Raw genomic sequence first — 144,179 nt, forward strand, 5'->3', positions numbered from 1 at the left:
GCGTGGAAACTTTTCCTCCTTCACAGCTCCCTCCCAGAGGTGCAGGTCCTGTCCCTATTCTTTTGTCTCTGTTTTTTCTTTTTTCTTTTGCCCTACCCAGGTATGTAGGGAGTTTCTTGTCTTTTGGGAGGTCTGAAGTCTTCTGCCAGCATTCAGTAGGTGTTCTGTAGGAGTTGTTCTACATGTAGATGTATTTCTGATGTATTTGTGGGGAGGAAGGTGATCTTCACGTCTCACTCCTCCACCATCTTGAAAGTCTCCCAGTCTCTCTTCTTTTAATAGATCCATTCAGATATTCTACTTCTTCTACAGTCCTTTTTGGTAGTTTGTGTTTTTCTGGAAGTCTATTTCATTTGGATTTTCCAGTTTGTTGGCATATTGTTGGTTATAGTTTTCCCCTAACATTCCTTTGGTCATAATGGTCATAATGTCCCCTCTTTCATGTCTGATTTTTTAATATGAGATTTCCTTTTTCATGTTCAATTTAGGTAATACCTTGTCAGTTTGTTTATCTTTTCAAGGAACCAACTGTTGTGTTGTTTTTAACGTGTTATATTTTTATACGTTATTTCATTAATTTTACTCTAATCTTTATTTCCTTAATTTCAGTTGCCTTGAATTTAGTTACATTTGTTTCTAGCTTCCTAAGATGGAATAGGATATTGATTTGAGATCTTCTTTTTAAATGTAGGCGTTTAGAGTTATAAATTTCCCACTGAGCACTGCTTTTGCTGTATCCCATAAGTTTTGTTTTTTAAATTGTTGTTGTTCTCTTTTACCTCAAAGTATTGTTTAATTTCTCTTGTGATTTCTTCTTTGTTTTATTTCCACATATTTGTGAATTTCCCAATTATCATCCTGTTATTGATTTTTAATTTTTTACAGTTGTGATTGCAAACATGCTTGGTATTATGGCTACTCTTGTTTTTGAACTATAGTTATTTAAATACATAAAATATTATTATTACAATATTATTTGTTACAAGTGTGCAACATAGTGATTCAAAATTTTTAAAGATTATATTCCACTTATAGTTAATATAAAATATTGGCTATATTCCCCATGTTGTACAATATATCTTTGTAGCTTATTTTATCCCTAATAGTTTGTACATCTTAATCCCCTTCCCCTATGTTGTCCCTCCCACTTCTCCCCACAGGTAACTACTAGTTTGTTCTCTATATCTGTGAGTCTGTTTATTTTTATATTCACTAGTTTATTTTTTTTAATTCCACATATAAGTGATATCATATAGTATTTGTTTTTCTCTGCCTTATTTCACTTAGCATAATGCCCTCCAAATCCATCCATGTTGCTTTAAGGGAACATACCTCAGCATAATAAAGACCATATATGACATACCCACAGCTAACATCATACTTCATGGTGAAAAGCTGAAAGCATTTCCTCTAAGATCAGGAACAAGACAAGGATGCCCACTCTTGCCACTTTTAGTCAACATAGTTTTGGAAGTCCTAGTCACAGAAATTAGAGAAGAAAAAGAAATAAAAGGAATACAAATTGGAAAGGAAGAAGTACAACCATCACTGTTTGCATATGACATGATACTATACATAGAAAATCCTAAAGACGCCACCAGAAAACTGCTAGAGCTCACCAATGAACTTAGTAAAGTTGCAGGATACAAAATCAATATAAAGAAATCTGTTGCATTTCTATACAATAACAACAAACTATCAGAAATATAAATTAAGGAAACATTTACCTTTGCAATAAAAAGAGTGAAATACCTAGGACTAAACCTACCTAAAGAAGTAAAAGACCTGTACTCAGAAAACTATAAGACACTAATGAAAGTAACTGAAGATGACACAAACAGATGGAAAGATATATCATGTTCTTGGATTGGAAAAATCAGTATTGTTAAAATGACCATACTACCCAAGGCAATCTGCAGAGTCAATGCAATGCCTATCAAAATACCAATGGCATTTTTCACAGGTTAGAAAAAATAATTTTTAATATTTGTATGGAAATAGAAAAGACTCCAAATAAGCCAAACAATCTTGAGAACGAAGAACAGAGCTGGAAGAATCACCTTCCCTGACTTCAGACTATTCTACAAAGCTACAGTAAAAGCTACGGTAATCAAAACAGTTTGGCACTGGCAAAAAAGAAACACATAGATCAATGGAACAGAATATAGAGCCCAGAAATAAACCCATGCACTTATGGTCAATTAATCTATGGCAAAGGAGGCAAGAATATACAGTGGAGAAAAGTCTCTTCAATAAGTGGTGCTAGGGCTTCCCTGGTGGCGCAGTGGTTGAGAATCTGCCTGCTAATGCAGGGGACACGGGTTCAAGCCCTGGTCTGGGAAGATCCCACATGCCGCGGAGCAACTGGGCCCGTGAGCCACAGCTACTGAGCCTGCGCGTCTGGAGCCTGTGCCCCGCAACGGGAGGGGCCGCGATGGTGAAAGGCCCGCGCACCGCGATGAAGAGCGGTCCCCGCACCGCGATGAAGAGTGGCCCCCACTTGCCGCAACTAGAGAAAGCCCTCGCACGAACCGAAGACCCAACACAGTCAAAAAAATAAAATAAAATAAATAAATAAAATAAAAGTAGCTATAAAATTCTAAAAAAAAAAAAAAGCTTTAAAAAAAAAATAAAAAAAAAATAAGTGGTGCTAGGAAAACTGGACAGCTAGTTATAAAAGAATGAAATTAGAACATTCTCTAACACCATATACAAAAATAATTCAAAATGGATTAAAGTCCTAAATGTAAGACTGGACACTCTAAAACTCTTAGAGGAAAACACAGGCACAACACTCTTTGACATAAATCATAGCAACATCTTTTTGGATCTGCCTCCTAAAGCAAAGTAAATAAAACCAAAAGTAAACAAATGGGATCTAATTAAATGTAAAAGATTTTGCACAGCAAAAGAAACCATCCACCAAATGAAAAGACAACCTACTGAATAGGAGAAAATATTTGTAAATGATATGACCAATAAGGGATTAATATCCAACATATATAAAGAGCTCATACAACTCAGTATCAAAACAAACAAACAGCTCAATTATGGCTATTCTTTTAAATTGATTGAGACTTGTTCTGTGATCTGTCCTCAAGAATGTCTCATAGGTACCTGAGAAAGATGTGTATTCTGTAGTTTTGAGTGAGTGTGCTATAGAAATCTGTTAAGTTTAATTGGTTTATAGTATTCACATCTTCTGTTTCCTTGTTAATCTCCTGTCTAGTTGTGCCATACAGTATTGAAAGTGAGCTATGATTATTGAATTACCTAGTTTTTCCTTAAATTCTATTGGTTTCACTTAATGTATTTTGGGGCTCTGTTTTTAGGTGCAAATATATTTATAATTGTTACATCTTCCTGATGAATTGATTCTGTTATCCTTTAAAATGTTCTTTTTTGTAGTGACAATTTTTGTCTTAAGGCCTATTTGATAGGATTAATATAAACACTCTAGCTCTCTTTTGCCTACCGTTTGCATAATATAGTTTTTTCCATCCTTTTACATTCAGTCTTTGTGTTTTTCGAAGTGAGCATGTAGTTAGATCATGTTTTATTTTAAATGTATTCTGTCAATCTTTGGCTTTTAACTGAAGAGTTTTAATCCATTTGCATTTAATGTAACTACTAATAAGGTAGGATCTACCTATGCTATTTTGGTAGTTTTGTATATGTATTTTGCCTTTTTTATTCCTCAATTTTCTCACATCTGCCTTTTCCCATGTTAAATAGATACGCTGTGTACATGTTCTAATATACCATTCCAATTTCCTTATTGTTTCCTTTGGAAAATGATTATTAATGCCCTTCCTCATTTCCCATGCTTCCTCAGGTGCTGGGATGTTGGGTTTTTATGGTCATCATTGTTACAAAATTAGTGTTGATGTGGTTCAGCATACACTACCCCAAAATATATCACCTTGGCATATTGAAAATTTTAAGCTCAAGGAGTCTGAGGAAACAGCACAAGCAGGAACATTACTTCTATCTTCCACTGCCCTTCTCATCATGAAACAGTTCAAAAAAACCCTCAGGTGATAGGTACCCTCCCTATACCTGGAAGAAAGGAACATCTTTTGAACCATTCAAACATATGCACATCAGGTCAGGAAATCATTAAGCTCTGATTTTACTAGAGCTTATTAGCAACTAAAATCTCTTTTTTCAGAATTCAAAATTGTTTTATCATGTGGAGATTCCCCCTCTTTTTATGTTGTCTCCCTTTTCCTAGAGGCTCCAAGAGGGAAAAACCTTAGCAAAAATTATTACTTACCATATTAGTTTGCTTGGGCTGAAAGCAAAATATCACAGACTAGGTGGCTTAAACAGCAGAATTATATTTTCTCATGATTCTGGTGGCAAGAGGACCAGATCATGCCACCCAAAGCTATACTACTTTGGCATAAAGATTACTTTGAGCTTGTTATTTTGAAAAACTGCAGAATTAGGAAAAACTTTAAAACAGGGCATAAGTTTCCCTTTTGCAAAGGAAACTTACATTTGTAAAGGTATCCTCTCCTTTTCTCCCCTCCCTACCCTCAGCCCTGTCTCTGACCTTGCTCCTGCCATGGATTTGATGAACCAACTGTCTTACAGTTGGGTCTCTCATTTTAAAATTTTATAAATAATTTTTACCTCTGACAACAGAAAGCAGCAAAACCTATGCACCAAAGGTTTGTCATATGCCACCACTTCATTTTGTTCTTTTTCCAATTAGTGATTTTGCCACATTTTACTGAATCAGGGTCATTTTAGTGGCTGTGACTTTTCACACCAACTGTGTTGAGGGTCCCTGAGGCCACCATCAAATTGGATTATTTGCTAGCAGGCCTTAGAAGACGCATTCAACACCCATACTCATGGCTATGACTTATTACAGCAAAAGGATACAAACCAAAATTAGCAAAGAAAAAGGGGTACATTGGGCACAGTTTAGAGCAAATCAGATGCAAGCGTCCAAGAGCCTTTTCCCATTTAATTCCCCCAGCAAGGAGCTGTGATATAAAATGCTGTCTATCAGAGAAGCTCACTAGAGCTTCAGCACCCAGGGTTTTTACTGGGGTTTAGTCATGTAGGCATCCTCTGCCTAGTGGATACCAAAATTCCAGACTCCCAGGAATAAAGCAAGTGTTTGCTATAAACCACATTGTTTGCACAGTTTGGCACAATTAAACCGTTCTTATCAGTTCCGAGAATGGCAAGAAACTTTCTGAAATCCAAGTTCCTAGATATCCGCCTTGTAAGCAAGTCTTGTAAAGGACAGCAGTCAGGCCTGTTATATTACCCGTTAAAAGATAAACTGAGGCATATTGTAAGTTTTAAGAGTTTGAGCAAAAATCAATTTGAATCAGGCAGCATCCAATGTAGCATACAGAAAGGAGCTCTGAGGATCTGTACACAATGAAAGACTTTTATAGCCAGCAGAGGGTGGGAACAAGGAAGTTATACTAGACAAAAAAGCATGTTGGTTATTGCAAGGTATTTTCCTTTAGGAGATGGCAGGGGTCTATCAGGCAGCTTACTTAACTAGTGCTGATAAGGCAATTCCTGATTGACTGGTTTAAGATTTCATTTCTGGCAGACCCAAAACTGTAATTAAGTATTGGTTTGGTGACATGGGGCTTAGTATAAGCAACTCCATTTTCATCCTATTGTCTTGTTTTTAACACTTCCACCTTTTGACCAGACTCTCAACCTGAGAGATGTAATAAAAAACACAGGCATAAGCACTACTCCCAGCTACTGCTCTGTAGTTCTCACAGTTTTTGCTCAGTCTCTGTGTGGCATTCAGCAGGTTACAACATCAGGTTCACATTCTTTAAATTGATCATTCTCTTTGTTTCTTTTCCAACATTCTATTTTTAGAGAGGTTATTTGCTTGGCAGTTAGTGGCTACAAACATGCTTTTAAAGCTTTTGAGAGAATACAGTGCACCAGGGAGACTGCTGTTACTATAAGCAAGATAATTCCCAATGTCTGCAGTGCACTTTGGAGCCATGGTCTCTAAGACTCAAACCAATCAGAATCAAATAAGTCAAAGAAAGACCCCATTGAAGGAGTCACTTTCTTAAGGTAACTGGCTTGTTTGTAGCTAATTCGCAGCTTCCTCAGAAGCATCAATCCAAGTGCAGCAAGTGGTGTTGGCCATAGCACAAACAGGTACTTACTCAGCTAAAAGATAATCAAGGGCTAACCTATTATTAAGAACAACTTTGGCCAGGGAGCCTAGGGGGTTTTGTTGTGCAGCTATTGCTTTAGTAGCAGATTCTGCAATATCTTTAAGAGTTAGGGAGAGGTTCCTGATCATAGCATAACCAAAAATTCGGTCCTTGTCCCCGATGCCTAATGAGAATAACAAGGACAAGGTTTTGAGTATAAAGGAAAGAGACATTTATTAATTTGTCAGCAAATGAGGAGGGTAGCAGAATGACATTTTGAAAACTACCATCCTTCTCTCTGAAAAAGGGCAGGTCTATTTAAGGAGAATTTTCAGGGTGGGGATCTACATGACCAAGGCCTTGATGAGCTGGCACTGCTGTTCTTGACATTTCCATGATTCATGGCCATTGTGGTGGTCTGTCTCCAGTCAAGATGTTCTGACTCTTTTTCTGCTGACTGCTTGATCCTACACACCTGTGACTCAAGATAAGCAGGACCAGCAAAACAGAAAAGAACTTATCAGCATAGAAAGCAGAGAGAAACAGCATGTGTACATTACTGGATTTAATGCATGAGTTAAAAGAGGTTAGTTGTTAAATTTTTAACTCTATATTTGACTACAATAGATTTTGTCATCTATGTTCATCAGTGATATTGGCCTGTAATTTTCTTTCTTGTGTGATATCTTTTCTGGTTTTGGTATCAGGGTGATGCTGGCTGGCTTCATAGAATTAGCTCAGAAAAGTTCCTTCATCTACAAATTCTGCAATAGTTTGAAGAGGATAAGTTTTAACTCTTCTGTAAATACTTGGTGGAATTCACCTGTAAAGCCATGTGGTCCTGGACTTTAGTTTGTTGGGAGTTTTTTTATTATTATTATTGCTTCAGTTTCATTACAGATAATTGGTCTGTTCATATTTTCGATATCCTCTTGATTTATGTGCACTTGAAAAGTATGTGTATCCTCCTGCTTTTGCATAGACTGTTCTGTATTTATCTACTAAGGCCATCTGGTCTAATGTGTCATTTAAGGCCAGTGTTTCCTTATTGATTTTCTGTCTGGATGATATGTCTATTGATAGATGTGGGATGTCAAAATGCCCTACTGTTATTGTGTTACTGTAAATTTCTTTATGCCTCCTAATACTTGCTTTATATAATTGGGTTGCCTGTGTTTGGTTCGTATGTATTCATAATTGTCATGTGTTCTTTGGATTGACTCCTTGATCGTTATGTAATGTTCTTTGTCTCTTGTTACAGTCTTTCTTCTAAAGACTTTGTTGTCCAATATAAGTATTGCTACCCTGCCTTTCTTTTCATTTCCATTTGCATGGAATACCTACCTTCTTTCATCCCTCACTTTCAGTCTGTATGTGTCTTTCACTCTGAAGTGAGTCTCTTGTAGGCAGCATGTATGTGGGTTTTGTTTTTGTATCCATTCAGCCACTCTGTGTCTTTTGATTGGAGCATTTAGACCATTCATATTTAAAGTAATTATTGATGTGTATGCACTTATTGACATTTTCTTATTAACTGATTTGGGTTTGTTTTTGTACTTCTTTTTTTGTTCCCTTCCTCTCTTGTTCTCTTCTCTTGTGGTTTGAGGACTATCTTTATTGTTATGTTTGGATTCCTCCCTCTTTTGTGTGTGTGTATCTATTGTAGGTTTTGGTTTACAGCTACCATGAAACATATATAGCAATATACACACGATTAAGTTGGTGATCTCTTAATTTCAAATGCATTTTAACAACCATGCATTTTTACCTTCCTCCCCTCATGATTAATATTTTTGACATATTTTATATCTATTTATTTTGTGTATTCCTTAACTGCATATTATAGATGGTTTTACTACTTTTGTCTTTTAACATTCCTACTAGTGTTTTATTGGTTGATTTACTACCTTTACTGTATATTTGCCTTAACAGATGAGCTTTTTCCTATCATAAATTTCATGTTTCTAGTTGTGACCTTTTCTTCTTCACTTAGAAGAAGTCCCTTTAACATTTCTTGTATAGCTGGTTTGGTGGTGCTGAACTCTTAGCTTTTGCTTTTCTGTAAACCTTCTGATCTCTCCATCAAATCTGAATGAGAGCCTTGCTGGGTAGAGTATTCTTGGTTGTATAATTTTTCCTTCCATCACTTTAAATACATCATGCCACTCCCTTCTAGCCTGTAGAATTTCTGCTGAAAAGTCAGCTGATAGCCTTATGGTAGTTATGGTATGTTATGTGTTGCTTTTCCCTTGCTGATTGTAATATTCTCTCTTTAAGTTTTTCCATGTCCTCTTTCGGTTAATCCTGTATGGGACTTTCTGAGCTTCCTGGACTTGGATGTCTGTTTCCTTTCCCAAGTTAGGGAAGTTTTCTGTTATGCTGTTTTCAGATATGTTCTCAGCCCCTTTCTCTCTTTCTTCTCCTTCTGAGAACCCTATAACGCAAATATTAATGTTTGATGTTGTCACGGTAGTCTCTTAAACTGTTCTCGTTTCTTTTCATTCCTTTTTTTTTTTTTTTCTGTTCAGCCTCAGTGATTTCCACTACTCTCCCTTCCAGCTCACTGATCAGTTCCTCCGTATCATTTACTCTACTGTTGATTCCTTCTAGTGTATTTTTCATTTCAGTTATTGTACTCATCGTCTCTGGTTGTTCTTTAGATTTTTTAACTCCTTATTCTCACAGTTTATCCATTCTTCTCCCAAGTTTTTTGATCATCTTTATGATCATTACCTTGAAGTCTAGGTGGATTACTATCTTCACTTCACTTAGTTCTTGTGGGGTTTCATCTTGTTCCTTAATTTGGAACATGTTCCTCTGTTGCCTCATTTTGCCAAATTTGCTGTTTATATTTCTTTGTATGTGGTAGGTTGTATATATTTCCCAACCTTGGAGAAATGTCTGCATCCCAGCTGCACATTGCCCTCTGGTCACCAGAAATATATACTCTATGGGTGCTCCCCATGTGAGTTGCATGGGTCCTTCTGTTGTAGCAGGCTGATTACTATGGGTAATCAGCCTGCTACAACTATGGGTGGTCTGGTTGGTTGCCAGGCACAGACTTGTGCAGAGCCTACCATCCACTAGTTGGTGGGGCCGGATCCCAAGGTGGCTGGCTGAGAAACCCTGGAGAGCCATACAGCTAGTTCCAGTTCACTGGTGGGCAGAGTTGGGTTCCAGGAGAGATCCCAAGGCTGCTGCCCACCCACTGGTGGGTATAACCAGGTCTTAGGGCTAGTGCCAGCCCACTGTCAGGCAAAGCTATGTCCTAGGGTCTGCCTGCAGGGCCCAGGTGTCCCAGAGCTTATGTTGGCCTGCTGGTGGATGAGGCTAGGACCCAGCCACTTCTAGGACTGATACTGGCCTGGTGGTGAGCGGGCTAGGTCCTGCCATGGCAGGATGCAAAGTGGCAATTGTTCTGCAGCTGGTGTCTGCCTGCTAGTGGGTGAGGTTTGTCCTGAAGCTAGAGCAGACTCACTGGTGGGTAGAATTGGTGCTGGCCTACTGGTGGGCAGAGCTGAGTCCCAGGGACTCTAGCTGCAGGGCCCTGGGTTGAGGGTGGGTGGTCCCAGCTCTAGTGTCTGCACACTGGTGTTTGAGGCCAGATCCTGGGCCCACTAGTGAGCAGGGATGTGTCCACGGGCACTGTGAGCTCAGGGGGCCTTAGGAGAGCCTGTTTGTTTGTGGGTGGGGCTGTGTCCCCCCCCCGCCCAGTTAGTTGCCTGGCCTGAGGTGTCCCAGTACTGGTGCCTACTGGCTGGTGAGCAAAGGCAAGGCTGGGTCCTGAGGCTAATAAGCTAGAGGGAGGATTCCAAAATGGCACTTGCCAGCACCAGTGTCCAGGTGATACAAGTTCCCACAAATGGCTGCCAGCAGTGTCTATGTTCCCAGAGTGAGCTACAGTTGCCTCCTGCCTCTCCAGGAGACTCTTAAATCAGCAAGTAGGTCTGACCCAGCCTCCTTTCAAATTACTGTTTCTATTCTGGGTCCTGGAATATGAGACTTTGTGTGTGCCCTTTAGAAATGAAGTCTGTTTCCCACTGCCCTCTGGGACCCCCAAAAGTAAGCCCTGCTGGCCGTCAAAGCCAAACATTCTGGGGTCTCATCTCCCTGGCATATGACCCCTGGGCTGGGAGCCCAATATGGGGCTCAGACCCCTCAATCCTTAGAAAGAACCTCTGTAATTGTCATTTCTCTACTGTTTGTGGGTCACCCACCTTCTGGTAGGGGTCTTGAATACATCATGACTCCCCTACCTGTCTCATTGTGGTTCTTACTATATATCTTTAGGTTAGATCTTTTCTGGTAAGTTCCAGTACTTTTCATTAATAGTTTTTGTGTAAGTAGTTGTAATTGTGGTGTGCCCATGAGAGGAAGTGAGCTCAGGGTTGATCCACTTGGCCATCTTGGGAACTCTCCTAATGATACTGAGCCCAAGCTCACTCTGCTCACCGCACATTATTCTTTGCCCCAACCACTGGGAGACAAGTGGTTGGGGCAAAGAATAATGACTTTCATCAGAAAGCTCACAGACCGAGATAGCAGACTAGTGTCTCAAAGAACCAACTTCCCTCATTCTAAATTCCAGCTCCTTTTATACAGAGGAAGAGGAGGGGGAGAGGCCCACTGGGATGCCAACCAATGGCTGAGCATGACTGCTTACAGCCGCTCGCTAACAGCCACGTGCCTGCCTTACCTCTATCACAATCCCCGACTAGCAATGTCCATTCCACAATCCTGTGAGAAAATGGGCAATGATCTTGTTACCCAACACAAGCCTGTATGCCCGACACACAGCGAGGCCAAACAATACCAAAACATTGGAGTTTGGAACAGAGAAAGGTTTATTGCAGGGCCATGCAAGGAGACAGTGGCTCATGCCTTAAAAAGCCCAAACTCCCCGAAAGCTTTCAGCAAATCCCATTTACAGGAAAGGTGAGGGAGGGGCGTGATTAGTTGTGGCAAAATTTTTGGTGCCAGATCCTTTGTTCTTGAGGTCAGGTAATGATGTTCCTGTAAATCTCCACCAAAACAAATGTTATTCTTTGTTCTGACAGGGAAGCGCAAGGTCCTAAGGCCCAACTTTCACCCTCCGACGTCCAGGTCCTTCCTCATAAGAAGGGGGCCCCGCTCAGGCCAGTTATCCTGTCCCTGAGCATTCATCCAGCACTCAGTCTGGGTCCTCCCGCCAGTGCCCAGGCCCAGATGAAGAGGCAGATCTCAGCTGGTAGTGCCTTCAGGGTCAGGTTCCCAGACCCTACCCAGAAGTCATCACTGAGGGAGCAAGGCACCCAGGATCCAGCTGGCCCTCAGCTCTTCAGGCCACCCAAACATGGGGGTGGGGGGGTATGCCGGGTCCTGCAGACTACAATCCATGCAGACTGCTACTGCCACTAGGTCGCAGAGGCAGGGACAGGGGAGAGGTTAGCATTGCCCCAAGGCCTGGGCCCGGTCAGTGGGTGGCTGTGGCAAGGGCTCTGAAACTCTGCAGGACACAGCCCCCAGCCTTCTCCCCAGGCCCCCCAGCTCACCCACAAGCCAGAGGCTGGGGGGCCTACAGCAGCGGTCCCCAATCTTTTTGGCACCAGGGACTACTTTCGTAGAAGACACTTTTACCACGGACCGGGTTGGGGGAGAGTTCAGACAGTAATGCAAGCAATGGGGAGCGGCAGATGAAGCTTCAATCGCTCGCCTTCTGCTAACCTCCTGCTGAGAGGCCCAGGGCGTGGTAACCCCTGGCCTGGAGGACCCTGGGGAGAAGGCTGCGATCCACCTCTTACCACGCTCTCTGCCACAACAACCACCACCTGGCCGACCGTTGGCCCAGCGGGGCCTCTAACCACCGCGCTAGTAGTCTTGCGCTAACAGTTGACTGGTAACGGTCGTTCAGGTGCATCTGCTAACAGCTGCATGCCACCTTGCTTCTATTACAATTTCTCCCTTTTCTTTGATATTCCTCAATGTTGAGGAGAAAACGTGGGTATGTTTTGGACAGAGCGGTTAATCATAAACTCAGTAGAGGAACTGGGTTTTAGGGGGGCTCGGTTTCAACCTCCAATCATGTTTCATCCTTCACAAATTCTTTCAGGGAATGGGGAGATAATCACTCTAGCTATTTCCTGATGAAAAAGGGGTAGTCTTCCCTTGATTTGGGGAATGGTACCGAGCTGGAAATATTCCCAAGTTCCAAGTACTGGATCCAACTCTTGTGTAAGAAAGATCTCATTCCCAGAGGAATTCAGGAGAATAAGCCTGAAAACCAGTCTAGACCTGGAACTTTGGGGGAGACTTGTTGCCACGTAGCCAGTTGTCCACTTTTATCAAAGTAGGCTTTAACGTCTGACATGGTATTAACATATACATAACAGGAGCTATTGGCCACTACACGTCTCCTTTCTCAGCTAACATCTGATCTAAAACAATTTCATTCTCTAATAATTTAATAGTTATAAGAGAAGACCCAAAGGTCATAAGGTTGCAGCCACCATCGGCCAGCAGACACTGCTTTGAGAATGGCTAGTGGCATCCCAAGGATGACACAGCTCAGAAAATGCAAGTTCTCAGAAATACAGGAATGTGTCTGAAATCACAACCAATATGGCCACCTAGTTTTTACCTTGGATGTCTGAACCACTGTTATTAAATTTTTGAATGTCAAATGTATTCCCCTCCTCAGTGGCTAAGGCTGATGTACAATGCATGTCCAAAAGGCCACAAAACAGGCCGCTCTGGTCAGTAAAGTTTCACACATTATTCACCAGAGACGTATTAATACATCTTTTGTTACCCAAACGTGATTGACTGGAGATGTATCAGTACGTTTTTAGAGAGCGAAACAATTGACATCACTGTGCGAAGTTGTCAGAGCTTAAAATTGATCAAGGGTGGGTTTCTATTGGAGTAAATGCGGTTTATTCAATGTGTTTAAAATTTCTCGTACCCTTAATGCACAGAATAAAATGACTTAAAAGCAATTTTTGTTAGCAGTAGCTAGAGAATGGGTAACTGGCCATTCTCGTGAATGTAGTGGTAGTCTAGGACCTGGTCCTTCTTGTGGCATTTCTAAAAAAGCCCTCCTGGTTGTTGTTTCATCTTTATTTTTATTTTTTTCTAACATATCTGTTTGTTTTCTAATCTTATTTTTTACTCTTTCTTACTGTTGTGCTCCTTTTTTGTTTTTATTTTTCATGGCCACCCCACACGGCTTGCAGGATCTTGGTTCTTGGACCTGGGGTCAGGCAAGCTCCTGTGGTCGGAGGTCCGAGTCTGAACCACAGGATGAATAGAGAACCTCAGACCACAGAGAATATTCATCAGAGTGAGGTCTCCCAGAGGTCCTCATCTCGGTATCAAGACCTGGCTCTACCCAACAGCCTACAAACTCCAGTGCTGGAGGCCTCAGGCCAAACAACCCATAAGACAGGAAAACAATCCCACGCATCAAAAAACAAAAAAAAATGAAACGACAAAAAAAAAATCTTACAGTTGAAGAAACAAGGTAAAAACCAACAAGAACAAATAAATGAAGAGTAAATAGGCAACCCACCTGAAAAATAATTCAGAGTAATGATAGTAAAGATGATTCAGAACATTGGAAATATAATGGAGGCACGGATCGAGAAAATACAAGAAATGTTTAGCAAAGACCTAAAACAACTAAAGAACAAACAAACAGAGATAAACAACACAATAACTGAAATGAAAAATATACTAGAAGAAATCAGTAATAGAATAATGAAGCAAAAGAACGAATAAGTCAGCTGAAAGACAGGATGGTGGAAATAACTGCCAAGGAGCAGAATAAAGACAAAAGAACAAAAAGAACACAAGACAATCTCAGAGACCTCTGGGACAACACTGAACACACCAACATTCGAATTTTAGGGGTCCCAGAAGAAGAAGAGAAAAAGAAAGGGTCGAAAAAATATTTGAAGAGATTATAGTTGAAAACTTCCCTAATGTGGGAAAGGAAATAGCCACCCAAGTCCAGGAAGCAAAGACAGTCCCATACAGGATAAACCCTAGGAGAAACACACCAAGACACATATTAATCAAACTAACAATAAATTAAATTCAAAGAAAAAATATTAAAAGCAGCAAGGGAAAGGCAAAAAAACACTTATAAGGGAATCCCCATAAGGTTATCAGCTGATTTTTCAGCAGAAACTCCGCAGCCCAGAAAGGAGTGGCAGGACATACTTAAAGTGATGAAAGAGAAAAACCTACAACCAAGATTACTCGACCCAGCAAGGATCTCATTCAGATTTGCTGGAGAAATCAAAAGTTTTACAGACAAACAAAAGCTAAGAGAATTCAGCACCACCAAACCAGCTTTAAAACAAATGCTAAAGAAACTTCGCTAGGCGGGAAACATAAGAGAAGAAAAAGACCCACATAAACAAACCTAAAATGATTAAGAAAATGGTAATAGGAACATACATATTGACAATTACCTTAAATGTAAATGGATTAAATGCCCTACCAAAACACAAAGACGGGCTGAATGGATACAGAATCGAGACCCATATATATGCTGTCTACGAGAGACCCACTTCAGACTTAGGGACACATACAGACTGAATGCGAGGGATGGAAAAAGATATTCCATGCAAGTGGAAAACACAAGAAAGCTGGAGTAGCAATACTCATATCAGATAAAATCGGCTTTAAAATAAAGACTGTTACAAGAGATAAGGAAGGACACTACATAATGATCAAGGGATCAATCCAAGAAGAAGATTTAACAATTATAAATATTTATGCACCCAACACAGGAGCACCTCAATACGTAAGGCAACTGTTAACAACCATAAAAGGGGAAATCGACAGTAACACAATAATAGTAGAGGACTTTAACACCCCACATAAACCAATGGACAGATCATCCAAACAGAAAATAAATAAGGAATCATAAACTTTAAATGACACAGTAGAACAGATATTTAATTGATAGATATAGGACATTCCACCCGAAAGTGGCAGAATACACTTTCTTCTCAAGTGCACATGGAACATTCTCCAGCTTATATCACATCTTGGGTCACAAATCAAGCCTTGGAAAATTTAAGAAAACTGAAATCATATGAAGCATCTGTTCCAACCACAACACTATGAGATTAGAAATCAATTACAGGGAAAAAAACTGTAAAAAACCCACAAATATATGGAGGTTAAACAGTGCACTGCTAAATAACCATGAGATCACTGAAGAAACCAAAGAGGAAATTTAAAAAATACATAAAAACAAATGACAATAAAAACACGAAAACTGAAAATGTACAGGACACAGTAAAAGCAGTTCTAAGAGAGACGCTTATAAGCAATTCAATCTCACCTCAAGAAACAAGAAATATCTCAAATAAAGAATTTAACCTTACACCTAAAGCAACTAGAGAAAGAAGAACAACAAAAAACAAACAAAAAAAAACAAACTTAGCAAAAGGAAAGAAATCATAAAGATCAGATCAGAAGTAAATGAAAAAGAAATGAAGGAAACATTACCAAAGATCAATAAATCTAAAAGCTGGTTCATTGAGAAGATAAACAAAATTGATGAACCATTAGACATACTAATCAAGAAAAAAAAGAAGACTCAAATAAATAGAATTAGAAATGAAATAGGACAATTAACAGCTGACACCACAGAAATACAAAGGATCATGAGAGATTACTACAGGCAACTATATGCCAATAAAATGGACAACCTGGAAGAAATGGACAAATTCTGAGAAAAGTACAACCTTCCAAGACTGAACCAGGAAGGAACAGAAAATATGAACACACCAATCACAAGCACTGAAATTGAAACTGTGATTAAAAATCTTCCAACAAACAAAAGCCCAGGACCAGATGGTTTCACAGGCAAACTCTATCAAACATTTAGAGAAGAGCTAACACCTATCCTTCTCACACTCTTCTAAAATAAGGGAGGAACACTCCCAAACTCATTTTCCGAGGCCACCATCACCTTGATACCACAACCAGACAAAGATGTCACAAAAAAAGAAAACTACAGGCCAATATCACTGATAAACATAGATGCAAAAGTCCTCAGCAAAATACTACCAAACAGAATTCAACCACACATTAAAAGGTCCATACACCAAGATCAAGTGGGGTTTATCCCAGGAATGCAAGGATTCTTCAATATATGCAAATCAATCAATGTGATACACCATATTAACAAATTGAAAGATAAAAACCATGATCATCTCAATAGATGCAGAAAATGCTTTTGACAAAATTCAACACCGATTTATAATAAAAACTCTCCAGAAAGTAGGCACAGAGGGAACCTACCTCAACATAATAAAGGTCATATATGACAAACCCACAGCCAACATCATTCTCAATGGTGAAAAACTGAAACCATTTCCTCTAAGATCAGGAACAAGACAAGTCTGCCCACTCTCACCACTATTATTCAACATAGTTTTGCAAGTCCTACCCATGGCAATCAGAGAAGAAAAAGAAATAAAAAGAATCCAAATCGGAAAAGAAGAAGTAAAACTGTCACTGTTTGCAGATGACATGACACTATACATAGAGAATCCTAAAGATGCTACCAGAAAACTACTAGAGCTAATCAATGAATTTGCTAAAGTTGCAGGACAGAAAATTAATGCACAGAAACCTCTCACATTCCTTTACACTAACAATGAAAGATCAGAAAGAGAATGTAAAGAAACAATCCCATTTACCTTTGCACCAAAAAGAGTAAAATACCTAGGAATAAACCTATCTAAGGAGGCAAAAGACCTGTACTCCAAAAACTATAAAACACTGATGAAAGACATCAAAGATGACACAAACAGATGGAGAGACATACGACATTCTTGGACTGGAAGAATCAATATTGTGAAAATGACTCTACTACCCAAAGCAATCTACAGATACAGTGCAATCCCTATCAAATTACCAATGGCATTTTTCACAGAATTAGAACAAAAAATTGTACAGTTTGTATGGAAACACAAAAGACCCCGAATAGCCTAAGCAATCTTGAGAAAAAAAAAAAACGGAGCTGGAGGAATCAAGCTCCCCAACTTCAGAATATATTACAAAGCTACAGTAATCAAGACAGTATGGTGCTGGCACAAAAACAGAAATATAGATTAGTGGAACAGGATAGAAAGCCCAGAGACATAAACCCACACACCTATGGTCACCTAATCTACAACAAAGAAATCAAGAATATACAATGGAAAAAATACAGCCTCTTCAATAAGTGGTGCTGGGAAAACTGGACAGCTACACGTGAAAGAATGAAATTAGAACACTTCCTAACACGATACACAAAAGTAAACTCAAAATGGATTAAAGACCTAAATGTTAAGGCCAGATCCTATAAAACTGTTAGAGGTAAACATAGGCAGAATACTCTCTCACATAAATCACAGCAATATCTTTTTTGACCCCCCTCTGAGAGTAATGAAAATAAAAACAAAAATAAGCTAATGGGACCTAATGAAACTTAAAAGTTTTTGCACAGCAAAGGAAACCTAAACATGAAGAAAAGACAACCCTCAGTATGGGAGAAAATATTTGCAAACGAAGCAACAGACAAAGGATTCATCTCCAAAATATACAAACAGCTCATGCAGCTCAATATCAAATAAACAAACAACCCAATCAAAAAATGACCAGCAGACCTAAATAGACACTTCTCCAAAGAAGACATACAGAGGGCCAAGAGGCACATGAAAAGATGCTCAAAACTGCTAATTATTAGAGAAATGCAAATTAAAACTACAATGAGGTATCACCTCACTCTGGTCAGAATGGCCATCATCATAAAATCTACAAACAATAAATGCTGGAGAGTGGAAGTTCCTATGCAGAGCCTTTTTTAAAACTTCCACTTATGGCCAAGATGGTATAAAAGGAATAATGTAATAGGTCAAACAACTGGAAACTACACAAAATCAATGAAAAAAATGACCTTTAGACATTACACACTGGACAATGGCACTGGAAAACAAGGACCTCTGAGAGAAAGGAAAGAAATAGAATTTCTAGGTTATGGTACAGAAGGAAGACATCAATCACAGCCTGCTGATCTCAGTAACTACAGAAGGCAATGTTGGGAATTCAGGAAAGCCAAAACAATTAGAATTTCTGGCATAAAAAATTTCAGAGGAAAAGGTACAGTGAGAGAAACCCAGAAAGGCCACCTTGAGTAAATTTTACATTCAAAGGAAAAATTCCAACAATGGAGGAAAAAGAACCCAAATGCAATAGGTTGAAAATTACCCAAGCATACACAGAGACATGAAGTTTAGAAAGAGTGGAAAGATCTTCTAATACATGAGTTATTAGACGTTCTGTTTCCAAAAAGGTATATTGTCCTACTAGTGTGACAAAATTAGCCCTACAGAATGCTCTAGACCTGAAATTATGACAAGTAAACACTGAAGTATTAATTAATTTACTCAAATTAAGTTAAATTACAAGCAAGCACTGAATGGATTGAAATTACAGCCAAGTCATTTACTGAACTCCATAAAAATGCCCCAAAGTATCTAAACAAATATAACAAAGTCTAGCAACCAACAATGTCAAATTCACTATATTCAACAGACTATCAAAAATAACCAAGTATAGAAAGGAGGAAAATATGATTCATGACCAGCAGACAAGTCAATAAATGGAAAAGAACAAGTAATATCACCTGAGATAAAATTAGCCCCCAAGGATATTAGAACTGCTATAATACACTCCATATGCTAAGGAAGATAGAGAAAAACATGAACATGGTCAGAAAACAAAGTTATTAAGAAATGTCCTAATTTCAAAGTCAAGGCAGGAAAATATACTACCCAGGAAAAAAACACTAAAAGACTCCAAAGCGTTCTGTGACATGGATTAACAATATTTACATTAGAAATTAAAACAGACATAGATCTCTTTAGTAAGACATCTAGGTTCTCATGTGCTTCTGCATTCTATCCATTGTTATCTTCCAGTCATGTATTTACTTGGAAATTTCATTGTTTACATATAAATGGTGAAAAAGGGTAATATCTTAGTGTCTTTGTGAAAAGCTGACCTCAAAGTCACTCTGAAAAGGTCACTGGCCTCCCACGTCAAAGGACTATATGGTCTTAATGCACCTGCCATATTCAGTGCCTCCAGGAATTCCTCATAAATTTCAACAGGCACCTGGCCAACTGAGCACTCTATTACTCTACTAGTTCTTAAGGTGTGCTTCTGGGGTGACACGTGAATTTGCATGTCTAACCAATTCCACGATGATTCACACTCTTTAATACTGGAATATAAGACATTTCTGTTCCCCTTGGATTTATTCTAAACAGCAGCTTTTAAAAAGGAGTCAATGTGCCCAAACACAGGATTTTCAAACTGTTTATGCTTATCTTATAAAATCAGTATGCCATTCACGTTACCAACTTTCTCTGCTAGATAAAGGACCCAAAATTAGTATTAAGTTTCAACTGCCCCCAAATCAAGTGAGGCTCCTCTTCTGTCCCCAAACCAGTTATTTGGAATCCTGAGCAAACTCAAACAGAACTCAGAGCGCTAGTAATAATCCAGAAAAAAATAACATTTTTAGACAAATAAATAAATGAAACCCCTTCCCAGCTGACCTGATCTAAAGAAAAGTTAAAAGAAGTTATGTAGATTTTAAAAAATGATATCAAGTGTAAATTTGAATCTACACAAAGAAATAAAGAGAACTAAAAATAGAAACCATGTAATTAAAACACAAGGTTCTCATTTAAAAAATCAATTAGAGTGTAAATGACATTTTATAAAAAGATAGTAACAGTGTATTATGTAACCACAAGATATGTAAATGACAACACCACAAAGGATGAAACACAAAATGAAAATATTCTGTTGTAATATTCTTACAACAAAGTTGAAGTAACAAGATATTATTTGAAGGTAGACTGTGACAGTTTACACATAGGTATGTAGCAACCACTAGAAAATGAAAACAGATATATGTAACACAAGCCGAAAGTGATTAAAATGGAGTCATTAAAAATAAGCAGTTAATCACAGAGAAGTCAGGGTAAAGGAAAAAAATATAGATAGAAAAAATTAGAAGGTAAATAGCAAGATGGTTTCAAATTCAACCACAAAGATAACCCTAAATATAAATGATATGACCATTTCAACTAAAACACAAAAACTGTCACAGTGAATAAAAAGCAAGACGTAAACATGTTGTTTCATAGAAACTGACTGTGACTATAAAGACACAGATAAGTTACAAATGAAAGAATAGAAAAAAGTATCTATCATACTAAGCACACACTCAGCAAATGAAAGTCTGACTGACTATACAGTACCAAACAAAATTCAGAAAAAGAAATCTCACTAGGAACACATATAAGCACTGCAATATGCTAAAAGGGACAATTCATTAAGAGGATGTAACAATCATAAAAGGTTTAACGCTTGAAAACAGAGCTTCAAAATGCATAAAGCAAATTCTATTAAAAAGGACAGAAGTTAACAGACAAATGAATTATACTTGGATACACTCCTTTCTCAATATTTAATAGAACAAGTAGATAAGATATTAAAAGGATACAGGGGACTTCCCTGGTGCAGTGGTTAGGAATCCACCTGCCAATGCACGGTACAAGGGTTTGATCCTTGGTCTGGGAAGATCGCACATGCTGCAGAGCAATGAAGCCCGTGAGCCACAACTACTAAGCCTGTGCTCTAGAGCCAGTGAGCCACAACTACTGAAGCTGGCATGCTTAGAGCCCGTGCTCTGCAGCAAGAGAAGCCACTGTGATGAGAAGCCCACACATCACAGCAGAGTAGCCCCCACTCTCCACAACTAAAGAAAGCCCACACAGCAAAGAAGACCCAATGCAGCCAAATAAGTAAATAAATAAATAAACAAATCTTTAAAAAAAAAAAAAAAGATACAGAAGCCTTGAACAATACGATCAGCCCACTGGAACTAATTCTGATCTAGAAAATGTATTATTTTCAGTCACATATGGAACATTCCCCAGGATCATATGCGAGACCCTAACACAAGTTACAATACATAAGACTGAACCATGCATGAAATATTGTCCAAAGTAACACACAAAGAAAGAAGTAAATAAAAAATTATAAGAGTAAGAAATTATAAAATGCACAAATATTTGGAAAGTAAACAAATTCTACGAAACCAATGAATCAAGAAGTCACAGACACAAACAGGCCCTGAACCAAGATGGCAGAGTAGAAGGACATGCTCTCACTCTCTCGTGAGAACACCAGAATCACACCTAGCTGCTGGACAATCATCGACAGGAAGACACTGGAATTCACCAAAAAAGATACCCCACATCCAAAGACAAAGGAGAGGCCACAATGAGGTGGTAGGAGGGGCGCAATCACAGTAAAATCAAATCCCATAACTGGTGGGTGGGTGATCCACAGACTGGAGAACGCTTATACCAAAAAGTCCACCCACTGGAGTGAAGGTTCTGAGCTCCAAGTCAGGCTTTGCAACCTGGGAGTCCGGCAATGGGAGGAGGAATTCCTAGAGAATCAGACTTTGAAGGCTAGTGAGATTTGATTGCAGGACTTCGACAGGACTGCGAGAAACAGAGACTCCACTCTTGGAGGGCACACACAAAGCAGTGTGCTCATCAGGACCCAGGGGAACGAGCAGTAACCCCAGGGGAGACTGAACCAGACCTACCTGCTAGTGTTGGAGGGTGTCCTGCAGAGGCAGGGGGTGGCTGTGGCTCACCGTGGGGACAAGGGCACTGGCAGCAGAAGTTCTGGGAAGTACTCCTTGGCGTGAGCCCTCCCAGAGTCTGTCATTAGCCCCACCAAAGAGCCCAGGTAGGCTCCAGTGTTGGGTTGCCTCAGGCCAAACAACCAACAGGGAGGGAACCCAGCCCCACTCATCAGCACTCAAGCGGATTAAAGTTTTACTGAGCTCTGCCCACCAGAGCAAGAGTCAGCTCTACCCACCACCAGTCCCTCCCATCAGGAAACTTGCACAAGCCTCTTAGATAGCCTCATCCACCAGAGGACACACAGGAGAAGCAAGAAGAACTACAATCCTGCAGCCTGTGGAACAAAAACCACAATCATAGAAAGACAGACAAGATGAAAAGACAGAGGGCTATATATTAGATGAAGGAACAAGATAAAACCCCAGAAAAACAACTAAATGAAGTGGAGATAGGCAACCTTCCAGAAAGAGAATTCAGAACAATGATAGTGAAGATGATCCAGGACCTCGGAAAAACAATGGCAGCAAAGATAGAGAAGATGCAAGAAATGTTTAACAAAGACCTAGAAGAAATAAACAAACAAACAGACATGAACAATGCAATAACTGAAATGAAAACTGCACTAGAAGGAATCAGTAGCAGAATAAGTGAGGCTGAAGAACGGATAAGTGACCTGGAAGACAGAATGGTGGAATTCACTGCTGCGGCACAGAATAAAGAAGAAAGAAAGAAAAGAAATGAAGACAGCCGAAGAGACCTCTGGGACAAGGTTAAACGCAACAACATTCGCATTATAGGGGTCCCAGAAGGAGAAGAGAGAGAGAAAGGACCAGAGAAAAATATTTGAAGAGATTATAGTCGAAAACTTCCCTAACATGGGAAAGGAACTAGCCATCCAAGTCCAGGAAGCGCAGAGTCCCATACAAAATAAACTTAAGGAGAAAACGCCGAGACACATAGTAAGCAAAGTGGCAAAAATTAAAGACAAAGAAAAATTATTGAAAGAAGCAAGGGAAAAACGACAAATAACATACAAGGGAACTCGCATAAGGTGAACAGCTGATTTCTCAGCAGAAACTCTACAAGCCAGAAGGGAGTGGCATGATATACTTAAAGTGATGAAAGGGAAGAACCTACAACCAAGATTACTCTACCCAGCAAGGATCTCATTCAGATTCAATGGAGAAATCAAAAGCTTTACAAACAAGCAAAAGCTAAGAGGATTCAGTACTACCAAACCAGCTCTACAATAAATGCTAAAGGAACTTCTGCAAGTGGGAAACACAAGAGAAGAAAAGGACCTACAAAACCAAACTCAAAACAATTAGGAAAATGGTCATAGGAACATACATATCGATAATTACCTTAAACGTGAATCGGTTAAATGCTCCAACCAAAAGATACAGGCTTGCTGAATGGATACAAAAACAAGACCTATATATATGCTGTCTACAAGAGACCCACTTCAGACCTAGGGACACATACAGACTGAAAGTGAGGGGATGGAAAAAGATATTCCATGCAAATGGAAATCAAAAGAAAGCTGGAGTAGCAATACTCATATAACATAAAATAGACTTTAAAGAATGTTACAAGAGACAAGGAAGGACACTGCATAATGATCAAGGGATCAATCCAAGAAGAAGATATAACAATTATAAATATATATGCACCCAAGATAGGAGCACCTCAATACATAAGGCAACTGCTAACAGCTATAAAAGGGGAAATCACCAGTAACACAATAACAGTGGGGGACTTTAACAGCTCACTTACACCAATGGACAGATGATCCAAAGTGAAAAAAAAATAAGGAAACAGAAGTTCTAAATGACACAATAGACCAGACAGATTTAATTGATATTTATAGGACATTCCATCCCAAAACAGAATATTACACTTTCTTCTCAAGTGTGCACAGAACATTCTCCAGGATAGATCACATCTGGGGTCACAAATCAAGCCTCAGTGAATTTAAGAAAATTGAAATCATATCAAGCATCTTTTCTGACCACAACACTATGAAATTAGAAATGAATTACAGGGAAAAAATGTAAAAAACACAAACGCATGGAGGCTAAACAATACGATACTAAATAACCAAGAGATTACTGAAGAAATCAAAGAGGAAATTAAAAAATACCAAGAGACAAATGACAATGAAAACATGACGATCCAAAGCCTATGGGATGAAGCAAAAGCAGTTCTAAGAGGGAAGTTTATAGCTATACAAGCCTACCTCAAGAAACAAGAAAAATCTCAAATAAAAAAACAAACCTTACACCTAAAGGAACTAGATAAAGAAGAACAAACAAAACCCAAAGTTAGCAGAAGGAAAGAAATCATAAAGATCAGAGCAGAAATAAATGAAATAGAAACAAAGAAAACAATAGCAAAGATCAATAAAACTAAAAGCTGGTTCTTTGAGAAGATAAACAAAATTGATAAACCATTAGCCAGATTCACCAAGAAAAAGAGGGAGAGGACACAAATCAATAAAATTAGAAATGAAAAAGGAGAAGTTACAACAGACACTGCAGAAATACAAAGCATCCTGAGAGACTACTACAAGCAACTCTATACCAATAAAATGGACAACCTGGAAGAAATGGACAAATTCTTAGAAAGGTATAACCTTCCAAGACTGAACCAGGAAGAAATAGAAAATATGAACAGACCAATCAAAAGTAACAAAATTGGAACTGTGATTAAAAATCTTACAACAAACAAAAGTCCAGGACCAGGTGGCTTCACAGGTGAATTCTATCAAATATTTAGAGAAGAGCTAACACCTATCCTTCTCAAACTCTTCCAAAAAAGTGCAAGGAAGGAACACTCCCGAGCTCATTCTATGAGGCCACTATCACCCTGATACCAAAACCAGACAAAGATACTGCAAAAAAAGAAAATTACAGACCAATAACACTGACGAATATAGATGCAAAAATCCTCAACAAAATACTAGCAAACAGAATCCAACAACACATTAAAAGGATCCTACACCGTGAGCGAGTGGGATTTATCCCAGGAATGCAAGAATTCTTCAATATACGCAAAACAATCAATGTGATACACCATATTGACAAATTGAAGAATAAAAACCATATGATCATCTCAATAGATGCAGAAAAAGCTTTTGACAAAAGTCAACACCCATTTATGATAAAAACTCTCCAGCAAGTGGGCATAGAGGGAACCTACCTCAACATAATAAAGGCCATATATGACAAACCCACAGCAAACATCATTCTCAATGGTAAAAAACTGAAAGCATTTCCTTTAAGATCAGGAACGAGACAAGGATGTCCACTCTCACCACTATTATTCAACATAGTTTTGGAAGTCCTAGCCATGGCAATCAGAGAAGAAAAAGAAATAAAAGAATCCAAATTTGAAAAGAAGAAGTAAAACTGTCACTGTTTGCAGATGACATGATACTATACATAGAGAAACCTAAAGATGCCACCAGAAAACTCCTAGAGGTAATCAATGAATTTGGTAAGGTTGCAGGATACAAAATTAATGCACAGAAACCTCTAGCATTCCTATACACTAATGATGAAAAATCTAAAAGAGAAATTAAGGAAACACTCCCATTTACCACTGCAACAAAAAGAATAAAATACCTAGGTATAAAACTACCGAGGGAGACAAAAGACCTGTATGCAGAAAACTGTAAGACACGGATGAAACAAATTAAAGATGATACCAACAGATGGAGAGATATACCATGTTCTTGGATTGGAAGAAGCAATATTGTGAAAATGACTATACTACCCAAAGCAATCTACAGATACAGTGCAATCCCTATCAAATTACCAATGGCATTTTTTACAGAACTAGAACAAAAAATCTTAAAATTTGTATGGAGACACAAAAGACCCTGAATAGCCAAAGCAGTCTTGAAGGAAAGAAATGGAGCTGGAGGAATCAGACTCCCTGACTTCAGACTATACTACAAAGCTACAGTAATCAAGACAATATGGTACTGGCATAAAAAAAGAAACACAGATCAATGGAACAAGATAGAAAGCCCAGAGATAAACCCACACACCTATGGTCAACTAATCTATGACAAAGGAGGCAAGGATATACAATGGAGCAAAGACAATCTCTTCAATAAGTGGTGCTGGGAAGACTGGACAGCTACATGTAAAAGAATGAAATTAGAACACTCCCTAACACCATACACAAAAAGAAACTCAAAATGGATTAGAGACCTATATGTAAAACCGGACACTATAAAACTCTTAGAGAAAAACACAGGAAGAACACTCTTTGACATAAATCACAGCAAGATCTTTTTTGATCCATCTCCTAGAGTAATGGAAATAAAAACAAAATTAAACAAATGGGACCTAATGAAACTTCAAAGCTTTTGCACAGCAAAGGAAACCATAAACAAGATGAAAAGACAACCCTCAGAATGGGAGAAAATATTTGCAAAGGAATCAACAGACAAAGGATTAATCTCCAAAATATATAAACAGCTCATGCAGCTCAATATTAAGAAAACAAACAACCCAATCCAAAAATAGGCAGAAGACCTAATTAGACATTTCTCCAAAGAAGACACACAGATGGCCAATAAGCACATGAAAAGCTGCTCAACATCATTCATTATTAGAGAAATGCAAATCAAAACTACAATGAGGTATCACCTCACACCAGCTGGAATGGGCATCATCAGAAAATCTACAAACAACAAATGCTGGAGAGGGTGTGGAGAAAAGGGAACCCTCTTGCACTGTTGGTGGGAATGTAAATTGATACAGCCACTATGGAGAACAGTATGGAGGTTCCTTAAAAACTAAAAATAGAATTACCATATGATCCAGCAATCCCACTCCTGGGCATATACCCAGAGAAAACCATAATCCAAAAAGACACATGCACCCGAATGTTCATTGCAGCACTATTTACAATAGCCAGGTCATGGAAGCAACCTAAATGTCCATCGACAGACAAATGCATAAAGAAGATATGGTACATATATACAATGGAATATTACTCAGCCAGAAAAAGGAACGAAATTGGGTCATTTGTTGAGACGTGTATGGATCTAGAGACTGTCATACAGAGTGAAGTAAGTCAGAAAGAGAAAAACAAATAACGTATATTAATGCATATATGTGGAACCTAGAAAAGTGCTACAGATGAACTGGTTTGCAGGGCAGAAATTGAGACACAGATGTAGAGAACAAACGTATGGACACCAAGGGGGGAAAGCAGCGGGGGTGTTGGGGCGGTGGTGTGATGAATTGGGTGATTGGGATTGACATGTATACACTGATGTGTATAAAATTGATGACTATTAAGAATCTGCTGTATGAAAAAATAAATAAAATAAAATTTTTCTTAAAAATGACACACACACACACACAAAAGGAAGTCACAGGATGGGAGTTCCTTGGCAGTCCAGTGGTTAAGAACCCGCCTTACAACGCAGGGGATGCGAGTTTGATCCCTGGTCGGGGAACTAAGATACCACATGCCATGGGACAACTATGCCCACACACCTCAACTACTGAGCCCACGCACCACAACTAGAGAGAAGCCCACACACCACACGAAAGATTCTGCATGCCGCAACTAAGACCTGAGGCAGCCAAAAATAATAAATAAATAAATATTAAAAAAAAAAAGTCACAGGACACTTAAAAAAGTATCTTGGACTAAATGAAAATAGAAACACAACATCAAAATCTGTGTGTGCAGGGACATCCCTGGCTGTCCAGTGATTAAGACTCCGAGCTTCCACTGCAGGGGGTGCAGGTTCAATCCCTGGTCAGGAAAGTAAGATCCCACATGCTGCATGGTACGGCCAAAAAAAAAAAAAAATTGTGTGATGCAGCTAAAGCAGTTTTCAAAGGAAAATACAGAGCCTTACGCCTACATTGAAAAAGAAAAACAAAGCCTCAATTCATGAGCTTAAATTTTATCATAAAAAAGCAAGAAAAGGAAGGGCAAGTTAAACCAGAGTACAGAAAATCCTAAGGAATCCAAAAACTAAATAAATAAAGCTAATAACCATGTTAACCAAGGTTGCAGAATACAAGATAAATATGTAAAAATCAGTCGTATTTCTATACACTAGCAATGAACAAGCCGAAAATGAAATAAAGAAAACAATTCCACTTACAATAGCATCAAACAGAATAAAATACTTAGAATCAATCCAACAAAAGTATAAAACTTACCCACTTAAAGCAACAAAGTGTCATTGAAGTAAATTTTCAAAGACCTAAATATGTCAGTCCCAAACTCCCTATACACACTGCTATATTAAAAATGGATAACCAACAAGGACCTATTCTACAGCACAGAACTCTGCTCAATATTATGTAACAACCTAAATGGGAAAAGATTTTGAAAAAGAATAGATACATGTATAAGTATAACTGAATCACTTTGCTGTACACCTGACACTAACACAACATTGTTAATCAACTGTACTCCAGTATAAAATAAAAAGTTCAAATAAAAACAAATATAAAGTTCACATTTTCATATGTTTATAGAAATACACAACAATAAAGTGGCAGTTATGATAGTAAAACATAAAAAAATTTAAAATAAAAGACCTAAATAAATGGAAAGACACATACCTCATATTCAAGGATCAGAAAAGTTAGTATTGTCAAGATGGCAATACTCCAGAAATCGAGCTACAGATTCAACCCAACCCCTATCAAAATCACGGCTCTATTCTTTTACAGAAATTGACAAACTAATCTTAAAATTCATATGGAAATGTGAGTTACCCAGGATAGCTAAAATAATCTTGATAAAGAAAAGTTAGAGGGCTCTCACCTTTCAATTTCGATTACTCTATGTTTACAGAAAACACTCCTGTTTTTCCCCTGTATTACTGTAACACTCTAGTCACAGAATACTTCTGTATCTCAATACTACTTCACTGCTGGTCACTGAATGTGTAGAGGTTTTTCACATTACCAAACAATTCTGCAACACCAGCAGGGTGTCCTACAATTCAATTCAGGCCTGACTCTACCTACCTGGACTCCACAACAGATCTTACCAGTTAGAAGTTCAGCTCAACAGGACTGCCCCTCCTTACACTTCAGATGCCAATTACAGGTCCAGATTGCCACCTGTGCTTGTGACCAACTTGCTATAAATGGGACAGCTTCATCCTCAGGTTCAGTTAATTTGCTAGAATGGCTCACAGAACTCAGGAAAATAGTTTACTTACTAGATTGCCAGGTTTATTACAAAGTATACAACTCAGAAATAGCCAGAGGAAAAAGCTGCAAAGAGCAGTCTTCTATGCCCTCTCCAGGAGCATAACCCTCCCAGCACCTCCACGTGTTCACCAACATCAAATCTGTCCAAAGCTCTCCATAGTTCAGAGATTTTTATGGAGGCTTCATTATGTAGGAATAATTGCTATTAGTGATTAAGTGAACCTCCAGCTCCCCCCCACCTCCCTAGAGGTCAAGGGGTGTGCCTTCAAGTCACAACCCTCTAATGACTTAATTGGTATCCCTGGCAACAAGCCTACATCCTCAGGGGGGGTTCCAAAGGTCTCCTCATTAACATGAATTCAAGCATGGTTGAAGTGGCTTGTTATGAATAACAAAAGACAACTTAATCTCTCTTATTACTTAGGAATTTGCAAGGGTTTTAGGAACTCTGTGCCAGGAACAGGGATGAAGACCAAATATGTCTTTCTTATAAATCACAATATCATACTATGCTACTAAGGTATAAGAACAGACATCATAAGAATAAAAAAACCTTAAAAGTACAATGGAATACAATTGAGAGGCCAGAAATAAACCCTTACATTTATGGACAATTGAATTTCAACAAGGGTGCCACAATTCAATCAGAAAAATAATACTCTTTTCAATAAATGGTTTTGGAACACCTGAATATTCACATGCAAAAGAATGAAGTTGTACCTCTGCCTCACACCTTCTATAAAAATTAACTCAAAATGAGTAACAGACCTAAATGGAAAGACTAAAATTGTAAAAAATGTAGGGAAAAAAGAGGAATAAATATTTTTGATTTCCGGTTAGGCAAAGTTTTCTTAGATTTGACAAAAACAAACAAAAGAAAAATAGACCAACTGGATATTATCAAAATAAAAAATTTCTGTGCTTCAAAGAACTCCATGAAGAAAGTGAAAGCAACCCACAAAATGGGAGAAAATATTTACAAAAATTTAACTGATAAAGAGGCTTGTACCCAAATCATATAAGAAATCTTACAAGTCAACAACGAAATGACAAATAACCCAATTTATTAACGGAGAATGAATGTGAACAGACATTTCTCCAAGGAATATATACAAACAGCCAATAAAAAATTAGAACACGAAAAGATGCTCAACATTAGGGAGATGCAAATCATGACCATAATAAAATCCCACTTCACATTCACCAGGAGGGCTTTTAAAAAAAAGACAGACAATAACAATGACTAATGGTAGTTGTGGGAAAACTGTAACCCTCATTCATTGCTGATGGGGTGGTAAAATAGTTCCACTGCCTTGGAAAATTGTTCTGGCAGTTTCTAAATTTGTTGAACAGTTACCTTATCGCCCAGTAATTCCATTCTAAGTATATACAAAGTAGATTGGAAAACTGGGTACACACAAAAATGTTTACACAACTGCTCATAACAGTCAAAACAGCCATAACAGTCAAAACAGAAACAACAAATGTCTATCAACTGATAAACTGATAAACAAAATGTGATATATCCATACAACTAAATATTAGCTTGGCCAGAAACTGAACTGGATTACTGATGCGTATTACAACAGTGATGAACCTTAAAAAGGTCATGCTAAATGAAAGAAGCCATTCACCAAAGGGTACATATTTTGTGATTCCATTTATAGGAAACCTCCAAAATAAGCAAATCTCTAAAGACACGGAGTAGATTAGTAGTTCCTAGGAGCTTGGGAGCAGGAATGGAGAGTGACTACTAAAGAGTACAGGGTTTCTTTTGAGGGTGATGAAATTATTCTAAAATTAAATAGTGGTGATAATTCCACATCTCTGTGAACATAGTTTAAAAAAAGCACTGCACTGCACAAATTAAAAGGGTGAATTTTTGGTACAAGAATTGTACCTCAATAAAATTGTTATTTAAAAAAAAAAATTCTGACAAAGTAAACTTCAGGTCCACATTGTTTCTGTAGTGAATTCTAGAGTGAATTTTTAAGGAAGAAATGACACTAATTTTATAGCACTAGGAATAGGAGGAAAAGAAAAGATCTGACAATGAGAAGCTATTTAAGGCATATGACTAACATCATACTTAGCAGTGAATAAATGAATTCTTTCACATTAAATCCCAGCCTGACTGAAAAAGAAATTAAAGTGCACAGAGATAGAAAGAGATAAAAAAATATGCTTATTTACAAATCACACTATTTAGTATGTAAAATCAAAACCAAAAAACTAGAACCCATTAGCAAGTAGCATCCATGCAAGAATTCAAGAGTAAGTTACCATTCTAAAATCCATTTCAGCTACCTCGAAAATTTGCAGATTAAAGAAAATAAGCTATACCTTTACTACAATACATACAAAAAGGTATTCAATATAACTCAAGAGTGTACATTCCTGACTCAAGTAAAATCTTAGCAAACTAATCATAAAAGGAAAATAACTAACATTGATAAAGAATGTATAAAACAGGCTGAGAGCAATCTGAAATCAAGAGTTAAATCCATCACACCACAAAGTGGGAAATGAATAGAGAGCTGACCTCAGATATGTTCATCTTCTGTAGCGTTTAGGAAGGTGCAGAGGACTGAAGATTCAGCTGGGGGGACAGAAAAAGGACACTGTCAGGACACCTGGCCTGCTTTACAGTTCCTACATTCATTCACCTCCCAATCACATCAGCAGCCCAGCTGAGAAGCAGCCTCCCTACAGCATCCCTTCAGCCCTTGAAATGGCAAGGGAAAGATCCTGTGGAAACACCATCTGTCCATCTACCAGTTTGAAATGATCACGGGGCTTAAACCTACCACTCTCATTTGGTAAAAATAATTTTGTCTATTGATTTAAATTGATTTAATTAAATACAAACAAAAATGGAAAAACAGATGATTGAAGTACAGCAAAGGATGACACTACTTCATTAAAATTAACAGTAAAAAAAAGAGACACAGGCTGCATCCTTTATCTATTTTCCTAGCAAAACTGTTTACCCCTTGAGTTAGAGAATCCACAGACTGCCCAATAAAAAGGATGCGGTGCTTTATGGCAAAGTGTTAAAACTTACTACTTTCTAGTGGGCTGAAGTTTCTCAAAAGGGACTCTTGATAAGTTTCTTTTGATTGACTGAACAGTATGAACGACTGTTCGACTCCTGGCTCTGTCACAATCCGGTTAAGCCTGGAGAAGTCACCGGCCCTCTCAAACTCAGGACCACCTCACCAACCTGAGACTCAGATTTGCTTTTTGCTTAACGTGTGTCTAATGCAGATGCTCATACCGTTATCACGAGATAATTGGGAGGCTTATGTAAACCACCCAATGAAAAGAACAAAGTGCCTTCTAAATAACAACATTATCACTTTTTCGACGGTTAGTACCTGGCACTTGGCTCTTTTTCCAAACGACCCATACAGATTTCTCAGAACAACGCCATGAAGCAGGCATTATTCATAGCCTCCTTTGCAGACCTGACTCGCCCCCAGGTTACTTCTCCCGCCCACAGTACAGGTGACACGGCTGTAACTGACCGGGTCTCTCCCGCTCCAGAGCAGGGCTGCCCAGCACACCCTCCGCCCGCGCTTTCTGGCCCGCTCACGGCCAGCGTGACCACCGCGCTTTCCCTCCCACTGTCCGCCCCGGCGTCCCCCCGTCAGATGCGGGCGGGGCCGGGCATTCCGTCCCCACACGCACCGTCCCCTCTCCTAACGGGTCTCAGCTCCACCGGCCCCCGAGACCACAAGGCCCGAACCGGGATCGCCCCACCCACCTTCCCAGGGCGGAGGTCCAGGCCAGACCCGGGCACTGCAGTCCCGCCTGGGCCAGAGGACGGCCCGAGACGTCCCGCGACGTCCCGCTTCTGCCCCCGCCACAAGAACGCCGCTCTCAGCGAAGCTTCAGGCCACGCAAGCCCTGCACCTGCCACGACCAAAGCTCCAGGTTCTTCTCACCTCGAGGCGCATGAAAGCGGAAGGGGTGAGGCGGGCCCTACGTTGCACATGCGCAGAGGAAGCCGCTAAAGACCAGGAAGACAGTAAGAGGGAGAAAGACTACATTTCCCTTGGCCCCCTGCACCCTGGGTTGACTGTGAACCAAGCAATCAATTTAGTACTTCAGAGTAGAAATACGGGGGGAAATGCTTATCCCAGGGTCCTGGGTGCCCTGAGACCCCTGACTGGGTGTGTGTCTGAGGCAGGAGATAGAGGGGCCCCAAGCCAGGCATTCACAACTAACCTCCCGTTTACATTTCATGGGGCAGGAAAAAGTGGGCTTCCGACACTTACAACTTAGTCTCCTGTTTACATTTGCTGAGACAGGAGATAGATGGGCTTCAGTTTAGACATTTAAAATCAGCCTCCTGTTTGCTCTCTGAAATGGAAGTAACTGCAGAAACAGGGTAAATACCCAGGCTTTGTCTCCCGTGAACACCTTAAGATAACAGTCATGGCAGGAATAGAGAGGGGCTAACCCTTGTTTGAGTCAAGGATCAAGAGGTCATATATTTCCCATCCTTGGGGCAAGGGAGACACTGCACATGTGCAGAAAGATTCCTTGGGGGTCAAAAAGGAGGGCACACCACCCCAGAATGTGTGATGCTAAGGCCGTCTCATAGGCCTCTGGGCTGAAATCCATCTTGGAAAAAAGTTGCACAGGCATATTGGGGAGGGTCCTAGGGCAGGTCAGGTGTAGAAGAAGAAACCAGATAATTGGCCAAAGGTACACAAAGACCCAGAAGAACTGCCCTGTATAAATGATTTAACCACCTTTTTACTGCGCTTCTCCTCATTAGGGGGGACGCCCACACCCTCTCTATCCAGATGTGCATCTCTGCCTTGCTTCTGTCTTAACTAAACAAACTGTTTCTCTGTGTGCTATGTCTCTAATAATAAACTTTGTACCTGTTTTTACAGTTTTTGCCTCCGTGAGCAATGCATTTTTCACTGGGGGCAAGAGCCGGGGGTGTGGTGGCTAGGATTCCTGGTTTTCATCCAGGCTGCCCAGGTTCAATTCCTGGGCAGGGAATTAAGATCTCACTTCATGCCACCACTCACTGCTGCCTCTCCAAGATCATGTCCACACTGTGGCTCTTAGGCCATCTGTATACCTGGGTCCCAGGGCTAAACTAGGAAAGCTCGTAGCTGAAATCATATTCTCCAAATTGCTAGATCCTGATAGTCCCGAGAAAATATCCTCCTAATGGAATAGAATTTTCCGTCTCTGCATTAATTAACCTACTTGGCATCAAGGGGGCATCCTTTGTGAAGGACAAATAGCATATTTTCTCAAGAGTGAGTTCACTGGTTTAGTCATAATGGAACAGACTTCTTTTTTCATTTATTGCAATTTTCAAACCAAGCAGGATGCTGCAGGGCCTTTCTGGATACAAAAGCCTTTCCCTGTCCTCTGCTTCTTTGGAGGAAAAAGGTTTCAGCTCCTAGACTGTTGTCGCTGAGTTGCAAAGGACAGATTCAGACAGTTACTAATAAGGAAGAAGAGAAAATACAGAAGCAAAGGAGGGGCAGTCAAAAACAATAGGGTAGCTATAAAACGGGGACCTGTTTCCTCCTCAAGGGATATACATAGCAATATCTATGTATGTGTCTTGTTATGCATAACAATATGTGCAGGATCTAAAACTCCCACTCTGCTGGAGGATGGTAACTTCAGATTGAGTACAATATTCCTAAACACCACCCAGTCACCTCATTACCAACAAAAGTCACACATCCTATAGGCTTCGCCCCAAATTTTTACTATAAAAACTCTTCCACAAAAATCATCCAGGAGTTCAGGTCTTTTGAGCACGAGCTACCAGTTCTCCTTGCTTGGTCTTTGCAATAAATCTTTACCTGCTCCAAACTTCGACGATTTTGTTTGTTTGGCCTCACTGTGCATCAGGTACATAAACTGGCATTTGGCAATCATTTCCTATGTAAAAATCCATGAACTCCTAACGTTAAAGGTAAATATGAAAGTATAATGAACTGACAGCCATACCATGTTTGTTTTATGCAAACCAGATGGCCCTCCTCATGACATAGGCCTAGCAAAATACTCAATATTGTTTGCAAATTTTTTGTTCATACACCTCCAATTCTGACCTGAGCAAGGCTGTTGAAAAATCATTATTCCTTCAACACTTGATGGAATATTTTCTGTGTTCTTTATTGTATATAAATATATTTCAACATTTTGTTTTAAATTATACAAAAACACAGGGTCAGTTTAATCAAAAGCATAGTGCTTGATGGGATTATTGGAGGAAATTTCCACTCTGCATCTCCTTCCCAAATGGAGCCAATGTTCATTAGCCTCAACTTTACTCAGTGCAGTCCACTACACAAATACATTTTTCAAATAGGAGCTTTTCTTTTTTCCACTTATTTACAACTCATTTTGACTCAATTAAAGTGTAGTCATATTATCAAGTCAAATTATTTAAAACTACATAGTTGGGCTGCAACACAGAGGCTTGAAAGAATGAAAAAAGAGCCCAAAATCAGCGACAGAGACATCAACGATTTAATGGATGGAGGATCTTACATGTCTGAAGTGTGGTCCTTGAGTGACATCCCACCCTGTGCAGCAGACCACAGGAAGGACGTGGCAGTAGTCTTCCCTAGCAGGGGTTGGGGGGAAGATACCAGTTATAGGGGGAATTGACCTCAGATTGGTTCATCAGTTACCAGGGAAACCAACAGAGCTACATGATTCTCACCGTCCCTTTGATAAGCTATCAGCGTGGCGATGTTCTGCTCTAAAGCTAGAACAGTCATTGGCTGGGGCATGGGGCAAGTATGCAGGAAGGTTACTCTTCTGAGTAGGGTGTAGGTGAAGCAAGCACTGGTCAAGCAGGAGATGTACAAAGAGCAAGAGAACAGGCATTTTGAGTGGCCTGACCATACATACATCATACTTTTTCTTGGCTGCATGATATTTTATTGGAGGGGTATATGATTTACTTAATAAAAACCTTTTACATGGATGTTTAGTTTGTTTCCAAATTTCATTATTGTAAATATGCAGTAAATATTTGTGTCTATACTTCTTTGCATATTTGCATTATTTCTGCAATACAAATTCCAAAATATACAATTGCTAAATTAAAATAGATACGTAAAAGTTGGTAGATGTTAACAATAGGCCATCAAAGAAGCTATGCTAATTTATACTCCCACTAGGATTTGTGAAAGAAAAAGCCTTTCTGACACTTAGTAAAACAGTAAGACTTTTTTCAAGAAAATTACAATAGGGCAGAGAGATCAGACTTAACTCCAAATACAGCAAAGAAAGCTGGGGACTTATAGCTGATGAGCAAAGTGAGGGAATATGTGGATGGAAAATGACTAGAAGGAGACTTCAAAAGTAAAGGGATTCTTACTAACCTGACCTAACGAGATTCTTGCTAAAGAGAGGCCAAGTGCTTAGATGTCAAAGGTGAGGGATGAGGCTCAAGGATGAAGATTCTATCTAAACTGACTTAGCAGGATTCTTGCTAAAACTGGACTGTGTACCCCTGTCAAGGATGGGATGGATATGGAATGCTAAGGTCAAGGCTTAGTCTAAAAGAGGGTTTAGAGGAACCTGACTGAAGTTTGGTCAAGAAGGGCATTTGGGTCACATTACATGAGAGTTCCACTCCCCTCATCCCTATTCCAATACAGGATTTCACTGTTCTTTGATAAATAGTTATTACAGAGGCTAATCGAATAGATGATTTACATCTACATATTTCCATTGGGCATTTTCTTACTGTATGTGTGAGAGTTACAAGTTCCAAATTTTTTATACAAATAGGTTCTGAGACCAGAGTCCTTTGTATTATTCTGAAAACCAACTTATATTACATATAAAATTCCATTATATATTTGGATCTATTGATAGAGTTTTGTTGTTGTTGTTCCCTTGGTCTATCTATCAATGCACCATTTACACAATGTGTTCATTACTTTAGCTTTCTTATAGATTTAACTATGATAATCATATCTTTTGACTCAATTTTCAGAATTTCCCTAGCTATTCTCACAAGCTCTTCATCAAGAGAAACAGTATAACTTTCTAGGGCCAAATCTCTAAAAATAATCATGCTGAGGTTCTGATTAGCATCATACTTATGAATTGAAGTGAGACATAATATTGTTACAATGGTAAAATAATGACATTATCCAGTCTGCCAATAATATACTTCTGGCCACTGTATATCTCACTCTCCTTTAGATCCCTTATGTAGTTTAATAGTTTTCTATATATAGATATACATATAGGCAAACATTGATTCAGTTCTTTCAATTGGATTCTTATAGTAAATGAAACATTTTCACATATGGTATAATATGTATTTATTTGCACATGGGAAAGTTGTTGGTTTTGATATAGTAACAATGTTTTTTGCTTTATTCTCTGATTTATTTTTTCAACTAGTTTTAATGTTAATGATCTTGGATATTCATGCACATAATGACAAGCCACTGATTTTCAACATTTATCATTATTTGTACTTCTATTATGGGCTGAATTGTGCCCAACCCCTCAAATCAATATGTTGAAGCCCTAACCCTGAGTACCTTAGAATGTAACTATATTCAGAGTTAGAGCCTTCCAAGAAGTAATTACATTAAAATGAGGCTGTGAAGGTAAGCTCTAATCCATTCTACCTGGTGTTCTTATAAGAAGCTTTGGCTACACAAGGAGACACAAGGAATGCATACATACAGAAGAAAGACCATATGAAGACACAATAAGAGGGCAACACTAAAAAAGTCCCAGAGATCTAAAGCACGATATAGTGAATATAAACAACAGTATTGTATTATAGTCATCAAACTTGCTAAAAGACTAGATCTTAATTATCACAATCACCAAAAAGAAATGATAATTACATGACATGATCAAGGTGCTAATTGTCACTACAATGGCAATCATATTACGATACCTAAATCTACCAAATCAACATGTTTTACACCTTAAATTTACACAATATTATATGTCATATATTTCAATTAAAATTGAAATATATTTCAATTAAAATATGTCAAATATATTTCAATGTTATATGTCAAATATATTTCATCTCTCCTTGGCTTGAGACCATCTGCAAGCCAAGCAGAGATGCCACAGAAGAAACCAATTTACTGACACCTTGATTATGAACTTCTAGCCTCTCAAACTGTAAGAAAATACATTTCTCTTGCTTAAACACCCAGTCTACACTTTGTTGTTATGGCAGACCTAGCAAACCTATACACCTTATAATGAATTAAACATAATGAGCACAAAAAGTCTGGTGGAGCTATATTAAATAAGTCATAATAGACTTTAACATAAAGATTAATAATAGAGATAAAGTATATATAATCATATACTATATACATAATATATATAAAATATCTTTTCTGTGTATTTATTATTTATTCTTTGTAATTCTTATAACCTGTCGTGTGACACCTGTTCTTCCAGATGCCGGATTGACAGCAGGGAAAAAGAAATAAAAATCCCTCTACTCTGCTCTTGGGTTTGTGTTCAGGGTTGGTGTGGGGAGCCTATTAGATGGAGTCACAGCAAGAGAGCAAGGGAGTATGTCCCTACCTGGCAGAAAGTCCTGACGAAATTGGTGCTGCTCCCTTAGGTGGAGGTGCTTGGTCATGGCTGGCCCTTGGTTCAGTATAAGATAGACCAAAGATGAGCCTTCCTCTCATCTCACTTAACGAATCTTAATGGCAAAACACAAAAAGATCAAACAGGTTACAAATGACAGAAATACATCTCAGAACCAAGCTCAAGAATATTTATATGTCTACAAAATATCCACCACCCAGCAAGTCTGGAATCCAATTAAAAATGACCAGATTTAACAAGAAAATGGGACCCATGAGGAACAAAATAAATCAGTTAAAACTGTTGCTAATCTGGGAATTCCCTGGTAGACCAGTTGTTGGGACTCCATGCTCTCCCTGCGGAGGACCTGGGTTCGATCCCTGGTCAGGAACTAAAATCCCACAAGCCACATGGCATGTCTGGAAAAAAATTTTTTTTTAAATTGTTGCTAATCTGACACAGGTGTTAGAAGGGTATTAATACAGTCATTAGCACTGTATTCCATACAGTCATTATCCCTGTATTCCATAGATTCAAAAAGTTAAGTACAAGCATGAGAGATAAAACAAAAGATTCAAATTGAACTTCTAGATGTAGATAAAAACTACAATGCTTGATATAAAAAATAAAATGGATGGGATTAAACAGCACATTATACATTTCTACAGAAAAGACAGGAAAAAAACAGAGGAAAAATTAGCAATGAACAGCAAATGGTACAACAATTTCAAGTGGTCAGATAAATATGTAATTGGAGTTCTTACAGGAGTGTGAGGGAGTAGGGGAGAAAATTGAAAGAAATAATGAGTGAAAGTTTTTCAAACTGTAAATCCATACATCCATGAAGCTTAGTGATCTCAAGTATAAGAAACATAAAGCTACACTAAGGCACATCACAAACAAATTGATCAAAACCAGTGATAAATATAAAATATTAAAAGCAGCTGGAGGAAAAAAAATTGTTTGTACAAAGAAGCCAAGATCGGGGGGGACCTTCAAGATGGCGGAGGAGTAAGAGGTGGAGATCAACTTCCTACCCACAAATATATCAAAACTACATCTACATGTGGAACAACCCCTACAGAACATCTACTGAACGCTGGCAGAAGACCTCAGATTTCCCAAAAGGCAAGAAAATCCCCAGATACCTGGGTAGAGCAAAAGAAAAAAGAAAAAACAGAGACAAAAGAATAGGGACGGGACCTGCACCTCTGGGAGAGAGCTGTGAAGGAGGAAAAGTTTCCACGCACTAGGAAGCCCCTTCACTGGCAGAGACAGGGGATGGGCGGGGGAAACTTCGGAGCCACGGAGGAGAGCACAGCAACAGAGGTGCTGAGGGCAAAGCGGAGAGATTCCCGCACAGTGGATCAGTGCTGACCAGCACTCACCAGCCTGAGAGGCTTGTCTGCTCACCCACCAGGGCAGGTGGGGGCTGGGAGCTGAGGCTCCAGCTTCAGAGGTCAGATCCCAGGGAGAGGACTGGGGTTGGCTGTGTGAACACAGCCTGAAGGGGGCTGGTGCACCACCGCTAGCTGGGAGGGAGACAGGAAAAAAAGTCTGGACCTGCCGAAGAGGCAAGAGACCATTGTTTCGGGGTGCACGAGGAGAGAGGTTCCTTCCCTGTGTGCCCACAGAAGGCAGAGCACTGCCTAAGCAAGTTCCAGAGACGGGAGCGAGCTGTGGCTATCAGCTCGAACCCCAGAGACAGGCATGAAATGCTAACACTGATGCTGCTGCCACCAAGAATCCTATGTGCAAGCACAGGTCACTATCAACACACGCCCCCAACCCTGAGAGCCTGTGGAGCCCACCACTGCCAAAGTCCCTTGATCCAGGGACAACTTCCCTGGGAGAACACACGGCATGCCTCAGGTTAGTACAATGTCATGCCAGCCTCTGCTACCAGAGGCTCACCCCACATTCCAGTTATGACTACCATACCCCTCCTTCCCACCAGCCTGAGTGAGCAAGAGTGGCCTAATCAGCCGCTGCTTTAACCCCTCCTGTCTGGGTGGGGAACAGATGCCTGAGGGTGATCTACATGCGGAGATGGGACCAAAACCAAAGCTGAACCCCAGGAGCTGTGCAAACAAAGAAGAGAAAGGGAAATTTCTCCATGCAGCCTCAGGAGCACCAGATTAAATGCCCACAATCAACTTGATGTACCCTGCATTTGTGGTATACCTGAATAGACAACAAATTGTCCCAAATTGATGAGGTGGACTTTGGAAGCAACTGTACACTTGGGTTTTGCTGTCTGCGACTGATTTGTTTCTGATTTTTATATTTATCTTAGTTTAGTTTTTAGCGCTTGTTATCATTGGTGGATTTGTTTATTGATTCAGGTGCTCTCTTATTCTTTTTATATATTTTTTATTTTAATTACTTAATTTTATTTATTTTTTCTTTCTTTTTTTCTCCCTTTCCTTCTGAGCCATGTGGCTGACCGGGTCTTGGTGCTCCTGCCTGGTGTCAGGCCTAAGCCTCCGAGGTGGGAGAGCCGATTTCAGGACATTGCTCCACCCGAGGCCTCCCAGACCCACGTAATATAAATCAGCGAGAGCTCTCCCAGAGCTTCTGTCTCAATTCTAAGACCCAGCTCCACCCAATGGCCGGCAAGCTCAAGTGCTGGACGCCCCATGCCAAACAACTAGCAAGACAGGAACACAACCCCACCCATTAGGAGAGAGGCTGCCTAAAATCATACTGAGTTCACAGACACCCCAAAACACCACCAGACGTGGCCCTGCCCACCAGAAAGACAAGATCCAGCCTTATCCACCAGAACACAGGCACCAGTCCCCTCCACCAGGAAACCTACACAACCCACTGAACCAACCTTAGCCACTAGGGGCAGACATCAAAAACAATGGGAACTACGAATCTACAGCCCGTGAAAAGGAGACCCTAAACACGGTAAGTTAAACAAAATGAGAAGACAGAGAAATATGCAGGAGATGAAAGCGTAAAGTACAAAATGAAGAGGATATAGGCAGTGTAACTGAAAAACAATTCAGAGTAATGATAGTAAAGATATCCAAAATCTTGGAAATAGAATAGAGAAAATACAAGAAACGTTTAAACAAGAACCTAGAAGAACTCAGGAGCAAACAATGATGAACAACACAATAAATGAAATTAAAAATTCTCTAGAAGGAATCAATACCAGAATAACTGAGGCAGAAGAACGGATAAGTGACCTGGAAGATAAAATAGTAGAAATATCTGTCACAGAGCAGAATAAAAAAAAAAGAATAAAAAGAATTGCGGATAGTCTCAGAGAGCTCTGGGAAAACATTAAACGCACCAACATTCGAATTATAAAGGTCCCAGAAAAAGAAGAGAAAAAGAAAAAGAAATATTTTCAGAAGAAAATATTTGAAGAGATTATAGTTGAAAACTTCCCTAACATGGGAAAGGAAAGAGTCAATCAAGGCAAGGAAGTGCAGAGAGTCCCATACAGGATAAACCCAAGGAGAAACATGCTGAGACACGTATTAATCAAACTAACAAAAACTAAATACAAAGAAAATATATTAAAAGCAGCAAGGGAAAAGCAACAAATAACATACAAGGGAATCCCCATAAGGTTAACAGCTGATCTTTCAGCAGAAACTCTGCAAGCCAGAAGAGAGTGGCAGGACATATTTAAAGTAATGAAAGGGAAAAAATTACAACTAAGATTACTGAAAATCTGAAAAGTAAATTAAGAAAACAAACCCATTATCAACTTCAGTACAAAGAATACAATACTTAGAAGTAAACTTAACTAGAGGTGAAAGACCTGTACACTGAAAAGTGTAAACAATGATGAGGAAAATTAAAGAAGACACTGATAATATGGAAAGACATCCCATGTTCATGGTTACTATTTTTAGAATGTACATACTACCATAGTGGTCCACAGATTCAATGAAGTCCCTATTAAAATCCCAATGGTGTTCAATACAGAAATAGAAAAAGCAATCCAAAAATTCATAGGGAACCACAAAAGAGCCCAAATAGCCAAAACAATCTTTCGAAGAATAAAGCTCAAGGGATCACACTTCCTGCTTTCAAAACATATTACCAAGCTACAGTAATTAAAACAGAATAGTACTGGGTTAAATACAAACATATAGACCAACGGAACAAAATAGAGAGCCCAGAAAGAGACCCATGTATATACAAGAAACAAAATATCACCACTGAATACTCTCAATCAAATACTTATGAAAAGTCCTAAATACACTTTTGTCAAATGTTTGAATCCTAAACGTTAGTAGCATGGAACATAAAAATACATCCAAAAAAAACCAACACCATTTTATATTAATTTAAAATAAAGTCACAAAAAAATGGTATAGGCTTCTCATATCATAAAGCTTCCTTCCAACCTGTAACAACCATTACATCTTCCCAAATGCAATCTAGATTTCAACAAACAGGAGCAATACCACCACCACCACCATCACCACCACCAACAGCAACAAACAGCTGTAACAGAAAATCCTGATGGGAAGGGAGAATCTGATTTCCGGAATTTCTACTTTATGTTATTTAACATATAAATTTTCAACAAAGAGTTATGAGGTATGAAAATAAACAACAAAGTATGATCCATGAATGAGGAAAAAAATGTATATATACATATATATATATATTTATATATATGTGTCTGTGTGTGTGTGTATATATACATACATATTGTCCACACAATGTGGACATACACATATACACATTGTCCAGGCATAAAAAGACTTTAAATCACTCTCTTAAATATTCCCATAGAACTAAATGAAATTTTGGACAAAGAACTAAAGGAAATCAGGAAAATGGTGCCTCACCAAGCGATGAATACTAATAAAGAGAAAGAAATTACAAAAAGGAATCAAATATATATTCTAGAGTTGAAAAGTGCCACAACTGAAATAAGAAAGTAATTAGGGGGATTCATTAGCAGATTTAAGCAGGCAGAATAAAGAATTGGCACATTTGAAGAAGAACTGATTGAGACTATCCACTCTGAGGGGTGGAAAGAGGAAAGAGTGAAGAATAACGAGCAGAACGTAAAAGACCTACAAGACATCATCAAGTATGACAACATATCCATAATAGGAATCCCACATGGAGAGAAAGGGATAGAAAGTCAGGGAAAATATTTGAAGAGATAATTGTCCCAAACTCCTCAAATATGATAAAATACATGAAAGTACCTATCCAAGAAACTCAATGAACTCCAACAGGAGATCTACACAAAAACACTATATTAAAATTGCAAAAACTAACAACAAAGAGAATTTTGAAAGCGTCAAGGGAGAAGGCTGGTGGATTTCATATTCACGTGTTGAAAGAAAAACACTGTTAACCAAGAATTCTATATCTGGTAAAACCATCTTCCAAAAATGAAAGACAGCAGTGATATAGGTAAGATGGCAGAATAGGAAGCTCCAGGTATGTAACCCCATGAAAACTCTGAACTAAACAATAGAATACAAATAGCTTTGTGGGAGCTCTAGAAACCAGCCAGTAATCTGCAGCAACAAAGTGAATGCCCAGTAAAGAAAGAGTCACTCTCAAAATGAGAGCAAATTTCGTGACATTTTTGCTCACTCTTATCCTAACCCATTCCTGGCTCAATATGGTGCAGTAGAGTGAAAGCTGCCCAATTACTGGTCCTCCATTGGGAGAAAAGTAAAAGAGTGCAACTTGATTGCAATGTGTGGCATGCCAGGCAATGTCTGAGAGTCTGATTTCTGTCTCACATGACTCAGAGCTGAGATAGGAATAGTGGAATATTTTGTATATCAGATTGGTGGCTGTGAAAGCAATGATGGATTCAATGGCCCATGAAAACTTCATGGCAACTGTAGACCTGCACACACCTGGAGGGCAGAGATTATTGACAGAGGAATACAACAGAACATTTAAGGGCCAAGAAGCCAGGGGTGAGGCTCTTGGAGAAATGAAACAATTAAAAACAGCTGTGTGTGTGGCAGAATTAGGGGCTTGAAGCTGGGCTTTACACACAGGCCCAGTGAAGGCACATCCTCATAAAAGATCTGAGACGACCTTAAGTCTTTACACCAGGCTGATTAGTGAAGGTTTTCCTCTGCAAGTATCCAGTCTACAAGGCTGGGAGAGGTGGCTGTTTTTTTCAATATGCAATTTTTGACAAAAACTCACAAAATACAGAAAAAACAGGGAAATGTGGCCCATTCAAAGGAACATAATAAATCTCTAGAAAGTGACACTAAAGAAACACAGGCTTCAGGGGCTTCCATGGTGGCGCAGTGGTTGAGAATCTGCCTGCTAATGCAGGGGACACGGGTTCGAGCCCTGGTCTGGGAAGATCCCACATGCCGCAGAACAGCTGGGCCCGTGAGCCACAATTACTGAGCCTGCGCGTCTGGAGCCTGTGCTCCGCGACAGGAGAGGCCGCGACAGTGAGAGGCCCGTGCACCGCGATGAAGAGTGGTCCCCACTTGCCACAACTAGAGAAAGCCCTCGCACAGAAACGAAGACCCACCACAACCATAAATAAATAAATTAATTAAAAAAAAAAAAAAAGAAACACAGGCTTCAGAGTTGCTAGATGAACTCTTGAAAACAACTGCCTAGGAAGTCAGGAAGGTGATATATCAACAAAGTGAGAATATCAACAAAGAGACAATTTATTTTAAAAAAGCAAATGTGGAGCTAAAAGTGTAAATTGAATATTTCACAAGAGGGGTTCAAAAGCAGACTGCAACAGGCAGAGGAAGGCATCAGCAAAGTTGAAGACAAATCACTTGAAATTATTAGTTCTCAGAGCAAAAAGGAAAATGAATGAAGAAACGTGAACAGACCCTAATGGAATTATGGGAATCCAAAAAAGAAGACATTATGGGAATCCAGGAAGAAAAAAGAGTGAGAAAACAGCGGAAACCTCGTCTGAAGGAATAATGGACAAAAACTTCCCAAGCTGTGAAATACTTGGATATAAAAATACAAGTTAAACGAACTGTAGGGTGAAATCAAATAGACCCACACTAAAACACAGAGCTCCTTAACAGATGAAACAAACATTGATGGAAGGGAGAAACAGTAATGAGTTGGAGACTTTGATAGCCTTCATTCAGAAATGGGAGAGAACAACCACACAGAAGATCAGGAAGGAAACAGAAGACTTAAACAACAGTATCAACCAAATGGACCTAACACACACATATATACACAGCTCTCTACCCAAAGACAGTAAATTATAGATTTTTCTCAAGTGTACATGTAACATTTCCAGAATAGGCCATATGTTAGGCCACAAAACAATTCTTAATAAAAATTAAAACTATTGCAATCACACAATGAATCTTTTTCTATCACAACGGAATAAAAGTGGAAATCAGTAACACAAGGGAAACGAAAATTCACAAACATGTGGAAATTAAACAGCACGCTTTTAAACAACCAATGGGTCGAGGAAGAAATTACAAGAGAAACTACAAAATACCTTGAGACCAAAGAAAAAAAATACAAAATACCAAAACTTACGGGATGGAGCACAAGCAGTGATGAGAGGGAAATTTATACCTGTAAAGGCTTACATTTAAAAAAGAATAAAGATCTCATATCCACAACCGAACATCTTCCTTAAGGAAGTAGAAAAAACTTAACCCAAGGCCAGCAGGTGGGAAAAATAATAAATATTACAGCATACATAAACAAAACAGAAAAACAATATGGAAAGTCAATGAAACCAGGAGTCGGTTATTAGAAAAGATCAACAGGTACCTCAAGATGGACACAGAAGAGACTCCTGAATTTCCCTCCTTCCATGGATGCACTGAATATACAGCTACACACAGATCAATTCCCTCTGAAAGATATCAAGAAACTAACTTTAGTGACTCCTACACATTGGGAAACTGAGAAAATACCCACAAGGAAATGTGTAGGAAAGGATGAGACACACTCTTACTATAAACCCCACCCAAGAACAGCGCCTTATAATCTTTCTGAAACCACCAACTCCTAGCCTCTTCCCAATTAGCGCACTGTTTGCACCACATTTCTAATGTCCCAAATTTTAAGGCTGCCGCCTGAGGGATGGGCCCCCAAATCATCTAGCTCTGAGAGCCAAACGGGCTTCCCTTCACAAGTCCCATGGTATTAGAGCAAACAAATAAGCAGTTTTTACAAGGTGCTTGAGCACTCCCTCTGGCTATCTCCCCAAGCTCAGAGCAGAGGGAACACACACAAATGCTTATCTCCCAATTTCTTCCTGGAGGGTGTTGGACTACATACTTTCCCAGCTACTGTCTGAGGGCCCAGCTTCTAATCAGCTTGCATTTCAGCTGACTGGAATCCTGCCTAGAGCCCCAAAGAGCCAGTGGGTACTTACCCTGCTCTCTCCCCCCAGCTTCCTTCAACAATAAAGCCAAATCTCCTGCATGTCCCTGGAGGGAGCTTGTCTACACATTTAGAACCCTGACTTTTAAAACTGCCACCTGAGGGATGGACCCCAAAATAACCTGCCTCTGAAAGTCAACTGGGCTTGCATTCCTGAGCACCACAGTACTATAGCAAACAAAGAAGCAGTTTTTAAATGGATGCATGAGGATTCCCTGTAGCTATACACCCAGACCCAGCATGGAGGGAGATGACAAAATAATGCCCATCTCCCAGTTTCTCCCTGGAAGGAAGTTGTATATTTTCCTAGCTGCTGCCTGTGGTTCTGGCTTCCAGTTAGTCAGCATGTGGAAGCTCACTGGGATCCTTTTGTGAGCCTGGTAAACCTGGTGGACATGTCCCCTGCTATCTCTCCCAGCTCCAAGTAAGACCAAATTTGTATCTTCTCTCCTGAAAGGAGCTTGTCCACACCTCTAGCACACCAGTTTTCAACTGCCACCTAAGGGACTAGCCCCCAATTCACCTAGCTCTGGGAGCTGAAAGGGCTCAGCCTTCATGAGTCCCTGGGACCACTAAAAACAAAGGCTGTTTTACTTGGACAGAGAAGCATTCAGAGCAACTATTTCCCTTGGCTCAGCACAGAGTGAGGAAGAAAAAACTCTTCCAGCTCTGGATTCTTCTTCATAGGGGCTACCCGGCATATGTCATATTCTGACTTTTCCAACTCCTGCCTGATAACTGGGCTTCCAATTCACCTGCATCAGGGAGTTAAAGCAGCAGGCAACTGGCAGTTGTCCAGAAGCCTACACAGGCATATGAGCATTAACCACATCTTTGAGGACACTGATGGGTCTTGGAACACCCTCAACTACTGGAAGTCACTAAGCACAAAGACAATGATTTCAACAACCAGGCCAGGCTGATTAAGGAGGTTCATATCCTACACAAGGCCAATCTGTCAAAACTGGGAAAAGTGGCTGTTTTATACAAAAACCAACACAGAGAGTCAAAGAAAGTAAAGAAACGGGGATGTTTCAAACAAATAAACAGATCTCTAGGAGCTGACCTTAACGAAGTGGATATAAGTGAATTACCCAACAGGGAGTTCAAAATAATCGTAATAAAGATGCTTACTGACGTCAGGAGAATAAAGCATGAACAAAGTGTGAGTTTCAACAAAGAGACAGAAAATATTAAGAAGTACGAAACAGAAATCATAGATTTCAAGAATAAATGAACCGAAAAATTCAATACAGGGCTTCACAAGCAGACTAGGCCAAATGGAAGAAAGAATCAGACAAGGCAGTGGAAGTCATCTAATCAAAAGAGCAAAAAGAAAGAAGAACAGAAAAATGTGAAGATCACATAAGGGACACCAGTAAGTGGATCAATATATGCGTTACAGGTCTTCAAGAAAGAGAAGGAAAGAAAGGGCAGAAAGCATATTCAAAGAAATAATGCTAAAAACTTCCCTAATGTGGGGAAAGAAAGAGATACCCAGATCGAGGAAGCCCAAAAACTTCCAAAGAAGATTAATCCAAAGAGATCTACACATAGACACACTATAATGAAATTTTCAGAAGATAAAGACAGAATCGTAAAAGCAAGAACAGAAAAGCCACTTGTTTAATACATGGGAATCCTCATAAGATTAACAGATTTTTCAGCAAAAAATATTGCAGCCCATAAGGGATAGGAATGATATATTCAAAGTGTGCAAAGAAAAAAAAACTGCCAAGAATACTGTATCCAGCAAACTTGTCCTTTAGAATTGGAGAGACAGAATTTTCACAGACAAACAAAAGCTGAAGGAGTTTATAAAAAAGTTGTTAAAAGTTCTTCAATCTGAAACTTGAGGAGACAAGAATATACAATGGAGAAAAGATGGCCTCTTCAATAAGTGGTGCTGGGAAAACTGGACAGCTACATGTAAAAGAATGAAATTAGAATACTCCCTAACACCATACACAAAAGTAAACTCAAAATGGATTAAAGACCTAAGTGTAAGGCCAGACACTATAAAACTCTTAGAGGAAAACATAGGCGGAACACTCTTTGACATAAATCACAGCAAGATCCTTTTTGACCCATCTACTAGAGAAATGGAAATAAAGACAAAAAAAACCCAAATGGGACCTAATGAAACTTAAAAGCTTTTGCACAGCAAAGGAAAACATAAACAAGACGAAAAGACAACACTCAGAATGAGAGAAAATATTTGCAAATGAAGCAACTGACAAAAGATTAATCTCCACAATTTACAAGCAGCTCATGCAGCTCAATATCAAAAAAACGGAACAACTGAATCCAAAAATGGGCAGAAGACCTAAATAGGCATTTCTCCAAAGAAGATATACAAATTGCGAACAAACACATGAAAGGATACTCAACATCACTAATCATTAGAGAAATGCAAATCAAAACTTCAGTGAGGTATCACCTCACACCGGTCAGAATGGCCATCATCAAAAAAATCTACAAACAATAAATGCTAGAGAGGGTGTGGAGAAAAGGGTGCCCTGTTGCACTGTTCGTGGAAATGTAAATTGATACAGCCACTGTGGAGAACAGTATGGAGGTTCCTTAAAAAACTAAAAATAGAACTACCATATGACCCAGCAATCCCACTACTGGGCATATACCCTGAGAAAACCATAATTCAACAAGAGTCATGTACCACAATGTTCATTGCAGCTCTATTTACAATAGCCAGGACATGGAAGCAACCTAAGTGTCCATCAACAGATGAATGGATAAAGAAGATGTGGCACATACATACAATGGAATATTACTCAGCCATAAAAAGAAACGGCATTGAGTTTTTTGTATTGAGGTGGATAGACCTAGATCTGTCATACAGAGTGAAGTAAGTCAGAAAGAGAAAAAGAAATACCGTATGCTAACACATATATATGGAATCTAAAAAAGAAAAAAAAATGGTTCTGAAGAACCTAGGGGCAGGACAGGAATAAAGACACAGAGGTAGAGACTGGACTTGAGGACACGGGGAGGGGGAAGGATAAGCTGGGACGAAGTGAGAGAGTGGCATGGAAATATATACACTACCAAATGTAAAATAGATAGCTAGTGGGAAGCATGCACATAGCACAGGGAGATCAGCTCAGTGCTTTTTGACCTCCTAAAGGGGTGGGATAGGGAGGGTGGAAGGGAGAAGCAAGAGAGAGGAGATATGGGGATATATGTATATGTATAGCTGATTCACTTTGTTATAAAGCAGAAACTAACACACCATTGTAAAGCAATTATACTCCAATAAAGATGTTAAATAAATAAATAAATGGAATCATATGGTATTCATGATTAATTATATCTGCTACGCCCAAATACATTATAAAAACACCTTCAGAGTGGAATCCAAAGAGAATCCCATAATAATATTGTAATTATCAAAATCTTTTTTTTGACACACAGGGTTAACATAAATTAAAATGGCACATAAATGATGCACATGGGTCCAATTATATAGTACAACACGTATGTAAAATCTGACAAAAATCTTTCTAACACCTACATCTAACAGCAGCTCTTTAAAGAAATTCCATAACATTTCAAAATCTGTGGCTCCTAAACCAGGTCAACTCCCAAAAAGAATATGGTGTAAGATTAGAAAAGTATATCTGGGGAGTGAAATTAATGAACAAAGCAGAAAGAACTTCCAGCCAGTAACATTTTTGGAACTTTCCACTTTATTAATAATAACCTCTTATGGCTCCTAAGTACTCACCTCAACATGAATATGTCTCCCCATTAAAGCAACAGCAATATAATTAACAACACTTCCTACACTCATGTTGTGCCTCTCTTTCCTTTTTCCTGTGGCCAACTCTTGAAAGTGTCATTTACGTTTCACATCCTCCACTTCCCAGCCCTACTGACACCCAGTCCATGGCAATCTGACTTGCGTCTTAACCCATCCATTAAAACTGCTCTCACTACAAGTCATTAACCGTCAATTATTCCTAAAACCAACAGACACGTTTCAGTCTCTGTCTGACTTGAAAGCTCAGCGATACTTGCCTCCTACAATTCTCCCTCTCAGTTTCCTTTGTGGGCTTCTTGCCCTCTGACCACCTCTCTAATATTTATGTTTCTTGGTCCTCTGGCCTATGTCCTATTCTCTCTCACTCTGTTTACTCTCGCACTGGAAGTACAAGCTCAGCATGTCCAAGGAACCAGGCTGATAATGCCAGAAGCTAGTCATTGATTTTAGCTTTGCCACAAATGGGATGGCCAGACATTGTGTGCTCTGATGTGTTCAGTGTGACATACAAAACTAGTAAGAAATTACTCTTATTAGAAGCCGTTAATGCTCATTTTCAGTTGTAGGAAATTCAGGACATAGAGGAAGAAGTTAGAAAGCACCACGAGGAAACAGACAGATCTAGATTGTAGAACATCCTACAGGAGAGCAAATCAATGGTGTGGAAAACCACTCAGGATTAGAAGATATTTAAGAGTTAACCACAACATGCCATGTGTGGACCATTTTTGGATTCTGATTCCAAGAAATACACTGTCAAAGAGATGTCTTTATGATAATCAGCAATATTTTAATATGGACTATTGGATGGTAAAAAAGAATCATTGGTAATTTCTTCAGAGGTGGTAATAGTTTTATGAGAAAATGACCATATTTTTAGAGATGTATGTTAAGGTGTGTAGAGGTGGAATGAAAATAATGTTTGGGATTTTATTTCAAATACTTCAACAACTCAACAAAAAAGAAAAAAATTAAGTTATCATATTCCTTCCTCCTCTGCCCATCTGAATCTGTCCCACCTCGTGTTTTATTATCTCAGTAATATCAGTGGCATCACTCATTTGCTCAACTAGGAAATCCTGATTCTCTGGTCCCTGAGCTTCCACTTCTAATCAAAGCTTTGTAAAGCAAAGTTTTGTCAATTATATCTCCTCAATATCCCTCAACTTGTCTCCTCTCTATCCCAACTGTCTCTACCGTACATAATTTTAATCCACAATTTCTACAATGACCTCCTAGTTGGTCTCTTGGGCTCCAGTCTGATCTCTCGTTTATCGTTTACCTCACCACTAGAGCCTAGGCATTTTTCTGAAGTGCATCTCTAACCATGTCAGTGCGTCTGTGATCTGGCTCATGAGAACTCCTCCAGTCCCAATTCTTGAACTCTTATCTTGAACTCCATGTCTGAAACAGTGACCTTATTATAGTTCCTCACAAAATGCAGTATCAATGGCCTTTTCCAGGTATGACAGAGTTGTCTGCTATTGGAATTACCCTCCCACCATCAATAATTATAAAATGGACATAAAAATATAAAAATGGACAAGTCATATGAAATAACTGTTTTTAGGCATTAGTTAGTAGACAGCACAGGACTGCCATTCCTAAAAGAAGATAAATATATAAGGTGGGTCCCACATTCCGCTGTTTCTCTGCCTAACGGAAATCTCCAAAACTGCTATGTAGGAAAATGGAACCCAAGCAGAGAGTTGAAGTTTTGCCAGGCAGAGGAAACAGATTCTAATGTGTCTGGAATTTGCAAGGCAGAGTACACAGAGGAAAGAGCCACAAAGAAAGGTGTCCCAGAAATCTGCACAGCTGTTCCCTCGAAGTTCCTGGCCAAATCCAAAACTGCACACAGACAGAGCAAGATTCCACAAGACTCACGCAGAGCATTGAGAGTGAACAGAAATTTCATAGGTAGTACAGTGCTGGAAAGACATTAGATTTCTGAACCAGACAGAGTAGAGAGACATTGGTGAAAACCCTAGGCATTCAGTTGAGACCCAGAAAGGCCATTCTTTGGGCATGAGGACTAGAAGAAAAACCAAAATAGGCCCGCCCTAACAAAGTCTAATTCCAAGCCTCAGTAAAACTAAAGTGATCCATCAGTAGGTTAATTGTCTGTCAGAACAAAGCACACAACACTCTCTAGAGAAATACATAATATAACCCAGAGTCCCTGTATCATAGCATTCATAATGTCCAGCAAAGATAAAAAAATAATAAGACTTGTAAAAAAGCAGGAAAATAACAGCTTTAATCAAAAAAAAAACATTCAGTAGAAGCAGACCCATAGAGGCCATATGTTGGAATAATTATAAATAATTGTATAAATAGTTTAAGACTGTGAAAAAATATAAACAAATTGGCAGAGAGGAGAAATCCAGCAAAGAAATGGAAATTTCAAAAAAATACTTGAAATTATAGAACAGAGGAATATAATACCTGAAATGCCTAAAAATCCCTGGACAAACCAGGGGTAAAAGATCGGTGAAACTGAAGATACAATCAATATAAATTATCTAAACTGAAGTAGAGAAGGAAAAAAAGATTTTTAAAAAACAGAGCCTCAACGATTTGTGGAACAAAGTCAAGAGGTCTAATATACATGTAATTGGATCTCCAGAAAAGAGAAAATAGGTTAAAAAAATTTTTAGAAAATATAATGCCTAAAAATTTTCCAAAATTAATGAAAGATAGCAATCTTCAGATCCAAAAAGTCCTGAAAATCCCCAGCAGAATATATACAAAGAAAATCACATGTAAGCACATCACAGTCAAATTGCTGAAAACCAAAGATAATGAGAAAATCTTAATGTCTGCCAAATAGAAAAGACAGAGGGAACAACAATAAAAATGGTTGATTTCTCACTGGAAACAATGGATACCAGAAGAAACTAGAATGACACTTTTTAAGTGCTGAAAGAAAAAAACGCTTCTCGCTTTTTTAGCTGGCCTTTCCAGACTCACCAGTTTAGATTGTGTCCCTCCTACGTGCTCCTGTAGAATACTGTACTCCCCTATCACAGCACTTGCTTAATTATTGATCTCATATCATGATTATAATCTCAATAAAGATACAGACTATTTCACCATGTTTAATATTGTGCCCTTAACTTTTAGCATAGTAAGTTCATATTAAGTGCTCAATTACTATTCTCTAAGTGAATAAAAAATGCTATAGTAAATTTATAAAATGATGGCCTGCATCAATGAAATATCAAATAGGCTAAAAGTATTTAGGAACATTCTATGTAGACTTTACATAAGCTAAATCTAAAAGGCAAAAAGTAATCTACTTAGTAACTATTTCTTATGGTTAATTAATGCTTATGTGGTTTTCAGTGACCATGAAGATATCTACTTAGGAGCTTACAAAAAGCAACAACCTGGATTAAGAATATATTCAAGGTAAATTATCCTATGAATATAGTATAAATTAAAGGCTAAGTTATTTCACATGTATGACTTAGATATAACTTCTTTAGAGCTATTCTACTTAAAAAGACATAGACAACTTAGGAAAATTCTTCAGTGATGTAGTTTTCAAAAATAAAACCGTCATTAACAACATTTAGTCATACGATATAGAATTGTAATAACAAGGTTGGAAATGTACAGAGAGACAAGGAAATAAATTGTAAGATAGCCTTACAGCAATAACTTGGAGTTGCTGGCCACATCAGTTCAGCTGGCCTAGATCTGAGGCCCCTGCTGTCAGTGTAAATTCCAATGCTCTTAAAACATAACAGATACTCAATACTAGAGATCTCAATTGCACAGAGAGCATCCACTGGTTGATGTGCAATAAATGACAGTGTAGGGTCATGGGAGTGCAGCATCCTGTATGGAATTCTTTCTCTCCTCAAGGGGTATCTCAGGAATCCTGATTGGAATCCTACACAGAGCTGTTCGCTGAAGATGCCCATCCACTGGACATTGGTTGGGATTTGGAGCTCTTTAAATTTTCTGTGAGAAATTTTCTTGCTCTGAAACAGCTTGTAACAGAAGACTTGGCTTTTCCTAGCCACACAGAGGCATGTATGGGCCCCTTGGCACACTGTTCCAGAAGTCACGGTCTGGCACCCTTTGGTTTCTGCCAGCTTGTGAATATCAGTCTTTCGTCCATCCAAAGCTGACATGGGAAACAGCTGCACATGGTGACTTCGTCCTGAGATCACTGCAACCATCTGGCCATGGGGGATAAGCTCAATCTGGTGAATCTTCTTCATGTAGCCAATGCGAATAATTTCTACACAAATAAGCATATTTGTAAGTCATTTTAAAATTCATAATAACTTCTGTTTACTTATTTCAACTGTTCTCCAAATTTTACTCATAAGCAACTAAGAAATTTTTCCCAATAAAAATGATCTGATAAATCTTCTTAGTGTCATCAACTTGAGTAATTTCTCTACAAATAAAACAGCAAGTCACCTTCAAATAGCAATGTTTTCTTATTTTTTTATTTTCTTTATTGAGGTATATTTGACATATAACATTATACTAGCTTCAGGTGTACAACATAATGATTCAATATTTGTGTGTATTGAGAAATTGTCACCACAATAAATCTAGTTAACATCCAACACTGTAGATAATTACAATTTTTTCTTGTAATAAAAAATTTTAAGATCTATTCTCTTAGCAACTTTCAAATACACAATATAGTATTATTAACTATGATCATGTTGCTGTACATGACATACCAAGGACTTATTTATTTTATGATTGGAAGTTTATACCTTTAAAACCCCTTCACCCATTTTGCCCATTACCCCCACCTCTGGCAACCACAGATTGTTTTCTGTATCTATGAACATGTTTGTTTAGATTCCACATATAAGTGAGATCATATGGTATTTGTCTTTCTCTGTCTGACTTCTTTCACTTAGAGTAACAACCTCGAAGTCCATTCATCTTGTCATAAATGGGAAGATTTCTTTCTTTTTTATGGCTGAATTATATATATATATATATATATATATATTATATATATATTTTATATATAATATATATAATATATATATGTATGTATGTATATATATCTCACATCTTTACCCATTCATCCATTGGTAGACACTTAGGTTGTTTCCATATCTTGACTATTGCAAATAATGCTGCAAGGAACATGGAGGTGCGATATCTTTTCAAGTTAGTGTTTTTGTTTTATTCGAATAAATGTCCATAAGTGGAATTGCTGGATCACATGGTAGCTCTATTTTTAATTTCTGAGGAACTTCAATACTGTTTTCCATGTGGCCGCAACAATATACATTCCCATCAACAGTGAACAAGCGTTCTCTTTTCTCCACATCCTCACCAACACATTATTTCTTGGCTTTTTAATAATAGCTATCCTAACAGGTATGAGGTGATATCTTATTGTGGCTTTGATTTGCATTCCCCTAGTGATCTTGAGCACCTTTCATGTATCTGTTGGCTATCTGTATGTCTTCTTTGGGAAAATATCTATTCAGATCCTCTGTCCATCTTTTAATCAGATTGCTTAGGCTTTTTGCTATTGAGTTTTATGAGTTTTTATATATTTTGGATATTAACCCCTTATCAGCTATGATTTGCAAATATTTTTTCCCATTCGATAGGTTGCCTTTTCCTTTTGTTGATGGTTTCCTTTGCTGTGCAGAAGAATGTTTTCCTATTTTAAAATTCTTTCCGATTTTTACTCCAATGGATTTAAATCAGGTTCTAATAAAATCACAGACATAAACGCAAAGGGTAGGTTTGAGAAGGACCAAAAAGGGATAGGAAGAGGATAAGAGATCAAAAATTATATAGGTTAAAAAAAAAAAGATAATTATTCCATAGATAACATAATTACCTTAAACATAAAATTAGCATAATAAAGCACTAAATTCAGTCCTGAGATTCCAGACAGCAAGGCGAACACCCTCAATGTCTGACAAGTGGAAATATACTGCTTCTTCTTTTTTTTTTTTTTTGGCCTTGCCATGCAGCTTGCAGGATCTAGATCTGAACAGGGATCAAATCCAGGGCCCCGGCAATGAAAGTGCCGAGTCCTAACCACTGGACCACCAGGGAATTCCCAATATACTGCTTCTTTAGGGAACAAAACTGTCCTTTTTTTTCTGGCACTAAATTGATTCCTTTATTACACAAACATTTGTTGATTGACTACTATGTGCCAGGCACTGTTTAAGTGCATAGGATACAGTGCTGAACAAAGAGAGACAAGTCCCTGCTCTTATGCTGGCACCTGGTGGACCTTTCATGGGTCTCCTCACCAGGACTGAGTCACCCACACAGCATGGGAAGCCTTCAATGGAGAATAGCTAATGCCCTTCAAATGCAGGTTCTCCTTTAACTAACTTATCATTAGAGTGCAAGACATTCAAGAGAACATCTATATTACAATGACTCCTCTTCATTTCATCTACTCCCCCATTTCTCCCTCAAACAACCATGAGAGCCAAACAAAAACAAACAAAACAAAAACAGAAACAGAGAACTCTGCGGTCTTATCTGAGAAGTATTCACTTTATGTTGTTACTCTTTGTGGTGTCAATGTACTAGTGGGGGAGGGGGATTCAAGCAGAAGTGTTTCCTTTCATGCACCAACTTGAAGACGGTAAACTAAGTTCTTACAGCGCACTTATTAGATAAAATCACTTGTGAAGATATTTGGACACACTACTATATATAAAATAGATAACCAAGAAGGACCTACTGTATAGCACAGGGAGCTCTACTCAATCTTCTGTAATAACCTATATGGGTAAAGAATCTGAAAAAGAATGAGTACATGTATATGTATAACTGAATCACTTTGCTGTACACCTGAAACTAACACAACATTGTAAATCAACTATACTCCAATAAAATTTTTTTTCAAAAGATATTTGGACTCTGGAAGATTATGGATCTCTGAAAGGAGAAAAGTCATCAGTTGACTTGAAAACACATCGAACCAGATGTGGAAAATTTCTTTTACAGAAAAGAAGAGAAGAACCTGATATTATTACTATTAGAGTTTAAAGTTATTCCAGAACAGTAAATACTCTCCTTACCATCTATGGTAACGTGGACAACAAATAACCCTTCTTCATTTCCCAGAGCGATTCTTTTGTGATCTATATTTGACACATAAATTAAAATATCAAGTATTTTTGGGGGCAAACATTAAGTGAAGCTAATAAGATAAACTGGACAAGTTTATCAATGTTGAAAAAGTGTAGAAATCAAATTAAGTATATATTTAGCAATACTACAGTGAAAAGAAACATAAAAATAAATAATTGGCACTATGATTTTTCTTTCACATTACAGAAATAAGCATAATAAAACATTACTTTTCTCAACAGAAAGATCATTTTACAAAGTAATCTTTATGAATACTTAGAGAAAGTATAATATTCAAGTAATGATAAACTGTCAAATTTGCTATAAATAAGTGATGTTTCATGAATGAAAAAATTTTATAAAATAATTTGGTGACCTTGGCCTGAGCTAAAACAGCATGGGGAGGTATGTCACAACAGAGTGAGAACTAAAAAAGTGCAAAGATAGCACATTACGTGAAGGCTTTGAATACAAAGCACAGATATTACATATATAAGCTCATTTAATCCTCTCCATAACTGAAAAACTGGAATTATCTGCATTTAACACATGAAGTTTAGTAACTAGCTCCGTGACCCCCAGGAGGAAATAGCTAAGTGGCTCTATTGTCACCAGTATCTAATGCAGAAGAAATGCTGTTTAAGAGATGCAAGTATTCTTGTCTATTGATAAAACTTTCAGTATTGATCTTAGCATTTCATTCATTGATTCACTTGATTTTCACTTATTTATTGAGTATTGGGCGTTGGGATTTGAAAGACAGTCTCTGCCCTTAAGGCAGGTAGTTCACAGTTACACACAAGGTCACACCCCTTATGTGTTTGGGGCCAGATGTGTTTGGGAGCTCATAATTTTTCAGACTTGAAAAGGTAGATTGAAAAGACTTGAAAGGTAGATTAAAGAAACGCCCTTTTAGGCAGGACCTGGGGAGCCATCATATAATCAAATATATTTTTGCAGAGAATCTGATGAGTAGCTGTGGGATAGAAGTGGGAAGACAACCCTCCACCCCCGGGTAAGCCTCATTCACTCAGGTTTTGCTGACAAATGAATTGTGGATAAAGTTAAGGTTTTCAGATTTCAACATTGGGACTGTGGTGAAAGGTAGGAACCTAGCGGGATAAATGTTGTAAATCCATACCTATGATTGCAGCTGTCTGGGTGGTTTTGATCAGGGGTAGATTGTTGTCATAAGCCTCTTTCAGAACATAGACTGAGCGGTCTCCGGAATGACTTTTTCTCAATATTTTGTGCAGTTCACTCAGCACGCTCACCCACTCACTCTTCTCATTCTCGCTATCTGCTAAGATTGGGATTGAATATCTATTACTAGGTGCTGAGAGCTGGGAAGCTGTGACCTAGAATGATTTAAGGAATATCTAGGTTATAAGAAAGCAAGCATTCTTTATGCCAGCCTGTCTAGCATTTTTCATAAAACTCACCATTGTTAAACGAAATGTTAAATAACATTACCCTCTTCCTGGTAGTAAAATAGATGACGTGAGTATCAGAAGCAGGCCCAAAGCAAAGTGTCAGAAGCACTTCTATTTTGATCCTCATAAAACCACCGGTGTTCTCTGACTACCTAAAGTCTTGTACTTCATCAAATGGAAATAGCTACCATTTATTGAATGCTGACTCTGTACCAGGAACTGCTCTAAGAAATTGACATGTGTTAATTGATTAAATCCTCACAGAAACCTCAGTGCGTAGTTACTGCTATTCTCTCCATTTTATCAGTGAGAGGACAGGAGCACAGCAGGGTAGAATGCAGGCAGTCTGATGCCAGAACCTCCACTCTGAGTCTCTCTATTGCTTTAATTCTAACACACAGCTTTGCATCTTTAGCTTATCTCTGAAACGGCAATGTGTTTTGCAATGGCAATCATCATAATCAATTGTGATATTACAGAATGTTCAGGAGTTTTTTGTTGTTAAGTTAGAAATATTCAAAAACACATGTTTTCCTTGTTGCTACATGCCTATAACTTACATTATACTAGTAAATGGCAAATCAGATTTAAATTTTAAGGTATATAATTAAGCTAGCAGAACTCTAATATATAAAACTTTCTTTTGTGAGCATGAAGTTAGCAGCAATGACATCATAAATTCCCACTGTAAGTCAGTTCCAAATGGCCAGGTCTTTGTAGTCTCTTGGTGGTTGGGTACAGTCTAAATAGATGTCTATCTTTGCACTAAGGAACTAAGAATACTCCTGTCTGGCCTTTGTTAAACCAAGATTCCTAGGTTGACTGTAACCACATGGGTCTCGAGGGGATAACAGTCCTTTGCTTTCTCTGTCACTTTATTTAATCCATTCCAGAATCACTTTTATTTTTTACATGAATTTTAAAGAGCAGAGTGTCTATTTTTTAGAGTTTGCAAAACAACATCTTTCCCCAATTTTTCCATTTTGTACTCTTGGCTTGAATCTGAATTATGACTTCAAAATATTGTCTCAGAGGAGACTTATTTTACCAAGTACCTCTAGTTTTAGAAGTTGCACATTCATGCTATTGTAGGTCCATGAATCGGTGACCTTCCTCTATGTCTGACCCAGAAGTATATGGTCTCTCTTCCTCTGTTACTGTTTTTTCCTTCTTCTTTCACACCCCCCACCCCAGTACCATTCTGCTTTGTAAGCTTCCCCTGTTTTCAGCTATGAATTAGATCTGTCCTGTTACCTTAGTGTGGAATGAATGGACACCCTCAGGAACATTTGTATCTTAAGTCTCAGATTTAACTGTAGAATGAAAGATGTGACACCTGCCAAAAGCTATTTATAGTATTTTTGAATAAGAATAAAGGGCTAGATTTCTTGTGGCAAGTGGGAGAGGGAGGGAAACTATCCCACAGCACTTCTAAAACCTCAACCTCCAGGTACCTTCAGTAACCCAAGGAGCCCTGACCTCTAGGAACAGGCAGAAAAGGGATGAAACAAAACATACAAGGGATCCAATGACAGTATGCAAGCTTACCTTAAACATACGAGGCATTTCCTTTCTCCTTGCAGGAATAAAATCAGAGGGCCAGACTGAACTAACAGAAAACGCTCCATCCCTGAAGGAAAAGCAAGACACTGGGAGTGAGTAGAATCACCGGAAAGCGAGTAAAACAATACATAAACATAATCCTCAATTTTAATTTCCCTGATTTTTAACATTCTTTTTTGTAGTAACTGACAGTGGTCAAAACATTGTATCAGCAGTACCCGGCCTGTCGCATATTATCAGAAAACGCAAGTTAACTCTGGGCTGTCCCTGACTCACCATTCACAGGGAACTAGGAAGGAGCACCTGTCTGACTCCAAAGCCACGGTCCCTAGAAGATGGGCCATGTGCCCTCAGATCAGCTCATTTGTATATTTTTTAAATGTTACCGAGATAGACTTGACATATAATAAACTGCACGTTTTTAAAGTGAACAATTAGGTAAGTTTTGATCTATGTATACACCTGTGAAACCATCACCACACTGTAGGTAATGAACATGTCCATCACCCCCAAAAGTTTCCTGGTACAGCTTTGTAACCCCTACCCCCCATCCTTAGCACTCTTCCCTCCTCCCCCACTGATCTGCTTCCTGTCACTCTAGATTAATTTGCATTTTCTAACATTTTATAGAAATGAAATATACAATATGTGGTCTTTTTGTCTGGCTTTTTCTCAGCATAACAATTTTGTGATGCATTCATGTTGCCACATGGATGAACACTTCATTTCTATGTATTGTTGAGTAATATTTCATTGTATGGATATGCCACAACATATGCGTTCACCCATTAATGGGCATTCGGGTTGTTTCAAGTTTGGGGCTATTTTAAATGAAGCTGTTATGAATGTTCATGTATGTCTTTATGGACATATGCTTTCTCTGGTAGAAATACCTAGGAGGAGAATGACTAGATCATATATTAGGTGTGTGTTTAGCTTTTTATGAAACTGCCAAACTCTTTTTAACAGTGGTTATATGATTTACAAAGCAATATATGAGAGATCTAGGTCCCCCACATCCTCCCAATACTTGAAATAATCTTTTTAATTTTAGTCTTTCTTATGATGTGAAGTGGTACCTCATGGTTATTTTATTTGAATTTACCTAATAATTAATGGTGTTGAGCATGTAAGTATCTGTTATGTGCTTATTTGACATATGTATCTTCTCTATTGAAGTATCTTTTCAAATCCCTTGCACATTTTTTTTAAATTGGGCTATTTTCTTATTATTGGGGTGGCCAAAAATTGCCTTTGGTTTTTAAATAAAAATAAAAGACACATTTTTCATTTTCACCAAGAACTTTATTGTACAATGCATTCACCCTTTTTTTCCACTACCTTCTGCCATTTTTCAGGCAACTCCATAATTCCATCTTCCCAAAACTTTTTATCTTTTTGAGCAAAGAACTGTTCCAGGTGCCTTTTACAGTCTTCCAGGGAATTGAACTTTTTTCCATTAAGAGAATTTTGTAAAGACCGAAATAAATGGAAATCCGAAGGTGCAATGTGTGATGAATACGGAGGATGAATCAGAACTTCCCAGCCAAGCTGTAACAGTTTTTGCCTGGTCATCAAAGAAGCAGGCAGCCTTGCGTTATCCTGATGGAAGATTATGCATTTTCTGTTGACTAATTCTGGACGCTTTTCGTTGAGTGCTGCTTTCAGTTGGTCTAATTGGGAGCAGCACTTGGAATTAATCCTTTGGTTTTCCGAAGGAGCTCATAATAGAGGACGCCCTTCCAATCCCACCATATACACTTTGGTGTGGTTTGGTGGTGGTTCATTTCTCTTGCCCCACGATCTCTTCCATTCCACATTGTTGTACAGTATCCACTTGTCATTGCCCATCACAATTTGTTGCAAAAATGGAACTTTTTCATTACGTTTAAGTAGAGAATCACACACGGAAATATGGTCAAGAAGGTTTTTTTCACTTAACTTATGTGGCACCCAAACATCAAAGTCATTAACATAACCAGGCTGGTGCAAATGATTTTCAACACTTGATTTGGATATTTTGAGTATGTCGGCTATCTCCCACATAATCATAACGTTGATTGTTCTCAACTAATGTCTCGATTTAATCGCTATCAACTTCAACTGGTCTACCCGACCGTGGAACATCAGCCAGCAAGAAATCTCCAGCACGAAACTTCGCAAACCACTTTTGACGTGTTTGATCAGTCACAGAACCATCTCCATACACTGCACAAATCTTTTTTTGCATTTCAGTTGTGTTTTTACCTTTCTTGAAATAATAAAGCATAATGGGCCGAAAATGTTGCTTTTTTCCTTCCATCTTCAATATTAAAATGGCTACACAAAATTCCACCAATTTTGATAAGTTTTTTTTTAATGCACGCTGATATGACAGCTGTCACATACAATCTAACAAAACTGTTTCGAATGAAGTCAAAGACAACTTAGTGCTACTAGAGCCATCTTAGAGAAAAAAACAAATGAACCTTTTGGCCAACCCAATATTAAGTTTTAAGAATTTTTATATATTCTAGATATAAGTCCTTTACCAGATATTTGATTTGCCTCCAGTCTGCAGCTTTTATTACTTCTCTTGACAATGTATTTCAAGGAGCAGAAGTTTTAAATTTTGATGAAGTCCAATTTATCAATTTTTAAATTTTACCTGTTGTGCTTTATGTTGTATCTAAGAACTATTTGCCTTATCCAAGATCAGAAATGTTTTCTCCCATGTTTACTTCTAGGTGCTTTATAGTTTTAGGTTTTACATTTAGTTCTATGGTCTATTTTGAGTTAAATTTTGTATATTGTAAAAAGTATAAATCAAAGTTGATTTTTTTACACATAGATATCTAAAATTCCAATTTCATTTGTTGCTAGATTTTGCAACTTGTTGAAAATATTGTATATATTAAAGTAACAGAAAATGCAGAAATATAGTTACAAATGTTTTATATATGAAAGTATATTTTATGTGCATGTTAAAAATATATATGTAAATATATTTTATATGTATATTAGAAATATATATATTTGTACATATATTTCTAGGTTTGTTTTTTTTTTTTTCAAAGTTGTTTTGGCTCTTCTAACTCTTTTGCATTTTCCTATGACTTTTAGAATCGGCTTGTCAATTTCTACAAAAAGAATTAAGAAGCCTACTGGGATTTTGATTAAGATTGTGTTAAAACTATAGATCAATTTTGAGAACAATCACATTTTTAAAATATTGAGTTCTGCAATGCATGAACACAGTCTCTCTCTCTATTTATTTAGATCTTTGTTAATTTCTTTCATCAATATTTTATAGTTTTCAGTGTACAAGTCTTGCACATCTTTTGTCAGATTTATTTCTAAGTATTTTTTTAATATTTATTTATTTTATTTGTTTTCCTTATTTATTTATTTTTTAATTATTTTTGGCTACGTCAGGTCTTAGTTGCAGCACATGGGATCGTCCTTGAGGCATGAGGGGTCTTTTTGTTACAGCACATGGTCTCTTCGTTGTGGTGCTTGGGCTTCTCTAGTTGTGGTGTGTGGGCTTCTCCCTAGTTGTGGCACAAGGGCTCCAGAGCACATGGGCTCTGTAGTTTGCAGCACGCAGGCTCTCTCATTGAGGTGCACAAGCTCAATAGCTGGGGCTCGCAGGCTTAGTTGCCCCAGGGCATGTGGGATCTTAGTTCCCCAACCAGAGATGGAACCCATGTCCCCTGCATTGGAAAGCGGGTTCTTTACCACTGGACCACCAGGGAAATCCCTATGTTTTGATGCTATGGCAAATGGCATTACTTATTTAATTTTGATTTCTGATTATTTGTTGCGAGTATAAAGAAATGCAATTTATTTTATATATTGATCAAGCATCCTGCAAACTTGCTGAATTCATTGGTTAGTTCTAATAGCTTCTTTGTAGATTACATTGAATTTTCTCCATAGATATTCATTTTGTCTATGAATAATTTTGCTTCCTTCTTTCCAACACGGATGTATTTTATTTCTATTTCTTCCCTGGCCTGGATTTCCAATACAATGTTAAATAAGTGTGGTGAGATCAAACATCTTTGTCTTGTTCCTGATCTTAGGGAGAAAGCATTGAGTCTTTTGCCACTAATTATGATGTCAGCTGTGGGATTTTCATAGATGCCCTTTATCAGGAGGAAGATGCTCCCTTCTAAGTGTTCATCAAGAATATATGATTTTGTCAAAAGTGTTTACTGTATCTACTGACATGATCTTTTTCATTTTTTGATACGGTAAAATACATTGATTTTTTAATATAAACCAGCTTTCCTGAGATACACTACACTTGCTCAAGATGCAATATAATTTTTACATAATATTGGATTCGATTTGCTAACATTTTGTAGTTTTCCTCACATGTATGTGCTGATCAGTAATCTGCTGAATCCTCAAGCTAGATCCTCTGTAGATCCATGCAGAGCTAGTGCATGCTCTCAATCTCTCCCTCCCTCCCTCTCTCCCTCTCTCTCTCTCTCTCTCTCTCACTCTCTCCTCTCTAGCTCTGTACTTTGTCCTGTGAACTCTGGCTACTGGGTCTCTCTGGACTCTCAGCTTCATCTCTTCAGTTCAGGGAGTTCACCTGGGTCTGCCTGGGATTCCAATTTCTGTGTTATATACTGGAAGCTCTCACAAGGCAGTAACCTGGGGCAAGTATAGAGCTCACCTCATTTACTTCCCTTCATTGTCTGATATCCAGAACCTTAAATCAGTTCTTTTGTTATTTCACGGGGAAGGTTAAATATAAATATGGCCCCTGTTACTCCGTCTTGGTTGAAAGTAGAAGTCTGTTTGATTCAGCTCACTTGATAATTTTTGGCTTCTCCAACACTTAAAACAAACTCATTTCTTTCCCCCAATGCTACCATTCTCCATTATATCCCTACAGCTGTCAATGTGACCCTCAGTTTTTCAGTCTTGATGACTTAAAACCTCAGTACCATCTGGTATTGCAACTCTTTTCTTCATCTTCCTTTTTCTGCCACTCACCATGTCCCATGAGGTCACTTTAGTAATATTTCCTGCACCTGTCTCTTCTTTTGTAATTCCTGCAGCCACCGCTTTAATGCAGACACTCATTTGATCTGAAGGATGGACAATTGTAAGCTGGACTCCTTGGCTCCAGCACCACTTTAATTTTCCCTGTCCCCAAAATGAAACACACACACACACACACACACACACACACACAAACACACACACTCCCAAACCAACTTATTAAAAATCTACATCAAGAGTAACTTTCTAAAGTCACCTTCAAGATTATCTAGTTTCCTGTATCAGTTATTTAAGGTAATACCAAATTTCTGACAAAGATGACATGAGCTGATGTGAAGAATACAAAACAAAGTTTGTGAGTAAGGAATCAAAATAAGACAGGATGAATGTAGAGACCCACAGAATCTGTGATAAGGAGAAAGTTCAGGCTGAGCAAGCACACAGCCATCACAGGGCAGGTTACACCTGGAAAAGAAGTGTAAGGGAATACTATGAATAAATGTCTCACTACCTGGAGCCACAGGAAGTGAAGGGACCACCCAGGGAGTGTGCAGAGAAGGAAGAAAAGAAGGCCAAGGACAGATGGTCAGAGACACTAAGAGAAAAGTGTAGAGGAGCCGAAAAGATGCAGAAGAATCAGGGGGAGCAGAGAGCATATTGCCTTTCCCCGAAGGATACACTTTCTATAAGTTCACCGATTCAATATTCTTTATTAAACACTTAAAGAGTGTCTGGAGTGACATTTGCAACAATGGCAGAGTAAGGATCTCTGAAGATTCTCTCCTTCATAAAAGAAATGAGAAAACTAGCAAAATTCATCAGAAACAACTTTTTTAGAACTCTATAAATTAACCAAGGTTTGTGGCAATCTGAGGAGGATTTATTTAAAATAAAAAAGTAAAAAAAAAGCCGAATCTTGGTAAGAAGTATGAGCTTTGTGGTAGCTTAACTCGCCCTAGTCCCATGCTCCATTTCCAGCTCCTCAGTAGCCTTGAAAAATGGCAGCCTGCATTCACAGTGCATCCTAGAAGCCACTGGACACCTGAGGGACCTGGAAAGAGGAGGAAGAAGGAGAAAGGAGCTGGAGTATTAGGCTTGATTCAGAGGTCTCCCAGGGAAAAGTCTATTCCCCAAGGGGAACTTATAAAAAACTATTTCATGCAAGCATTTTAACTGCATAGCTGCCTATGCAGTGCTTAACAGCTGGACAAAATAATAGATTAACCAAAACTCTTAAAAGGAAAAGTTAGAAAATGAGATATCCATAGGGGTTTTGAAAAGGTCTGACATATTGCTAAGAATCTAGAGCATCATGCACATGCATAGAACTGTGAACATGCCTAGGGTTATGCATATGCTCAGGAAAGACCAGAGAAGGACATAAGTTCTCACCTCTGGCTGACATTGGATGCATAGATAAATGTTTTTCATCAAATTTCAGAGGTTTTCTGCCATTATCTCTTCCAATATTCTTGAGGCTTTGCACAAGTATAACGTGTTGTCAACTGCCTGGCTGAGTGTTGAAGAAGTGACCCCACTTGCACACAGAGCTCTTCAGCAAAGTGTGGGAGATTCACTGGTTCCAGATGTTTAAAGAAATCTCTGCAAAATCATTAGCTAACTACTAAGCTAACAAAGTAGAGACATCAAATAACTACACATGACTAAGAATAAAGACTTTATAGATTAGTTTGAAAAATTCACTGAACAAACAAACAACAACTACAACAAACAACAATAACAAATCCTGGAGAAGAAGTAGAATTTGATAACTAGAGCTGACAATAGTATTATTTGAAATGTCCAGTTTAAAAAAATATATACTGTATGACTTGCAAGGAAGCATAAAAGTATGACCAATACACAGGAAAAAAGCAATCAATAGAAGCTATCTCTGAGGAAACCCAGATATTGGATTTACCAGACCAAGATTTAAATCAGCTATTTTAAATATGTTTGAAGACCTAAAGGAAATCATGCCTAAAGAACTAAATGAAAGTATGAGAATGATGTCTCACCAAGTAGGAAATATAAATAAGGAAATAGAAAATACAAAAAAGAACCAAACAGAAATTCAAAGGTTGATGAGGACAATAACTGAAACGAAGAATTCACCAGAAGGGGTCAACAACAGAACTGAGCTGGCAGAAAGCAGAATCACTGAACTTGAAGACAGGTCAATTAACATTATCCAGTCTGAAGAAAAGAAAGAAAAAAGAATGAAGAAAAATTAATAAAACCTCAGAGTTCCTTGGGACACCATGAAGAATACTAAACTATATATAATGGGAGTCCCAGAAGGAGAGGAGAGAGAAAAGGGGTCAGAAAGGATAATTGAATGAAAATCTCAAATCAATATATAACCTAACTTTCCATCTTGAGAAACTAGGAAAAGAAGAGCAAACTAAACTCAGAACAAGCAGAAGGAAGGAAATAATAAAGTTTAGAGTGGAAATTAATAAAACAGAGAATAGAAAAATAAGAGAAAATCAAGAAAACCAAAAGTTGGCTTTTTGAAAAGATCAACAAAACTTGATAAACTTTTAGCTAAACTGACCAAGAAAAAAATGAAAGAAACCTCAAATTACTAAAGTCAGAAGTAAAGTGGGAACATTACTTCTGACCTTTCAGAAAATAAAAGGGAATACTATGAACAAGTGTATGCTCCCAAAATTAGATAATCTAAAGAAAATGGAAACATTCCTAGAAAAACACAAGGTACTAAAGCTGACTCAAGAAGATGTAGAAAATCTCAATAGACTTATAACAAGTAAAGAGATTGAACTAGCAATCAAAAAATATCCCATAAAGGAACCCCCAGGACCAGATGACCACACTAGTGAATTCTACCAAACATATTTAATACCAATCCTTCACAAACTCTTTCAAAAATAAAAGAGAAGAGAGTACTTTCCAACATAATCTGAGGTCAGTATTATCCTAATACCAAAACCAGGCAAAAATATCACAAGGCAACAAAACTATAGACCAATATCCTGTGTTAATATAGATGCAAATATCTTCAAAAATTCTATTGAACCCAATCCAACATATTATAAAAAAGATTAGATACCATGACCAAGTGGGATTTATCCCAGGAATGTATGATTGGTTCTATATACAAGTAACAATTAATGTAATACATCATGAGAATTAAGGGGAAAACAATCATGTGATCTTCTCAATAGACACAAAAAAAGCATTTGTCAAAATCCAACACCCCTTACAGATAAAAACACTCAACAAACCAGGAAGAGAAGGCTGTTTTCTCAACCTGATAAAGGGCATCAGCCATGAAAAATAATGAAGTATTGATACATGCTACATGGGTGAGTCTTGAAACATTATGCTTAGTGAAAGAAGCCAGTTACAAAACTCCACATGTTGTATGATTCCATTTATATAAAATTCAGAATAGGCAAATCCATAGAGATAGAAACAGATTAATGGTTGCTGGGGCTGGGGGCAGGGGTGAATGTAGAGTGACTGCTAACTAATAAAGGTTTCTTTTTGGTGTGATGAAAATGTTCTAAAATTAGATTGTAGTGATGGTTTTACAACCTTGTGAATATACTAAAAACCACTGGGTTGCCCATTTTTAAATGGTGAATTTTATAATATACGAATTATATCTCAATATAAAGAGCATCTGGTTTTAAGGTTGTATTTCCTTTTCTGCTACACACACACATACACACACACACACACATAAGAATATAAACTTCTGACTAAAAAAAATAAATAAATAAACTATTACAAATATTACACAATTATAATCCATACCCAAGAGGTAATGATGCAAACTTTAGGCAGAAATCTTCTATTTTAAAGTTCACATGGCAATGGAGAAAATTAGAAACTTAACATAAGTTAAATGACAACACTATTTTTAAAAATTTCAGAAACCATTTTTATTCCCAGATTTTTTTGATAAAAAATACTCTCCCTTTCGAAGCTTACCTCATGTCAATCACTTGACTAACTACAACATTGGGTGTTGAGTCTTCTTCTTCATCCATATCATACAGGAAGAGTTTGAAGTCACACACTACAGCCAATGCCCTCTGCCATCCTTTTTTCATCCCTGCTTTCTTTGGAATCTTTAGTTTTTATTTTTCAAAAAACAAATAAAAGCAATCCAAGCTGAAACATCAAATACTACCCAATTATTACATATAAAATTAAAATAATAAAAATGAAAAAAAAATGTGTTATAAATCTACCACTTGTTAAAGATTGGAACAGAACTATATAACATAATTCCTTTGAGGACTAAACAATTCTTAGGTTGTGAAAATAAGATCAATACCATTTCCATTAACACTAGTCACAGCGTTGCCTCTACCTAAGATTAAATTCAATTTTGGTAGCCTCAAATTCAACTCAGATTTTAAATATTTCTGAAGAAGATTCTTTCACTTTTAGTTTCATAATTTATTATTACTGACTGGAAGTCAAATTTACACCATTAGAAGGGATTTTAGCATTCGTTCATTGCAAAGTAAGGTCTAAACAGAAAACTTTGGGAAATTTGAAAATATCCTATCGGGGACACTTAAACTTTATTCTGAAATCATATTCTTCAGATGATTTTCAATTGCATATAATTAATATCATATAACATATCATAAATATTTCTGAAAAATATTGTGCACACATGGTGAAAAGTGATTAATAAACTCTTTAAGACTTCATCTGAAACCAAAATATTGACACTTACCCAGACATGGCCTTCATAGGCTGTTCCCATGCCTTTCTGTGAGTCTAGACAGAAGGCACCTTTCTTCTGATGAAAAGGCACGGGACAAGTTTTTGGAGCTTTTTCTACACAGGTTGTGTGACATGAGAACCCACATGCTTTTTGAGGGAAATAAAGAGATATGATTGTAGGGGATATGATGGTTTGACTCCCTCAACCCCCATTGCAATTCTCTCTACTACTGTAGAGATGAAATGCTAAAAACTACATTTCCCAGACTCCCTTGGAACTAAGTTTTGGACCTGATGTAAGCTCCACTAATAAGATAACTCTCTGTAAGACTTTGAGTTGAGTCAAGATGGGAGAGATGCCTGATGTAGCACATCCATTTTACTGGCTTGGATCTTGACAGAGGGAGTGTGAGGTCACAGCTGCAGTGGTGGTTTCTGAATTTGATGGAAGCTCTCTTAACTCTGCAGCAACAGGGTCTTTCCTGACTCTGGCAGAAGTTGCAGGTTCTGAGGGCTGCAGCAGTGGTGGCAGCTTCCAGATTCACCATCTTCTTGCGACAAAGGTGGGGCTGTCCCAGGCTCAGCAGAGACTGAGTAATGCTGGCAGCAGGAGATGCTCCTGGGAGCTCAGCTCAGAGCCTGCCTCTGCTGCCCTAGGAGAATTGTATGGGCACATAATTCCCCATTTAAAATCCTATTTTCTTTAATATGCTAGGACACATTTATGGTTAAGGCATCTCTGACTGTCACAATGCTGAGGGCAGGAAAGTTGTCCTGCTCAGCACTGTGTGTCCCTGAGTGGACACTCGACAGGACTGGCTGGGGAAACCAATGAGTACGGAGTCTGTTCCCTAGGATGACGTATGAGGTGCCTGTGTAGCACTGTGATCCACTGTTTGATATTTCCAAAAAATATATTTCTTTCTTTCAACGATATCTGCTGTAATAAATTCATTGAGTAAAATAAAAGGATTACAGCTCAAGGATAGTATTCCATTTTCCTGTCACATAAGCTGGTGGATGTCATCCTCATACTCTACTGAGTGTGTACAGGGGCTACCTGCTTTTTCTCAGATCTTCAATTTATTCCCCTCTTTTCAGCACCACATGTCACCTCTGCCTCCTAAAGGACTTGGTGTCCCTAATCCCTGAATCCTTCTAGGTTTCCAAAGTATTAATTATCTTGTGACTTTTTGGCAAGTCATTTCTAAGCACCTGACATTCATATTTCTCAGCTCTCCTAACCCCTCACTCAGGTTCTTCCATCTTTCAAAATTATGTTGACTTATTTGTCTACTCTCTCTCTTTAGTCTGTTTAACAAGTTTCATTAGAAAGCAAAAGTGTAGGCATTTTTGAATCTACTATGTTTAACCAGAAGTCTCCAAGAAAAAAGGAAGAAAAGAAAGAAGGGAGGAAAGGAGAAAGGGAGGGAGGGAAGGGGAGAGGGAGGGAGGGAGGGGTTAGAGACCAAAACGAACTTATTCTCATTTTTCAAGGACCTGCTAAGTTTATAACTAAATCAAGTACCTGAGTTGGAAAGAGGATTCTATTATGATATTCCTTTCTCTTTATCGTTGGGGTGTGAACTGGAAGGTGAGCAGAATCTGTGATCTGAATCAAAGAGACAAAAATAAATATAGGCAAGTTACCTGTCACCAAAATTATAAGAATTAAATTATTTCTCAAGTAAGACAAAAGAATAATACTTGTTAGACAAAAACACAATAAAACTAAAATTCTCACAAAGCTGAAAATATATTTTAAGTAATTTAAATCTATGCTTTCAATTTCTACAAACAAAATACATGTATATTTCATATACTTTATATCAATTTGGCTATTTTTAAATGTGTGTCATAGCATGTGCATGTAGACTACATTAAAAGGAGAATATTAATCATACACGTATTTAAAGATACTTTCATTAAGTAGATATACGATCAGAATCTTCAAAAGATTTCTTCAACTACTTGTCTTATAAATGTAGAAGGGATTTATGGCTGTAAATATGTAGAAATACATTAAAATCAATTATAGAGGGTTCAGCAAGATTTTGTGAATACTACTAATCTAAAAATGGGTGCAGGTAACTTAGATTACATTTCTTAAATTAGACTTCAAAAGCATATGAAATTGGGCTGTTTATATGATATAAAATTTTTCTTTCCGAGGAAATAGTAGAAAATACGTTTTGAAATGGAAAGAATTGGATGCTTACAGATGTTACTGGGGAATAAGGTTTGATTGTAAGTGAAGATGCTGCACAGCTGAGCAGAGCATATAAGTATATAGACTTGAATAATGACAAATACAATGGAGAAAAAATACAAGAAATTGATAGTAAATGCAGGAGATTCAGAACATTTGCCAAATTTTCAAAGTTATGAAGAAAAAAATGCCTCTTTGTGACACTTGATGAACCTACACAGACACATCGTAATCACACGAAGTCCATAGTTTACATTAGGGTTTACTCTTGGCCCTGTACATTCTATGGGTTTGGACAGATGTATAAGGACATATGTTTATCAGTATGGCACCATACAGAATCGTTTCACTCTCATAAAAATCTTCTCTACTCTGCCTGCTCATCACCTCACCCCCAACCCCTGGAAACTACATGATCTTTTTACAGCATGTAGTTTTGCCTTTTCTAAAATGTCATATAGTTGGAATCATACAGTATGTAGCCCTTTCAGATTGGCTACTATCACTTGGTAAGATGCACTTTAGATTCCTATGTCTTTTCATGGCTCCATAACTCATTTATTTTTATCACTAAATAATATTCTATTGTCTTGACGTATCACAGTTTATTTATCCAGTCACCTACTGAGGGACATCTTGGTTGCTTCCAAGTTTGGGCAATTATAAATAAAGTGGCTATATACATCCACGTACAAGATTTTGTGTAGAGGTAAGTTTTCATTTCATTCGGGTAAATACCAAGGTGCTAAGCTGCAGGATTGTTTGTTTTCTTATTGTAGAGTTTTAAGAGTTCTTTGTATGTTTTGGATAACAAATCTTTATCAGATTTGTCTTTTGCAAATATTTTCTCCCTGTCTGTGGCTAGTCTTCTTAGTCCCTTGACATTGTCTTTTGCAGAGCAGAGGTTTTTAATTTTAATAAAGTCCAGCTTATCAATAATTTAGTGGATCATGCTTTTGGTTTTATATTTAAGAACTCATTACCAATCTCAAGGTCAATGAGATTTTCTCCTATGTTGTAGTTTTGCATTTTATATTTAGGTTTATGATCAATTTCAAATTAATTTTTATAAAGAATGTAAGGTCTGTGTCTAGGTTTATATTTTTCCATGTGGATGTCTAGTTGTTCCAGCACCATTTGTTGAAGAGACTCTCTTTGGTCCACTGTATGCTTCTGGGCTCTTTATTATATTCCATTGATCTACTTGTCCATTCTTTTGCCTTAAAAAGGATTGAAATTCTGACACATGCTATAACATAGATGAAATGTGAAGATATTAAGTGAAATTAGCCAGACAAAAAGGGGCAAATATTGTATGATTCTACTTATATAAAATATATAGAATAGGCAAATTCATAGAGACACAAAGTACTTCAGAGTTTACCAGGGACTGAAGGGAAGGGAAATGACAAGTTATTGTCTAATGAGGATAAAACTTACTTCTGTTCGGGGAGATGGAAAAGTTTGAGAAATAAATACTGTAATGGTGATGTTTGCAGAACATTGTGAACGTAATTTATGCCACTGAACTCTACACTTAAAATGAATAAATAGAAAATTTTATGTTATGTATATTTTACAACAAAACAAATAAGTAACTAACTAAAAATAGCTCGTACATGACAGAAGTGACATTACAAATTGTTAGGGAAATGATAGACTAGTCAGTGAATGGTACTTGGACAACTAACTTTCATGGTATCAGGGTGGCAAAAGTTAGATTCCTACTTCATAGCAAACAAAGATATAATTTCCTGGTGATTTAAGGACCTAAATGCAAAAAAGCAAAACTTTAAATCTTTTCAAACCTTTGGGGACAGAAGGATACTATAGAAATGGATTTCTTAGAAAACAATTAAAAAGCTCAAGCAATAAAAGGAAAGACTGATAAATTTTAGTAATTAGAATTAAAAATCTCTGCATGACAAAATGAAAGCAATAATAAGACCCCACTTCATCAGAACTACAAAATTTCAAATGTCTAGTAGCAGCAACGGTTGACATGGGTATAACAAAATGAGAACTCTTACATGCTGCTAAGTGAGAGTGGAAACTGGTTTTTAAAAACTCTATTGCCCAGCAAAGTGAGAAGAGCATGCACATGGAGGGTAATTTAAGGTGGGGACGCAGAGCCCATGTAGTGTGAGAAGTGATGGGTTAGCTGCAGAGATGGCAGATTGGTCACAGAGAATAGAGCCACTCAAATAATAAGCATATTGAGAATAATAAAAGGCAAGTTTCTCACTATCATCACAGAAAGGAGCTACAAATATGGAAAGAGAGAAAACAAGAATGAACCCTATAATGTTGGATTGAAATTAGAGGTATGAATATGTGTATGAACTCATAGTTTTTATAGGTAAGTAAGTAGACAGCTAGGTAGGTAGAGATGATAGATGGACAAATAGATGATAAATAGATACATATAGAGAGACTGATATATAATATATTTTTCTCCATCTCTATCCAATAAAACGTTCTGGAATACTGATACCCCAATAGCAATAAGCACACCTAACACCCAGATATTGACTTCTAAATACCATTTTCCACTAAAAGCAATCAGAGTGCCTTGGAGAAATGGCTAAATCTAGGGCTGGGAAAATACAGATGAGCTGTACAGCCATTTGAATGCCAGAATAAATTAAGACTATAATGGATTATAAGCCATGGATAAAATTAAAAATACTATGTGTCCATACAGATATAAATAAATTGCAAGTTTGGTGAGAAATGGGGTACTTACCATTTCAGAGTACCTCTCTACAAAGTACTCATTAATTACAAAGGAGAAAAAGTAATTTCAACATGGAGAGGCCTGGAAAAATCTCACCTTAGTGCAGAGGTCAAAGTAAACATCATCAATAATGGAATAAGTCAAAATCATATACCACCTGACAGGATACAATGAGAAGACCCCAGTATCACTTCTGTGATATTCTTAACAAAGATGCATAATCTGAATCAAGTCGTGAGGAAACACTTGTATAAAAAGAGAGACATTCTCTTCTACACCAGCCTGTGACTTTCAAGAGTATCAAGGTAATGAAGTAAAAGAAAGACTAAGAAATTCTTCTATATGGAAAGAGACTAATGAGAGATGACAACCAAAAGCAAAGTACAATTTTGAACTGCATCCTTTTGCTATAATGGACACATGGGGACAGTTGGTGATACCTGAAGTGGTCTGAGGATTAGATGATAGTAATGCATCAATGTTAGTGAGACGGTTGTATTATATATTATAGGAAGTAGGAGAATATTCTTATTGGTCAGAGTACAAGATAAAGAACTCAAGGTGGGGCTTCCCTGGTGGCGCAGTGGTTGAGAATCTGCCTGCTAATGCAGGGGACACGGGTTCGAGCCCTGGTCTGGGAAGATCCCACATGCCGCGGAGCGGCTGGGCCCGTGAGCCACAATTACTGAGCCTGCGCGTCTGGAGCCTGTGCTCCGCAACGAGAGAGGCCGTGACAGTGAGAGGCCCGCGCACCGTGATGAAGAGTGGCCCCCGCTTGCCACAACTAGAGAAAGCCCTAGCACAGAAACGAAGACCCAACATAGCAATCAATCAATCAATCAATTAATCAATAAAAATAAATAAATCTTTAAAAAAAAAAAAAAAAAAGAACTCAAGGTGATGGAAAATCAAATGACAACTTTCAAATAGTCTAGGAAAAATAAATTTATACTCTACTTGAAATATTTCTGTAAAATTTGTGATTGTTTCAAAAACATTAAGCCATCAGTTGGCAAAATTTTACATTGAAAATATGCATTTCACCACCCAACAACTAACAAATTCTCCCATATGTATATAGGCAAGTGGGTCCCAACGGGCTCATTATAATAGAGAAATTGTAATAAGAAAAAAAAGTCATCAACTGATCAAAAGGAGCATGGTTATGTGAATCCAAGTATATTTATACACTGGAATACTACACAGAAGTTAAAATTAATGAGCTGTTTTGACATGAATAAATAGTGTGAAAATAATAAGTTGTAAAACAATAGGGATAATATTTGTGTGTTTTAAGCAGACCAAGAAATCCTGTGAACTTGAAGGATACATGCTTATGATATAAAATATAAGAAGGTGAAGGGAAGAATGCACACCATTTCAGAATATTCAATCACCTCCCAGGAAAAAGAAGAATGAAGCTAGATGGGCTCAACTGTTCAGTATCAAATTAATTTTCTTTTTATCTGAATCAAAAATGGCAAACTGTTTTGCTAAATTTGTGGGTAGTAGGTTTATGGGCTTGTGATAGATTATTCCTTGTACCTTCTTCCATGATGGAAATATTTTATTGTTAAAAATTTAAAACAATAGAGCAGCTCCCGCAGCTCCTGCTCTGGTCCGCCTCGGTCCGCGGCGGCCATCAGACCCCTCGGCTTCGGCTCGAGGGGCCGGGAGCCGCGCGCTCGGCTCGGTCAGACCGACACCACCCTCCCCGCGCGGCCCGCAGTCCGCCCCGCGCGCTCCTCCCCGAGGAGCCGAGCCCGCGCCCGGCCCGCTCGCCCGGCGCTGCCCCGGCCCTCTCCGCCCGCGTGAGGCCGCCCGCGCCCGGCCCCGCCGCCGCCGCCGCCGCCGCCGCCGCCGCCGCCGCCGCCGCCGCCGCCGCAGCCCGGCCGCGCCCCGCGCCCCGCCGCCGCCGCCGCCATGGGCTGCCTCGGAAACAGTAAGACCGAGGACCAGCGCAACGAGGAGAAGGCGCAGCGCGAGGCCAACAAAAAGATCGAGAAGCAGCTGCAGAAGGACAAGCAGGTCTACCGGGCCACGCACCGCCTGCTGCTGCTGGGTGCTGGAGAATCTGGTAAAAGCACCATCGTGAAGCAAATGAGGATCCTGCATGTTAATGGGTTTAATGGAGAACAATATTACCCCTAGATGATGGCTTCAATTTCTCATCTTCCCGGCTATGTCCCATCACACTTTGCATGCTGGAATTGCCCGTCTTAGGAACTTCTAATAAGAATACTATTCTGTTGGGGAGGGGGGAGGGGGCCCTACCACCTAACCTCTAAAGATAACAAAAAACACCAAAAAAAAAAAAAAACAAAATAAAAAAACAAAAAAAGGAATCCCTAATTGACAAAACTGTAGTGTATCAACCATCCAAGGCATCTACATAAAAAGTGATTGACAGTTTACTGTACCAAAAGTTGGCATTTGAGAGCTATGACACATCCTTACTGAGCCACCTACTGTGTACTAGATGCTATGCTAGACCCCTGAACCCTTCTAATACCTACTAACAGCCTGCTCTTCTATCTGTGACTCTGTTCTACAAGTAGAAATAAGTATTAACATGTGATAAATAAAAATTATCTGCATGTCTCAGCAAAAAAAAAAAAAAAAAAATTTAAAACAATAAAATAAAAGTGTTATCAAAATTTTAGAGGCTCTGAGCAGAATTTGAAAACAAGGTCTGGCCTGGCTATAAACCACACTGAAATTTTCCAAAGCAGACCACATGTCTCCAGAAGAACTCTCCATCTCGCCTCCAGAATTCCAAAGTGGGCAGCAAAGAACCCTGCCCAGATTATTCAGGGTGAATGAGATGCAGAGAAAGAAGGGAATAGCATTTTTGAAGAGGGAGAATATGAGCTGGGAGACACCAAACCCTTTCACTTGAGGAAACATTTTCTTTTGCAGAGAGTCAAGCTCTCTGATTAACATGAAGGGCAAATAGTTGTTTTATGTCCCATTATATAGGAGATATGAAATTATCTTTAATTTTAAGTGCAGTCACAAATGTATTTCTTTGTTTTGTTTTTGTTTGTTTGTGGTTTCTTGCATGACGGAAGGTCTCTGAGGGTTATTTGTATTTTTTGTTTGTTTTTTTTTTGATTTTATATTATAGTTGATTTACAATGTTGTGTTAGTTCCAGGTGTACAGCAAAGTGATTCATTTATACATATAAACATATCCATTCTTTTTCAGATTCTTTTCCATATAGGTTATTACAGAATACTGAGTAGAGGTCCTTGTGCTATAAAGGAGGTCCTTGTTGATTATCTATTTTATATATACTAGTGTGTATTTGTTAATCCCAAACTTCTAGTTTATCCCTCCACCCCATGTTTCCCCTTTGGCAACCATAAGTTTGTTTTCGAAGTCTGTGAGTCTGTTTTAGCAAATGTATTTTTATGCCTTACATAATACCAGACTTGATGTTATGATATGATTGTGTAAAATATTCCTGTTACAGCATGACTCTGTAATGTTAATTAAAACACTGCAAATAACAAGAAAATTTTCCCTGCCAGAACATGTCCCCTCATGCTTTGTACCACAAGTTTTACTGACCATTTCATCATTCACCTAACTGTGCTCTCTGCTCTTTTAAATCCTTGCTTCATAGTAGACCCCATCATTAAGTTCTCTGTTCAAGTGCAGGTAGAATTTTTTCTTTTTTCACTGATTTTCAGGAGCAGTTTTCTCATTTGAATTTCAAATCTTCCTGTGTTATCAGTTAAACTTAATATTCTCTATAGACTCTTCCTAAGCAATGCATCTGATTAGGAGAGAAACAGCAATGTTTCTGAATGGGATTCAGTCTCCCTTTGTTTGTTACAAGTGAAAAGTTCTGAAGCAAAGCTACCCCAGAGAGGCACCTTCACTGGGTCTGCTTCGTCTCCACTGTATGAGGATGGAGATGTGGATCTGGAACTGATGTAAAACTTGATATTTAGATTCTGTTCAAATATGTTCTCAATTGGATCAGCCTAGAAAAACAAGTTAGGGAAAACAAAATTTTAAGAGATCACTGTGAAGAATTCAGGACTCTTAATGGAAGTCATGAACATTACAATGCTTCCTAATAATGGGTGACAAAATTATTATTTTAGTATATTTGTTAGAAATATGTCAACCCACAAAACCATAGCCATAATGCTTCAATAGTGGACACAGCTGTTCCCACCTGCACCTTCTCTTTAGCAGGTGTTGTTTCACATCCATCATTCCATCCCATGTGGAGGTACCATGACATTAAAAAAAAAAAAATTGAGCAGGTAGATTTCATCCACAGTGGGTAATAGAGAAATGAACTAGAAACTAAAGATAAGAATTCTATCCCTGAGGGTACCTAGTAAAAAGATTCAGAATATATCACCCCAAAATATGCCACTTTGACATATTAATTATTTGAATTAAAATACTTGAGAAACAGCCATGCAAGGACACTGTGACCCTCCTTTGTCCTCCTGAAGGCAAGATATAGACCTCCCCTGTGAAAGGCACCCTCCCTGTACCAGGAGGAGGGAAGACATTCTTATCACCAGACACAGCGAATTTAAGGCCATGAAGGCTGCATAAACAAACCTTGTTAAACAACCCATATCTTCCTTGTTACTTCACCATTCATTACCCATAACCCAAACCACTTTGTCTATCAATTCTTCACAAATTTACTGTTTCTTTGACTAAAAAAGTGTAAAAGCTTCTTACTCTGGTCACTTCAGGTCTTCTTTCTCTTGGGAAGGCTCCCATGTACATGTAAAAATTCAATAAAATGTGTATGCTTTTCTCCTGTTAATCTGTCTTACGTCAATTTAAGTCTTAGGCCCAGCCAAAGACCCAAAGAAGGTAGACAAGAATTTTTCCTCCCCCACACCAGATTAGGCATTAAATGAAAGCAAAAGAAACTAATCATTGTGATTAATAATTGTGACTAATGGTGCAAATGCAAACCCCTGCTTATTTCACAGTGTAGAAATCCTGGCACTCAGGCGTCGCCATCTTTTATGTTTAGAAATTTTTAAACTTTACTTTGGAAGATCATATTGTTACCAAGCCGGCTTGCCACATGACAGGCCAATAAATTGGGAGACAAGGTGCTGAGGCTAGGAATAAGGACTTTATTCGGAAAGCCATCAGACTGAGAAAATGGCAGACTAGTGTACCCAAAAAACCCACCTTATGGGGTCTGGTTGCCAGTTTCTTTTATAGAACAGAGAGGGGGAGGAGGGGAGGAAGTAAAGTGAAAAGGCCATTTATCTTGCAAAATATCTCCTGCTCACTTGGCCTGCATTGGGGAGGGGATGTGTTAATTTCTTCTTTTCTGTAGCAACTCACAGGTGGGCAGGGTCAGAATGTCTCCCTGTGAGGTGAACAAAGGCCTTTTAGTTTCACAGTCAGGAAGAGGGGCAGGGTTCCCTGTGGCAGGCCAGTGATTGTAACAATAACAAAAACAATGAAAAGCAAACGTTAAAGTAAAAGAAACAGAATCATGGAGTCAGAGTTTGCTCTTCCCTGTTACACTATAGTGCATAATTTAGTGAGGAGGCTATAGGGCAGCCCTCCTGGAGTTGCATACACTCCATATGGTACTTCATATGGTTCTAGAGAATAAAAATAGTGTTTTGCTATTTTCTTTACACATAATATGTAATATACATGAGATGGTTGTGGTGGTGATAGCAGTTGTAACTGGGATTTAGGGGTGGGGGGAGCTGGTAGAGATTATAGAAAGGCTAACACAGCCCTGAGCACACCTTAGTCGTAGACTCTTAGAAAGTCCTATGGGTTTGTATGAGCACGTTTTTTGGCTAACAGAATAAACTCTCTTTAGAGAATAAGGCCAAATAATAAGGAACAGAAATAATAGATGATGTGCAAAGCAAAAAGCTTTGGTTAGTAAATTACTTCTTAAGCTTGCTTTCATTTCAAGGTGGCATCAGACATGTGGCTTAAATCCCCAAATGCCCAGTTTATTTTCTCAGTATCTTCCATTGTTAATTCATGTGACCACTGTTATGAAATACAGTGTACTACTATTCATATAACATTTGATTAATTTTTTTTTTTTTTTTTTGGTGTGGTGAATTTAAAAGTCTGCTTTTGGATTGATTCCTGGTACAATTTTCTATGTGGCTAATACTTTAGAGATCAACAAGTCTCCCAACAAAATACTTGAGCCTAACACTGAAGGCTGGAACTTTAAAACCAGCGAGATTTGCCTGTTGCTAATAGACGTGTTTCCTGGTAGGGCCATGAGCCTCACTGGGACAGAGTCCTCATCCACCGTGCGTGTGCAACTCTCAGCACAATGCCTGGCACAACTGAAACTCAAGTCTTCCCACCTCCATTAGCTGCCTTCTCCATATGCCACCCTCCCACCCTCAGATCACAGCCACATCCTTCACAATCACTACCCTCTACTTCACCAGCTGGTCTGTTTATATCCTCTCTCTCTCTCCTTTTTTTTTTTGCAAACTAGTTTTTCAGTGTGAGGTGTAGCAACTAAATGGAAAAAGGGCATAACTCAAATATATAATGCTAATTAAGTATTATGATGCAAACAACCAGGGACATACCGCCTATGGCAAAAGAAGCCCCTCTTGTGTCCCAGTCAACTGCCTTCCTTCCCCAAAGGAAACTACCTCTGATCATCTCTTTGCATTTGTTTAGAATTTTAGCACATTACATTTGCATCCCTAAACACTACTGTAGTGTAAGTGCCTGAGATTAAACTTTGGATTGTAGTGTAAGTGCATGATATTAAACTTTGGATTGCTGAGGCATCCATTACAAAAGACATCCATCGTGAATAAACATCTTGCCTGCCTATGACACAGCTACCAGCATAACAACCATATAAGGAGTTGTCACCCCAGCCATGAAGTTTCCTTTCAGAAAGCCCTCAGCAACCTAGATAACTGACCACTTGAGCCACCCGTTTATCCCTTCCCATGCCCTGAATCCTGCTCTTAAGCTTTAAATTAGACAATAGTGAAACCCTGAAACCCGAGACACCCTACCCTCCATCTTAACAAAAGCAGAGCCCTGGGTCCACTTTCTCTCCTGTTCTCTCTACCTGCCACCTCGTTGTGTGGCCACTGGGTATGCCATGTACCCTCCAGGACCGGTGAGTGATCAATCCTGTTCCTCAAAGTTCCCTGATAGTTTTTACTGAAGCACATCCTGCTATCATAATAAGAACCACAAGGCTTGGTCCAGCCACAACAATGGGCCCTGTGGTGGTGGAGAGGAATGTCTGTGGGACTCACTGCAAGTACTATGGCCCAGGTGAGTGCCCCGGGCATTCCTAGCCAAGAGCATCACTACCAATAGGCTGAAACTAACACAAAAACCATAGTTTAATTTTGCTCATAGTGTGTTCTTTTTTGTGCCTGGCTTTTTTCACTCAACATTATGCTGAGAGATTCATTCATGATGTTGTGTGCAGCTATAATTTATTCATTTTTATTACTATAGTGCATTCCATTATATTCACATAACATAATTTCTTTATTCATTCTACACTTTGATGAACACTTGTGTTTTAGCTGTTACAAACATTCTTCTACGTATCTCCTTGAATAAAATGTGCAAGCATTCCTGTAGGATGTATTTCTAGAAATGAAATTATAGTATATGCATGTTCATATTGCTTCAAATACGCACCAGCACTTGCTTTTATAGTCATTTTATTTTAATTATTTTAACTAGTGGCATCTCATTAGGTTTAGAACTTTTAATACGTTTATTGTCTATTTGGATTTCCTCTTTTATGAGTAGCCTGTTAAATTTCTTGCCACTTTCCCACTGGGTTGACTGTCTTTTTTGTATTGATTTACAGGGCTCCGCACATATTCTTGATATGAGCCTTTGTTAGTTGTATGTGTTACAAGTATCTATCTCCACTCTAAGGCTTGTGTTTTAATGGTCTTTTTCCCACTGTTCTACACTACTAGCATTATAATAAATTAAGTATTCCTAATACAATTTTTCTGGGAACTGTTGTGTTCCACTGGTCTATGTGTCTATGCTTTTGCAAATACCATACAGTTTTAATTACTGTAGTTTTATAATGTCTTGATACTTTTGAGTGCCAATTTGTTCTTCAAAAGCATTTTTACTTTCTTGGCTTTTTGTGTTTCCATATAAATTGCGAATTCCATAAAAAAATAGGATTTTAATCAAGATTATATTGAATCTTGATATATTATATTGAATCTTCAATCTTGGTGGAATCTTGATTGAACTGATATATTATCAGTTAAGGGAGAATTAATATCTTTATAATATTCAGTCTTTCAATCTAGGGTTATAGTGTTACTCTCTATTTAATTTAGGCCTTTTCAAGTGTCCCTCTTTAAATTTTATAATATTTCTTCCTAGAGGCCTTTTAGCTATTGTTAGATTTGTTTCTAAATACTTGATTTCTTATGCTATTGTAAATGGTGTTTAAAAAGGTAATTATTTAATATTTCTTCTTCGTCCATAGAAAGACATTTGAGTATATTGATGTGATATATATCTATTTCTGTATATTACATTGTAGTCAATATATTCTGTACATACAATATACTCTGTATATTGATTTTTGTACATTGACATGGTAGTTAACCACCTTGTGAAACTCTTTTATTAATTCTAAAAATTTATTGAAAGACCCTGCATTTCATAATGATTAGAAATAGTCATAGCAGGCATCTTTGTCGTGTCCCTAAATATAAAAATGGAAAAGTTTCAGTATTTTACCACTAATTACACTGTTTGCTATGAATTCTGTTGCTGGTGCTGATACCTTCCATCAGATTAAGGAAGTTCTTTTCTATTTCTAGTTGGGAAGAGGGGTTTTGCTTTTGTTTTTGTATCATAAAAGAATGTTGAATTTTATCAGATGTTCTTATGCTTTTATTGATATATGGTTTTTATTTTTAATCTGTTACTATGTTATGCTCATTCATTTTCTAAAGTCAAACTTTGTGTATCAGGGATAATACCAAATTAGTCATGCTGTGTTATTCTTTTTATATATAACTGGATTCCATTTAGCAATGTTTTTTAAAGAATTCATTATGTTCAGCATTTCATGGGAATTCCCACTGTAGGGCTAAGAGTGTACAAAAGATCAGATTTGGTATGTGTTTTATGAAGATGTTCTACCACTGGGCAATAACGATGAAATATACTGAAAACAATGTATATAATCTTTGAAGTGTTCCAAGGAATGTCATTGCTAGCAGCACAGATAAAGCCATACATGTTCTTGTTAAAATTCAAACTACAGTTCAAAGAATGCTTCTGTATTTTCAGCCCAAAGCCTGGATTGTGTACCTTTGTCTTTAACAGCCATAGGAACATTGTTATCCTAGCCTTACCCTCAATAATCTTTTAAATCAGTGGCTAAAAATTAAAGCTCTGTTTTCAGTTAAGACAAAACCTTTATTTTTCACAACAGGTATAAAACCAACAATATACTCATTAATGTCAAAAGAAGAATTCTGTATGTTCACAAGTAAGATTAGACTACAATCTTCCCTTCTAATATTGTCCTCATCGGGTTTTGGTATCAGGTTACAGGAGCCACATACAATAATTTGGAGAGTGTCTTAGTCAACTACAGCTGCCAAAACAAAATACCATGGACTAGGTGACTAAACAACAGGGATTTATTTCTCTTCGTTCTAGAGGCTGGAAGTTTCAGATCAGGGTGCCACCGTGGTTGGTTTCTGGTGAGAATTTTCTTTCTAGTTTGCAGACAGCCGACTCCTCACTATGCCCTCACGTGGAAGAGGCCACCAATACTATCAGACTAGGGTCTCACCCTTATGATCTCATTTAACCTTAATTACCTCCTAAAAACTCTATCTCCAAATACAGTCACACTGGGGATCAGGGTTTCAATATGAGAATTTAGCAGGAGACAAAATTCATTTCATAGTTTGCTGCCCCACAAAATTCATGTCCTTCTCATATGAAAAATACATTCATTCCAGCACAACAGTCACGAAGTCTTAACTCATTTCAGCATCATCCCTAGTGCCTGAAGTCCAAAGTCTCATCTAAATATCTAAATCAAGTATGTTTGAAATTTGAGGTACAGTTCATCCTGAGGCAAACTTCCTCTCCAAGCTGTGAATCTATAAAACCAAACATATTATGTGCTTCCCAAATACAATGTTGGGACAGGCATAGGATAGACTTTCCTACTCCATGAGGGAGAAATAGGAGAGAAGGAAGGGGTGGCAGGTCCCAAGCAAGTTCAAAACATAGCAAGGCAGACTCCATTAGATCTTAAGGCTCCAGAAGAATCCTCTTTGCCTCAATGTCCTACCTTCCTGGCCCACCGAGGTGGCAGCATCACCCTCACCCCCCACTCCTCTGTGGGGTGACCCTGCCCCTTCAGCTAGATGGGACCTGCCCACATGGCTTTCTACAGAAGCTCTGCCTCTGAAACAGAGGAGCAAATAGTTTTGTCCCCTGGGGCTATGATGTGAGTGGCAGCCCTCATGATCTCTGAATTGCCTTTCGGGTCATTCTTGCCTTTCCTTTAAGAATAGTGCAAGTTCACAGCCACATAGCTCTAGGTCCTCTTCTGTAGAACCCAAGAAGTCTGACAGCTTTCCTTCATTCTCCCTGGCTTTCTCTGTCCCCTTTACTTCAAACTGGCAGTGTCTCTGCTGGTTTAATGCCATCTCTATTCCTGGCCTCTGCTGAGATGACTCATTAAATCCCTGTGTCATACCCGTGATCTTGTTATCAAGTGGCTGTTCAGCCACACCCTCAGTGTTCTCTTCAGAACAAGCTTTCTTTTTTTGCAATATGATTGGGTTGAGAGTTTTCTAAATTTCTAATTTCTGGTTCCTTTTTGCTTAATAATTCCTTCTTCAATTCATATCTCTCCTCTTGCATTTTACTGTAAGCAGTAAGGCGAACCCAAGCCACACCTTCAATACTTTGCTTAGAAATCTCATTTGCTAAATATCCAATCTCATTGCTTGCAAGTTCTACCTTCCACAAAACACTAGAACACCCTTCAGCCAAGTTCTTTGCCACTTTATAACAAGGATCACCTTTCCTCCAATTTCCAATAAGCTCTTCCTCATTTCCATTTGAATGGCCCTGAACATCTACACTCCACCAATATTCTGTTCATGAATATTTATATATTTTTCTAAGTAGATGGAGGCTTTCTCTCCACCTCTCCCTTTTTCTTTTTGAGCTGTCAGCAGAATCACCTTTAATGTCCATATTTCTACCAACAATCCCTTCATAGCAATCTGGGCTTTTCCTAACATGCACCTCAAAACTCTCCCATCCCCTCTCCTTTACAGTTCCAAAGCCGTCCACATTTGTAGGTATTTGTTACAGCAGCACTTCTCTTCTAAGCACCAAAATCTGCCTTAGTGTTCTCGAGAGGAACAGAAACACCAGGAATGTATATCAGTATCTGTATCTATATATCTATATCTCCTATTGGTTATGTTTCATAATCATGTGAGCCAATTCTTTTTAATATCTGTATCTTTTTATGTATCCTTATGTATGTGTGTATATATATATATATGTTTTTGTCTTATATAAATATATATTTATATGTATATTTTATATATATTTATTTATTGTAAGGAATTGGTTCACATGATTATGCAGACTTAGAAATCTCAAGACCTGAAGTCAACAAGCTGGAGCCCCAAAAGAGTCAATGATGTAGTTCGAGTCAAATCTGAAGGCCTGGGAACCAGGAGAGCTGATGGTGTAAGTTCCAGTCCAAAAGCCAGCAGGCTTTTAGACCCAAGAAGAGCCAAAGTTCCAGTTCAAATCCAGAGGCAGGAAAAGACTGATGTCCCAGCTCAGTAGTCAACCAGAAGAAGTGATTCTCTGGAGGGTTAGTCTTTGTGACCTATTCATGTCTTCAACTGATTAGATGAGGCCCACTCACATTGGGGAGAGCAATCTTCTTTACTTAGTCCCTCAATTTATATGTTCATCTTATCCAAAAATACAGTCACAAACACACTCGAATAATGTTTGGCCAAATGTCTGAGCACCCTGTGGCCTACTCAAATAGATTTCAATAGTTATCTTTAACTATCTGCCCCAGATATAATGCCTGTTTTATCATTTTTCATATTGGTTTTATGTGTCTTTGTTTGTTTCTTAATGAACCATGTCACACTTTTGTCAATTTTGTTAGTTTTATCAAGGTTGAAACTATTGGCTTTACTGTTCCATTCTATTTTATGTTACTTTTTTACTTCATTATTTTTTTTACTTTTGCCTGCCACCTTCTTTGGGTATAAATTGCTTTTCTTTTTGTAACTTCTTAAAATGGATGCTTAGCCCATTAACTTTTCAGGCTTTCTTCTTGTCTAGCTTATGTACATAAGGGTATAAATTTTTTCTAAATACTGCTTTAGCTGCATTCCACAAGTGTTGATATGTAGTATTTTATTACTGACTTCAAACTATTTTCTAATATCCATTAGAATTTCTCCTTTGATTCATAGTTTACTTAAAAAGGTATTTCTTGATTTACATTAGGAATTTAACATATATTTTAAAATATTGATTTATAACTTAGCTTTCTCATGGTCAGAGAGCATACTTTCCATGAGTCCAATCCATTTACATTTGTTGTTGAGTCTTAGTTTGTGGTCCATCTGCTTATTTTTGTTAATGTTTTTGTGATTTTAAAGAGAAAATGCATTCAGCATGTGTTATGTGAACTGTTCTATATTTGTCCACTTTCCATATTTGTCCACTTTTGTTAATCATTTTATTCAAATATTGTCTGTCAATTACTGAGAAATGTGTGTTCAGATCTTCCACTATAGTTGTCAGTTTGTCTATTTCTTCTTGTAGTTCTGTCAAATTCCATATTATTTATATTTAGACTACATTATATGGTCAATATATATTTAAGATTAGTGTGACTTCCAGGTAAAATAACCTTTATTATATAATTGACTTGCTTTACCTACAATAATTTTTTTTGCTTTAGATTTTATTTTATCTGATATTTATGTAACTTGTTTTAGCTAATGTTTAGATATTAATGCTTTCTGTATACTTATGTTTTACATGTTTCCCTTATGGACAGTATATGTTAGATTTTATTTTTATCTAGTCTGACAATCTTTATTTTTTCACTGGAGTAATTTTCTTCCCTTTTAATCATTTTAGTTACTGACTTACTGAGATTTATTTCTATCATCTTAGTTTGTGCTATTTGTCCCATCTATTCCTTGTTTCTTTTCCTCTCCTTTCTTGTCTTGTTAGATTAGCCAAATATGGTTATAATTACTTTTTCACCTTTGAACTTGTTAATACTGTTCCTATCCTATTTGTAGTTTCCCTAGAAATTAAAGCATGTACAATTAACTCCACAAATCTGAATTTAATCAAATCCTTACCCTCCTCCTGAGCAATACATGGATCTTGGAACACTTTCAATTCATTTACCCCTCTTTTGAATTAAATGTTATTATCTCCATTTGAAAGTCCATCTTGGTTTGTTTTTTAATTCTGTAGAGATTATCACTGTTTTATTCAGTCAATGCTAATTTACATTTGCTTATATATTTACCACTTTCTTTGTTCTTTTTTCCTTTCCTATCTTAGACCTACCATTTGGGATCAGTTTCCTACTGCCTAAACTACACTCTTTAGAATTTCCTTTAATGAGATTTTGTTGCTGACAGATCCTCTTCTCTTAATTTTCATTTATCTGTAAATAAAAAATTCATCCTCATTTTTGATAGATAGGTTTACAGTTATTTTCTTATAGTACATTGAATATATCTTTCCTCCTCTAGCTTCTGTTGAAATTTTTAAGAATTCAGCTATCATTCCCTCTGTTATTATTTTTAGGGTAATCAATCTTTTTTCTCTGGATGACTTAAAGATTTTGTTCTTCATCATTTTCTGCAGCTCTACAATGTATCTAGACATGAATATATTCTCCTTTATCATGCTTGGAATTTCTAAGCTTCTTGCGTCTGTGGATCTAGTCTTGAGTCTGAAAAAGTCTCCGCTATGACATTTTTAACTATTGCTCTGCTCTCTCTACTCACCTTTCAGGACTTGAGCCAACTGCTGGGAATTTCTCACTTAATTCCTACAATTTTTATCCTCTCTGCTGTATTTTCTCTTTTCTCTCTCCATTTTGTTCTGGTTTGTCTTTTAATTCACAAATTCTCCCTTCCACTGTCTTCATTTTGCTTCCAGTTATGTCCACTGATTCTTTTTTTAAATATGCCATGCCATATTTTATTATTGCTTCCCTGAATTTATTTCCAAGTTTATCATTGACCATATTTTACAAATTCTAAGATGCACATTTTTTTTTACATTTTAACATCTTTGAAATAGAGATATTTCTGAAAATCACTATTATTTTACAATTATCATCAGCCAAAAAAGCAACCAAATCATTTTGTGCACAAAACTGAACCTACAAATTGGTATAAAAGGAACAAAAGCATTTGTAAGATTGGTAACTATGAACCAGGTACAAGAGCTTCTTAAAATTTTTCTCCCATAAATATAAGAGATGCAGAACAGGAGCTGAAACTACAGCCACCATTTGATTAAGCTTCAATAAACTACGGCATTCTCCAATATCTATGTGCTTTTGCACAGGGCAAGTAGGTGATTAAAAGAGATTGAAAAAGACAACCAGCCCTGCATTTTTCAAATCTTTGCACTACCCTCTTCAACTGCCCCCAGGACATTGGTATTGCTTTTGCTTTACTATTTGCATTAGTTTTCTATTGCTGAGTAACCATTTACCACAAACGTGGCACCTTGAAACAATACCCATTTATTATCTCACAGTCATGCATGTCAAGAATCTGGGCTTGACCCAGCTCCCAGAGAAATGGAAATAAGAACACAAATAAACAAATGGGACCTAATGAAACTTAAAAGCTTTTGCACAGCAAAGGAAACCATAAACAAGACCAAAAGACAACCCTCAGAATGGGAGAAAATATTTGCAAATGAAGCAACTGACAAAGGATTAATCTCCAAGATTTACAAGCAGCTCATGCAGCTCAATAACAAAAAAACGAACAACCCAATCCAAAAATGGGCAGAAGATCTAAATAGACATTTCTCCAAAGAAGATATACAGATGGCCTACAGACACATGAAAGAATGCTCAACATCATTAATCATTAGAGAAATGCAAATCAAAACTACAATGAGATATCATCTCACACCGGTCAGAATGGCCATCATCAAAAAATCTAGAAACAATAAATGCTGGAGAGAGTGTGGAGGAAAGGGAACACTCTTGCACTGTTGGTGGGAATGTAAATTGATACAGCCACTATGGAGAACAGTATGGAGGTTCCTTAAAAAACTACAAATAGAACTACCATATGACCCAGCAATCCCACTACTGGGCATATACCCTGAGAAAACCATAGGTCAAAAAGAGTCATGTACCAAAATGTTCACTGCAGCTCTATTTACAATAGCCAGGACATGGAAGCAACCTAAATGTCCATCGACAGATGAATGGATAAAGAAGATGTGGCACATATATACAATGGAATATTACTCAGCCATAAAAAGAAATGAAATGGAGGTATTTGTAATGAGGTGGATGGAGTTAGAGTCTATCATACAGAGTGAAGTAAGTCAGAAAGAGAAAAACAAATACAGTATGCTAACACATATATATGGAATCTAAGGGGAAAAAAAAAAAAAAAGGCCATGAAGAACCTAGTGGCAAGACGGGAATAAAGACACAGACCTACTAGAAAATGGACTTGAGGATATGGGGAGGGGGTGGGGTGAGATGTGACAGGGTAAGAGAGTGTCATGGACATATATACACTACCAAATGTAAAATAGATAGCTAGTGGGAAGCAGCCGCATAGCACAGGGAGATCAGCTCGGTGCTTTGTGACCACCTAGAGGGGTGGGATGGGGAGGGTGGGAGGGAGGGAGATGCAAGAGGGAAGAGAAATGGGAACATATTGTATATGTATAACTGATTCACTTTGTTATAAAGCGGATGCTAACGCACTATTGTAAGGCAATTATACTTCAATAAAGATGTTTAAAAAAAAAAAAAAAGAATCTGGGCTTGGCATGGCTGGGTAATCTGCTCAGAGTCTCACAAGGCTGAAATCAAAGTATCAGAAAGGCTGGTATCCCATTTGAGGTTTGGGGTCCTCTTTCCAGTTCATGTGGCTGTTAGCAGAACTCATTTCCTTGCAGCTATAAAACTCACGGGGGCTGCATTTTCAAGGTCAGCATAATAGCATCTCTCTGACACTCAACCTTCTTGTAAAGAGTTCACCTTATTATGTCTGGTCCACCTAGCATAGTCTCCCTTTTCATTAACTCAAAGTCAACTGATGAGTAACCTAATGATAAGAATGATATTCTATCATTTTCACTGATCCTCCCCACACTCAAGGGGAGGGGATTTTACAGGGTATGTACAGCAGGTGGCAAAAACTAATTCTAAAGGTCAATTCAAATTCTGCCTACCAGACTACCCCAAAGAGAAGGCCTCAGGGCTTCCATCTGGCTCTTCTTACCATAATAGGCCTCCCTCACTCCCCAGACTGCAGAGATCATGCATGGATCATACCAGTTTTTTAGTATATTTATTCAAATTATATATTCAGTAACCACAGGTTAGATTCACGGTCCCTTGGAGTCCACTGAGACACAGTCCCAGCCCAAAATGTCATTTACCTCCTGTATGATATAGCTCCAGGCTGACTTGTGGACATTGGTGGTGCTTTGTGTCCCAGAAATTAGCATTGACAAAGAGCCAGTGTTTACCATCTCTGAAAAGTCTGGTGTTTCCTTTTGCCTAGTGCACAACGATTCTGTAATTGCCTGCAGAGCCCTTCCTTCCAGCAGCAGTGGGTCCTGGTCCGCAGTCTCCTTCTACACTCTGTGAACCAGCCCCATCTTCTAAGCTTCTAGGTTCTTAAACCCCAACCCCTTCCTTTTGTTTTTCAAGCTCCAGAGATGGTAGCTTCTCCTGCCTCTGTGTCACCTCACCGTTTGCTTTTTGCATTTTTAGTCCTCCAATGTCTGTTTAACCAATTCTCTGTTTTAAAATAAAGGAATGAACCCAGAGGACATTATGCTAAGTGAAATAAGCCAGTCACAGAAGGACAAATACTGCATGATTCCACTTATAAGAAGAATCTAAAATAGTCAGACTCATAGAAGCAGAGAGTGGAATGGTGAATGTCAGTGACTGCGGGGAGAGGAAAATGGGGAAATGTCTGTCAGTGAGTGCAAAGTTTCAGTTACGCAAGATGAATAAATTCTAGAGATCTGCTGTACAACGTTGTGCCGATAGTTAACCATACGGTTAAATGCACTTAAGAACTTGTTAAAAGGGTTTATGTTAAGCGTTCTTACAGGAATTCCCTGGCAGTCAAGTGGTTAGGACTCTGAGCTTCCACTGCTGGGGCCCAGGGTTCAATCCCTGGTTGGGGAACTAAGACCCTGCATGCCACACAGCAAAGAAGCATAAAAAACAAACAAACAAAAACAGTGTTCTTACAACAACAAAGAAGAAGCACAAGGAAATTTTTGGAGGTAATTGATATATCTATTACTTTGTGGTGATGGTTTCATGGGTGTATGTGTATGTACAAAGTCATCAAACTATATACGTTAAATATGTACATCAGTTGTATATCAACTGCACCTAAATAAAGCTTTTCAAAATAAATAGATAAAATAAAATGTCTCCATTAAAATAACTGTTACAGTTCCTATTTTTCTGACTGGAGCCAGACGTATATCCAAGGGTTCCTCAATAATAGAATGGGTAAATAAACTACAATATATTCATATAATGGACCATCATATATATTGAAATACAGTTGAACATATTATTGCTGCACATGGATGAAACTCACCCATGCTGCGACACAAAAGGACATATACAGTATGATTCCACTTACATACATTCTAAAATTAAATCCTCTTGTGTAGGGATGCATACATCGTGTGTAAAAACATAACAAAAACAAGGACGTCCTTACCATGAGCAGCAGAGTAGCAGTTGCCCACAGCAGAGAGGGAGGGCTTGCTACCAACTAGAAGGGCACACTTCTGGGGCATCAGTCGTGTTTCCTGTCTTCACCTGAGTGCGGACTATAGAGGTGTTTTTTACACTTTTCTGTACGTGTGTCATAGTTCACAGTGTAAAATATTTTGTTTGTTATTTTAATTCTAATACAGATGACCTTGTAACTTACATAAACTTGCAGCCTTACTTTCCATGAAAACTGTTTCTTTCCTATGTGCTTATATCAAGACTTCAGGCCTCTCTCAGGGAATAATATTAAAAACAGTTTTATTGCAAGAAGAAAGTGCCACTCTGAGCACATCAGTGACTGCTGAAGTGGCTGTAGAACATACTCAAGAAGTTTAGTACTTACTTCACACTGAGCCACGGCATAGGTAGTTGTATTAAAACGTGCCAAGGAAGATGAACTTGGGTCTGGTAGCACTAAACCTGGAACACAACAGCAAACATTTATTAAACTCAGAAAATTGAAACTAACGTTCATGCCTTTTTGGACCTTAATCTCTTTAAAATTGTTCTCAAACCATATTTTCAGAGGTAATCTGATCTATCATCTATATATACTTAAGTCAAAGGATGTTTATATTTATTTGTGTATGTTAAGTACATTTAATATGTCTAAGCATTCTGCATCTCAAACGAAACAATAATTTTTAGCAAATTTATGGTAAACTTATCATGGAAGTATATAAATAAATTATATAAGTTTTCATGAATTAACTCCTGTGTGTCAAATCACAGCTTTCTTTTCCCTAATAGTATTAGGTTTATATAGAACTTGAAACAATTTTAGAAGCCCCAAGGGGATTTCAGCAATATGGTGATGCCAATGATGGCTGCTTTTCCTATGCTAGTTTCTCCCCACTTCAGGAATCAATTTCAAATGATTCCTCTTAGGTACCTAGTACAATTACCCCTCAGTATCCAGAGGAGATTCATTACAGTACCCACTGCAGATACCAAAATCCTCTGATGCTCAAGTTCTTTATATAAAATGATGTAGTATTTACATATAACCTACCCACATCCTCCTGTATACTTTAAATCATCTCTAGAATACTCATAGTACCTAATACAATGTAAATGTTATGTAAATAGTTGCTGGCAGGTGGCAAATTCAACGTAAATTCTATGTAAATAGTTGCTGGTGCATGGCAAATTCAAGTTTTCCTTTTTGGAACTTTCTGGAATTTTTTAATTTAATGTTTTTGATCTGAGTTGGTTGAATCCACAGATGCGAAACCCGCAGATATGGAGGGTCAAATGTATGCATTTCTTTGCCTAAGTTTCTATAAGAAGAACACAGGCAGACATAAAACAAATATTAATTATACTTAAAACTTTTATCATATTGTCAAGGCTTTGTTTATTTAGACAGAATAAAGTATCCAACTACAAGGTTTTTTTCCTTAAAGGAACTTTAAAGAAATTCCATGCATTATCATTTAGCAATTTTACTAACTTTAAATATATTCAAAATGAAGTCTTATTGTAAGATTATAATTTTACTTAAATATGAGAGAAGAAAAAGCACGAATTCAGACTTTCTCTAACAAGCATACCTTTAGCAACTGACATTGCCAGGAGTATGAATTTTCCAGCTATAAATCACTAAACCCAATTGCTTAATACTCAAACAAGGAAAGGTGTTCAGAAATGCCACATAATACCGCACAAAGATAGTATTGCTCTGCAGCATTTAGAGAAAAACTAATGGTAAAAATAAAATTCCAGGATAAAAATGTTAACTTGATAAAGTATTGTGATTATATAGATATATAGAGATATATAGAGATAGATAGATATGTAGTCTTTCTCTTTTAGGTTCCTTCTAAAAATTGTCAAACCTATCATTACTCCCACCTATCAATGTTTTGTTATCCAAAGTACCCCATCCGCTGGTGCTGTGTAGTGAGCGATACTCTGGCCTTGACTTCTTTGCTGCAGCCTGAGCCCCGGAAGCACCACCACCTGAGCACGCTACATCACTTACCCTACATTCAGTGCTTCCTACGCCTCTCTTGAATTAGAACCTGTCTTGGTTCTCATCTTTGCAAGGGTACTCAAGTTCTCTTTAATTGTTTCTTCTATTGCCCATAAAAAAGTCCACTCACAACTATTTATTGGACAAATATTTACTTCCAGAGTTTGCCTATCCTGAATTCCTTATGAGCCTACTCTCTCCCTTCCAGAATATTCATCAGCTGGCACAGGCCCAGAGTCATGGGACTCTAATCCAGGCCAATGTGAGCCAAAAAACTGGGGCATGAAAGGAAAGGGGAACTCAGACAGGTAGAAGCTCCACTAACTCATTTGCATAAGAAATGGCTTCTGTTAAGACAATAAAATATCCCTTCAGTTAAAAGTAACATCCACAGTTTTTTTAAAAAATTAAATTCTCATATTATTAATACCCTCATAATGAGAAAAACTTAAGAAACCCATGTACTGAAAAGGGTGACACATTCTTAGCTTCCAGAGTCATGGGCAAATGTCAGGAAATCTTAGTGGAGAACAAAAAGGTTAAGAGATAGTTGAAAATGGCTTAAAGCGGGATCGCGGAGGATGAAGAGCGGAGGAGGATGAGGGGCATCGTGATGCAAGTCTGAGGGAGTGTCCCATGACGTCTCCGCAGCTGCGCTTTGCCGTATCCCACTCTGCCTCTTACAGCTCTGAACACACGGACCCGTGTTGCCTCGACTCTGTCCAATTTGAACAACAGCCGACTTCCCCATCGCCAGAGTGGTTTGCCTCATGCTGCAACACATGGGAGCATTCCAAAACTGGGAAGTGATTGGTATGAATTGAAAACTTTTACCAATGACAAACATGTTTTATGAAATATTTCGTCATGCTGAAAAAAAGGTAGTTCCAGTTAAGCATAATATTTTGCTTTCTTTGTGATAGAAAAATCTCTAAATTGTATAAAATAAAACCCAACAAAATGGCTCTTCGAATATTTTACCAAATGAGAGTAGAAACACACACACACACACACACACACACACACAGTAACCTTGGGCTCTAAGCTGGCTTCCAAGAGCTAATCTCCCACCTTCATAGTAACCTGGCTCCCTTGTAGCCAGCTGGGCCCATGGACGTGTAGCGCAATAGGTCCTGATTTAGGCAACACTGAGCCCCATACCCTTTTAGGTCTGAGTTCCTCACCCTTATTCAGGTGTTCAATTTCTAACCACAGGTCAGATTGGTACTTCTCTCTGGCTTTCATTTTACTAAAAGAGGCAGAAAGAAGGGAAGACATCATTAAGTGCTAAGTGCAAGAGACTGACCTATAATTGGATCCCACATAACTGGAATGTGGGGCTAATACAGTTAGTCTTCAGTCAAGCTGAACGTCTTACAACATTCCAAATAACATTCCTTGTTTCATAAGGAACCCAAATAATGGAGCAAATAAATGTGTATATTTATTAACTTTCAATCTGATTTACATGCCTACTTTTGAGCAGATATGAGAACTGAGATGCCCTAAGCATAAGATGAAATAACATGTTTATTGTGGACGATTACACAGATGTTATTTGATAGCTCTTTACACTGTATCATTCACACAATGAGAAATGTCTTTTCCTTTTCATGTTTAATAAAGTATACTGGTCTTATAACTGGATCATTTGCAGCATATAAAGCTTTTGGCTTTAAATAATTCAACTTCTTGCACTGAAGTTGATCCACATGTTAACGATTACAGTTAAGTGAATAAGGCTTTAGGCATGAAAGTGGCCCTCAGAGGCTTATGTTTCTTCTCATCTCACTAAAATGACTCTTTTGGAGCATGTTTATATAAGAAATGGATGTCATATATAGTTTTTCACACTGGTTTGAATTTTCTTTCTTTTCTTCCTTTTACTCTGATGTATTCATTAGCTATGTTTATTGTCTATTTGTATGATTATCATCTACAGTGTTGGAGTTTAATTTGCTCTGTTTTTGTGGTAAGAATGAAACAAACTGCTTCACTAACCAGCAAACAGAATGGAGAGAGGAGCCCTTTAAAAAATATACATGTTGCAATATACAAGTTACAAGCTATAATTAAAAATATGAGAAAACCAACCTCAGTAGACCCTTTAGAAGTTAAAGGTCTATGGGAAATAGGCCACATTTTGAGTTTACCTCATTCTATTTTCATTCAAAAATTTTTTTCCTACATATACGAGGTGTTTCTTACTAGAGGATTTTGGGTGCCTGTGAATCAAGGAAATTTTGCAAATAAGGAGAAAACAACAGAAACTTCATTCACAGATGATTCAGTTTTCAGTATTATTGATGCCATTTTGTAGAGATGCCAGAATCAATTAAAGCCTGTTGAAAGTACATATGTTAAAAGTAACTAATTGCTTTCAAATTTTCATTACTTTTCATTTCATAGAAAAAAACTATTCTTTAAAAAAAAAACACTAAACTTTATGTCATAGGAAGAAACTAAACACATAACTATGCTTTAAGTACTTTGCAACCAGATTATAAATAAGTCGTTTTAAAAATGGTGTCAGTCGGTCTCACCAGTTTAGAGTGCTTGGAGCAGCCTCTGGGAGGATCTTTCTGGAAATTCGCTCTCTGTCGAAAGCCAGCTCCAACTTAAGCATAGCTGACATATCCAGTTTATCAAATCGCTCCATTGCCCCTGGCATTTTCTACAAAATCAGATAAGAAGGTTTTGATTTCCATCTTATATTTACAAAATTTTAAATCACTTCTAGAAAAACTTAGGAGGTGCTGGGGACCATTAGTTTTCTTGAATAGTGAATAGAAAAACTGATTGTTAAATTGTATTATTTTCATTAAATTTGGGGATATTATTAAAGATTCATATGAACAGTCTCATTTTTCTGCTTATAACTATGATAGCTGCCTCCCCTCCCAAAAAAGCAGGGCTCATCTCTTATGAAAAGGCATTTTTCAGGTTGAGATCTAGACAAATTGACATTATTCAGCAACTTTATTATCATCATTTTTAGCTTTCCTTTTTTCCATTCTATGAGTCTTCCTGGGCTGTGACTGACACTCACTCTTGCTCCTTTAACCAAGCTGGAATTTCGTAAAGACTCCACTTCTTTGGTTTTTTCTAAGATCAAGTCCTGGGCATCCTTTTCATCCTTGATGCTGCAATATAGAAAGAAAAAACAGATATAAAATGCAAACATGGAAAAAAATTAATCAACCTAAATGAGGATATGAGAAAGATACATGACAGCAAATCTTAGCATAAGACTATTTAAGGAGTCATAACAAGTAATTTACGACCAACAGAAAAGAGTAAAAATCTAGAGATGCTACCAAAATATATAGCCCTGGATTTTCACAATGCTCTTAGAAAATGTGAAGTGGCTGGCTGGATTTAAGGAACATTGGACAGGAGTAGACGAATTCCTAGGTTCAGACCATGTAGTTGGGGAAATCATTAATTCAAGGCAAAGACAGTTTTATGGACTTAATTAAGAAATGTCACTATTCCGAACTGTTTATTCTTAATTAGAGATTAATGTAAATATTAATGTAAGCATTGAAAATCTACACTACACCCATCTGTAAAATAGCTTACTGGTAAGCATTACGTACAGTCTACACCACTTATTACTATAACGGCCTTAAGCCTCCATTCCCAGAAGGATTGCTCAGTTAATGAGATGGTTAGTCCCATCACTCCCTAGCAAGTTCTGTGCTGGCAAATAAAAACTCAGGTATAAAAGAGAACGAAAGAAAATTTTAGACATACAAAGAGGTAGAAAGTTTATAACACACAGACTTTTCTGAAAGAATTCTTCCAGGATGTTCTCTAGTGCAAAACAAAAGCTGAATTCAAGAGAGAGGGAAACAGGATACAAGAACAGTGGCAACAACTATAATTGTAACTTATGATTAAGTCTAATATACTGTCAATAAATTATAATCTGGATCTAAAATCCCATATGATATCAGCGTTAGATCTGGAGTGGAACTCTCAGAGTTCTGGGCCAAATGCAGGGAGAACACAAGAGCCCTACTCTCACTGTCTCCACTGGCCATTCAATCTTCGTGAAGCAGCAGTCGTCATAGAATAATGACTCTGCTGGATCAAAATCAACGCCTACCAGTAAATAAGCAAATTCTTTGAGCACCTTAGAAAAGATGTGCCTTATAGAAACAAATTACACAATTTTGAATATTTTTATTGTTAATGAAAACTTAGAGCATCTTGTATCCTTACAGTAAGACGTAATATCACAGATTCTCATATAACTGAACTTGAAAAATACATTTCTTCGAATCTGATCTCCAGAAACTTTGTTAGGCTCAATTATGATGTTTTTGTATTAAGTGTGATTATAGTGGAAATTTTTGAAATAAAGCTGCATCTCACATATACTTACATGTGATACATGATATGAAGGGCTTTCAGGAGAAAAAAATATTTCTTGTGTGGCTTTCCTGCATGTTAATAATCAAAGAAGCAAACTGAGCACAATGCTTGAACAAATTCTTATGGAATTTAAAAGGAAATAACTGCCTACGAACAAATCACAATTTAAAAAGTTTAGGCAAAACACAAGACAAACACAAACCAAAATATGTGCAGGGAAGAAACAACAGTGAAACTAGTATGGGCATTGGGTCACATATTCCTGGGAACCAATTTGGTTCTAGCTGCTAGGATTTATGTGAACCTAAGTATATTAAAAACATCTCTGGGGACTTCCCTGGTGGCACAGTGGTTAAGAATCCGCCTGTCAATGCAGAGCGCACGGGTTTGATCCCTGGTCCGGGAGGATCCCACATGCTGCGGGGCAGCTAAGCCAGTGCGCCACAACTACTGAGCCCATGTGCTGCAACTACTGAAGCCTGAGCACCTGGAGCCTGTGCTCCATAACGAAAGAAGCCACCTTCTCTTGCAGAGAAGCCTGAGCTCTGCAAAGAGGAGTGGCCCCCGCTCACAACAATTAGAGAAAGCCCATGTGCAGCAACGAAGACCCAACGCAGCCAAAAAATAAATAAAAATAAGAAATAAAATTTTAAAAAAGCATCTCTGAATTAAGACACAAAATGGAGTATTAATATGTATTTAACTGGCAGAGTAGTTAGAAGCATCGGAAATATATACATTCAAAAAATTGTGTGTGTGGGCTTCCCTGGTAGCGCAGTGGTTGAGAATCCGCCTGCCAATGCAGGGGACACGGGTTCGTGCCCCGGTCCAGGAGGATCCCACATGCCACGGAGCAACTAGGCCCGTGAGCCACAACTACTGAGCCTGCGCGTCTGGAGCCTGTGCTCCGCGTCTGGAGCCTGTGCAACGGGAGAGGCCGCGACAGTGAGAGGCCCGCGCACCGCGATGAAGAGTGGCCCCCGCTCGCCACAACTGGAGAAAGCCCTCGCGCAGAAACGAAGACCCAACACAGCCAAAAAAAAAAAAAAAAAAAAAAAAAGAACACTTCTTACATACTCACAGTACAAAAATAAAAACCTGGAAATCCAACATCAACACAACACTATTAACTAAAATATAGCCTATATTTAAATTTTGTTAATTTTCTTTATATATGTGTGTGTGTATATATATATATTTGCACATTGTGGACACACAGCTTTTTTGTTGTTATTGTTAAATACACACCAAAAAAGAGCTTACAGAAATTGTCTTAATTTTTAATCTCAGTCAAAACTTTAGACTTGATAATTCAGGAAAGTGAGCTGAAGAATGTTTAAGAGTAATAAACACATTTAATTTCCTAATTCATTAATTTCATGATGTATTTAAATATAGTGCTACCTGTATTTCAAAGCACCATTTCCTGTTATAATTTGTAAGAAAAGAAAATAGAAATTTAGCTAAAAAAAAAAGTATTCTTTTGAAAGCAGAAGCCCTGAAACCCAGCTCTAAGTATAAACACTATTTAGCATATATTTTTAAAAAGTGTAATTGAGTTATTACTGGTAAATTAATAGGAAAAGAACTGCAGACATGGGCCTTAAGTACCTTCCTGAGGCATTCTGTAGGGGCTTAAAATCATTCACCCTACAGAACAAGGGCGTTCTGTCCTTGCTCATAGTGACACAAACAGTCCCAGGGTTTCCCCTCCTGGAGATCTTGGTGGAGCAGGGAGGCCTGAAAGTCTAGCTCCAAGTCCTGCAACTGTCCAAAGGAGCTGCCGGTGTGAGGCCAACTGCTGCTCCCTGAGGCTGGAAGGGTCCTGCCCCAGGATTCCAAGGAAGGCACTGGCCTCAGTGGCAGTTAAATGAGAAGACCTAACTGTACAGGCTTGATGGGCATCCATGTATAATGGCCCATCCTGTGGGAAAGGAGGAAATCCTTCCCTGGATCATAGGGTGGGAGAAATCCAAAAGGGCATTCTGGTGATGACATTGTGATACTGAATCATTCAACATAGCCTTTGAACTCTGAACTTTCATATACATACATATATATACAAAATATATATGATTTTATATATATATATAGGACAAGCAGAAATCACTCTAAGTCATTTCATAATTTTTTTATTCTGTTTTGTTTTGTTGAGATATTTCCTTTTGGTAACCATTAATTTTGATAAAATTTCAAACTTGCAGAAAAGCTTAAGAATAGACAAAGGCCTCCTGTAAATTCTTTATCAAATTTACCATTTTAAACATTTTGCCCCATTTACTTTACCTCTCTCTTATTCTCTCACTCCATTTGTTTCTTTGTTTTGTTTTGTTTTTTTTCTGAATCATTTGAAAGTAAGTCATAGACATTAAGCTTTATTACCCCTGAAATACTTAAGAATTAGGACACTCCTTACATAATCACAGTACAAAATTAAAAACCTGGAAATTCAACATCAACACAACACTATTAACTAAAATATAGCCTCTATTCAAATTTTAATTGTCCTAATAATGTCCTTTGTAATTATTTTTCTCCAGGTTCAGGATGGAATCCAGGACTGCTAGCTGCATTTAGGTGACATCTTTAATCTGGAGACGTTCCTCAGTTTGTCTTTGTCTTTTATGACTTGGAGGCTTTGACAAATACAGATCAATTATTTTCAGTTTGGTTTCCACATGATTAGATCCATGTTAGCAGCTTGGAGAGGAATTCCATAAAACTGACGTTCTGCCCAACTGCACCCTCTAAGATGGCACAAACCCCAACACCATGCGCCCCAGGGACACTTGATGTCCATTTGTTGGTGATATTAACTTTGGGTAACCAGATTGTTTCTTTACTGTAAATTTTCTGTTCTCCATTTCTAACTAATAAGCTGTTCTGTAGGAAAATATTTCAAAACTAAGCAGTTATCCTGTTCCTCATCAAACTTTCATCCACTGATCATTCTTACCTGAATGTTATTAATATGCTCTGAAGACAGGTTTCCAATGCCATCATTCCCTCTACATTTGTTAATTGGCATTCACTATAAGAAACAGCTTTTCCTTTTCTCTCACTTATTATGTATTCATTAATTTATTTATACCTGAATATACTAATGGGCTCCGATTTCATCTTATTCCTTATTTATTTTGATGCTCAATTGTCTCCTGTATTAGTCAGCTCAGGGTACTATAACAAAATACCATAGGCTGGGTAGCTTAGACAACAGAAATGTCTTTCTCACAGTTCTGGAGGCTACAAGCCCAAGAACAAGGCATCATAAAAGTAGGTGTCACCCTGAGCCTTCTTCTTTTGGCTTGTAGGTGGCTGCTGTCTCACTGTGTGCTCATATGGCCTCTTCTTTGTGTGCGCTTGGAGAGAGAGAGAGCGGTTTTGATGCCTCTTATAAGTGCCTCACTCTCATGACCTCATCAAACCTAGTCACCTCCCAAAGCCCCCACCTCCAAATCCCATCACATTGGAGGTTAGGACTTCAACATATGAATTTAGGAGGGGAAAATATATTGATCCCGTCTGGACAATTATCTCCTATTGGTCAGAGGGAAACACTTCAAGCCGACTCTTAAGTCCTTTTCACAAGCTCCAATATTATTGGAAGGCTTAATTGTTTTCTGGCATAAGATGTACCAAGGTCATCTTTTTCTTTCATTGTCCTAGATATGGAATCAAGAATTTTCCAAGGACCCCTGTTTCTTTTTATGGGGAGTGATATTTAGAAAACAGCACACTATATGTGATGTTTGCTACTGGCTTATTGCTCACTGCTACTGGCTTATCCCTGCTCTCGGTCCTCTCAGCAGAAAGAACTAGGTGAACATGCAGATATATGCACACACATATACATATACGCACACACACATGTACGTATACAAACATACATATACACGTACACGTACCACTCAAATACACATACCCATGTACACACACATGCTTGTATGCATACCACACATGCACAAACTTATATATACACACACAGACACAGAGACACAGACATATATACATGTATATAAGCTTTGTAAAAATAATAAAATGAAACACAAAATAGACATTTTAAATCTGATTCCTGAACCTGACACTATCACAGAAGCATATCTCTTAGGAAATGGAGTAGGAGCTAGACAACATGGTGAACAAACCTCATAGAATCAGGAGTCATTGACTCTTACCACACCTGTTCACCTGAGAAGCAGCTGTGAAGCATGCTAAGCAGAGTGGCAGCTGTATCTCTTAGCAATACCTTGAGTCTTAAATGTTCTGTGTTCAAAATCTCTACTCTTATAGTCACAAAGGTCATATTCACATTTACTTTAACGTTGGAATAAATATGGCTATATAACAACAACTCTTAGTCTGTAAAACATAGAGATGAATACCTGTTTTCCTTGGGGACTTTGCTAGTGCAAAGCCTTCATTTGGTTGGGCTCATACTGAATGATGCACAAAGAGGCAAGTAGTGGATCAAGGGAAGGCAAGACTCCATGGGACACAATCTAGTCCCTAAATCTCAACTCTAGACCATGAGGAAATTCTCATTTAAATGAGAATTAAATGCAGTTCATTCAATGCTCTTAGCTATATTAAATTAATAGGTAATATTCTATATTATAAATCTCTTTTATAATGTAATCTTTGAGGGCAGGATTGATACACTCATAGCATTTTAGTGGACCTTCTGAAATTTGCTTCGAGAAGACTGGAAGGCAGTGTGAAAGAATGCTGTATCAAGGCTTGCTGAATGATGGATGTTATCAATGAGACCATCCAGTGTGGGTCAGCTCAGGGACACTCCAGATGATGGTTTCCAAGACAAGAGTAAATAAGGACCAGTTGGTCTGAAAAGTGTAATTGGAAACTGTTCTATATACGTCAAATTGTTTAAGAAAATTAATTAATTCAAGGAAGATAAATGATTATCTGCCACCATATGAAGTTTTGCTTGTTAGTGAGGGATTACACACATACACAACCACACACAATATTATTGAAAAAATTTTAATGATGGTTCTTTCCAGAATACTGTGTTCACTACTACATCTGGATAAGAGGACCTGTGTAGAAATCGTATACAAACTCCTCTAACCTCTTCCAACAAGCTCTAGTTTCTCCCCATTTTAAGCCAAAAAGAAAAATGATAAAACTTCAGCCCTCAGCTAAGTTTACCCCAGAATGACTATAAAATAAGACTAAAATAGCATAAAACAAAAATCCAGGTCTTTGAAGCCATTTGAGGACAGCCAAAGCCACCAAGATACCAGAGTAAAGGGAAATACATAGAGTGGGCCTTATATTCACCACAACCCTTTCCTTCAGAGCATTTGTTAGTTTGCCATTCTGCGCACAGACACAAAACAAAAAATAGCAGCCCAGAGCTTACAGCAATCTCACTGGGCTGCAGGAGCTGATGGCCAAAATTTGAGAAGAAAGGGAACCAAAGAGGACTTGACATTCTGCATGCAACTTCCTTCTGCACAGGGCATTTGATAAATTCTAGGCTGTACGTATGGATCAAAGAAGACAAGCAAAAAAGCAGTTTTAAGAGACTATAAAATGAAAGCAGAGTTTCAGCTGTTTAATAGTGCTGGAGAAATGGAAGTTGGAGTTCAGAGCCTATCAAAGAGCAGAAGTCCTGGTCAACATTCGAGGTTTTCATTTGAGACCTCAGAAAGTCTTCACCATGGGAGTCAGAACAAACTAGAAAATGCCAGCTTTAACAATGTCTGAAATACTATCTGAACTGGATTCAGGTGAACTACCCACTCTCTATCTGCCTACCAGCAGAAAATCCAATCTAAGGAAAGACAGCTTCATCCTGAGCCTCTATAATTGCTTATGAAATTTCTGTTATTTAATGAAAATGCAGTGCACTAAGAATTCCAGAAACATGATCAGGTAAACAAAAATACAAAAGTAAAAACAGACAATAGAGAAAACCCACAGGTAAACCATATCTTGTCATGTCTCCAATCCCGCAGAGGCCAACTGTGAGTCAGAGTTTATTCAGAAATGCACTCGTGAGCAATAATTATGGAAGGGAGGGTACAGGGGCAGTACTGGGAAGAGAGAGAAGTTGAGTCATCATGAAGACCCAATTATAGTTTAACTGACTCCATGGAGAACTCTAGACCAAGAATGGGCTTTCTGAGTTGTGTTAACTTGCGCAAAGATAGGCAGGCATTTATGTTCCTGATCAGTCAATGGATGTGGGCTCCCCTAGGATGGTAAGACCTTGGCAAAGTGGTTCTGCATCTACAGCTGAGGCAATCCCTGGAGTTACTGAGAGCTGAAAGCTGTCTGCTGACAGAACTCTGAGCAGTGGAGCCAACAAACGTTTCAGTGAAGAGGGAATGTGGGTACACATCACATGTTCAAGAGGATGTATAAAAGATGAAAGATAGATACAACTAAACTGGGATTTAAAAAAGATGTCGTGTTATTGGGACCTACGAAAAAACAGAAGCCAAGACAAGATTCAATGTGCAAGATATTTATTGGGAGAAACACTTGTAAGAGTGTATTAATCATGTTTGTTATTTTCTATATTTTATGATGCTTTGACATCTTGAGGCCTTATGGACCCAGAGAGAGATTGACCCTTGCAGGGTTAACTAACTCCTAGAGATAGCAAACAACTTGCCTGAAAGCATGCCTCTGATATGCAAACCAACTAATCCAGAGCCTATATTCCCAACTACTTCCTTTATCTAATTCTCACACACACCAAGCCAGTACTCCTCCTGCCCTACATCACCTCCGTGCCAGGTACCAGACAACTAGGGATGACTTTTATAGCCCAGAGTCCACCAAAATCATTCAAACTATCCAATCTTAGACCTGCTCAGATGCTTAGCCTGTCTTAACTTTCCTCCCCATGAAACCACACTAAATTCTCTGGCTCATGCTTTCGCCTCTCCTTCTCCCTCCTGACTGACCCTGGTGCTTCCCCATGTGGCCCTGCAGGGCACAGTATGCTCCCTCCCCTCGGGAATTTTAAGTAATAAACTCCTCCTTCAAGGCAGTCATCAGTCCATATCTGTCATCTTACCATACCTAATTAAACCAAATCCAAGCACCCACCATAACAGAGAGGAAATGGAGAGGGACCCTGGGAGAACCCAGATATGACCCCAGGAGAAGGAAAGAGAGAAAAAAGGAACATGTGTGGAAGGACCTTATACTGAAGTGCAGTTCTAAGGTATGCCTGGCAAGGATGTCAGGGACACCTTAAGGCAAACTCTCCTGGCAAATGAGTCCTCCATCTCTCAGGACCATCCTGACCTTGGTATTCCTACAAAGCTCACTGTCTGGGATCAGCCTGTGGGAATCACAGCCCCAGTACAAACACTGTGATGAATTTAGAATGCAGCTGCTGAGACCAATGGTCAATTAAATATAGTCCCTACTTTGGGAGGTAAGAGGTGCATTCTCATGGCCACAAAAAATGGTAATTCTAGAACACAAAACATGTAACTTGAAACAGAGATTCAACAGATGGGATATTAGTGAACAGGAAAATGGGTCAATAAAATTTTTTTCGATAGAAAAATTATGGGAAGGGAGAAGGAAAATACAGAAAGTTTGAAGACTGTACATGAAAAGCAGTGAAAATGTATAACAAAAATATTTATAGTAGAAGAATAATGAAGAGGGAGAATTGGACAAAAGTAGTATTAGAACAGGTACTGATCAAGAATTTTCCAAAATTAATATCAAGTGACAAATTCAGAAAGCGCTACAAACCTCAACTCTGGCAAACAAAAAATAAGCCAAATCTAAGTTTATCTTACTAAAATTGCCGATAATCAGTGACAAAGAGGGGGAAAAGAATCATTTTGCTTTCAAACAGAAAACAATAACATTTTTCAGAAAAATTATGGGAGTAGCTCTCTCATTATTTGGTCAATAAAAGAACAACATTTTTTAAGTGCTTAATGAAAATAACTGCCAACTTACAATTCTATACCCAGTAAAGAATATACTTCAAAAAAGCATGTGGTTATACTGGAGATATAATATGGAACATGATGAGTATCGTTTACATGGCTGTATGGTATATTTGAAAGTTTTTAAGAGAGTAAATCTAAAGAGCTCTCATCACATGGGAAAAAAAAACCATTTTTAGCTATATGAGATGATAGATGCTATCTGTAACAATTACAAATTCACATACTCTTTCACTCAGCTATTCCACATATAAGAATTTATACTACAAGTAAACCCTCAAATGTTTGCAAGAATGTACGGATAACATTATTATCCGTGGCTTTTGTTTAAGGACAGTAAATGGTTAAATCAATTTTCATACTTTGACTCAATGGACTACTAAGTGGCCATATCAAGGAAATGATCGTGTATTGATAGATTGATCGCCACTATACTCTTAAGTGAAAAAAGCAAAACATATAACAGAATACACAGTATGCTATCTTTTGTGAAAAGGAGAGTATAGAAGTATATATGAGTATTTGTATCTTCCCTGAATGTATGCATAAATTTTCTTTGAACAAATATGTTACAAATTAATAATATTGCTTGCCAGCAGGGAATGGGATTGATTAAGTGGGAAACAGCAGAATAAGGGAGATTTTTCACTGTATGCTCTTTTGTAACTTGTAAATTTATTATCTATTCTGTCCATTATTTTTTTTTAAGTAAACACTGGAAGTTTCCAGTTCTGGTAAAGATGGAACAAGTACGCTCCATCTTATTGAAGGCAAATAAAATCCTAGGGCAGAATAAATGGAACAGCTATCTGAGGACTCTGAAATGTAAATGGTAAAAGGTAGATTGAAGAAACAAACCAGAATCCAAGTAAGAACAATCCAGCAGTGAGGTTCATAGATATTTCCCCCCCCCCTTTGGTATCTCCTGACCTGAATTCAAAGTCAGCTTGAAACCTGAAATTGCACACAAGGTGTAGAGAGAATGAATTCCAAGAGAAGCCTTTTCTTTCTGATCTACCTTTAACAATAAAGAAGGGTGACTTGTGGGGGATACTCAAGATCAAGAGGTGAAGTCAAGGGCCAAGGAGAGTTATTTCTAGACCTTGAAACCTAATTGAGGAACCCCCAATATTTACCTGGCTAGATTTCAGAACGTGTATGGTAAAGAGACTACTTTTTTACCTTCCATTTTATCTCGTTTTGAATCACAATGTCTAAAGCTTCTATCCTATGCCTGCTATCATGCCCTTGTATAATTCCATTCTGCTGAAGGTGGGTGGGCCACGTGACCTGCTTGTAGCCTATAGAATATGTCAAAAGTGATAGCATGTTACACCTGTGACTATATTGCCTTATATAAAATTCTATCTTGCTAGCATAGATTCTCCTTCAGAGCATGATGAAGTAAGTATCCATGCTGGAGAAGCTCACATGACAAAAGCAGATGGCCTATAAGGTCTGAGAGAGCCTCCAGCTGATAGCCAGCAAAAGTCATATAGCTGCAAGAAAATACATTCTGCCAACAACATGAATGAGCCAGAAGTAAATGCTTCTCCAGTTAAGCCTCCAGATGAGAATACAACCTGACCAACACTTTGATTGCAGCCATATGAGACACTAAGCAGAAGACTCATCTAAATTTTATCTGGACTCTCCTGACTCACATAACCTCTGAGATAATAAATGTATGTGCTATTTTAGCCACTAAGTTTAAGGCCATTTGTTATGCAGCAATAGAAAACTGAATATAGTGGAATGAAATGCACTGAACCACAGAGAGAAAAATAGATTGGAAAACAAAAAAGGAACAGAGCCTCAGACTTATTAGACAACATCAAAGGGTTTAATATTTGTGTCACTGCAGTCTTAGAAGAGAAGAGAATGTGTGCAGAAAAAATATTTTAAGAAATCATGACTAAAAACTTCCCAACATTGGCAAAAGACATAAACTTCCACATTGAAGAAACTCAGTGAATCCAAATAAATCCTTACTCAGATACATCATGAGCAAACTGCTAAAAAAAAAAAAAACAGAGAAAAATAATGCATAATACAGAGAGAAACAGTGATTTGAATGATGACATGTTTCTCATCAAAAACCATAGTGGCATAATTCAAAAAGAGTTATGTACCACAATGTTCATTGCAGCTCTTTACAATAGCCAGGACATGGAAGCAACCTAAGTGTCCATCGACAGATGAATAGATAAAGAAGATGTGGCACATATATACAATGGAATATTACTCAGCCATAAAAAGAAATGAAATTGAGTTATTTGTAGTGAGGTGGATGGACCTAGAGTCTGTCATACAGAGTGAAGTAAGTCAGAAAGAGAAAAACAAATACCATATGCTAACACATATATATGGAATCTAAAAAAAAAAAAAAAAGGGTTCTGAGGAACCTAGGGGCAGGACAGGAATAAAGACGCAGATGTAGAGAATGGACTTGAGGACACAGGGAGGGGGAAGGGTAAGCTAGGATGAAGTGAGAGAGTGGCATGGACTTATAAATACTATCAAATGTAAAATACATAGCTAGTGGGAAGCAGCCGCATAGCACAGGGAGATCAGCTCAGTGCTTTGTGACCACCTAGAGGAGTAGGATAGGGAGAGTGGGAGGTAGACGCAAGTGGGAGGTAGACGCAAGTGGGAGGAGATATGAAGATATATGTATATGTATAGCTGATTCACTTTGTTATAAAGCAGAAACTAACACACCATTGTAAAGCAATTATATTCCAATAAAGATGTTAAAAAAACAAAAAAAACATAATGGTCAGAAGACAGTGGAACACATGTTATGCTAGGAGAAAAAAATCCATGTGCATGTAAAATATTATTCAGGAATGAAGGCAATAAAAAGATATTCTCAGGGCTTCCCTGGTGGCGCAGTGGTTGAGAACCTGCCTGCCAATTCAGGGGACACGGGTTCGAGCCCTGGTCTGGGAAGATCCCACATGCCGCGGAGCAACTGGGCCCGTGAGCCACAACTACTGAGCCTGCGCGTCTGGAGCCTGTGCTCCGCAACAAGAGAGGCCGTGATAATGAGAGACCTGCGCACCGCGATGAAGAGTGGCCTCCACTTGCCACAACTAGAGAAAGCCCTCACACAGAAACGAAGACCCAACACAGCCATAAATAAATAAATAAATAAAAATTAAAAAAAAAAAGATATTCTCAGATGAAGGAAAATTAAGAGAATTTGTCACCAGCAAACCCACTGTAAAAGAAATGCTGAAAGAAGTTCTTGTGAAATAACACCCGAAGAAAATATAGAATTTCAGGAATAAGAAAAGAGAAAAATAAATAGTATCTATTTAAATATTTTAAAATTTTCTCTGCTTAAGTTCTTTTCAATATGTGTGACAACTAAAATCAGAAATTATAACATTGTCTTATAGGATTTTGAATATATGTCTACAACATAAATGGGGGAAAGTTAATGGACTCTTGTTGTGGTAAAGTTTCTATATTCAACTTGAAGTGGTAAAATGTAAAATTCTTAGTATAATAAGAAATGTTAAATATGTATATTTTAATACCTAGAGCAATCAATAGAAAATTACAGAAATATTATTTTTAAAATTCAATAGATAATTTTAAATGGAAACCTAAAAACAATTCAAATACTTCAAAAGAAGTCAAGAAAGAATAACCAGGAACAGAAAACAGAGGGAATAAACTGAAAACAAGTAATAGGAGAGTAGACCTAAATGCACACATATCAATATTATGTTATTTGTTAATGGTATAAACACACAAATTAAAAGACAGAGATTGTTGGAATGGATTTAGAACTGACTGTATGCTGCTTGGAAGAAATGCAGTTTAAATAAATGATACACACAGGTTAAATGGGAAAGGTTGAAAAAAGGATAAACCATGCAAACACTGGTGAAAGCAGGAGTGGTTACACTAATATCAGACAAAGTAGATTTCTGAGCAAGGAAAAACAGCATGAATAAAGAAGAACATTAAATAATGACAAAAGTGTCAAATAACAAAGAATACATAACAGTCCTAATGTGTATGCATCAAACAACAGAGATTCAAACCGCATGAAGCAAAAACTGAAAGAATGGGCAGATCTACAGTTACCGTTGAAGACTTCAGTATTCCGTTCTCAGTAATCAATACAACAATCAGAGAGTAAATCAGCATGAATATAGAAGAACTGAACAATATCATCTAACAACTTGATCTAATATTTATAGAACACTTCATCCAACAGGAGCAGAATTTTCATCAAGAGAGATCATATCCTAGGTCATAAAACAAACCTCAACAGTCAGACAGACTGTTCTCTGACCATAATTAAACTATCTAGAAATCAATTATAAAAAGATAACTGAAAATTCTCCAAATATTTAGAAACAAAAAACACACTTTTAAATAATCTATGTGCAAAGAGGAAGTTTCAAGGGAAATTAGAAAATATTTTGAACTGAATGAAAATGAAAATATAGCTCATCAAAATTTGTGGAATGTAGCTAAAGCACTAGAGAGAAATTTATAGATTTAACTGTTTATTTAGAAAAGAAGAAAAAATTCAACTCAGTAATCTTAAATTTCCAACTTAAAAACTAGAAAAAGAAGAAGGAAAAAATGCAAAACTAGTGGAAAAAAAAGAATTAGTACAGATAAGAACAAAGGTCAGTGAAACTGAAGACAGAAAAACAGTAATGAAAATGAATAAAACCCAAAACTGATTCTTTTTAAAAAATTAATAACTTTGATAGACCTCTAGCCAGAATAACAACGAAAAAGAAAGAGAAGACACAAATTATCAATAACAGGAGTGAAAAAAAAAGATACCACCCCAGACCTCACAGATATTAAAAGGATAATAAGAGAGAAATATAACAATTCTAGGCACATAAATTAGACTTAGATAAAATAGACAAGTTCCTTGAAATCCATAAACTATACTAAAGCTCACCCAAGAAAGACTAGACAAGCCAAAGAGTACTATATCTAACAAGGAAATTAAACTCATAATTTAAAAATACCCCTTCACAAAAGACTATAGGCCCCAATAGCTTCACTGGAAAATATTATCAAATCTTTAATGAAGAAATAAATCTTCATAAATAAATGGTGCCAGAACAATTAGTTACTTGTATGCAAAAGAAAAAAACCCTCAAACTAAACTTCACACCTCATACAAATAGTAACTCAAAAGTGTACCACAGATCTAAGTGTAAAATGTAAAACTATAAAACTTTTAGAAGAAAACATAGGAGACAATCTTAATTACCTTGGTTGGGCAAAGTGTTCTTGGCATGTTTTAAAAGAAAAAAAATAATAAATTGAATTTCATCAAAATTAAAAACTCTTGCTCTGTAAAATATATTATTAAGAGAATGAAGAAACAAGGTATAGACTAGGAGAAAACATTTACAAAACACTTATCTGACAAAGAACTTATATCCAGAATATACATATATTTTTTAAAATTTCCAAATCTCAACAGTAATAAAACAAACCAACTTTTTTGAATGGCAAAACATTTGAACAGACATTTCACCAGAGAAGATGTATTGTTGGCTCATCAGAAGATTCTCAGTATAATTAGCCATTATCTATTTGGGAAATGCAAATTAAAATCATAATGAGTTATAGTTTCACACCTATTAGAATAGCTTAAATTTTTTAAAATGTCAATGCCATGTCTGGCAAGAACACAGGGTAACTTGAATTCTCATACATTGTTAGTAAGAATGCAAAATGATACAACCACTGTGGAAAAGAGCTTGGTAAGTTCAAGAAGTTAAATATACAAACACTATATGACCCCAAAATCCTAATCCTGTGTATTCACTCTTGATAAATAAAAACATGTTGACAGAAAATCTATACACAAATGTCTATAACAGCACTCTTTATAAATCATCAAAAGCTGCCAACTAGAGAAATGTCTTTTAATAGGTTATTCAGTAAATTCTGATACATCCATACAATGGAATATTACTGAACAATAAAAAAAACCTAAACTATTACAATACACAACTTTGATAAAACTTAAGGACATTACACTCAGCACAAAAATCCAACCTCAAAAAATTATATACTCTATGATTCCATTTATACAGTACTCTACACACATGCTCAAACTCATATACAACTGTACACAAAAGAAAGCCGACTTACTATATGTAAAATTTTTAAATAATATAAATTAAAATAAACAATGCAAATGAAGCTGTAGGCAAGAAGCACAGGATTCCTCAAAGACTTTCTAGTTGATAGTGTGTGTTTTGTCCTGGTGCTTCTCTAAATTCTTTAAAAAATTTTTTTCCTATCTGCAAACAGCAAATGCTGGAGAGGGTGTGGAGAAAAGGGAACCCTCTTGCACTGCTGGTGGGAATGTAAATTGATACAGCCACTATGGAGAACAGTATGGAGGTTCCTTCAAAAACTAAAAATAGAACTACCATACGATCCAGCAATCCCACTACTGGGCATATATCCTGAGAAAACCATAATTCAAAAAGAGTCATGTACTCCAATGTTCACTGCAGCACTATTTACAATAGCCAGGACATGGAAGCAACCTAAATGCCCATCGACAGACGAATGGATAAAGAAGAAGTGGTACATATATACAATGGAATATTACTCAGCCATAAAAAGGAAAGAAATTGGGTCATTTGTAGAGAGGTGGATGCACCTAGAGTCTGTCATACAGAGTGAAGTAAGTCAGAAAGAGAAAAACAAATATTGTATATTAACACATATACGTGGAATCTAGAAAAATGCTACAGATTAACCAGTTTGCAAGGCAGAAATAGAGACACAGATGTAGAGAACAAACGTATGGACACCGAGGTGGGAAAGCAGGGAAGGGGTGGTGGTGGTGGTGGGATGAATTGGGAGATTGGGATTGACATTTATACACTAATATGTATAAAATAGATAACTAATAAGAAGCTGCTGTATAAAAAATAAAATTAAATTAAAAAAAAAATTTCCCTACAGTTGTGGGTGAGCTAGGAATCATTCCCCATTTGGCTCATTTGTGGTTCAATGAACCAATCTCATAATTGGCCACTTGAGAATGGAAAATTCTCATTTGGGCTTTCCCTTTAGCCTTGTCCAAGTATCCTACATTTTGACTGCACTAAAAGATTACTAAATACAAGAAAGGAAAAGGAGAAAGGAGAAACATATTAACCTGTGCACTTACCATATTTTATACAACTATCATCAATCTACAGGAGGGCCAGTTCCACAGCTAAGGTGCTAAGGTCTCCCAGAGCCTTCTGCTATGGCCCAACTGCACCAGAAGGTTTGAGGTGAACTGACTATATGTAATAGAGGTTTAATTCTCGTGGTAAGGTAGCAAGTGAAAGATGAAGTACAGCAAGGGACAGGTACGGCCAGAAGAATTTTTCAGCAAACTTTCTTTAATTTTCTACTCAACATTAGTAATAATCAGATATTCTGGGGGTGATATTTCCTTCCTTGAATGGTTTATGGAAAAAGCCATCACCTACCCTTCCTGAGACAGGCAGAAAAAGAGACAGACTTGTGTACACACAACTCCATAAACATGACATGGAGGTCAGACCCCTGCCTCACTCACTCATGTCTGAGATGACTGACAGTAATGCTATCTGATTCTAACTCCTTCTTTCTCATTTGGGACTCAGGGAAGTGGGCCACCTTTAAGAGAAATATCACCAAGTAGGAAGCATATAAAAGTTCCCTTGGCAAAGAACAGACACACAGACTTCACCAGGTCTCTCATGCTTTTATTCCCTCTCTTGTAACTTAGGTAAATGGCCTTTTGGGAAGACAATGGTCCCGCCTCATGGTATTCTCAAGTGACAGCTTGGCATATCTATCTTTTCTGAAATGAAAAAGAATTGTTACAGCACAAATGGCCAAAAATCTTGTCCTGCAAAGTGGTATTTTCCAAGGGGCCACTGAACACCAGGCAGGCTTGAGTTTCCTTAATAAAGTCCCAAACCATTGTCAGTGCAGCTACAGCCAAACTCAGCTACAGCCTTGGCCTCTGTCATAGTCCCCCAACATCCAGCAGGTACCCCAGACACTCACATCTGTCTAATTGTTACCACTTTTGTGGCCTTTTCCCAGCCCACACATTTGCTTCTGTCTTTCCCCTGACTTCATATTTGCCCCTGTTCATACCCTTGTTTCCTCCAGCCTTTTCCTACCCAGTCCCCACCACTTCTCCCCATCCCCCCTGCTCACTTATTTCAGGATTTTCACTCAATCCCTTTTCTTCTCAACAGTTCTTTTCTGTTTTTCTAGTCCCTCCCGGTCACTTGGTCATTGATCAAAAGACATCTTTTGAGAGCGATAATAAAAAGTTTTGGCAAGGATGTGAAGAAATTGGAACCCTCATACAACGCTGGTGGGAATATGCAATGGTGCAATTGTCAGAGAATCAAGTCTGTCAGGAGGGAATTCACAGAACCTGTGGAGTAGGATGTGCCAGGAATCTGTCTCTCCATCTAGACAAAAATTGCACTGACAGGATCTGTCTGGTGTAGCTATGTGGGAAATCTGGAGCCTACTGAAGGCTTGCAACTTCCAGGGAAGTCTTGGATGGTAAATTGCAGTCAATTTGGGGCAATTTCAGCTCTTACCACAGTAGCAGCTACCCATCCCCCAACTACAGCCATGTGGCAGGCAGCTGTGCACGTGTTCTATGCGCAACCTGAACAGAGCTTGTAGGAGATGGGATGAGGAAAAAGGAGTCTATCCTCCAAATATGGGGGGTCTGTGCTCTAATTGTTTTTGGGGGTTTTTTGGTAATGTATTTTTTTAACATCTTTATTGAAGTATAATTGCTTTACAATGGTGTGTTAGCTTCTGCTGTATAACAAAGTGAATCAGCCATACATATACATATATCCCCATATCTCCTCCCTCTTGCATCTCCCTCCCACCCTCCCTATCCCACCCCTCTAGGTGGACACAAAACACCGAGCTGATCTCCCTGTTCTATGAAGCTGTTTCCCACTAGCTATCTATTTTACGGTTGGTAGTGTATATATGTCCATGTCACTCTCTCACTTTGTCCCAGCTTACCCTTCCCCCTCCCCGTGTCCTCAGGTCCATTCTCTATGTCTGTGTCTTTATTCCTGTCCTGCCCCTAGGTTCTTCAGAACCAGTTTTTTTTTTTTTTTTAGATTCCATATATATGTGTTAGCATACAGTATTTGTATTTCTCTTTCTGACTTACTTCACTCTGTATGACAGTCTCTAGGTCCATCCACCTCACTACAAATAACTCAATTTCATTTCTTTTTATGGCTGAGTAATATTCCACTGTATATATGTGCCATGTCTTCTTTATCCACTCATCCGTTGATGGACACTTAGGTTGCTTCCATGTCCTGGCTATTGTAAGTAGTGTGCTCTAATTGTTGATTGCTGCTTCTGGTCACAGAGGCACAGATGAAGAGGCATGCAATCATTGTTGCTGCACCTTTGCCCACTGTTGCAAGCCCCTCCTATTTTGGCTAATGTGATTTCCAGGAAATGTCAAGGGCTGGTGCCATTTTATCCCACTACATGTTTTGCTTTTCCTCATTCAGAAGCCAGACATTAAAGACTAGGACATCCAAAAACAAGCGCACATACAGGAAAAATTTAGAAAGTTGCTGGGCATGCCTAAAGTATCAGAAAAGACAGAAGAAGACATTAAGTTTATATCACAGGCTGATGCTCAGCACAGAGAGGCTGCAATAGTCAACAAAAACAAAACCAATAGACAAAAACAATGACAAAAAATAACAAGCCCTGGGGAAGGCTAGAAACCCTGATTTCCAGAGTTACTGAATTATTAAATTCAAGTGTCCAGTGTTCAGAAAAACCACAAGGCATACAAAGAAACAAGAAAGTATGGCCCAGGGACTTCCCTGGTGGTCCATTGGGTAAGATTCCACGCTCCCAATGCAAAGGGCCTGGGTTCAACCCCTGGTCAGGGGACTAGATCCCACATGCATGCCACAAGTAAGAGAAGTCCACATGCCGCAACTAGGAAGTCTGCATGATGCAACCAGAAGATCATGCATGCCGGACTTCCCTGGTGGCACAGTGGTTAAGAATCCACCTGACAATGCAGAGCACACGGGTTCGAGCCCTGGCACGGTAAGATCCCACATGCCGTGGAGCAACTAAGCCCGTGTGCCACAACTACTGAAGCCCGCGTGCCTAGAGCCCGTGCTCCGCAACAAGAGAAGCCACCACAGTGAGGATCCCGCACACCGCAACAAAGAGTAGCCCCCACTCGCCGCACCTAGAGAAAGCCCGCGCACAGCAATGAAGACCCAATGCAACCAAAAATAAATTAATTAGTTAATTAACTTAAAAAAATAAATGGATATTAAAAAAAAAGATCCCGCATGCCACAACTAAAGATCCCACATGCCACAGCTAAGACCCAGCACAGCTGAAATAAATAAAAATAAATAAATAAATAAAATATTACACACAATAAAGAAAGTATGCCTCATCCAAAAGAAAATAATAATTCAACAAAATTTGTCCCTGAAAAAGACTTAACATAAGACACATTAGACAAAGTCCTCAGAATAACAGTCTTAAAGATGCTTGAAGAATTAAAGGAAGATGTGGAAAAAATCAAGAAAACGATGTATGAACAAAATGGATATATCGATAAAGAGATAGAAAACCTTAAAAGAAATCAAAATGAAATTCTGGAGCGGAAAATTACAAAAACTGAAATTTAAAAACTTACTAGAAGGATTCAAAGACAGTTTTGAGCAGGCAGAAGAAAGAATCCATAAACTTAAATACAGGACAATGGAAATTATCAAGGTTGAGGAACAAAAAGAAAAAAAAGAATGAAGAAAAGTGAACATAGCCTAAGAGAAATAGGGACACCATCAAAAGAACTAACATATGCATCATGGGAGTCCTAGAAGAAGTAGAAGAAAGATAAATGGGCAGAGAGGATACTCAAAGAAATGATGACTGGAAACTTCTCAAATTTGAAGAAAGACATGAAAATAAACATACAAGAAACTCGATAAACTCCAACTGAGATAATCACAAAAAACCCACACCAAGACACATTAGAATCAAACTTTCGAGAGTTAAAGATAAAGAGCAATCTTGGAAGCAGCAAAAGAGAAATTAATCATCACTTACAAGTGATCCTCACTAAGATTATAAGCAGATTTCTCATCAGAAACTTTGGAGGCCAGAAGACAGTGAGCTGATTTATTCAAAGTGCTAAAAGGAAAAAAAAACTCTCAAGCAAGAATACTATATCTGGCAAACTGTTATTCATAAGTGAGAGGAAAATCAAGACATTCCCAGAGAAACAAATGTTAAGGGAGTTTCTGACCACCAGACCTTCCCTGCAAGAAATGATCATTAGAGTCCTATGAAGTGAAATGAAAGGACAAAGATGGTAACTCAAAGGTGTGTGGAGAAATAAAGATCTTAATAAAGATAGATACATGGACAAATATAAAAGCTTGTATTACTGTGACAATGGTTTGTAACTATACTTTTTGTTTTCTGTATATTTTAAGAGACAAATACAGTGGGATAGATTTAGAAATCAATAACACAAAGAAAACTGGAAAATTCACAAAACGGTGGAAATTAAACAACACACTTTTAAACAACAAATGGGTAAAAGAAGAAATCACTAGGGAAATTCAAAAATAGAGATGAATGAAAACAAAAACATACCAAAACTTATGGCTCTCAATGAAAGTGGTGTTAAGGAGGAAAGTTATAGCTATAACAGCTTACATTTAAAAAACAAGAAAGATCTCATATCAACAACCTAACTTTACAACTTTAGGAACTTAAAAAGAAGAACAAACTGAAACCAATCTAGCAGAAGGAAGGAAATAAAGATTAAGCCAGAGATAAATGAAATACAGTATACATAAACAATAAAGAAAATCAATAAAACCAAAAAGTGTTTCTTTCAAAAGAGGAACAAAATTGGCAATACTTTAGCTAGATGGACCAAGGAAAAAAAAGAGAGAAAACTCAAATTACTAACACCAGAAGTGAAAGTGGGGGCATTACTATCAATTCCACAGAAATAAAAAGGAAAGTACTGTGAATCTTTGTACTCCAAAAAATTGAATAACTTAAATTAAGTGGACAAATTCCTAGAAACACAAAACCCACCAAGACTAAATCACAAAGAAATAGAAAGAGAATAGACCTGTAACTGGTAAGGAAATTGAATCAGTAATCAAAAATGTCCCCAGAAATAAAAACCCTGGATCTGTTGGCTTCACTGTGAATTCTACCAAACATTTTAAAATGCACTAATACCAATCCTTCTCAAATTTTTCAAAATATTAAAGAGGAAGGAACAGTTCCTAACTCATTCTATGAAGCCAGCATAACCCTGACACCAAAGCCAGACAAAGATACTACAAGAAAACTACAGACCAATATCTCTTATGAAACTTCATGCAAAAATCCTCAACAAAGTACTACCAAACAAAATTCAGCAGCATGTTAAACGGATTACGCACCTTGACAGAGCAAGAATGCAATGCATTCCCGGAATGCAAGGATGGTTCAAAATATGAAAATCAATCAATGTAATATGCCACATCAAGAAAATGAAGGGAAAAAACCACATGATCATCTAAATTGATGCAGAAAAATTATTTGAAAAAAATTGAACATCTTTTTACGATAAAAACCGTCAACAAAATAAGAATAGAAGGAAACTACTTCCACATAATAAAAGCCATATATGAAAAACCCATAGTAAACATGTGATGAAAGATGGAAAGCTTTTTCTCTAAGATCAGAAACAAGACAAGGATGCCCACTTTCACTACTTCTATTCAACGTAATACTGGAAGTTCTAGCCAGAACAATTAGGCAAGAAAAAGAAAAAAAAGACATCCAAATTGCAAGGGAAAAAGTAAAATTATCTCTGTTTGCAGATGATACAATCTTATATGTAGAAAATCCTGACGACTCCAAAAAAATATGTTAGAACTAATAAATGAATTCAACCAAGTGATACAAAATCAACACACAAAATTACTTGCATTTCAGTACACAAATAATGAACAACCTGAAAAGGAAATTACAAAGACAATTCAATTTACAATAACATCAAAAAGAATTAAATATTGATACTTAGGAATTATCTTAACCTTAACCAAGGAAATGGAAGACTTATACAATGAAAATGACAAAATATTGGTGATAAAAATGAAAGATGACAAAATAAGTGGAAACACATTCCACATTCAAGGACTGGAAGAGTTAATATTGTTAAAATGTCAGTATTATGCAAAGCGATCTACAGATTCAATGCAATCCTTATTAAAATTCCAAAGATATTTTTTGCAGAAATAGAAAAATCCATCCTAAAATTCATATAGAATTTCAAGGGACCCCAAATAACTGAAACAATATTGAAAAAAAAAGAACAAAACTGGAGGACTCACACTTCCTAATTTCAAAACCTACTACAAAGCTATCATAATCAAAACAGTGCAACAAGTGCAACATTGGCATGAAGACAGACATATAGATCAAAGGAATAGAATAACGAGCCAGAAATAAGCTCTTTATTATATGGTGAAATGATTTTTGACAAGGTGCCAAGACCATTCAATAAAGGACAGTCTTTTCAACAAAAGGTACTGGGAAAACTGGATATCCACATGCAAAAGAATAAAGTTGGAAAGTTGGACCCTTGCTTAACACCGTATATAAAAATTAGCTCCAAATCGATCAAAGATTTAATGTAAGACCTAAAACAGTAAAACTCTGAGAAAAAAAAAACAAAACATGGAACAAAAGCTTCACAACTTTAGATTTGCCAGTGATTTCTTGGATATGACACCAAAGGCACAGGCAACAAAAGTAAAAGTAGACAAATTGAACTTCCTGAAAATTTTAAATTTTTTGTCAAGACATTATTCACAGAGTAAGAAGGCAACCCACAGATTGAAATAAAATATTTGCAAATCATATGTCTGATAAGGGATAATTATCCAGAATACACAGAGAACTCCTAAAACTCAACAACAAAAACAAACAACCTGATTCAAAAATGGGTAAAGGACTTTAATAGATATTTCTCTAAAGAAGCTATACAAAAGGCCAATAAGCACATGAAAAGATGATCAACTTCACTAATCCTTCAGGAAACGCAAATGAAAGCTGCAATGAGATACGACCCTACACCCATTTAGATGGCTACAATCTAAAACAACAACAACAAAACAATGTGTTGGTGGTGAAGTGGAGAGATTGGAACCCAGTGCAGTGTTGGTGGGAATGCAATATGGTATAGTCACTGTGGAAAACACCATGAGGTTCCTTGAAAAATTAAAATTGAATTAGCATATGATCCAGCAATTCCATGTTTGGGTATATATCCAAATGAAATGAAAGCAGGGTCTCAAGGAATATCTTCACACCCATGTACATAGAAGCATTATTCACTACAGCTAAAATATGGAAGCAACCCAAATGTCCATCACCAATGAATAGGTAAGCAAAATGTGGTACATACATACAGTGGAAGATTTTTCAGCCTTAAAAAGGAAGGAAATTCTGCAATATCCTACAACATGGATGAGCCCTAAAGACATTATACTAAGTGAAATAAGCCAGTCACAGAAAAACAAATATTATATGAGTCCACCTATATGAGGTACTTAGAGTAGTCAAAATCATAAAGCGAGAAAGTAGGATAGTGGTTGCCAGGGGCTAGAGGGAAGGGAGAAAGGGGAGTTATTATTTAATAGGTAATAGAGTTTCAGATTTGCAAGATTTGTTGGAGGGGATGATGGTGATGGTTATATAGCAATGTGAAAGTATTTAATACCATTACACTTAAACGTAGTTAAGAAGGTAAATTTTACGTTATGTGTATTTTAACACAATTTTTAAGAAGGAGGAAAAAGTCTGGCAGTTCCTCAAAAGGTTAAACTTAGAAATACCATATGATCCACCAGATGGTGGATCAACTAGACAAAGACAACTGTCTTTGAAATAACTGTCTTAAGGATGTTCAAAGAACTCAAGGAAGATGTGGTTAAAGTCAAGAAAACAATGTACAAACAAAATGGAAAATGTCAATAAAGAGATAGAAAACATAAAAAAAATCAAAAGGAAATCATAGAGCTGAAAATTACAACAACTGGCAAAAAAAAATCACTAAAGGAATTCAAAGGCATATTTAAGCAGGCAGAATAAGGAATTTGTGAACTTGAGGAAAAGAAATTATTGAAGCTGATGAACAGAAAAAGACTGAAGAAAAGTGAAAAATGCCTATGGGACTTATGGGGTACTATCAAACAGATCAACATACCCATAGTTGGGAGTCCTAGGAGGAAAACAAAGAGACAGAGAAATTATCTTAAGAAATAATGGCTGAAAACTTACCAAGTTTGATGAAAGATATGAATACAAACATCCCAAGAGCTCAACAAACTCAAACTAGGATGAGCTCAAAGAAATCCACACCAAGACACGTTATAATTAAACTTTCAAAAGACAAAGACAAAGAGAGAATCTTGAAAGCAGCAAGAATGAAGCAACTTGTCACATACAAAGGATCCTAACTAAGATTATCAGTAGATTTTTTTCATCAGAAACTTTGGAGGCCAGAAACAGTGGGCTGATACATTCCTAAGTGCTAAAAGAAAAAAAAAAATGAACAGCTAACAATCCTATAACCAACAAAACTGTCTTTCAAAAGTGAGAAAGTAATTAAGACATTTCAGGTAAACAAAAAATAATGTAGTTTGTGACACTAGACCTGCCTTGCAAGAAATTCTAAAGGGAGTCCTACAAGTTGAAATGGAAGGACACAAGACAGTAGTTTAAAGCTGAATGAAGAAATAATCCTCAAGAAATGTAAATATATGGGCAATTATAAAAGCTAGTATTATTCTAACAACAGTTTGTAACTCCACTTTCTGTTTCCTCCATGATTTAAGAAACTAATACATAAAAAGTTATTAGTCTAAATGCTAATATTATTCAAACTTTGGTTTGTAACTCCACATTTTGTTTTCTACATAATTTAAGAGATAAATGCATTTAAAAAAATTATTAGTTCATGTTTTTGGACACACAATGTATAGATGTAATTTCATGACATCAGTAACTGAAAGGAGTGGGGACAGAGCTGAAAAGGAGCAGAGTTGCTTTATGTTATTGAATTTAAGCTGTTATAAATTCAAATTAGAATGATTTAACATGAGGATGTTAAATGTAATCCCCAAGGTAACCACAAATAAAATAGTTAAAACATGAAAGCAACCCAAGTGTCCATCGATAGATGAATGGATAAACAAAATATGGTGTATGAATACAATGGAACATCTTTCAGCCTTAAAAAGGAAGGAAATGCTGCCACAGGCTACAACGTAGATGAACACTGAGGACATGATGCTAAGTGAAATAAGCCAGTCACAAAAAGACAAATTCTGTGTGACTCCACTCATATGAAGTGCCTGGGGTAGTCAAATTCATAGAAACAGACAGTAGAATGCTGGGGGCCTGGGGGAAAGGAGGAATGAGGAGTTATTGTTTAATGGGTAGAGACTTTCAGTTTTGCAAGATGAAAAGAATTCTGGAGATGGATGGTGGGAATGGTTGCACAACAATATGAATCTATTTAATGTCACTGAACAGTACACTTGAAAATGGTTAAGATGGCAAAAACTATGTTACATGTATTTTACCATAATAAAAAAGAGCAAGGGAGTGGCTGAGTTCCTGAAAACAGGTGTGTGGGTGAGGGGACTGCTCAAGCCTTCAGAGCTTGGAAGTATGAGCTCTGGAGTGTAGTCTTCCCTGTGCTTTCATGTTGATGATTTTGCTTGGACCTCACAGTCATCTGTGCAGAAGGCAGACCCTTACTTCCCCATTTTAAAGATCAGACTAGAAACAATAAATGCTGGAGAGGCTGTGGAGAAAAGGGAAAACTCTTGCACTGTTGGTGGGAATGTAAATTGATACAGCCACTATGGAGAACAGTATGGAGGTTCCTTCGAAAACTAAAAATAGAACTACCATACGATCCAGCAATCTCACTACTGGGCATATATCCTGAGAAAACTAGAATTCCAAAAGAGTCATGTACCAAAATGCTCATTGCAGCTCTATTTACAATAGCCAGGACATGGAAGCAACCTAAGTGTCCATCAACAGATGAATGGATAAAGAAGATGTGGCACATATATACAATGGAATATTACTCAGCCATAAAAAGAAACAAAATTGAGTTATTTGTAGTGAGGTGGATGGACCTAGAGTCTGTCATACAGAGTGAAGTAAGTCAGAAAGAGAAAAAGAAATACCGTATGCTAACACATATATATGGAATCTAAGAAAAAAAAAAAAAAGGTCACGAAGAACCTAGGGGCAAGACGGGAATAAAGACACAGACCTACTAGAGAATGGACTTGAGGATATGGGGAGGGGGAAGGGTAAGCTGGGACAAAGTGAGAGAGTGACATGGACATAGATACACTACCAAACGTAAAATAGATAGCTAGTGGGAAGCAGCCGCATAGCACAGGGAGATCAGCTTGGTGCTTTGTGACCATCTAGAGGGGTGGGATAGGGAAGGTGGGAGGGAGGGAGACGCAAGAGGGAAGAAATATGGGAACATATGTATATGTATAACTGATTCACTTTGTTAGAAAGCAGAAACTAACACACCATTGTAAAGCAATTATACTCCAATAAAGATGTTAAAAAATAAAATAAAATAAAAAAAGATGTTCTTCAGGGAGAAGGAAAATAATACAGGTCAGAAACTCAAATCTACATAATAAAGAGTATCAGAGAATGAATAAGTTGAAGGTGAAATAAAAACATATTTTTCTTATTCTTTTGTTCAAAATAATATTAGCAGCAAGGTATTCAGTTATGTATGCTTATGTGTGTATGTATGTGTATATAGTAAACATACTCTTACCAAAAAATCCAACAATAGCACTTTTTGGTATTTACTCAAATGAACTGAAAATGTATGACTATGCAGAAATCTGCACATAAATGTGTACAGCAGCTTTATTCATTCATAATTACCAAAACTTGGAAGCAACCAAGACATCCTTAAGTAGGAGAATGGATGAATAAACTGTGATACATCCACAATGGAATACTATTCAGCACTAAAAAAATGAGCTATGAAGCCATGAAAAGACATGGAGGGACCTTAAATGCATATCTCTAAGTGAAAGGAGCCAACCTGAAAAGGCTACAAGCCACATGATTCCAACTACTGTATATGACATTCTGGAAATACTAAAAACTATGGGGACAGTGAAAAGACTAGCGGTTGCCAAAGGCTAGAAGAGAACAAGGGATGAATAGCTGGAGCACAAAAGATTTTTAGGGCAGTAAAACTTCTGTATCATACTATAATTGTAGATACCTGTCATTATAAGTTTGTCAAAGCCAGTAGAATGTATAACATCAAAAGTGAACCCTAATATAGCCTATGGACTTTGGGTGATAATGATGTATCAGTGTAGGTTGATCAATTGCAACAAACAGACCTCTCTGGTCGGGGACGTAAATAGTGGATATTGATAGTGGAATAGACTGTGCCTTGTAGGGACAGGGAGTAAATGGGAAATTTCTGTGCTTTCTGCTCAGTTTTGCTGTGAACCTAAAACTGCTCTAAAAAAGAACTTATTCATTAAAAAAAAAAAAAACATAACCACAGGTAGCAAAGACATGAACAGTATTGTTCTGTTGTTATTTTTATGGTGATTACATTGTTAATTTTCCTTACAGGAAGTGAGGAAGTGTTTTAGCTATATTAGTAAATTTCTAACCACCTGCTCATTCCCTTGGGAATTCTAAGAGGTTTTAGAACTCATTGGGAAAACCACTTACTCGCTACAGAAATGCAGCTTTAGTATTTAAATCCACATTTAATCACGGAAATAAAAAGGAACACAGTGTTAAGTGGGTAGCCTTGCAAACGTCTTAAACACTATTGTGCAAACCTGCCATTGAGAAGTCCAGCTCAAAGAAATCCAGCAAAGGGGATTGGCATGTTGTCAAACTCGTCCTACTCCCTGTGGATCCTGAATGTTTGACTCCAGAAACCTGGCACTTCATTTTAATCAAGATTTTCAAGAAGACACAGGACATTCCTACTTTCCTTGGCTCCTTCCCCATTTCCAACACAAATAAGATGTGCTCTGGGCTCAGGACTAGCATGGCCACACACCCGAACACTCAAATGTTTGGAATGAAGAAGGAGTGGTTATTAATTTCCTCCAGTCTGTGACATAAAAAACAAACAAACAAACAAACAAACTCAGTTTGAGAGCTCAAGGTTGCAGACAAAAAGCACAATAGGATTTCATTTTAAAAATCTGATTGAACACAACTCGGTCCAGAATTTGGGAGAAGGAAAGATTTTGGGGCTCCACCTAGGAGGGTCTGGACCCTGCATTTGGAGGGCACTTTGCTCAAGATGGAGAACAAGCTGACTTTCAAATCAAGTAATTATGAGAAACGAGGAGAATAGGGACTATAAGGAGTTTAGAGCCTCCCTTGGCCTCCGCTTGGCGCTGCCCTGATTCCACCACCTCCTTTCTGAGCGCCTCTCTGAGTCCCTACCACTTGGACCAACATGGCAGCTCATGATGGGCTTTTATGTTGCCCTATACATAATTTGGCTTGAACTTTATGCTAACTAGAACAACCCGTCTTGTGGTCTATGAAACATACATTGTACATCTGCTTTAACCATTAAAGAAAAGGGTGCATTGTCCAGGGGTAAAGAGTGTCCATCTGGAAGACAGAGATAAATGCCTCCCTTCCTGGGGCGCCTTTGATGATAAGGCTTCCTTCCTACGAGCTAAGGCCATACTGACTCGCTGTGGATGTGCCAATCTGTCTTTCTTGAAACCTTGAAGAAATGTACCCCCATCAGGTTTGATGTTCTGTTCCGACAAAATATCAAACTGTCCTGAAAACCATGCTTCTCTGGAGCATTTCCTCAGAGCTATCTGAGAAGCTGTCTTCTGGGCTATAGTCCCCAGTTTGGCTTGAATAAAACTCTCCTCTATTCTTACTATAGATTGGTTTATTCAGTGTTTCCAGTGACATCAGCAATCTTAGCGAGCACCCTGTCAAACCCCTTCATCTACAGATCAGGAAACTGAGGTTAAGAAAGGTGGAATGACTCACCTGAGGACACCAAGAAAATAAGCAGCAAGCACAGAAGGGAGGTCAGTCACCAATAGGTTACCCTTGTTCACTGTGCCAAGATGAATTGTGCCAACTGTCTGACTCCTTCCTTTAAACCTTGCTGATTGAGGTGGGAGGAAGAAAGGGCGTGAAATATAAACATGACACAGAGAGTCCTTTTGCCTTATTCTCTGATCATATTTTTGTTCAGGGTACATATGAATGCTTTCTTCAACCTAGATGACCCAGAGGAAGCCACAGGTGTGCATGTCTGGTCCACCTCTGCTGGGGATCCTGGCAAGTCACCTAGTAACTCCCTAAATTGGCTCTGAACACATCCTCCAACTTCCAGGTAATGGGTCCCTGCCCTTCTGTCACCACTGAAACTGGAACTTCTCCAATGATTACAATAACTGCCAGTTATTACTGTCTATTACTGTGCTAGGTGCTTCATATTTATTAAACCATTTTCTCTTCATGATAATCCAAGAGGGAATTACCATTTCCATGGTACAGATGAGAAAACTAAGAAAGCAGAGGGATTCTTTTAAATGTGCGGAGAAGGTTAAAGCTAGGACAGGAGACCAGACCCATTCACCTGGGCCTGGGCTACACTCATTCCCCCGCTCTGGGGACTGTGGCCTTCTGTCCCCACTCCAGCTCCCAGACATGGGCCTGCAGCCTTCCCAAAAGAATCAAACTTAAATCTTTTTTTTATTCCATGAACACATCACAGCTGGAACCCAAGCTAGACCCAGAGCCTGGGGCTCCTTGACTATCTAATAAAGAAGATTGGTATGATTACTTTGTTTCAGGGTCTTCATCTAATAAAGAAATGTAATAGATGGAAAAATAGAGAGAAGAAAGGAGAAGTGAGGAAGGGAGAGAGAAAGATACTAAAGCAAACCTCCCTATACTGGCTTATCTCACTACCCTGGGGGTATTCATAGTAGTGCAAAGCAGTGCATCAATACATACATGCATACATATACATACACACATGCATGCACATACAAACACATGAATGCATGTGTATATGCAGGAGTGCGTAGACATGAATATATATGTAATGTATATATTTGACTCTAATGTATAAAACTAGTAAGGATTGGTTGTACATGATTGTGAGTCATTGAAATGGAAATGCTAAATGCATGTGAAAAGATGCTTCCTGAATGACAAATGCAAGTCATCCATCTCAACCAGTGGAACAGGAAGAGGGGACACTTGGGCATCCCACGATCACCTGGTGGGATCTGAATAGCTCCGACTTCTCTTTTTCCCTGTCACTGGGGAAGGTCGTTAACTGTGCTGGGTGGAAGGTGCCCCGCCCCTGCCTCTGTGCCTTTGCCCACGCTGTTCCTGTCTCCTGAAAACCTCATTCCCAACTCCCTACTCAACCCCTCAGTTCATCCTCCTCCTCCTTAAACGGCCCAGCTTAAGTCTTCCTATTCCAGGAAATTTTTTCCTGATCAACACAAGCTCACAACTCTTTTCTTGTCTGAAACCCTATACAATGAGTTCTTCTTTACTGTTATTTATTGTTGAGATTGTCATGAGGAGTTAGGGAGATAAGTGACATAAAAGCTCCCAGCACTAAGTCTAAAACATGATAGGTACTCAACAGTGAAGACTGCTATGACTATGCTGGAAATAACATAGAACAGGAAGCAAAATAAAAACAAAAATGTAAGTTTCTTGTAGAAATGTTTCATTTTAAAACATCTGGATTTTTTTTCCCACACAATAGTATTAAGGGTCTAGGTGAATGTAGGTTACGTGCTAGACACAGTTCTGAGCACTTAGCATGTGCTGTCTTGTTCTGTCTTCTTTATTCCCCCACGGTCATCCTTGGAAATGAGTTCCACCATCATCCTTGCTTGACAGATGAGGGAACGAGGCACACAACTAGGAAGAGGGTGTATGGGGCTTAACCCATCCTCCAGACCACTCTGCACCCCCTTGCTCTCCCCAACACGAAGCACAGATCTTGTAAGGTCAGAAGGTTCACCTTCAAAATAGCATTTCCTTTAAAAAAATGTTTTTTTTAATTTTATTGAAGTATAGTTGATTTACAATGTTGTGTTAGTTTCTGCCACACAGAAAAGTGACTCAGTTATATATATACATATCGTTTTTCATATTCTTTTCCATTATGGTTTATCACAGGATATTAAATATAGTTCCCTGTGCTATACAGTAGGACCTTATTGCTTATCCTATATATAATAGTTTGCATCTAAAATAGCATTTCCTTTTGTCCAAGCCCAAAGCCCAAAGCCCAAAGCCCCTGGTGACTTTAAGTTCACGGATCTGTTTGTATGACCAGCAGAGTTGAGAATTGCAGTGTGCCTGGGACTTCCCTTTAAACAGCATGCTTCCCACTGCCTAGTACAAAAGCACAACACAGGAGAACAACAAACATTATCAACAGCATTTTTTCTCTTGAGTGTATTCATTTTAGCAGTTCAAATTCATTTTTCAAGTTTCCTATAAGCAGTTTCTCTATTAAATTGGACTCCTCAGAACTCACGTAAACTCTTCACTCTTTTTTCCTTCCCTAGTAAATTACATTTGTTTTGTTTTGTTTTGGAAATAGGATTTTGACTAATTTTGTTTCCTTTGAAAGAATAAAGCAGTGAAAAGAATAAAACACTTTTAAGCAGGTAAAATTCTATTCTTCTCAGGAAGTGGAGAAAAGTTCACCAGCAGAACCCAGGGAAGATCTGGGCTGATTCCAGGCTGGCGTTGGGTTAAGCTGCAGTGCCTGATTCAGGGGCAACCGCACTGGGCAACCGTCCATCTGAGAGATGAAAATCCCTCAACTGCTGCTGGCGTGAGTCTCCTTGGTGGCCCAGATGCATTTCAGGGCCCAGCGCTCACTCCTGGCAGAAGCACTGCCCTGCAGTGGGCCCTGGAGCTGCCTCCAGTTCAGACACGGCCAGCTCACTCAGGGATCACTCAGGGGCCATTCAGGGCTCCCCCATTTGGCTCGATGAACCTTCAAGAGAAGGTAGGCCACTAGAATCATTTTCTACATTCCAGATATTTATCTGATATGACCTTTGAGCCCTTTATAAAGATATTCTCTACAGGTGCATAGTAGTAGTATTAAAGATCACCAATTAAGAGAAGACATTTTAATTAAAAACTAATATAGTCATTGGAAAGAATGTTTATATTTTGCTCATTATAGGGAACAGAGATAGAGTTTGCTAAGGACCAAGGACTCCTGGCCCTGGGTCCTCTCAGTGGCTTCAGAACCAGGATGGCCTCTGCCACAGTGTTTCCCAGAGCTGCTCCCATCCATCGACTCCTCCTATTCAGAGAAGCGGAGAAAACCTGTCTATAACAGGTCTCCTAAAAGACAGTGAGGGGTCACGGGGTCCCAGCTCATGCAACTAACTTATTCCTGCCTCTCTGTACCTTGATGGGTAATGGCCGGACCACAGGAAGTATTTGCAACTCCTAGAAAAGAAGGGGATTACAAATTAACACAATGTAAATATAATAAAGTAAAATGTTATCCTAAAACAGAGAGGTGCACAACTGTTTTTCTTTTACAACGTGTCTCTGTCTCTAACTAGCTAGGTGACTTTGAACAAGTCACTTTATCCCCTGTCCTTCCGCCCCTGAGTTGTTCCCTCTGAAAAATGACTGAATTTGAACTTGATGGCTCCTGCATGCCCTTCATGCCCCGCAGTCCCGGGCACTCTGGGCTGCCATGCGGGGATGATGGCTTCTTGGCAGCTGAGGCATCAAGTGAGAGCAGCATGGTGTACCAGGTACTTGCAGCCACAACTTGATTTAATTTAAACTGTATTTCATGAGGTAGATATTAATATCCCCATTACAGATGGGAATACAGAGGTTTAGAGAGAATAAATGATATACCAAGATTCCTAGAGCTGGTTAAGTGGTAGAGCCTGGATTCAAACCTTGAAAACCCATGCTTTTGGTGGCTCTGCGTTGAGATCCTGCCACTATGCTAGACATTGGAGTAACAACCCCAGGTACACAGCACTTACCAGGAGCCAGACACAGTTCTAAGCACTTTGCATATACTAATTCGCCTAATCCTCACAACGGTCTCATGCCATTTCACAATTGAGGAAACTGGGGCACAGAGAGATTAAACAACTTGCCCAAGGTCACAGAGCTGGTATGTATAGGAGGGATATTCATAAACACAAACGATAACTTAGAACTGGGTTTCTCCTTTAAAATAAAGTATGGAAATACTATTTTTTTACATCTATCTGTAGAATATTGGCACAGAAATTTTTCCAATACCAAATCATCTACCTTTCAAAACTTCCTCCAATACTAAGATTCTGTTCCCCAAGAAACCTAGTCTCAGCGTCACGCCAGGACCCTCAGGTTGGGTATACTATAAAATACATTCGTTTCTAGAACAATTAATTTATCCTTCTTTAAGAGGGCTCTCCTAATTATGTTAATCTGCACTTTTAAAAAAAATGTGTAACGTAGTTATCCAAAACTTGAAAGATGAATAGGATTCTATAACATTATAAATTGTTTATTTGTAGTATCCTGAACTGCAACTTAATAATTTCACCAAGCATAAAATAAGCTCTTGTTTAAGTAAAATGCTGGACAATCATTGCTTGGACAATCTAAGATCACCCTTTTGAAGTTTTTCAGGATTTAGGATTCAAAATAACATTTTTAAATGACTCAGTGTTTATACAACACCAGCACAGGGAGATGTGGGTGAAGGTGAGAGAGCAAAACACAGTGCTCATATATTTTATAATTATTTATTGAGTATGCACTAGATACTTGTGAATACAGTGATGGAAATATTGTCACAGCTCCTATCTTTGGTCAATGGAGAAGGCAGACATTAATTCATACATACACAACTACATACTTAGGTTTTATTACGTGAACCCAAGAAGTGCAGAGTCCTGAAAAATAAAGAAGTGCAGAGTCCTAAGAGAGCTTATAACTCAGGGAGGGGAGAGCTCCCTGAGAAAGTAATGTTTGAGCTGAGATCTGAAGGATATATATCTCAGATCGTGGTTGAGAGATGAGAGCATCCTAGGTACAGAGTGTGCATTCCAGGTACATGTGCCAAGATGCACAGCAGAGGAAAGGAAGGGCTAGTGGGGATGGGACGCAGGAGGAAGGGCGCTTAAGGATGGGGCTTCAGGTAACGGCGTGGCTGGCACAGTGGCACATCCAACTCTACTCCCTCTTTCCCGAAAACAGAACCCCACTTTATTCAGGCAGTGGGCAGAGACCCCTTGATCTCAGGGAAGGCAGGCCCAGCCCCCAGACTCAAAAGATACGTCATAACCGGTTGGCTAATTCTTTGCCTCCTTTCCCAGTGACCGGAGAGGGGTTGGCAAGTGGCCAGTTCTGACCAATAAAGGAAAAATGCAAGAATGCTGGAGGGTTCTTGGGAAAAATTAGATTTCCAAATAAAACCTCAGAGATCAAGAGAAGACATCCTTTTTGCCTTGCCCCTCTTGTCCTGACTGTATGTGACAGTGCGGCACTGTGGTCATCTGGAATGCATGACAATCTTAACAACACAAAGCCACCGGGTGGAGGATGGCAGAGTGGAAAAGTAGCATCTGGGTCCTTGACATTTCCAAGCCTCTGAGCAAACCCTGGAACTGCCTCCCCCAGGCTCCTTGATATGTAGGATCATGGAAGGCCTTTGTTTAAGTCATTATTGCTCAGGTCCTCTTATTCACAGCCAGATGCAACCAAAACTGATATGTGGGGGAAGACATTTGTTTCAGTGGTCTATTGTTAAGTCATGAACCACCTCAGAACTTGATGGCATAAAGCACCCATTTATTATTATCTCTCACAGTTCTGTAGGTTGACTGTGCCCAGCTGGGCAGTTCTCACTTGAAGTCTTACAGGTGGTTGCCGTCATACAAAAGCTGCAGTCATGTGAAAACTCGACCAGGTTGGATGCCCAAGGTGGCTCACTGACGTGTATGTTGGCTGGGTGCTCAGCTGGGGCTGTCAACCATTGTGCCTATTCATGGCTTTTTCACGCAGCTTTAGCAGCTCACAGTATGGTGGCTGGTTTCCTAGAGGGAGTATTCTAAAAAACAGTGTTCTAGCAGAAACAGTAAAGTTTTTTATGACCCACTTTCAGAAGCCACATGGCATCACTGGTCAAAAGCAAATTGCAGAGCCAACCCAGATTCAAGATGTGAATACCAGGAGGTGTAATTCAGTGGGAGGGTCGTCTTTGAAGACTAGGTGCCATACAGTTGAAGGATTTTAAGTGATGAGTGATGTAGTCAGATGGTTGCTGTATCGAATGGATCGGTGGAAAGGAAGATAAAATCGGGAGACCAGTGAAGTGGCTTTCGAGGATTGTGATTGACTCCAATATCCATTCTGTTCCTCCCATCGGGTATCAGCAAATCATCCCTTCTCTCCTTTACACTGACTGATTCAGGTGTGGACAGATCCAAGTCATGCAGACCAGGGAGACTTGAGCAGAACTCTCAGGGTCTCTTAGAAAATTCGTTCCTTGCTCTTAAGAAAAAACCTCTTGAAACCAGTCTCTCTCTTTGCCTGGACGTGAACATGGAATCATGCAGAACTGATTACCATCAGCTGCTGTCTTATAGCCAGTGAGGAGTACTGGTCTTAAAATTATCTTGATATTGGTCTTACAAAGAAGTTGATGCTGTGGGTAGTGGAACAAAGATCTCAGAAGAACCAGAGGCTTCAATAGCTTTGTTGAGCCACAGGACTGGAGTTATCCAGGGATGACCTGAACCTCACTTTTTAAACTTTTCACAAATTATTTGATTGATTGATTATCACTGCATATTTTGCAAGGCTACGGGTATAATTAAAGACATTAGAGCAGGTGTCCAGAAGGACAAGGGATGAGAATGGGAGTGGGGACTGGAGACAAAGTGGGGGGAAATGAATGGATGGATGAATAAAGAGACTACAAGTGATTTATAAACTTAGCAGTCTGAATAACTCAACTTTATACCCCTACAATAATAAAAATAATACTAATGAATTGAGAGCCCTTAAGAAATATTATCTAAGAAAGGGTTGCAGGAATGGATTCAAGGGTGTGTATACAAAACTACCTGTTTGATATACTGCAGGGTAATGGGAGATTTAAGGGATTTTCAGTTAATTTTAATAATATGCCAACAAATCTATTTGATTTTAGATCCAAACAGAAGTTTTTCTACATCCCACAATAAGATATTTTTCCACTGTTCAATACACATAAATCACTGATAACAGTGACTGACACATAATGCTAAATACGTTAGGTAAAATATTATAAAGAACAATTAAAGATACAACTTGGCTTAATTTTGATTTTTTTCCCATTTAGTACATATACTATATACACATATACATATATACTTACGTATATTATAGCTTAAGAATTCAGATAAAAGCACGAGGTTTATAAAAATAAAAATCTGTCCTGGCCCACCCTTCCCCAGCCCAGATTCCCATTTCCAAAAGGCAACTACTTCTTTGAGTTACTTCTAAAAATTTCTTTATATTTTTAAGCAGCTTGCTCTTCTTGTATTTATGATGTTTTCATTTTGCTGTTATTCGTTAACAACATGTTATAGAAGATGAAGATTCAGGTGTCTTAACATTATCCCTCACACACATTTCAACATTTCACCAACTCCCATCTTCTCAATATAGTTGAACCCATTTTTCAGTTAAGTTCATTCACAGTGTTTCTATTATTAAATGACTTTAAACGTTGTTCACTGTCAAGCCAAATAGTGATTCCTCTCTGTAACATTTTTCTTCTGGGTTTAATTGCCTCTTTTTGTTAATTTTCTTGATGTTGGACCCACTTAGATCCATTCCTTCTGTCCTCCATCCCGTTAATCCAATTTGGCCTAGTCACACTTAGGCCTGCCCACAGCTGTCATCCTGGAATCTCCTTCCCTTCTTTTCTGTGTGAGGTGTCCCATGCCATCTTCTTTCTTGTTTTGCTACTCATTTGGGAGTGGCATATCACCCAGGAGTTTCTTGAGAAAGAGTACCAAGGTGGATCGGTTATTAAGAACTTGTGTGCAGGCATCAGTGCTGTTCTGTTTTCCAGACATGGAGTAACATCACACCTCCTCGCCACATGAGTAGAAGTGGCATGTCACCTTCATGCCACAGCACTAATTGCTAGTGTGAAACTGGCAGTAACACAATGATAGGTGATGTCCAGGATGGTGGCTGTTGTGTTGGCCTGGATCATGAAAAAGGGCAGTGTTGCAGAATCTCCCCTACTCTCAGATTTACAAAGGGGTGTAGCATAAGCAAGAAATAAACTTGTTATAATAAGCCACAAAGATTTGGGGGATGGTTGTTACGGTAGCATCACCTAACTGATGCTAATTGATATACACTGTATGTCTTCATTCTACTTTTATTATTGAGTAATAGTTAATGATAGACTCCTTTGTTGGAAATCATTTCCTTCAGAAGTTTGAAGGCATTGAGGACTTCCCTGGTGGCGCAGTGGTTAAGAATCCGCCTGCCAATGCAGGGGACAGGGGTCCAATCCCTGGTCCGGGAGGATCCCACATGCTGCGGAGCAACTAATCGCATGTGCCCAACTATTGAGCCTGCGCTCTAGAGCCCACGAGCCACAGCTACTGAGACCGTGTGCCACCACTACTGAAGCCTGCATGCCTGGAGCTGGTGCTCCGCAACAAGGGAAGCCACTGAAATAAGAAGCCTGCGCACCGCAAGGAAGAGTAGCCCCTGCTCGCAGCAGTGAAGACCCAACACAGCCAAAAATAAATAAAATTAATTAATTAAAAAAAAAAAGTTTGGGGCTTCCCTGGTGGCGCATTGGTTAAGAATCTGCCTGCCAATGCAGGGAACACGGGTTCGAGCCCTGGTCTGGGAAGATCCCACATGCCTCGGAGCGACTAAGCCCGTGAGCCACAACTACTGAGCCTGCGCGTCTGGAGCCTGTGCTCCGCAACAAGAGAGGCCGCGATAGTGAGAGGCCCGCGCACCGCGATGAAGAATGGCCCCCACTCGCCGCAACTGGAGAAAGCCCTCGCACAGAAACGAAGACCCAACACAGCCAAAAATAAGGATAAATAAATAAATAAATTTAAAAAAAACAAAAACAAAAAAACAAAAAAACAAACAAACAAAAAAAGTTTGAAGACATTGCTCTATGCTGTCTGGCTTCTAATATTGCTAATGAGAAGTCTGACCCTATATTTACACTTGATCCTTTTTATATGACCTGTCCTCCTATCCCCCCTTTTAGAAGATTTAGGAGCTTTCTTTATTTTCATTTTTCTTTAACTTTACAATGGTATAAGTAGTTGTGGGACTTCTTATAATCAGTATGTTGGGCACTTGAGGGAGCCTTTCAATCTGGAAACTCATGTCCTTTGGGGAATTTTCTTCTATTATGTCTTAGATTGTTTCCTCTCCATCTTTTCCTATGTGCTGTCTTTCTGGAACTCAAGTATATGAATCTTGCAATTCCTAAACTGTTTCTCTCATCTGTATGTCTTTTGTCCCTAATTTCTATCTCTTTGTTTTTTGGTTATATTTTCTGGGACATTTCTTTAACTTTATCTTTCAATACTTTTAACACATTCTTTCATTTCTGCTTCCATGTTTTTTGTGTGTGTTTTTTTTTAATTTATTTTATTTTTATTTTTATTTTTGGCTGCATTGGGTCTTTGCTCTCTCTAGTTGCAGAGAGCGGGGGCCACTCTTCGTTGTGCGGGCTTCTCATTGCGGTGGCCTCTCCTGCTGCAGAGCACGGGCTCTAGGGGCGCGGGCTCCAGGGGCGCGGGCTTCAGCAGCCACGGCCCGCGGGCTCCAGAGCGCAGGCTCAGCAGTTGTGGCACACGGGCCTAGCTGCTCCGCGGCACGTGGGATCCTCCCGGACCAGGGCTCGAACACATGCACCCCGCATTGGCAGGCGGACTCCCAACCACTGCGCCACCAGGGAAGCCCTGCTTCCATGTTTTTAATTCCCAAGAGCTCTTCCTTATTACCTAGATGTTCCTTTTTATGACATATGGCTCTTGCCTCATGGTTGCATTATATTCTTCTTCTTTCCATGAAACTATATTTTTTCCTTCTTCATTTCACATTAACCCTGTTTCCCCAAGTTCCTTTTTTGTAAAATAAGCTTTTTATTTTACAGTAGTTTTAGATTTACAGAAAAAATTGTGACGATAGTAGAGTTCCTATATAACTCACAACTAGTTCCCCTATAATTAAACAGCTTATACTAGTATGGTGCATTTGTCACAACTGCAAAGCCAGTTGTGCCAAGCTCTTTTTATTCTTTGTTTTGGTGTTTTTCTTTCATGTTAAATTATTTTTTCAACTCTGCGGTGACTCTTGGATGACCATTAATATTTAAGAGTTAGGAAAATCCTGATATATAAAGTAAATGGGATTTTACTGGGCTTTAATAAAACAGTCTTTTCAGTGACTATGGTAAAGTCTGTCACTATATTAACATTCACTTTATTCAGTGTCTGAGTGGGCAGCAGTCCAAGGTAGGAAAAAATTAAAATTTTAGAAATTTTTTTTAAATTTTAGAAATTTTTTCAAATGTACTGGAAACTAATACCTAATATGACCAAATAGAAGTAATATCTGAGGAAATATGGTTAATAGGGAAAACAGGAGGCCATCTTAAAGTAAATGTAGTTAATATACCCAGAAAGTGGTGCTTTAAGGCAGAGCCTTTATACCTCTTTTCTCCTGTATCTACACTCATTTCCATTTCTATTCCTTACCTCTCTTCTGAACTTCAGATCCAAACATCCACCTGCCTATGGGACATCTCCATGTAGATGTCTAACATTTGCTTTCAAACTTGCTCACCTTCAGTCTTCCCCATCTCAAAAAATGGTAATGCCATTCACTCAGTGATTCAGGCTAAAGACCTTGGAGAATCCTTGATCTACCTTTCTCTCCCATCCCACAGTGGCAAATCTTATCAGTTCTATCTTGAAACTGTCTCTGGTATGATGACTTCTCACCTCATCCAACTCTACCACCAGCGTCTAACTAAGTCAGGGCCTTTGCAGTAGCTCCCCTCATCCTACACCAGCCACACTCTCGTCTTTGGTATTTCTTGAACTCCCAAAATATTTTCTCATCCCTTGGTCTTTCCCCTACCTATAACACTCTTTCACCAAACATTCATAAATTTCATTCCTTTATTAAAAGTTCTGCCCAGGGCTTCCCTGGTGGCGCAGTGGTTGAGAATCTGCCTGCCAATGCAGGAGACACGGGTTCGAGCCCTGGTCTGGGAAGATCCCACATGCCGCGGAGCAACTAGGCCCGTGAGCCACAACTACTGAGCCTGCGCGTCTGGAGCCTGTGCTCCGCAACGAGAGAGGCCGCAAGAATGAAAGGCCCGCGCACCGCGATGAAGAGTGGCCCCCACTTGCCGCAACTAGAGAAAGTCCTCACACAGAAACGAAGACCCAACGCAGTCATAAATAAATAAATAAACCCAAAGTTTAAAAAAAAAAGAAAAAGTTCTGCCCAAACAACAACTCTTTAGAGAGCCTTCCCTGTCCACTTTCTGTAATTCTTTATCTCTATACATACTTTCCCTTTCTTCATAGCATTTCATGACATTAAGCCGTATATTTTGTTGTTTATCTGTTTATTACCTGTCTACCCACTAGAGTGTAAGCACCAAGAGGGCAGGGATGTGACATTTTTTGTGCATTTCTATGCTCCAGTGCCTTAGGAAGTAAATGCTCAATAAATAAATGTTGATGAATTCCACATCTAGAATTTTAAATAATTTACTTCTCTAGAAATTAAAAATGATCACTGAAATTAGATTTTAAATCAATGACCTGATGGGCTGAATAGGCACAACTAAAGACAAAATGGTGGACTAGAATATTGACACCAGGAATTTTACCAAAATGAAGCTTAAGAGGACAAAAATTGGAAATGTTGGAAAAAAAGTTAATCTATACAAAATTTAAATACATACATATAAAGAAAAAGGAGTTCTTTATTGTGGTAAAACATACATACATAACAAAATTTACCATTTTAACCACTTTTAAGTGTATAATTCAGCACCATTAAGCATCCTTTTATGTGCTTAGTGACTATTTGTATACCTTCTTTGGTGAAATATCTGTTCAAATCCTTCGCCCATTTTTTAACTTGGTTGTTTGTTTTGTTGTTTTTGTTCAGTTGCAGGAGTTCTTTATACATTCTGGATATTAATCTCTTATCACTTACGTAGTTTGCAAATATTTTCTCCCATAAATAAAAAACTGTTTTAAAGGTAACATAAATAATGAGGTAGAAATAGTCAAAAAAATTGTTCTAGAACTGAAGAAAGACATAATGCTTCAGCTTGAAAGAAACCACCTAGTACCCAGCAAAATAAATGAAAAATGTTTAACATTACTACATATAATACTTGTGTGTGTGTGTGTTGTGTTAGTCTCAGACTCTTGATAGTGATGCTTATGGTTAGGAATGCCTGAGACACTTGCCCAGGGCCTATATTACAAGCAGCCAGTCCCCACAGACATTTCCCTGACCTGAGCCAATGTTGTGGCTGGTCTGGTCCTTGCAGTACTTATTATGATTGCAGGATGCACTTCAGCAAAAACCATCAGGGAACTTTAAGGAACAAGGTTTATTACTCACAGGTCTTGGAGGGTACACGGCAAGCTCCAGGGCCACACTGTGAGGTCATGGAGAGGGAGGGAGGGAGGGAGGGAGGGATGGCGGGGCGGGGGGGAGAGAGAGAGAGAGAGAGAGAGAGAGAGAGAGAGAGAGAGAACCTAGCAAGAATCAGGGGCTCTGCCTTTGTTAGGGTCCCAGGTTGGGGTGTGTAGGGTTTTGCAGGTTCACTCTGTCAGGAGGAAGAAATTTTCCTCTACCCTTCTAGGTTCTTCTGGCTGGTCTAAGAATTAAATTGACATGAAACAGATTAACAGGAGAAAATCACACAAAATTTTAATAACATGTATACATTGGAGAGACCCAGGAAAACCGGATAACTCACCAAAATGGCAGGAACCCTCACCTTACATATCATCTTCAGCTAAAGACAAAATAGGATGTTGGGGATAGCAGTTTGGGACTTCAAAGAGGGGGAAGGCAATTTACATGGAGATGGAAAAGCAACTGTTTGGTAAACAAATGTTTGCTGGCCATGCAGAGACAGTGAGACAGAGAGGAATTTTAAAAAACACACTGCCAGGTTCCTCCCTGTGTACACACCCAGTTCATACCATAGTTATCTATGGTGAGAGCTCCCTTCCTGAAACAGGTCCTCTATCTACATTCTTTAGGCAGTTAGGAGGAAGGTCAAAGGTTCTTCCTGAGTCTTTTGGGCTTTGATTTTTTTCAGCTCAAAATAATCTGCATGCCAAAGAAACATTTTGGGGTGAGAAATTTTGCTCCTCTGTAGTCCCACTTTTGAAACTTCAGTTTCACAGTCCAGAAGTTAAGTTGATAGATTGCTTTATATCTCACTGAACCAGTATCTTAGTCCTGATCAGTTCAGTTACTCATTTCAGGAAGCAGAGATGCAGGTGGGCTCCCAAAGCTAGGCCTATAGGGTGTGAGAAGTTGGGTATTTAATAAGAGGCATTTCTACAGAGACAAAGGAAAAACAATGGTTAATGATTGGAGCAAGTTATAAACTCACTGTCTGAGTGAGTTCTGATTGCTGCCAGTGCAGAAGGTTTCTTGATGTCAGGATTGAAGCATCTTTTGCAGTTTGAAATGTCTCTGAGGATGTCATCAGGTGTTCAGGTAAACTTTCTGAGTGCCTTACACAGCAATAAGCACAGAGATGGTCTAAACATGGGCTATTGAGGTAACCTCTCTTAAGTTTATTCAAGTTGTTCAGTTTCAGTTCACAGGGCTTCAGGAAAAGGGCAGTTTTAGTTCTCAACGATTCCAAGTCCAAAGTGGGAGAAAAATTGGAAACATTAGTTTGAAAAGTTGTAGTAAAAGATTTGAGTAAACTAGAAGAATTCAGGATCCAGACCAGCTAACGAGTGGAAAAGCAAAACCTTGAAGACAATTAACAGAACTAGAATCTAATACCCATGACTGTGTATTAAAGTTCTACTGAAAAACAACTTTTTTCTCTAAAGTCATCCTCATTTCTAACAAAGATAGCTGAATTAACATTTAATTTGTTTGCCAAATAAATTTAGTTTCATTAAACCTAGCCTGATTACTTAAATCCAGAAAGAATAGTGATTGACCATAAAGACTATTTTAAATTTGCTTCACTGGAACTTTTCACAAGGAGTCCCAGATTAAATTTTTATTAGCCTATGGAGGCCAGGAAGCCATGAAGCCACACCAAGGACTTGCCATCTGACTTGCCTGTAATACCTATATATTTGGGTGAATTCCTCTCTTCTTGAGGTCCCCCATATATTCTGAGATTCTTGTGCCTGCCAGGAAGTGACCTTCCTTACTCACCTGGTAAGGCCACTGAGAACCTGTTAGCAGGGTACCAGGCTAACTTTCCAAGGGATTTTATGGCTCCCTAAAGTCAGCCTCAGTTCCTTAAGGCTGTCTGGTTGTATCTGATTCTATGCACATTCTCAAATATGACTTTCCAGCCAAAGCCATAGCCAAAGTTTCCAATTGGGTCCTGTTATAAGGGGAACAGATTCTTAGTGAACTTATACAAATAACTATATTGCCATGAAAATAAGAATACTCACGAAGAGTCTCCAAATTCTGGAGCAATCAGGTAGGGAGAAAAAAAGATAAATGTTTCAATGCTACTTACAAATGTATAATTTACCAAGTAGCTATAATATTGTCAGCTTAAGAGGAAAGATTTCCTTATATCTGGAAAGCAAAGATTAAAAAGCCTGTAATAGTTCAGATGAAAAATCATAAAACTTATGATCATGTTCATCAGTTCATTCAGTTTGGTATAATTAATTCTTATTGATCTTGATCTTTGTTAGCAGTTTTATGAAACCATCAGGGTTTTCATTAGAGTTCTGTAATTTCTTACTCAGTTAAGTATATGATTTGAAAGTTATCAGAAAGGTATATATGTCAAAAAATTCTTTCTATAAATCTTCTTGAACATGAAGCATTTTTGTAAAAGCATGAGAGTAAAACAGTAACTGTCTATAAATGACAAAATACTTAAAATGGTATGGTTAAAGATCTTATTATAATGCAATTGACAAGGAAATTTGGTTATTTCTGTGACATACAACATTATAAAATAATAACTAGAATTGTGATGGATATTATACCAGGACATATCTGAGTTTTAAGAATTTTATATAATTTCTATAACATTTATATTAGTAACATTCATTCATACAATATAACCTAAGGTTTATCTCAAATTATCACTCATTTGACAATGCTTTCCATGTAATTTAACATACCAAATAAGCCTAATAAGTTTAATATCTCTCTTTGAGGTTTTTCAGGGGCGCTCTGAAAACCTCAAAGTTAGCTAGAGGTCAAAAAGACTTCATCTAGAATTTGATTTGGGGAAATTTGTCAAAGATATCAAAAGGTTTAAAACACTTGGTCAAATAGGATCATAGGTCACTGTGAAAGAATACTTATTCACTTAACCGAAGTGACAATAAGATATTTCAGGGGCTTCCCTGGTGGCGCAGTGGTTGAGAATCTGCCTGCTAATGCAGGAGACACGGGTTCGAGCCCTGGTCTGGGAAGATCCCACATGCCACGGAGCAGCTGGGCCCGTGAGCCACAGCTGCTGAGCCTGCGCGTCTGGAGCCTGTGCGCCGCAACGGGAGGGGCCGCGATAGTGAAAGGCCCGCGCACCGCGATGAAGAGCGGTCCCCGCACCGCGATGAAGAGTGGCCCCCACTTGCCGCAACTAGAGAAAGCCCTCGCACGAACCGAAGACCCAGCACAGCCAAAAATAAATAAATAAATTAATTAATTAATTAATTAAAAAAAAAAAAAAAAGAATTGTTTAAAAAAAAAAATATTTCAAAGGCAAATACAGAAA

At 38.1% G+C, this 144,179-nt stretch overlaps 2 protein-coding genes across 2 annotated transcripts; one reads left to right on the forward strand and one right to left on the reverse strand.

The window, feature by feature from the left end:
• Positions 1-38,669: 38,669 nt before the first annotated feature.
• LOC130707016 (serine/threonine-protein kinase MRCK alpha-like) lies at positions 38,670-101,940 on the reverse strand. Its single transcript, XM_057539647.1, has 12 exons — positions 101,726-101,940; positions 98,701-98,794; positions 98,195-98,325; positions 96,836-96,900; positions 94,020-94,096; positions 72,167-72,250; positions 69,889-70,028; positions 60,916-60,997; positions 59,076-59,292; positions 57,883-57,945; positions 54,489-55,085; positions 38,670-38,797 (listed from the first exon to the last, which is right to left on the reverse strand). Exons 1-12 carry the CDS (start codon positions 101,938-101,940, stop codon positions 38,670-38,672), a joined length of 1,893 nt encoding a protein of 630 aa, XP_057395630.1.
• LOC130707015 (guanine nucleotide-binding protein G(s) subunit alpha-like) lies at positions 77,184-78,172 on the forward strand. The gene has a single exon (XM_057539646.1). The coding sequence runs from the start codon at positions 77,508-77,510 to the stop codon at positions 77,733-77,735; it is 228 nt and encodes a 75-aa protein (XP_057395629.1). The 5' UTR covers positions 77,184-77,507; the 3' UTR covers positions 77,736-78,172.
• Positions 101,941-144,179: the final 42,239 nt, after the last annotated feature.

This window comes from Balaenoptera acutorostrata, unplaced genomic scaffold, assembly GCF_949987535.1.
Source record: "Balaenoptera acutorostrata unplaced genomic scaffold, mBalAcu1.1 scaffold_538, whole genome shotgun sequence".
Taxonomy (NCBI): domain Eukaryota; kingdom Metazoa; phylum Chordata; class Mammalia; order Artiodactyla; family Balaenopteridae; genus Balaenoptera; species Balaenoptera acutorostrata.

Bases quoted from the DNA above. Each gene is read 5' to 3' on its own strand.
- LOC130707016 (XM_057539647.1), bottom strand. From the start codon at position 101,940: ATGGATGCCCATCAAGCCTGTACAGTTAGGTCTTCTCATTTAACTGCC. The intron at 98,326-98,700 runs GTGAGTGTCAGT...CTGATTTTGTAG, and splicing joins GCTTGGTTAAAGGAGCAAGA to AAAATGCCAGGGGCAATGGA. The intron at 57,946-59,075 runs GTATGGATTTAC...TGTCAAATATAG, and splicing joins CCAGACAGCTGCAATCATAG to ATCACAAAAGAATCGCTCTG.
- LOC130707015 (XM_057539646.1), top strand. From the start codon at position 77,508: ATGGGCTGCCTCGGAAACAGTAAGACCGAGGACCAGCGCAACGAGGAG.